General features: G+C 48.7%; 4 protein-coding genes across 4 annotated transcripts in view; 1 reads left to right on the plus strand and 3 right to left on the minus strand.

The window, feature by feature from the left end:
• The first annotated feature begins 904 nt into the window (after positions 1-904).
• On the plus strand, positions 905-12,506 carry LOC144934433 (Krueppel-like factor 7). The gene is made up of 4 exons (XM_078860183.1): positions 905-1,378; positions 7,431-8,139; positions 9,532-9,655; positions 10,222-12,506. The coding sequence occupies exons 1-4, from the start codon at positions 1,277-1,279 to the stop codon at positions 10,271-10,273; spliced, it is 987 nt and encodes a 328-aa protein (XP_078716309.1). The 5' UTR covers positions 905-1,276; the 3' UTR covers positions 10,274-12,506.
• A 30,351-nt stretch (positions 12,507-42,857) lies between these two features.
• LOC144934434 (ATP-dependent 6-phosphofructokinase, muscle type-like) lies at positions 42,858-80,387 on the minus strand. Its single transcript, XM_078860184.1, has 22 exons — positions 79,783-80,387; positions 79,154-79,227; positions 72,136-72,213; positions 69,913-70,102; positions 68,736-68,901; positions 68,288-68,332; positions 67,335-67,443; positions 66,418-66,513; positions 66,227-66,319; positions 64,508-64,633; positions 63,824-63,888; positions 63,596-63,659; positions 59,854-60,000; positions 58,041-58,111; positions 56,857-56,944; positions 55,621-55,773; positions 53,913-54,077; positions 52,211-52,272; positions 51,985-52,096; positions 49,737-49,836; positions 44,860-44,965; positions 42,858-44,459 (listed from the first exon to the last, which is right to left on the minus strand). The coding sequence occupies exons 1-22, from the start codon at positions 79,868-79,870 to the stop codon at positions 44,309-44,311; spliced, it is 2,349 nt and encodes a 782-aa protein (XP_078716310.1). The 5' UTR covers positions 79,871-80,387; the 3' UTR covers positions 42,858-44,308.
• A 152-nt stretch (positions 80,388-80,539) lies between these two features.
• LOC144934435 (transmembrane protein 106B-like) lies at positions 80,540-95,319 on the minus strand. Its single transcript, XM_078860185.1, has 8 exons — positions 94,959-95,319; positions 87,379-87,601; positions 86,570-86,633; positions 84,535-84,694; positions 83,474-83,614; positions 83,294-83,331; positions 82,633-82,686; positions 80,540-81,957 (listed from the first exon to the last, which is right to left on the minus strand). The coding sequence occupies exons 2-8, from the start codon at positions 87,503-87,505 to the stop codon at positions 81,819-81,821; spliced, it is 723 nt and encodes a 240-aa protein (XP_078716311.1). The 5' UTR covers positions 87,506-87,601; positions 94,959-95,319; the 3' UTR covers positions 80,540-81,818.
• A 31,188-nt stretch (positions 95,320-126,507) lies between these two features.
• The window catches only part of LOC144934437 (ly6/PLAUR domain-containing protein 6-like), an 18,159-nt gene continuing 487 nt past the window's right edge, over positions 126,508-144,179 (minus strand). Inside the window, exons 2-6 of the mRNA XM_078860187.1 lie at positions 135,186-135,278; positions 133,019-133,315; positions 132,100-132,198; positions 129,418-129,548; positions 126,508-127,815 (exon numbers count right to left, since the gene is read on the minus strand). Of these exons, the coding sequence (XP_078716313.1) occupies positions 127,633-127,815; positions 129,418-129,548; positions 132,100-132,198; positions 133,019-133,315; positions 135,186-135,270 (795 nt within the window). The 5' untranslated portion in view covers positions 135,271-135,278 and the 3' untranslated portion in view covers positions 126,508-127,632. The remainder of the gene's footprint in view (positions 127,816-129,417; positions 129,549-132,099; positions 132,199-133,018; positions 133,316-135,185; positions 135,279-144,179) is intronic.

A 144,179-nucleotide genomic window follows, 5' to 3' on the forward strand; every position in this document is an offset into this window, starting at 1 on the left:
GGTAGGAGTATATCGATCTAGTCATACTCGTTGAGATCGTGACGCATTGCAAACACCAAACTCCCGGTTACAGCCATCACATCGGTGGCATAACACCAACCAGAACTGACCGGCATGGTGAAGTATGGTCAACCCCCACCACCACTTCCACGACTGACAACGGGAGTAGGGCCTTCACCTAAGCAGCTGATCGACAAAAGGGGCTTGCGTCGACATCTTTGTAACAGCTGCGCAACAACTGGCGGCATTGGGAGGGAGGGCTTCATCCTGCAGTGAATCGACCATGGCCGATGACGTTATATTTGACAGCGACGACATCTGCATCGCTTGCCGGGCGTGCGGATAATTCGTATTGCCGTACAGGCAATTGTGTTCATCATCATCATCGTCATGATCGTGATCATCGTCGTGATCGTGATCATCGTCGTGATCTGCGATCAGCGATCAGCGCTCCTCACGTCACCGCGCGCGCGCCACTTCTCGCCTCTCCTCAGCCTCGCCGCGAGCTTTTATAGCGCCGCTATTAATAGCGCCGCTTGGCCCGCCCCATCCACGGCCACGTGACCACGCCGCCTCAGCCAATGGGGGGGGGGGGCGCCGGTTGTTTGCAAAAAGTTGCGCTGCCAATGCGGTGACATCACCTCGCTCGTGGCTGTGGAGGGTGCGAGGTGGGGGGGTGTGGTGGGGGGGGTTGGTGGGTGGGGGGGGTTGGTGGGTGGGGGTTGGTGGAGGGGGTTGGTGGGGGGTTGTGGTGGTGGTGGGGGGGGGGGTTTATTTGGTGGGGGGGAGGAGGAGGCGGGCGGGAGGGGAGGGGGAAGTTTGGTGGTGGTGAGAGGTGATGGGGGGGTGGATGGAGGAGGATGTGCTTGGGGGTGGAGAGAGAGGGGGGGTCTGGGAGTACGAACTCTGCTCTTGCGCACAAACCCAAAACAGAAATATAAACGAGGTGGCGCACGCAGGCAGCTCGCTAGCGACAGTCTCATTCAATCGCATGGGGCTGCAGCTGAGTAATTCTGCAAGCGGATCTTCGAGAGCATTCGACACGGAACCTTCCTCCGTGCACCACCGCATGCAGCTGCTAGCCTGCTGAGCATCCGTCCAGCTTGTTGAAGCGTCCAAAGCGATCGACCCGACCGGGCGAGGTTAGCGAGAGAGAAGGGCAGAGAGAGAGAGCTGGGTTTGGGGACGTTTGACGGAGGAGGTAAATCGAGGAGGGGGGGGTGGGTGACCAGGTGAAGGAGGTGGTGGTGGCGAGCTGCGTGCCGCGTCTGCTGCTATGGACGTGCTGCCCAGCTACAGCATCTTCCACGAGCTCCAGGTGGTGCACGACACGGGATATTTCTCTGCGATGCCGTCGCTCGAGGAGACCTGGCAGCAGGTGAGTGGCCGAGGTGGTGGTGGTGTGCGGGGCTCGAGGTGCGTGCGTCGATGTGGTCTGGTGGCTGGCACACACCTGGGTACACTGCAAGTATTGCGCAAGAGTTTTGTGGGTATCTGGTGGCTCTCACTGCCTACCTCTTAACACAAACATCAGAGATTGCAGGGCACAGGCTCGGAGTATCCAAGACGCCGAGCGGCCAGAAACAAACAGCGACAAGAGGGGGGAGGGGAGCGTGGGTTGCAGCAGAGGGGAGGGAGTTGAGCGGGCGAGAGAGAATTCCAGAGTGGGACGCACGCGTGTTCACTTTGCCATGTGCTGGGTGAACACTTGTGTATGTGTGCCTGGTGGGGGGGGAGTTTCTGGAGTAGGTTTGCAATTGCTAAGTCGGCTGAAACTATTCGGAGGTACCGTGGGGTGGTAAGAGTTGCAGAATTCGAGTAACGTGAATGTGTGTACGTGTGCAATGATGTGCCTTGCTACCTGCAAACGTTTCGACCTGCAGCAGAATCGCCTCGGATTGCGTGGGAGGAGGGGGGGGGGTTCACCTATTTCCCGCTGTACGCAAAACACTTCTTAAAAATCAGCCAAACTTCTCAGAGGAAGAGAGAGACCCTCATGCTCATCGCATTGTAGTGAGGGCTTCGTGAGTCGCTGCGATTGCATTGAGTAGCAGAAAGTGAATGGAACGCAGAACGCACGCAGGTCAATGGGATTTCACGCTGCAGAGACACAGCGAGAGAGGTGAGTGGCCTTGGAAAGGAATCGGTCCTTAGAAGAAGCAGAAGGGATGGGTGGAGGAGATAATGGCCGGAGTGGCAGCCAAAGAATGGAACGCTGCCGAGAATGTGGAACCGTGCAACGAGGAGATGGAGCGATGGAATGAGCCCGTGTGCAGGCGCGAGGTGGGAGGTGGTGACGGCTTGGTGCGGAGGGGAGAGGTTGGTGGTGGGGGGGGGGCTGCTTTCATCCAGCAGTAGATTGAGTATGACTGATGATGATGAATGTTTGTCCATCGCTTGCTGTGGTGAGTTAGGGGGTCAGGACCCGACACACAAGTCGCTTCAAACGATCGCTGCTACAGCAGCGACAGGGGCATTATTAGTGGTTGTGATGTTTGCTCAGGTGCAGACCATCTGAGTGAACTCACCGCCATGCTATCCGGCCTTGGAGACTTGCGCTTGGCTTTTAAGTGTGTAAACCTATCATCATATATGATTATTGTCGGTGAATCAATGCCCAGAAGATTCTGCTGCCATGGGAACCCAACTGTGGTGGTTGTTGATAACCGATGCAAACATGCCTGCCAGTCGTGAAAATCATAAGCATCAGCCGTGATCAACCACTGCTGGAGGAAGACCTCCCCAACAACAAATCGACATCTATCACCGTCCTGAAATGGGATGGGAATAGCTCTACCGTAATGATGTTCAATGTTGAGTTGGCCAATGGACTTAAAAAAATATCTCCCATTACGGGAATCGGCAAAGAATGCGTATCGCCTTTAACTGGCCACAGCTGTTTTGCAGGCTCAGGCTTGTCAGATTACTTCTAAATGATGAGCCTCACACGTGCAACATTTGCTGTTTATTAAATACAAAAATTTTTAACAATTCATTGGCGGGTAATATGTTTAATTGGCTTTTTGGTTTACGATTCGGAAAACTAATATGAATTGCAAGTTCTTTTGAGCTGTTGCCTGATTTTAAAAAAAGCACACATTTTCAACACAACGAAGATTGTCAGCTTGGGCAGTGGTGCATAAGCACATATAACAAAAGTTCAACTCATTTGGTCAATAACGCTGCCATAAAACAATGGGTGACGTTTCGGGAAATGGCCCTTTTTTATTGCGACACATTACCACGTTCCTGCGTTTACGTTTGCATGCTTCACTTTTTGTTACCCAATGGTCTCATCATCATCATCATCCCCCCAAACATAACCAATCTACTGCTGGATGAAGGCCTCCGCAGAACTCCGTCTTCAAATAATGGCCATCCACCGACTCGTCATTAGACGCGCTGCAGTTATTTTAAACAAGACTCAACAATGAGTCACTTCCGCAAGCGAGTGGCTTCAAATAATTGGTCATCCAATCTCACCACCGGTCGTTAGACACATTGCAGTTGTTTTAAACAGACTCCACAATGAGTCACCGCTAAAGCGAGTTCCGCGTGTGCATGCGGAATCTGCAAATGCTTCGTTCGCAAATCACACGGAGCCATCGCATCTCGCTCACAAACTTTCGCGTTTGCGCTGCAGAGTTCCGACCGGGGGTTGGTGGGGGAGGAGGGAGGAGGGAGTTTGCGGGGTGATGTCATCCAGAGAAAAAACTAATTGCATGACCGCGTGTGGCGCAGCACCCCGCGTGTAACCTCACACCTCCGCGTTACGCACGCGGTCAGTTTCTCTCCACCGCTGGATGAACGCCTATTCCAATCCGGTGCCCCACGCTAGGCTGTATAAATTGGTGGTGGTGTACGCGCGTTTTTGCTGGCTCGTGCATCATCGGGCTCTTTATTGAATGCATCACAGTGTGAGGAGTTGGTTAGAATTGTTCTTTTTTTTACCCCGGCAAACATTGCTGAGTCTGCAAAGATTTTTTTCAGGAGGGTTCTGCTGTATCGGTATGTGCGACCAACTCCATCGGAAAGCAGCACTTTGTTTCTTGTGGGAGGATGATACCGAAGTTGCTGTACCTGGAGAGAGAGAGAGAAAAAACACATACACCACGCATCGGAGAGGTGTCGCGTTCAGAGGTCCGCACAGATGGATTTTAAGAACAACACTTGCTGTACTGCCATCTCCTGGACACCTCGCAGCCCAGCCGAGAACGCTGTAAATGGGTCACGTAGCCAGGAGCTGACCATTATTCACGGGTGCCATCACGGAGTTATAACCGCGTGCCCCATGACGACGAGGAGGAGGAGAGAGGAGCCACATAAGAGTAGGAGGAGAGAGAGGGAGATTACACAACAGGAGCCAGGCCAGTTTAATGACAGAGTAACTGCCGCGTGTGTCTGTGTACTGCATAGCAGCGGGGTTTATTAGGGTGTTTGTGTGTGCTGCCAGTTGCCTGTGCACCTGTAAAGGTGAGCCGAGCCGCGCTGAAGAAGCATTAGATTAGAGTGCATGCACCTGTACAGGTGCCGTGCATTCATAACGCACTTAGATATGCACCGAAGACTCCAGACACACACTGGAACTAATGCAGCCGCTTTGTTAAAACGGTTTTTGGGAGGTTTGTTTTTTCGGCCTTTGCAAAACGTTCGAGCCCCACGTGCTTGGGGGGTGTGTTTGTATGGGCTGTCCCAATACAGGCAGAGCGAATGACAAACACAAACATGGGACGGGGTATGTAATGGCAAGCCCCCCCCACACCCGCACGGCTGTAATTGGGGAAATGCTGCACTGTGCACACAACCAGCTGTTGCATTTCCCCCGTTACGGATGAGAAGACACCGTGCACACTGCGCTCCACCGCTAGGCTAATGTGCAGCAAACACCACCACCACCAGTGAGCGGAGTTTGGGGGGGGGGGTGTGAACACGTGGACTGGTTCCCCTCCTGACCCAGAGTGCCGCTGGGCTCCTTTGGCCGGTCCCTCCTCGGTGCTTGGGATGGGAAAGAAACGTGGCCCCTTGCAGCAGCAGCAGCCCGTTTGCCAATCCACTTCCGAACGAGGGATATTCGACCGTACTTCACTGCGCAGGTCGGTGCAGATTGGCCAAATGCGGCGGGAGTTCCAGGACAAACAACGACACACAAACAAAACCCCCCACGTTCGATGTTGCCGCACCATCAGCTACTGCCCCATGCACACCGCCTGCTGCATCTGTGCTATGCGCAGTGGTCACCTGGGTCGTTGGCTTAGGGGCCGTCCATAAATGACGTTGCGCACGTAGGGGGGGGGTCACAGACATTTGTGAGGATGTGTGACGAGGGGGGGGGGTGAGAAATGTGACGTCACATCAAAATGCGCAACTTTAAATACATATAGACAACACGTTCTACTTAATTAAATATACTTTTTAATAAATGTTTTTTTTCCGACAACATCAGAGTGCAGCGCGACATTAAATACGCACTACAATGACAATAGTTTAAAGCGATTTTAAGCATTTTTTTGGGGGGGGGGCAGAGCTTTGTGACGTCATATTTGAGGGGGGGTCTGACTTTTTGTGACGCCGTGTGACGAAGGGGGGGGGGCGGTCAAAAATCGTCCAAAATCGCATGACGTCGTTTATGGACGGCCCCTTAAAAGTAACTTCCCGGCTGTAAACTAGTTCAGCATTGGAACTGTGGAAGTATGTAATTTCAACTTGAGTCTGGGATAATTATAGCCAGTAGTACTGTCAACGCTCGCGAGGGAGATCGGCTTGCTTAAGAATTTGGCCAAACACATGTGTGTGTAGTAATAGGTTTTTACCCTTTCAACTGGTACAAAAATTGACACCTTTATACAAGGCATCATGTTTGAAATAACCACAACACAAGCTGTCAAAATGCAAACAAAAAGAAACAACTCTGATAATGACAATGATATGCACTGTCCTTGAAGTTGATTGGGGGGTCTGACTTTTTGACTTGTATAAAGGTGTCAGTTTTTGTACCAGTTGAAAGGGTAAAAACCTATTACTATATTTTGCCACTGGTAAAGGAGGTATCATAGTGTATATGTGTGTGTGTTTAGTTTGTTGTCTGATTAGCACGGTTGCCTACGTACGGCGCGAAAGAAGTTCAACATGCACACGTACATTCAATTCCCGACAAAAAAAACGTTCGTAAAAAGTCGCAGTACCGGTCACATGCTGATGGAGCCATTGTTTGCCTGACGGTCATGTTCACAATTCACTCAGTGCGTGCCTGCGGCTGGTGAACGCGGTGTTCCTGAACTTTCGGCGGTGGGTTTCCTTGCAAAACCCCCACGCCCCCACCCCCACCCAACCCATCCCATCTTGGCCATGTTCCATCATTTTGACCGACTTTTGTCCTGCCCTTCTCGTAGCGTTGAGGGAGGGCATGGATGGAGGCGGCAGGCGGAGTTTGGTTGCAAGGAGCTCTGTGTTACTCGTTTCAAGAGTGAGACGTTGGCCTGGCTTTTTGTCTTCTTTTTAGGCATCGTAGCCAAAGCGTAGGCTAAGCGGTGTTGAGTCATCTTGCATGTTTGTAAGAGGGAGGCTCCGTTGGAATGTCACCAGTATTTCCAGAGTCAACATCGTCCATATGAGGCACATGGTTTTGGATTAGGGGGGGGGGATGGTGGGGTTTTAGTATGAATGTGCTGATGGTTATTGTTATATATGTTTATCATGTTAACACTTAATATTATCATTTCAAGGCAACTGCTTAACACAGAGTTTCACAATAATTCTGTTTTTAAGTTGAAACATGGCAGAGAGGTTTTTATGAGTTTTTCGCAATTTTATCAGTTTCAAAAAAACTGCCATAGCTGCTCCAGCAATAGGGGAGGGAAGAGGGTGGGTGTGGGTGTGTGTGGGACTCGACCAATTTAATTATAGCGCTGGATTTAATGTCACGGGCACTGCTGGTCTTTATTTTCAATATCGCGCTGCTTTGATCTCGTACGCGCCTGTAATACACATTTTGTGGACTTTTTTTTTCGAGTCATGTTTGTCCATTGTTGAATATTATTGCGGGCACACCTTGCACGGGGCTGATGAGCTCCAGGTGCTGGCAACTCTAGAGCCGTGTAAAAGGGCCGCGTTGCTGTGCTTGGCCATGATGTTTACGTGGTGTCACATTTCCTGGCTTAAAAAGCGTTCGCTGCTGCAAGTATGACCTCATCTGTATTAATGTTTCAACAGACAATTATGAGTTGACTTTTTGCCATTAAGTAAACAATCAATATTTGATATAAGGCTGTCCATTTATATGAGAGCTTTGAAGTCACGGCCAATTAATTACACGATCTGTAACGCATTGAGATATTTTTATTTTATTTTTACAAGCTTTAAGATTAATCCCCGTTTTGCGAGCCAGCTGTGGAACCACGATGATATCTCAACGAAAGATTTCTCGGTTGCAGATTTGTCTGGAGATGGAGCGATACCTCCAGACGGAGCCGAGCGGCGGTGTCGGCGGTGGCGGCCGTGGCGGCGGAGGGAGCGGCAGCAGCCAGCCCTGCCAGCGTCGCGAGCGCGAGCACAGCGAGGGCAATCCCTGGCAGCGCTTTCTCGCCGCCTGCTCCGAGCAGAGCGAAACGCCTACGGTGGCGGCGCCGACGATCCTCGCTTGCCAGCCGGGCGGCCATGCCGCCGGCCTGATGCTCGCGCGCTCCGACTCGGTGGAGGACGCCGCCGAGCGGAGCTGCCAGAGCGTGAGCCCCACGGAGAGCGACGCGTCGTGGGAGAGCGTCATCGGCGACGGAGTCTCCCTGCCCGGCTTGCCCCGCACACCGAGCGCCGAGCAGCTGAGCGACGCCGGAAGCCTCACGCCGCCGTCCTCTCCCGAACACTCGCCGTCCGAGGGGGTGCAAACCCCCGCGGAGGCGGGCGCGGACGTTGACCCGGCGCGAACCGTCTCCCTCCTCCACCAGCACCACCGCGTCGCCAAGGTGACGGTGGCGACGGTGGCCGAGGCGGTGGCGATCGCCGTCGCCAAGCCGTGCCGGGTCGGTGGGGAGGCCGAGGGCTCGCTGGAGATCAAGAAGAGAATTCACCGCTGCCCCTTCAGCGGTTGCCGCAAGGTGTACACCAAGAGCTCGCACCTCAAGGCTCATCAGCGTACGCACACAGGTGAGGAAGCGCAGGAACCGGAATACAATTATTGAGCAGTGACGGCCTGGCGACGATTACGACGCGAGCTGTAATTGTACCGAATCACGGAGACGAAGCGCCCAATGGGCCGGATCTGGTCCTCGAAGAAAAACAAAGACCTGGGAGGTTAAATCGTCAGTCTTCAGGGATGGCTGTGTGTTTAATGATGAAGAACTGTGACTTGTGAACTGCCAGGCATCTCGGACTAGAAATAATGGGGCTTTCTGGCCATGGTGAGAATGAAATCCGTAAGTTGGCTGGACAGACCATTAAAGTCTCACTGTAGAAACTCCATCCAGAGGGAGGTGATTCATGCAATCCTAAACATCCTAATATCTCATGACAAGAGTATTCTTAATACAGCTCCATGATATCATGTATACTGTGGATTAAGAGGAGGGTGCACTCTTGCGATGGCTTGTGCACAATGCCAAACTTGAAGACTTAACCAGTAATTAAGCAAATGCCTCTTCACCTCTTCACTAGGAAGGCACATTTTATTTGTCTTGGCAACTTGGTGGCTACACAAAAATGTGAGCAGGAGAAACAAATGGAAGTTCAAAACTTTGATGGACACTTGTCACCTCCTACCAATGCAGTAATTGTTAGCTTTCATCATTGCGTGCATAAATGCAGACGATTTATAGAATTAAAAAAATTGCGCAAACGGATATGAGATGGCCTCTGGTCAGGGCGTCCACTGCAGCATTTCGAAATACCACGTGCATGAGACGAGGGCTTTTGGCACAGATGTCAGATATGAAATTGTACAACAGTTGCTCAAGGTATTGCAGAGTTCTGATCATCGTGAAAAGGGCTTACGGGAACCCCCTCCCAGACAACCGTGCATGATTTGGGTCGAGTGCACTTGAGTACGAGCAACGCTCACAGGTGATTGACGATGCAGCCCCCAGCTGGTCCACGCTGCCTCGTCACAGCACAATAACACCGGGGCGGTACAGATGGCTGGACACCGTTGCGCTTGTGTTTGTCGCGTTGCCAGCAGGAATGGCGGAAGCGTTGTCTCATCGCAGAATATGTACGCACCTTGAACTTATCTCGTACTGTACGTAGCCAACCGTGCTGATCGGAGGTGCGGGGGAAAAGACAACAATCTAAACACACAAATAGTTCTTTACAAATACGTTTTCAATCCAGATTAAGAAGTGCAAAGCTCCAGTGGCTTCCTAATATCGGAAGGAAGTGCGTTCTAGATGGCCGCAAAAAACCCATCTGGAAGCGCGCGATGCGGTGAACGTCCTTGCTCGACGGTTAACCAAAAGCCGCTGCTGCGAGGATGCCCGGAATTTGCGTGACTTTGTTTGCGCTCCTTGATGAGAATATGGAATCGTTCCTGCGGTGTTTTTGTAGGCGAGAAGCCGTACAAGTGCTCCTGGGAGGGCTGCGAGTGGCGCTTCGCGCGGAGCGACGAGCTGACGCGGCACTACCGCAAGCACACGGGGGCGAAGCCCTTCAAGTGCGCGCACTGCGACAGGTGTGGTGGTGTGCTCGCGATCGGGGTCACGGAGCCCCCCGGGTGGGCGAATCTGAGCCTTCATGTTTTAAACACTCTCGGTGTTTCGTCACGACCGACACGAGTCGCGCTTTTGTAATGCACAGTGCGAGTTGTGCGTTTTTAAAAATGTAGCGTCTGAAATGCATCTGCGCTCCCAAAACGCCATGGCATGTAAGACTCTTTGGCAGTACGGATTTGTCACCCCGATAAATATTACAAATTGTCGTGATTTTTGGCTCACGATTCAACTCAAGAACCAATCAATTTTACATCCCAGTTTCTACCGTATATCGCTTTGTTTGCAAACAAATTTCAGTTTTGTGTACATTATATATATACCCATTAGCTTAAATGTAATACATGTAATTTTCCCAAACTGTAAACAACCGATTCTCATGCACACGCATCATGGCGTGTTTAATCGCAATGCATGCTCTTAATAGTCCAGCCATGCACATATTTACGAAACAAAAAAGACAAGGCTAACATATCAAAGTAACAACACCCAAGATCGATTGTTAATTTCGTTTTGTTTTTATTCACAGGTCATTCTCAAGGTCTGATCACCTGGCGCTGCACATGAAGAGGCACCAATGACGCCCGTTGCTTTGGCGCCAGCGCCATTTTTATCGGTGGATATTTCCAGGACTGAAATAAAGCCATAATAGCAATAAAATATTAATACTGTAATAATAATAATAATGATGATGATACATTAATTAAAAAAATACACACAAAAAAAAACATAAAATAAAAAAACAAAAAAACATGTTTCAAGTACGTGGAGCTCTTCTGGCACAATGGCTGTGTTGGCCTGTGCTGCTGCTGTCATGGATGTGACACCTTGGCTGGCTATGCGCCCCTTCGTGTTCCTGCTTCTCCGTGACATCACTGCCGTCACTTCCGAACTCTCAACACGGCCACCAGGCTTCCCTCTGCCCTGCCATCTGCGCGCGCTCAACTTCCTGTTCGAATTGTGACATTCCAACAGAAAGGGCGACCCAAGCACCTGCCGTGAGCGAGGCGCCACTGCGTCGTACCGGGACTTTCTGAGTCCTTAAGGAGCATTTGCGTTTAAACAAGATGCATCGCCACGTACCATTTTATGTCAATATCACTTTTTAAGTTGCCGTTTTAAGAATAAAAACCGGACGGGTGATGTGTTCCTAGGTTGAGCTGCATTGGGCGTCTTGACAAGGCTGTTGGATCGAGACTTGACATTGAATCCATCGCAAGCAGCAGTATGCGACGAGTTAAAAGCCGATTCGTAGTAAAACGGTTGTCCCCACCACGTCCCTTTTTTTGCGTCCAGCCAACAGTGTCTGATGCGGGAAGTCTAGCGAGCACCTGGACCGCGGTGCATCACTTGGGGCGTTTTGCTCGACAGCCTCGTTCTGGATCGAGCAGCAACTGCAGAAGCGGAAACACGAACCCGTATATTTGCAGCCACGTGCAACCGATGACCCACCTCGGTTTTGGTCTTTCCTCAAAAAAAGATAACAGGGGCGGTGCGTGTAACTTGTGCGGTCTGCTCCGGTTTGCGCCACAACCTGGCGGCAGGAGCCAGGCGCGTGGCTCGGCAACAAAATCCAAGAGGAAACGTGCGGTGCAACGTCGGCATATTTGACGGACAATAAATGTACCAAACACGGCCACTTGATGAACATACGTATGTGCCTTACACTAAAGGAATCTCTGGAGCCATGCGTCGCACTCGCAGTGTGTTTGCGCGTGTGTTCCTCTATCCACTTCGTAAGTAATGTTGGGTTTTTTATACACGTTAAAATGTATGTATCGTAATATAGCCGATGCCCTTTTTGTACACTTGTATTTATTACCAAAGTTAAACGTAACCCTCGGCACATCTCATGCCTTAGATAAGTGGAGTGGCAAATATTGGAATCGTTCTGAAACCTGGTTTGACACTCCAAACCCAGTCTGCTGATTTGACTGTCGGTCACAAGACCCACTTAAAATATCTTTGCAATGCAAATGTTTAAAGGTATTCTTTGGCAACTATGAGTTCATAATTTGATTTTTATTTTAATATTGTTTGAAAAGCATGTTGAACATGACGCACTAACTGATAAAATTCTCTGTATAGAGGATGTGAATTCTTGCCTTAATGTTTTAGGAATACAGGACTGTACATTCCCACTCGACAGAAATGGCCACAAATGGGTATTTATGAGTTCCAAAGTGGAAAGCAGCTAAAATTATTGCTAAAGAAATAATTTATTTTTGTTTACTATTTTTGTAAATTTGTGTAAATTTGTAGCTAAATTACGAAATGCAATGGTTTATTTGAAATTTCTTTAAAAAAAACAAATGGGTACAAAATTCACACCAAGGAGGTCACCACCGTTAAAGTTCTAATTCGAATTAAATATTTCAACACAGGTCATCCCTTCATATATACACGATTCCAGCCAGGTACAGCAGTATGTCCACAACAGTGGGGGGTACGTAGCTGCACGAGTCTTTAAAGTCCGTGGCCCTTAGGTCACAAGTTCCAGAGGCCTACAATCAGGCTTTTTAAGCTCCTGTTACTGCACCTTATGCAAAGCAACAACTCCCAAAGACACTCTGCCATAGCTGGTTATAGCACTCTGTTTTGTAGAAATTGTAAAACAAAATATTAAAAAAATGTAAAAATAAAAAACATGTACATGTTGTAAGATTATGACTTTGTAAGTCTCTTCGTCTTGATCTTTAGTTACCATTGTACATGTCCTTTTACAAAAAAATGGCTGTATATGAGGTTTTTTTTTGGCAAGACTGATGAATGTAAGCCTATTTGTGTCATTAAAGTAGGTGGCATTTCACGAAATTTATATTGTCCTGTTATTGTTTTTGACTGCACACACAAGTGCAGTGCGTTTCTTGGCAAGTTGTCACTTGCTTGCGGCAATGGTTGCACGGTATTTATCCTTGTCAGAACAAAACTTCTAAAGCGCCGAGTCAGGGCGCACACCTGCCTTTGATATTCACGAGAGGGTTGCCACCTTCGGACGTACAAAAAGACCGGGACATCTCGTGGGAAGATGAATATCTCACAATACTGGAAGAGGGGACAAATACTCGTAAGTGCATTGTCTCGATTGGTGGTTTGTTATGCAATTGACAAAGACCGGAATTTTTAATATCCCGGGACGGTTTGCAAATTTCACCAGATGGCTACATCAACAAGTGAACGATCTTGGCATGAACCAGGACAGGTGGCAACCCTAAACTATTATTTTTTTGAGCTATACAGCTCTTTTTTCAGAAGCGACTTGGCCACAAATGATAGCTCAACGAAGTGGCTTATGTCGACATTATTTGAGTCAAATACTCTCAACGCCTGTTTCTAAATGTGGAGGGGAAAACCGAAGGACCCGGTGAAAAATCCACGCGACCACGGAGAGAACATGCAAATTCCAAATATACAGGCGTCAGGGTTAGGATCGATCCCACGACCTCCTGCATGCTAGGCGAGGGAGTTAACATCTCCTGTCAAGGGATAAACCAGGACAGGTGGCAAACATAATATTACACTTATGTCGTTTCCAGAGGGCCAGGATATTGCGTTGGCTGCTTCTTGCGTCTGTTTACCAACGTGGCCGTTTCAATGGGCCTTGTGCAGATTGCTGAAAGCGGCATAATTCAAGGCCAGCGGAAGACAGCAATTGCATTATTTATAGAGTTTTAATGGAAAATGTTCTAATGGACTTGCCAAAGAGCCTTTCCTGTAATTCATTATATTTATGGAGCGATCGATGCAATGTCAAACCATAAATAGAAGATTGTGTTATAGGAATAAAAGTATCTCTTGATTTCGTATCATTCACTGTAGGTCTATACGAATACTTCACTTAACATTATCATACAACGGCACTGTACCTCAGAGCCAATGTCTTTTCTAGTTTGAAAGCCTATTTCAATATTTGCCAGTTTCTAATTATATCGAGGTGTTTTTTTTTTTTACAGAGGGAAATCTAATTGTAAAATACTTTGTAAGGGCAAATCTATGAGAAGTGCATTACATATCCATTAGCTAATAATTCAATGCCACAGAGACAGCCCTTTGCCATTATCCAGCTGCTAACGGTAGCTGGACGCGTCCCAAGCACTGCGGTTTTTTTTTGCCTGGGAATGGATTGCTGTTTTGTTTGGCGCAAGCAGAGGATGGGGGCTCGCTCGCTCGCTCGAGCGCGAGTTACTGAAACGCGATGCATGCCCTTATAAGGCAAGCCAGGAGAGGTTGCTTCACTTCCCACTCCCCATTTCAGCAGAGGCATATGGGGACCCCTTTATTTAATTTGGCGGAAGGGGACCCTGCGAGTGACATGACCAATTGATAGCTCGTCTGTGGCTTGTTTGCGATCCGAGGCCGGCGGACACCCTGGTTAATACTACGCACGTGTTGACCGTAATGCACGCAGTCTGCTTCACACTGGACTTTGAATGTCCCGTGACATGTACCGACGTCAGGGTCTAAACATTCCAAATTTGAAAAGTTACCCCAAAACTTCTCGATTTGTAAAAACAAACATAGCAACTTCACCCCCGACTGGGAAATTACCGCATGCTATGTGAACACAGCACGTTCATGATACATGATAGCCTTACACTCGAATAATTGTGCATGTGAAAGAAGTTCAACATACATACATTCAAAGTACATTATCATTTTATATGAATTAGGTGCAACCATACCGTTATGCAGGTCGCTAAAAGGCAGTGTGTGGCAATGCCACAATTTATTTGTGAAATACACATGTAACTACGGCTTAATGTCTCAATTAATATTTTTCTGCATGGTGGCAGACCGGAGTAAGGTGGTATGATGTAAGTGTGGCCACAGCCATTGTCCAGAGGTGTATACTTAATGTTGTGCACTGGGCGTAAAAAAAATCTTGTCCAGTCTGGACAGATCTGGATGACTTTAAAATCTGCTTGCAAGTGTATCGCGGAAATATGGTGTAGCACTCTGTACCTTTACGCATGTCGTCCATAGAGCGTGTGACAATGCCACTGAGTTGGGAAATAACGAACTAGAACTGTTAATACGCCCACCCCAGGCATCGGATGAATTGTCACGGTTAATGAGTTGTAATTCGAGTGGACAACATATTCTTTATTTTTTTTCCAGCGGTTAATTTCCGTCTGATCGCACCCGTTTTGTTCACTCCGTTAGCCACCAAGTAACATTTGCATGTCATTTGCATAATTATAAACATCGGCATCTCACGCACGCTCGTTGATGGGTGTTTCGTGAGCCTAAGCAGTCGATATTCATTCATGCATATATACCCAGTGGAAAATGTTGGTCCAAAAAAACATTTGTATGTCCATTGTTGTTCCTCTCTAAAAACATTTACCTATCATTGGGCTCACTGCTGTCTTGCGATTTTATCAAACGATACGTCGCCGACAGCGGCGAGTTTACGCTTCGGAATAACGATCCGCTAGTTCTGTATCGCAACAGAGCGACTCGACAAGCAAACACACTGTGCTCATGCGTGTTGTTGGAAGGTAAATCCTCCCCGGTTCGCTGTGGTCGAGGAAATGCCGCCAAGGTTTGAAGTTTATAGCTCAGTGCTCCTGTGCAAGCGACTGCAAGCTGTGTGTGTGTGCAGGTGTCTTTTTTATCTTGAGAGGCTCAAAATGTGTTTTTATTGGTGGGGTTTTTTTTTTACGAAATGGTTTCACTTATCTTAATTTCGATTTATAGAGCGCCTCAGCGCAAGGCACTTTACATAGTTTAAACGCGGTAAAAACAACGAGTGATTTAAGATGGCAAGGGCGTGCCGAGGCCGAGGAATAAGTGACCGCAACAGAGGGCAAATGGGGGTCACGAAATGGCCTATAGGAGAGGAACGGGAAGGAGTGGAGTGGCGAAGGTAGGGAAGAGGAAGAGGAATGGGCAATGAAGAAGAGGCTGAGGCAAGAGGTGGGCTGCTCGATGCACAAGGGGACATTAATTCCAGTGGAGGGGTGCAGGGAAGGATCCAAGACGAGATTGAGTGCAGGGAGGAGGGACACGGAAAGAGAGAGAGAGAGAAGATTGTGAACTAATAGGACGAGAGGGGAGGTCAAAAGTCATGAGAGGGGCATTGGCAAGAGAGGAAAGCGTAGTAGCAGAGGGATGCAGCAAGTTGTTGATGGTGGAAAAGATTAGATGAAAGTGTGGGGCAAAGGGAGAGATGAGGGATTAGGAAGTAATGTATGCGTGTGTGCATGTTGAATTTCTTTCACACCGTACATAACCAACCGTGCCAATCAGAGGTGCTGATGAAGGACAACAAACCAAACGCAAAAAGCAAGTTCGCAAGAAATGCGTTTGCACTTAAGAAGGTGAGGCTGTTTTGCAGATCTGCAAGAGACGTGGGAAGGGAATGGTCAAGTGCATGGGTCTTTGCTGGGGAGGGATCGGCTTTCCAGTTGTGTCCAGCTGGCGGACCGAGTGCTGGTCAAGTTCGAGGGGGATGGAGGAAAAGGAACGTGGAGCAACGGGGGGGGGGGGGGTGTCGAGAGAAAGAGACAAAGAGAGCCAAAGCAACAGTAGACGCGGAGTCGTCGTCGTCAGGGTGAAGGGAGGAAAAGTCGGAAGTGGGGGGAGGGTCGAGGATAAGGGGGGGGGTCAGCAAAGGCGGGTCAAGAGAACGGAGATCATGGCAGAAGAATGGGGTGCTGGAGGGGAAGGGATAGAGGCAGGAGGGGAGGGCAAAGTGATGGTCAAAGTGAAAAGGTGATCGGAAGAGGTGGGGGGGGGGAGATCCGTGGGGATGGGGGGAGCTGTGCAATCGGAGAGGATTATTGGGACCAGAGTGTTGCCCGATGTCTGGATAGGGGGGCTGGGTGCGAGGTGGAGATTAAAGGAGCCGATTAGAGGGAGGAGAACCCGCGGAGATGGAGGGCAAACTCAGGTGGAGGTTGAGATCCCCCAAGAGAATGAGGGGGTGGGGGGAGAGGGAGACGAGAGGAAAGAAGGCAGATCCAGGTGGTCAGAGAGGGATGCAAGAAGGGCCAGGTGGGTGACACATGATAAGAAATTGAACGAGGGAAGGTAAAGTAAGATAGTTGGTACTCGAAAGTGGGAAAGATAGAGACGACAGAAAGAGGAGAGATAAGGAGACCAGATAGAGGGGATGAGAAGGTCGACACAACCACCACCACCACCACCACCCCCACCACCCACCACCACCACCCACCACCACCCACCACCACCACCACCACCACCACCCACCACCACCAACCCCACCCACCACCACCAACCACCCACCTCCACCCACCACCACCACCCACCGCCACCACCACCACCCACCACCACCACCCACCACCACCCACCACCAACCACCCACCTCCACCCACCACCACCACCCACCACCACCCACCACCACCACCCACCACCACCACCCACCACCACCCACCACCACCACCCACCACCCACCACCACCCACCACCACCACCACCACCACCCACCACCACCAACCCCACCGACCACCACCAACCACCCACCTCCACCCACCACCACCACCCACCGCCACCACCAACACCCACCACCACCACCCACCACCACCCACCACCAACCACCCACCTCCACCCACCACCAACCACCCACCTCCACCCACCACCAACCACCCACCTCCACCCACCACCACCACCCACCGCCACCACCACCACCCACCACCACCACCCACCACCACCCACCACCACCCACCACCACCACCCACCACCACCACCCACCACCACCCACCACCACCCACCACCACCACCCACCACCACCACCACCCACCACCACCACCCACCACCCACCACCACCCACCACCACCACCACCCACCACCAACCCCACCCACCACCACCAACCACCCACCTCCACCCACCACCACCACCCACCGCCACCACCACCACCCACCACCACCACCCACCGCCACCACCACCAGGTCGAGGTGATGGAGTTGCCAGGTCGAGGCGATTGAGTTGCCAGGTCGAGGCGATTGAGTTGCCAGGTGGAGGTGATGGAGTTGCCAGGTGGAGGTGATGGAGTTGCCAGGTGGAGGTGATGGAGTTGCCAGGTGGAGGTGATGGAGTTGCCAGGGCGAGGCGATGGAGTTGCCAGGTGAAGGCGATGGAGTTGCCAGGTCGAGGCGATGGAGTTGCCAGGTCGAGGTGATGGAGTTGCCAGGTCGAGGCGATGGAGTTACCAGGTGGAGGCGATGAAGTTGCCAGGTGGAGGCGATGGAGTTGCCAGGTCGAGGCGATGGAGTTGTCAGGGCGAGGCGATGGAGTTGCCAGGTGGAGGTGATGGAGTTGCCAGGTCGAGGTGATGAAGTTGCCAGGTGGAGGTGATGGAGTTGCCAGGTCGAGGTGATGGAGTTGCCAGGTGGAGGCGATGGAGTTGCCAGGTCGAGGTGATGAAGTTGCCAGGTCGAGGTGATGGAGTTGTCAGGCCCGACCAGATGGCCCGACAAGCGGGTCGAACACTGAATAACAATGATGTGGGCCGGTGAAGGGACCCAGGGTAACGGCGGAAGGCCAAGCCCCCCCGCCCCCTGGCAGCACGGCAAAGCCGGTATCGGCCGGGAATCGTTGGGGAAGCCCAAATGGTATAGGTCACGACGCAGAGAGGTGTGCCAGTGGAGTCGGGGGAAAAAAGGGGAACACATTAAAATGACGAAGAAGCGAGTAGAAAAGCGAGGAGCAGGAGTGGAGGCAGCCTGCAGCCCTTGCCATCACCTTGTGGCGGGCAGGCCTCTGTGGTTCAAGGTTCAGAAACACGGCGCGTGTGCTTTGTACGGTGACAGCGTTGTTTTAACCACAGGATGCGATTCTTTGTTTTCCAGCTTCATTATTCTTTGGAGTCATCATCGGTGCTTTGTGTGCCCTGCGTGGCTAGAGACTCGTCTGTCTAAAGTGGCTGCGTGCGATCTCACGTCAGTTTTTTTTCTTCTCAGAAAAGCAACAGGGCTAACAATTGTACGTTTCATTTTGTAAGCCATTCCCTGTCATCCCGGGGTAGCTTCGGGGAGTTCGCGTGTTCCACACCAGAGTACGATGCGTGTTGTATTGGGTCATTCAGCAGCGGAGCGGTAGTGCAGCGACGTTAGCGACGACTATCGAAACCGGTCCTGGGCTTCCCACTTGGGAGACAAAGGCGGGCGGGCGTAGTGCTGGCCACCCACCCCCTCGCGTGGGTGATATTTGTCTGTAACAGCCCAGCCACCCCACAATTAAACTTACATACCGCCTATAAACACAACCGCATCTCACAAACATTTAAAAAATACGAACAAATACATAGAGCATTTAGATTGCAGAATAACGCGTAAACACTTACCATTAAAAGCCATGAAATACCAAGACCCTACACAGCAAACACTAGAAGTAGCAGATGTGGTCTTTAAGAGGATGTAAAACATTTCATGGACAGACACGATGAGTAAAATGAATGCATTTATGGCGAGCAGTGGGGTACACAAACAGAACACTCATAAGAACGATGAAAATGCAAGTCATATTTCTTGGACATGTCATGAGAAAACAAGAGACTGAATATAATGTTTTGACTGGGAAAATCATAGGTACAAGAAGCTGGGGAAGACAGTGAATGAAGTTACACCGTAAGCAATTTGAACAATTGGATGCAACTGGGAGTGTCTCATGCAAAGTAAAATATCACGGACGCATAGAGAATGCCAAGATATGAATTAGCTCGAGTGCTTGTGAGCTCCACATGCAAAGTTCCATGCGGTAGATGCTCTATGCGGTAGATGCGTTCCGAAAAAGGGGAGGGGGGGCGCAACAAAGCTAAACCACACGAGGCAGCTGCCTGCCGAGTAGTGCACGTAGTTCACACACAGTACACACAGTACACACACAACACACACACAGTGCACACACAGTACACACACACAGTACACACAGTACACACACAGTACACACACACACAGTACACACACAGTACACACAGTACACACACAGTACACACACACAGTACACACACAGTATACACACACAGTACACACACAGTACACACACACAGTACACACACACAGTATACACACAGTGCACACACAGTACACACACACAGTACACACACACAGTACACACACAGCACACACACACAGTACACACAGTACACACACAGTACACACACAGTGCACACACACAGTACACACACAATACACACACAGTACACACACAGTACACACACAATACACACAGTACACACACATAGTACACACACAGTACACACACAGCACACACATAATACACACAGTACACACACATAGTACACACACAGTACACACACAGCACACACACACAGTACACACAGTACACACACACACAGTACACACACAGTACACACACAGTGCACACACACAGTACACACACAATACACACACACAGTACACACACAGTACACACACAATACACACAGTACACACACATAGTACACACACAGTACACACAGCACACACACAGTACACACACAGTACACACACAGTGCACACACACAGTACGCATACAGTACGCACACACAGTACACACACAGTACACACGCAATACACACAGTACACACACAGTACACACACTCAGTACGCACACACAGTACACACACAGTACACACGCAATACACACAGTACACACACAGTACACACACTCAGTACGCACACAGTACACATTAGAGTCCACATAGCAAGGCCTCCTAACGCAGAATCGCAGCCTCCAGGTGACGTGACATCTCACATCAGATGGGATAATGAGTACAGTGGTTGATTATAAATGACTGCTGTTCATATTCGTGTCATCCGTTCAACACGACTTACAAGGTATTAGTGGGACCGCGAGACTAAGAAAAAAGGACGTGCAATTTTCTACAAAGCATGAAATTAATCATTAAAGCAATAGCGCATGGCTGAGAAACTTGAGTTTTTTTGGCTCAGTCACACACACACCATGAGGCTGTTTGGCTTGTGTTAGTCACATGCTGTTTTTTTTATGAAAGGGCCTAGGAAGAGGGTTTGGATTGAGACTAAAGGCAAAAACGACGTGAACTTTCTTTAAAAAATAAACACGTGCAGTATAATACTTGGCTTGATACGTGCATGATTAATTTGCTTTACATTACGGCGCGAAAGGCTTAACGTCTAAGCTGAAACTGGGGTGGGATGTTGTTTTCTCATTGCAAGTCAGCTGCGATCATTGAATATAGAGCACACAGCACTGTACACGGTGCTTACTGATTCAATGGCAGATGTGTGCTTAGCCCCCGGGCAGCTGTGCGTCTGTGCCTGGGATAAAAGAGTCAGACGGGTGCAGACGTGGGGATGGTGGGTGTGGGTTGGGGGGGCCTTCGATTGTTCGGCACACGATGCCACTTCGCCAGACTTTTGCCGTGTTTACAAGTCTCGGCTGCCAGGCAGAAGAGGCTCTATCGGCCCATCCCGTGGGAAAGCGTGACGAGGGCTATCATTGCGACGGCTCTATTAAAACGATGAAGGAGTGGTGGAGGGGGCACCCAACCCCAGTTTGTAAGATCCTTGCGATACTAAGTCGAGCCCCATCACACGGTGGACAACCGGTGGTGGTGGTGGTGGCGGTGGGCTGCAGTGAGTCGTAGCCGGAGGCAAGCCGCTCCGACAAGCCACGTGACAGCAGCAGCAGAGGCATCGTGAGCGTGGCGTCATTAAAATTTCCAGCGCAATTTGGGCAGACGACTGTAGCGGCGGCGCTGGCTTTTGTGTGCCCGTGGACAAAATGAGGGGGGCTTTGAAGTTTTCCGAAGAGATGACGTTGGGACATTTGAGGCGTCGCATCAATTGCTTACAACTGTCTCGCAGCCAGCCCAACTCCTTCAAAAATGCCCACCTTATCTGGAAATGCTTTTTCGGGTCGTTGGTATTCATGCCCATACACATAGACAACCAAAGCAAATTCCAACATTCGTTGGTGTTTTTGGTAAAATTGTTCCTGATGAAACGCGGTGGGCTGGATGTTGCAGTCCTTTTGTGTGAGCTGAATGTTGGTTTATTTTCATTGGGGGGAGGGTGGGATGGGGATGGGGGGGGGTGTTTTGAACCGTTTTTGTTCGCTCTTGAAATTTTGCAAAAATTCCAAATGAGAACCTAAACCTGTTTGCTGCCAAAGCTCACATCGAAAAAGGGTCAAAGTTCAAGGCTTTAAGCACCACACCTCCTAGTGGGATCACAGTGGAACAGGAGGCAGTCATTCCTTCACATACTCGCCAAGTTCGCCAGGTTTTACAGAAGGCCCGTGGAAAATTCTTGTTTTTGGAAAGAAAGTAAAAAAGAGACGTTGGAAATAGAAAAAAACCCCGAAATATCGGGGATATTTATTTATTTTATAAGAAAGAACTTCGGAAAATGTAAGTAATTAACAGGAAATCAACTCAAACGGCCAAGCAGAGAGGTTTTTTTTTCCGCGTGAATCACAAAGATTACGGAACTGGCTATAAAAAGCCGTTTTGTAACTGTAACAAGATGCACACCCCCACTCATGTGAGACCTCCCTCCAAAGCGTTGCTTTAATTTGAATTATAGCGGCAGGGTGGACTGACAAAATGAATCAACTCATGGGAAGGCGTTTGAAAAGCCAGTCTTTAGATGCCCCTGCCTTGTTCTACTGTACACAGTTGGCATCTGGAATTGAGGAACTTAAAATTTCAGTTATGAATTCTAAACGTGTAGAGACTGCAAAATTGCAGTGTAATCCATTCCAGGGGGGCCCACAAGCTTCCACTAAACTCACACGGCATGTGCGGTCTCTTGTTGTTGTGTAGTGTTCTGCGCTTGTGAATTGCGCGATATCCTGATGGCACCAAACGTGATGCGTTTTGACCAAAAAATGCATTTGTGATCCGGAGTCGAAATGCGTTTGTTAGTGTGCCACTTAAGGCAATGGCAGAAATGGCTGAGAGGCTCGCAAACAGACATGTTATGGTTCGTTAATCGTACTCGCTGTAGGCTGATCTAATGTGATTTCACAGTGGCCGCAATATCCATAGTCAAAGAAGCTCCTTTAATGACTCAATCAAGCTCATTGTGAAGTCGCCGGACTAAATTATCGTACATAACATCGTCATTGTTGGCCATAGGGTCTGAATTCTTAAACACAATGTGAGCCACTGTAAAGCGTTTACACGCTGTCATTGTTGTCACCGAATATTCATTTGTGTGATTTTGTTTTGTTTTACTGCGTGGACAGCTTTGTTTGGGCTGAAATGAAACTCACGGGTTTGAGTTGTGCAACGGGAAGGTGTTTTGGCAGAGCCAGCCTTTGGATGGCCCCCACCTCGATCCACTGGGGCGCAATTGGCTGACTGCTCGAGAGTGGCCGCCCTGGCATTTGAAAACAAAAGCGCCGGGCTGCCTACCAAATACGAGCTGGTTAGGCGAACGGTTTTGTGCGGTGAAGCGGAGTCACTGCGTCACAGAGAAATGTCCGCGGTTTTCATGTTCACACGGTGCCACGGAGACCCGGAGGGGGGGGGGTTGATCCGTGCTAGAGGTGTGGGGTTCCCATTCCTCGATGAGGACATCTGTGAAGAAAATCTCCAGGATCGTTTGTACAAGGACGTACAAATGTCCTGTGGGATGGAGCTGGGGGGGGGGTTGGTGGGAGCATGGGGAAGTGGGCGGCCGGGAGCCGGACTGTTGGAGCGTTTTGGCTGGGCGAGGCTCAGGGTTGAGGAATGTATGAGAACTTGAGAAGCACCCAATAGAGATATGGCGTTGGCCCTGTGGGCCCTGTCGTGTTATCCATGCTTGAGTGGAGTGTTAATGGCCTTAATGGACATTGCCCATGCCATAGTTATCGAACGGGCTGCGATAATGTGCCGCAGAGTGTGGGAATGCGTGTTTGTTTAAAATAAAATTTTAAATATTTTGTTATTCTTCCGCGTGGTTGAATAACTAACCGCTACAATCGGCACGGTGTGGCGAGGACCTTAGCCAGGGGTGAATCAACAAAAGTCCTGAACATACACCCAAGCATAACCTCCAAAAAAGTTATTCCTCTTAAACAGGCAAACATTATTGTTGTCTTCATACCAAATGTGTTTTCCAAAATGACTCCAAATCCGGTCTCTCGCCTGCCTCTTTATTCATTTATTTTACAGATGGAGCAATACGATTGAATCAACGTTCAGGAGTTTGATGGATTGTTGAATTGTGGGGTCGTGGAAGATGGCTGTGGCTTACGTGGAGAGGGCAATATCCAGCAGTAGATAGATCAATGATGATTTGTGTCGTTTGTACTACCCGAAAATGTGCACACATTTGCAACACGTGATATTAACATTACGATGACCTTGATAATCGATGATGACCAATGATGATCGCTGATGATGTCAATGGTTATTAATTACGGTTTATGTCACAAACGCGGACCTGCAAGTCCCAGGGGAATGCCAAACCTCTGTCTGTTTTCACAGCTGTGCGTGTTTTTCCGTGCATTACCACTGGACAGCACAATGCATGCCGGACAAACAATCCCTTTAGTGCTTCCTCGGAAGAGATTACGAGCACTTCCTGCTCACGTTTCACAACACCAGCACCAGCAGCGCCCTGCTCGGCGTGTCCTGTAGCTCGTGCAACCCAACCACCACTAACAATGCTGGCGGCAATCTGTCCCTATAGCAACTTGAACATTTTGGACTTGTGGAAAATGGTATTTTAGAACTTGCTTTGCACCCGAACAAATGGAGTTAGCATTTGCCATTACGATGATGTACTTGTACGGAGGAAGAGTAGAGTCAAGGATATATAATGAATGAGGAAAGAGAATGGGAAGGGATGCCTGGACGGAAGTCCTCGAGACGGAGAAAGAGGGCACGGCTCAATATGAGCAGGAGGAAGAGGGAAGGAGCATCGGGGCAGCAAGGGGAGGAGGAGGAGGGGGAGAGGGAATGACCGGGCCAAGATGTCGGGGATGAGACTTTTGACTTTTAAACAACTTTTATTGCCGCCAGCAGCAACAGCACTTCGATATGAAATACAGTCACCAGCAAACAAATGGAAATAAACGCTACAAATCCACGCGCTGTAGCGCTAAAAGCACCGCGCACAACACGAAAGAAAAGTCACGTGGTTGTGGTGATGAGAGGGGAGGGAAGAGAGGAAGAGAAAATGAAGGAGCAAGCTGACGTGAGCCACTCAGAGCAGCTTCTGTTTCCACAGGGATTCAGAGTCGGGGGTCGGTCACATATAAGCCACGTGATGTACGGGGGGCTTGAGCTGATCTAGATCTTTAGATATATATCAATTGCACTGTATTGTAAGCTTAAGCTTGTATCCGGTGTATTGTCAAGTTTACAATACATCGGATACACATTACATGCTTGCAGGCTTACTTGTAAGCTATTTGTATCCGACATATTGTACTCATATAAATATACACTTTTATTATCCACGTTATTAGGCGCATTGATAAGTACAACTTTTCCCTGTTCCATTAAAGTTTTACAAATCTGGTCACACGCAAACACCTACCGGATGTTATGTGACGCACCCCCCAAATCCAGAGAATAAGGCAATTGAACAAAAAACACAATATGCTTGCATTGTTCATACGCGTTATACTGCAGTGTGTGTAATATCCTCTGTTGACCCGATATCCCTGCACATACGGGCCACTTAATTGAATCCGCCGCATTTCATTTTTGGACATTTCCTTGTCGTGCATTGTGCAGTTGTGACCCAGTGTCTCACATTCACAGTGAGTGGGGTATTGGAGGGGGGGGGGTTGCGGCGAGGGATGGGGGGTGGGAGGCAATTTCTTTCCTTTCCTGTTGACAGCATGAGCTGACAGGAAGGAGAAGATCTTGTTTGCGATGGAAAAGGAACTTCACAGAAGCTGAAGGGTCTCATCCGGCCATGTGTATGTGGGATGAGACACCACCGGCTGTCCGAGGGCTCGAAGGGCGTAACTCGGTGCAGTCGAGGCCGTGGTGCGGTGGAAGATGATTCTGGAATTACGCGGAAAATAACATCTCCCTGACAGCGAGGGCAGTTCAAAGAGCAGGCCGTTCCCAGATGTTGCCGTGCTAGGGGAGGAGCATGTGCCGTGCGTTGCCAGGTCCTCTAAGAATGAGATCGGCCGGCTTGTTGCGGTCACCGGAGGGTGTTTAACATGTTGCGATTACGAACTCCGCTGGGGCCAAGGGGCGAAGAGGCGCTGCGCTGTACCGGCCGGGACACGCTGCGAGTGTAGCCGCCATGTAGTGGGAGGCTCACGCGGACGGAATTCCCCGAGGGGCTTCATGGAGTTACGAGCGCGTCGCGCGCCCACCGTGACCCGGCGCAACATTCTTCGCTGCGCCGTTTAAAGAGCGACGTCCCTGCGATCGTCGCTCGCTCAACGCCACCGCTCGTGGAGGAAAAAGGCCTTTTTTCGCGAGAGGGAACGCGAGGGAGCCCCTCTGGAGAATGATTTTGGTGTTGTTGTTGTAACCTCCTCTTCCACACTTGACCGGGAACGTCTGGGAATAGTTCCCACACTTTAGCCCACCGCATGCCGATCGACCAACTGGGTGGACAGAATAATGAGTGGGGGTCGGAGGATTTAAAAACTCGCACCATTTTTTCCCCAACCGCCGTGCAAGTGGAGTGTGTTAACCATTACTCCCCGGCAGCTCACCAATACATTAATATATTAATATTTGACTCATTTAACATGCACACAAACGCAGCAGTGTGCCACCAGCCGCCCGCTAACGCATCTCCCCGGCGAAATGCTCCCCCACTCACAGGCAACGAATTCCTCCATCGCCCGTGGGGGATCTGGACCCCCTCCCCCAGCCCTCCCTGGCTGATGGAGGCGCGCGCTCCCTGCGACATCCCCGCGTTTCCTGGGTGACATCTGCTGCGGTGAAGTAGGGGGAGGCAGTGGCTTGGGAAGGAAAAGGGGAGGGGGGGCTAGCGGAGGGAGGGAGGGAGGGAGGGAGGGAGGGAGGGAGGGAGGGGAGGGAGGGAGGTCAGGCAGGTGCCTTCGCCGCTATGGTGCTGGTAGCGCAGCAGCAGGGGATCTGGTGATGGGTTTTGAGGGTGATTTGTTTTCTTGTTGGTGTCTATGAACACAGTAACACACAATGGGACTAATGTTACACGGGAAAAACCCGCGTTATATCTTTGATTAAAAAAAGGAACAAAAAAAACCGACATGATGAACGAAGTAAAGTGCCGAAAGACCGAGCATCTTTCTTGTCTGATCGTTAAAAAAAGGAGGGAGTGGAGAAGCAGCAGAGCGCGCGTGACACGATACGATGCGGTGGGGTGCTCCCAAACTCCGGTCGGAAATTCATCATCTCTCAAAACAATTGCACGGTTCTCCACAATGGCCCGCACCTGCGGTGCCGCTCGGTGGAGGCTCCTGACGCACTCCCAGCAGAGTTGACCTTGCGAGTGGAATGTGACACCTTTTACGGGATAGGCGGAGGAGGAGAAGGGTGGTGGGGGGGGTGCGATGTCTTTTGGCATAGCAACTTCTCTCCCTCTTCATTTGCCCTTGGGCCACGCCTGGGATCGTCGTGTCACGAGGAACATTTCCAGCAACGCTAAACCGTTGCCATGGCCACTGGCAGGATATATAAACAAAGATGGTTTACAAAACGTTCCCCTTTTCACTGTTCCGACCCAGGCCAAAAAGAACTTGTGGCATGCGAGTGAGAAAATAGGAACCCCCCCCCCCGACTCATCGCACAAGCGTCACAGTGTTACGCACCCATCGCATGGCATCGAGGGCTAACAATCGTACAACTCTAAACACAAGCCCATTATCCACGTTAGACTTGGGAGCATGGACACAGAGGGGGTTGTGTTGTTGTAAATACACTGGGCCTATTAGATGCCTGCCCAGCACAGGCAGCATTGGACTTGCACGCCGTTGTTTGTCTCATTAGCAGTCTGTCCAGCGCTTGCGGGAACCCACTGCTGGATGAGAAGTCTCCCCACACCGCGCCAGTCAGGATGTACTGTATGTTGAACTTCTTTTGCACCATACGTAGCCAACCGTGCCCATCGGAGGTGCCAGAGAAGGACAACACACTAAACATAAAAAATAAGTTCTAAAGCATGGGTTTGTGAAAGCAGCGAGCACAGGAGAACAGTACCATAATGGATGTTGGCTGCATCGCCTTCCTCTGCCCACAAACATAGCTCCACAGTGGATAATATCAAGCGTGGCGGTCACCGATCCAAGCACTACCCAGGCTCACTCCGCCGCTTCGTTTTTCTGAGACGAGATGGGATCAGGGGCATTCTGGGTGGTTTAGTCATAGGCAGCGCGTCCTACGCCGCCCTAAAAATACATCCTGGTTTTTAGTCGAACCCCGAATGGGAGGAGGTTGCTATTGCTGGCATTTTGCATGACCGCTATTTAAGCAAACTGACATCATTCCACCACTGTTAGTGACCACAATTTCTCAGATCGTTTCAATCGTGGCACCAGACAAAGCCTTATAGAGTCTCGTGATCAGCGTCGCCGACCGCCATATTAGGAATACAAATGCAAAAATAAATAGCAGGGCCTGTGGCGTTAAGGGGAAAAAAACATTCTTAACGCAGAGCTTGCTCTTCGATTTTACCTCCCAGTTACGTCCATAAATCTTTCACTACAGAGTAAGTAGATGCCTCTGGCTCGGCTCTTGACAATGTCACGAGAGGGAGAAACACAAATGACAGCTAATGCGGTCCCTAGAGATTTACATCAACAACTAGAGCGCTGATGCTGCCGCTGCTCAAAGCAATGTTTTTAATCATTTTTCGTGGCCAGGCGGCTGAGAAGCCGTGGGTTGGAATCGAAAGCGGCTGCCTGTGATTAAAAACAGCTTCTCAAGTGCGGCGAGTCGCTGCTCTTCGCCAGGACACCGATGACTGGTCCAAAATATGAAGGAAAAAAACCCCCGTAACATTCAATTTGGTTCTGCGTTAAATTTGGCTAAATTCAAGCTCTGAGAAGTGAGATATCGGATTGACGGTCATGCTGTGGACATTGCTCTCTCTACAGTGCAGACCAGAGGTCATTTTCAAGGGATCTCAGAGGTAAGGGAACGTCCATAAATGACATCACACGATTTTGGACGATTTTTTACCCCCACCCCCTCGTCACACGGCGTCACAAAAAGTCAGACCCCTCCTCAAATATGACGTCACAAACCATATTTCCATTTTTAAAATAAGACATGCTTCAAATCGCTTTAAACTATTGTCATTGTAGTGCGTATTTAATGTCGCACTGCACTCTGATGTTGTAGGAGAAAACATTTATTAAAAAGTCTATTTAATTAAGTAGAATGTGTTGTCTATATTTATTTAAAGTTGCGCATTTTGATGTGACGTCACATTTATCACCACCCCCTCCCTCGTCACACATCCTCACAAATGTCTGATCTCCCCCCCCCCCCTAGGTGCGTGACGTCATTTATGGACGGCCCCAAACTAAATTATATCCGCTTATGCGGGCCGTTCTCTAACACAAAAGGGTCATATTGATGCGTGAGAGATTTGAAGAGACTGTTAGTCTCATGATATGATGGCAATAGCACAATAGGAATACCATTGGGAGGGAATCTACGCCAAGAAAAATGCTTTAATAGAACTGAGGATAACATAGGAGTCCTTCAGGGTTTCAATGTTACACAGAAGTTTGTTATTGACGGCCTGTCATTATCATTATCAGCCATGGTCAATCCACTGCTGTATGAACGCCTCTCCAAGCCGTTGTCATCTCTAACAGTCTCGCAATGCAACAGTCCATCTCGCTGCAGGATACGAGTTGATTTCATCGTTCCATCTCCATGGCAGACATCCTGTCGGGCGTGTTTTTACCCCTTTGGCTGCCACTCCGTCATTAGTATTGCCCAATGGCCCATCATCCCCACTCGGGATTTGTCTCCTGCCTAAGCAGTCAATGTACACTGCGGAATGCATTTTATTTGTCAACGCGAACCTGTACACAGTGGTGCTGTGAAATGCAAAAAAACAAGCGATCTTGTTTTCAAAAGTTGCTTTTTAATGATACTAAAAATAAATCATCGCAGGGTGGCACACCAGCTCTTGATGAAGATAAGGCCCGCAGTCTGAGTGAAGACAATAGCCTTGGCACACGCTCGCGATGGGGTATTTTCCACTGAGCTCGTAATCAGCGCCTGCGTCCACAGCAGACGTCACCCCTGAGCGGTGGGGCTTCGTAAGAACTGGCACGCACAGCTGGAAGTTGGCTTGCCTGTGGGTTTCTGTCCATGGGTAATGCAGATAAGGCGGATTTAAAGCCACGCAGCAGCTGCTGCTACTGCTGCTGCTGCCGAGCAGCCCTCTGTAAGAAATGCGCTGACACCGTTGGGTTTCCACGCTTTAATAGCGCTGTGGATGTGTTGAGGAGTTCCCACGGACGCACTCGGAGACGCAGGTAAGTTGAGAGGCTTCCGCCAAAGGTTTATCAAGGATATAACAATAACACACACCAGGGTATACAACTTCCCAGGGGTTAGGGGTCCCACACTGAGTCCCGCCACACGACCCTGCTCTGTCTGGTCCCAGCCCGGCGAGCTCCGGTCTCTCTCTCTCGTGTCGGATCGTGGACTCTGCCGACTCCACCGACCGGAGAGAGAAGCACCTCTACGGCTACCACCGGCTTCTCCCCAGACTCCCTATTCGATCCCTCTCTCTACCCACTGGTTCCCTCTTCACCCTGCTTACTCTACTCGTTCCCACAGTGACCCCGCTCTCGTCACGGGGTCTCCCTTAAGTACTCTAGGAGACGTGACGTCATCGCACTGAACGGCACACCTGACGTCACGTCCCCATTTCACTCCTCTACAGATGTACCGTGGCCCAGCAGGCACCGTGACTGGCAGGCCCGTCGCTTCTCCGTGGCAGCCCCACGGCCGTCTGGAACGCGGCCACCACCCCGCTCAATTCGCGGCAGCATTCGATCTGCACCCGACTTTCAAGAGACATTCTCTGGTGCTTTCGGTAAAGTCACGTAGTAAGAAATTAAATTCAATAATAGCAACTATTAATTAATTACATTTATTTCTACGTGACTTTACTGAAAGAACCAAAGAGTAATTCCTGCAGTCACGAAAGCTTCGAATCTAATTTCAAGAGACACCCAAAAGGCCCCACCTCTTCTTAAAGGCCACTCATACCATCTGCCTTGCCTGGCTTTAGAGTGACACTGAGCTTGGCTACGAGCCTGAGAGCCACGGTCGCATATGTTGCGTGACATATTTGTGCGCTTTACAAATTGCGTGCTGCTGATTATCATTCCTCCTGCTACTGTCGCGTGTGACTCCACGGGAAATGGCGTCACTCCGAGAGGGCAACTTGCCACACGCGGTGGCAAGCGACCTGGCGTACACGCGCGCGGCAGGACGGGTGTGTGTGAGTGTGTGTGCCAAGCCCAGGGGACGACTCCCACCGCGTCAATGCCGTTTTTTTGTTTGTTTCGTTTTACGCCGCGTTATTATAATTGTCGAATTAAAACTCGGTACGCGGTCGGTATTCAAGCGATTAACTCCCCCCCACCCCACCCCGGTGTTGTAGCGTTGCGTTAAATAATTCGCTGTTGCGATTGTGTGGCCCCGCTCTCGACGAGCAATGGCAATTCCGCCGGGGTCTGCCGTCTTCTGTCTGTGTGTTCGTGCAGGAAGAAAAAAAACCCCGACGGGCAACGACACAAAAACATTGATATATCCACAAGCAGCGCCAATCCTCGTGAGCGATTTGTGTCGCCCGCTCGTCATAATGGTAGCTATAAGCGACAGTTTTTTAAAAGTGGGGAAAGTATTGCGAGAGTTTGCGCACGATAAATGCAACTGCTGAGGTATTGAAAAGCATAGAAAGCAGAAAAAAGATGTTTTAAAAACACCAGGCACGGGGGAAATAAGTAATATTAAATACGACTTTTTTCTAAACACGCTTTAATGAAGTGTACTAGTAATGGAAGAACTCCACGACTCCAGGAAGTGGCCCCGAAGCTTGCCATGACGTAAGGGGACCGTGGCCAATTTCAGCCAACGTCAGTTGACCGTGGACAATTAGACCCAAGCCGAAACATAACATGTAAAAATAATGTTTAAAAATATAACTTTGTTATTTTTTATGATAGAATATAGTGTTGTCATCAGTATGACGTAAGAATACCAAGTTTGCAGTCGACACCACATTTGGAAGTGGGTTAAAATTTAGTTGCAAGATTTGAGGATACAACAACAACGACAACAACAACAACAGACAGAGTGAGTTAAATGAAAGCGTGTAAAAAGGAAGCAACATTGAAAAACAACGTGAACAGCAGCGAAAACATTCAGACACAGCGTAGTGTACTCAACGGAGGTTAACGTTGTAATAATGATTGTGTGGACAAGTGCCAATAATAATGCACCTCCAATTAGTACGGTTGACTACGTACGGTGCGAAAAAAGTTCTACATACGTATATCATGCTGCAGAGTGTCAAGTTATCATGACCGTGCCTCTTGAGTGCCGAGTCATAACGATAGTGCCTACCCAGTGTTGAGCAACAGTGATTGTACCGCAGACCTGCTGCTCGCTGAGCCGTCCCATCGCTTATTCCAGCCCAAGGGTGGAGTGGACCCACGGCTAGCGAGGGCAGTTCAGGCCGAGGCTGATACTTAACCCGACCAACCTACGCAGTGGCTAACAAAATGTATTACGACGCATGTCGTCAGCGAGGTTTAGATGTTCTGTGGTGATGATGTCTCCCATATGGTGCCCTCTCAGCTCAACACCGTGTCAGTGCCGGAATTAAGCTAGTGTGGGGCATGTAGCATATGTTATAAAGGGGCCCTAAATAAAAAAATAAAAAACACGTAAATATTAAAACATAAATGTTTAACTTGCATAGTAAAGTAATTGTATTTTTTCATTTGCTATACAGACAGATAATACGACAAATAACTAACATTAAACACGCAGTCGTTCATAAAAGTTAAAGGCGGTATAGTACTATAGTAATAGAGCAAGTGCAGAATCACTGATAGCTTGAAATAATTTAGCGCGGGGCCCTTGAAAGTGCGGGGCCCATAGCAAATGTAGCTACTTGTGCTACTCGGATAATCCGGCACTGTAGCCACCACCGCGGCTAAATGGGGGCTCTGGACGGGTGCGAGGGGCTGGTAACCCCTCCACCTTCAATAAATTACCACTAAACCACGTCGAAAATATCTTATTAATAACCTTGTGCCGGAGGCTCCGGGGGGACATGCGTCTATGACGTCTCCTGGCCAAACCCCATTTGGCGGAGCCAGCAGATTTAATCTTTACCCTCGGGGCTCCTCCAAAAAAAAGAAAAGCCACTACGGATGGCAACGTGGAATGTTCGAATGCTCACTGTGGAGGATAGGCTGCCACTCCTCTGTCGGGAGCTGGACCGGTACCGCCTGGATCTCTGTGGCATTCAGGAGGTCCGGTGGACCGGCTCTGGCTCCTGCCACCATGAGGGGTGGACAGTCCTCTACTCGGGGCAAGAGACTACCAAACAACAGGGAGTGGCTCTTCTACTGAACAAAATAATGAAGGGGGCGTGGGAGCATGGCGGTGAGGTGTGGGAAGCTGTAAGCCCCAGGCTACTTTGGGCTCACCTTCCTATCAACCGGAGGTGAGGAGTGGTGGTCGTGGTTACTTATGCCCCCACCGAAGACGAACATCCGTGGAGGGATGCAGGCAAGGCCGATGAGTCAGATGCCTTCTATGAACTCTTGTCACAGGTGCTGGCTAAAGTGGCCCCTTGGGATAGAATCATCTTGTTGGGTAACTTCAATGCCCGAGTTGGTCATGATGCTGGCACCTGGTCTGAAGTGATTGGAAGGCATGGGCCAGATCAGCTCAATAACAACGGTAGGAGGCTGCTAGATTTGTGTGCAGCCCATGGGCTTGTAATTACCAACACGCTGTTCAGGTATCGGCACATCCACACAACATCATGGATGCATGCCGGGTCCAAGAAAGAACATTTGCTGGACTACATAGTGACGAATCAGCGGATATGGGCCCATGTCCTTGACACCAGGACCTACTGTGGAGCTCATCTGCCCTCTGACCATCGACTTGTCATCTGTAAGATGCGCCTGCCATTCTTCCACTCTGGTGGTGGGTGTACACCCAGGACCCCATTCCAACCTAAGGTGGCCTGGTCTCAGCTAGCTGATGAAAGTTGCAATTGAGAATTTAATCATCGCTTGCGACTGGGGTTGGCATCGTCCCTCACTCCTCCAGATGTCGAGGGTAAATGGGCGAGGTTTAGGACTGTGACTCATGCAGCTGCAATGGCTGTTTTGGGTACGCGGTCCAGACCTCCCCAGAGACTCTGGCTGACGGAAGAGGTGTTCAGGATAGTTGAGAAAAAGCGACAGGCCCACTCTAATAGTCTACAGCATCCCACGTCAAAGAATGAGGAGGCTTACCACAGCGTTCGCTCAGAGGTTCGGAGAGCCGTGAGGCGCTTCAAGGATGGGTGGTGGTCGTGGGTTGCTGTTGAGATGGAGCCTGCCTCAATGGCCCGCGATCACAAATCCCTATTTAACGCCATAAAAAAGTAACCGTCAGCGCCACACATATTACCATCATTCGGGGAAAAAACGGTGAACTAATCTCTGACCCCCAGGAACAGGTTTGCAGATTTGCTGAGCATTTCTGTGAAGTCCTGGGGGAGGGGAAATCCCTCGACATGGGGATGACCCTACGGAGACTGCGGTGCCTCAAATATTTGAAGAAGTCACCCCCTGTGAGTGGCTGGCTGAGGTGCCATCCGTTGAGGAAGTACAAAAGGCGATCCAGAGTCTGAGACCAGGAAAGGCACAGGGCAGAGATGATCTTCCAAGCAAAATGCTGAGGGAGGGTGGCGTTTGTGCACAGACTGCCCTACATGATAGCATAACAACAGTTTGGACCACTGGACGGGTTCAGCAGGACTGGAAGGATGCCCTGGTGGTCCCCCTCTTTAAGAAGGGGGACCACACAGACTGTAACAACTACAGGGGAATCTCACTCCTCAGTGTGCCGGTAAAGGTCCTGGAATTGATTATGCAACATCGCCTTGCTAGGCACACTGAGGCGAGGCTTGCGGAGCCCGCATGCCCAGTCACCGCATGCCTAAACAGCTATTGTTCGTCCGGATAGAGAAGAGATGGAGTGATGTGGTACGGGAGGATGTGGAGCTGAATGGACTTGCCGATAACTAGTACCAGCGGTGTCAAGATCGGCCTCTGTGGAGGAGGCCTGTGAAGGACGCTACTGGGCAGTTGGAGGCAGTCGCCCTCCAACAATAACGGAGGGCGGAGGAGCGACACTCACAACAACGAGCGGAGCGCCGGGTGGCTAAAGCACAGCAAGTTGGCACAGTAGGGGGCACAGGTGGTGCATCAGCCAGTCATCTCGGTCAGTCGACCCGTGGCACATGGGTCTGCCCCGTGTCCTCCTGCCAGCGAGCGTTCGACACTTCACGTGGCCTCAAGGTGCGAATAGCCTGGCACAAGCGCCGTGGTGACGCTACCGCCACTTAGTGGCGAATGGCGGTTGTTGTTGTTGTTTAGAGGGCGCCACACTTTGCTGCTTTGTCCGCGCGCCGCCGCCGCCGTGGGGACGGCCTCCGGTGTCTTTTATTGGGATGCCGAACTGCCCCAGGCGTGAGCCACACGTGGCGGGATCGGCGATGCGCATTGACACGGCAGCCCAGGTGCCGCGAGTCCCCTAGGACCTGACACAAGGCGGCTTCTCTCGAGGCTTTTGCACTTCCAGAAAAACGTCGATAATTGATGAGATGTTCATTTTTTTGCGAGCACATTTTTTTTGCCCCATCTCTCTCACTTCTCAAAAAATACAACAATTGTCTTTTACTTGACTGTGCGTTTCTTCATTACAAGCAGTCAGTGTTTCCGAGTACGGCAGCGTGTTGGTTTCGCCCGACAACGACGACGATGTCATCTATGTCGCATAGAGGCACAAGTGTTGACTCGCAAAAAAAACCCACGACGGACGGACAGAGGAACACGCCTGTCCACTCCGAATCATTCGCGGGAGCGTTTCAGACTTCTCGCCAGGCTAACTCCTGACGCCGTCCACTGGCTCACTCCCCGCACCTACCGATTTCCCCGCTACGTACGGTGCGAAAAAAGTTAAACGTACATATACATTATACTCTTTGGTTTTTTCGGTAAAGTCAAGTAGGTGAAAACAAAATGAAATAAAATCACGTCGTGATTAAATTTAGTTGTTTTATTTTTATTTAATTTTGTTTTCACCTACGTGACTTTACCTTGCAGTCACGAAAACTTCAAATCTAGAAATACATACACGTTAACTGCCAATTACTCTGTTGGGAATACACAGAGCAACATCGTCCTGTGCGGCGAAAGTTTGGTGGAACCCTCTGGAACGCGAGTCTTGAGACTCGGCAAAGGCATTCCTGGGTAAACAGGTGTGTCTGAAATAACATATGAAATCCAACGTCAGCGCACTCGCCCTACACTGTTTCAATTATCGTCGGATGGATGAGCAGCACCAGCTGACGTCGGCAGGCTCTGCTTTGGACAAAAGCGCACAGATCAGTGAGGCACACGCGGATCAAGCGAGGCACACGCCGTGTTGTTATTGCAGCCGTGGTGTTCAGCCAAGTTCCATTCGCTTTCAGCGGCGGCTGGACATCACGAGAATCACAGGCCGCAACCCGCCCCCCCTCCGCCCCGATTAGTGCCATCGGGAATTATGTCACAGCAACTAATCACGAACTGTGTTGGGAGTCGTCGTCGGCGCTGTTCGCTATTTGTACGCGTTGCGCTGAGTTGTTCGAGTGGAGAAGAAGACAATGCTGCCATGATTTAGTTGAAGGCTAAACGACTTCCCAGATATAAAAATACACGATTGATGCAGAGGTTTTAAGTGGTTCTCGATTTGCACTTTGAGACCAATCCTGGACAGGAGTAACGAAGGAAAGGGAGCAATGGAAGAAAATGGGGGATGTAGCTGCCCAGCAATGGCAGGTTACAGAGACCCAGACTCACACAGAGCCACTGGCTCACACAGAGACCCAGAGACTCACATAGACCCACAGACTCACACAGAGACGCAACAGACTCATACAGAGACACACAGGCTCACACAGATACCTACAGACTCACACATAGACCCACAGACTCACACAGATACCTATACAGACTCACGCAGAGACACACAGACACACACAGATACCGACAGAATCACACAGAGCCACTGGCTCACACATAGACCCAGAGACTCACATAGACCCACAGACTCACAAAGAGACAAACAGACCCACAGACTCACACATAGACCCACAGACTCACACAGAGACACACACACTCATACAGAGACACACAGACTCACACAAACCCACAGACTCACACAGATACCCACAGACTCACACAGAGACCCACAGACCCACAGACTCACACATATACATACAGAGACCACACTCACACAGAGACTTAGACTCACACTGATCCACCGACTTATACAGAGACCCACATACTCACACAGAGACACACAGACCCACAGACTCAAGCAGAGACACGTAGACTCACACAGAGACCCACGTAGACTCTGTATTCGCACAGAAACGAATAGTCTCACTAGGATAGGAATGAATGGAAGAATAGGGGTAAGTCGTAGTCTGACAATGACAACACCTGATATGTTTCATTCACAAGTAAAAGTTAATCATGACTGTGAACGACATAGTGTTATAAGAAATCAACAATGTCTCCTGCAATAGAAAGATGGAATAGTCACCATTGGTTTCAAGGTGCCGATGGACACACATATATATATAAATATGTTTTGTAGTTATAAAACACATTTCTCAAACAATGTGCATGATGCAGCATCTGCGACACAATTATCCGGTTAGCGAGTAAACGTGCCTACGTAACATGCGATTGGTCAAAACATTGCATCGAATGGCGGCATTTGGGACATTCCAGTCACGTTCAAATGTTGTTATGCACATGACCCAAAAATAGTCACGACATTTCATGATTAACATGCCCACCCCTCTTCCAACCAAAGCTTAATTTCTTACCCACGTGGTACCCGGAGTAATCTTCATTTTACAAAACGATTCCCCAATTGTCAACTCACGAAATGTTGAGGAATTGCTTGAGAAGAGAAGAGTTCAGAGATGGCTACATTTTATTGTCACGATTTCCCCTCCTCATTACCAAGGTCAAGGAATCATAGGTCGAACGGAGAGGGGGTGCTTGCCTATTAAAACATCCCGAAGTTTACCAGCATCGGTTTGAGACAAGCCTGACTGCTTATGAGGACACTGAATGTTGAATGCGGTCCAGAGTTTGCATATATTAACCCAATAATGCTGGTTAAACAAAAATCACTCCCAGAATGCCGTGTGGCCGATGGGATGAGTAAAAAAAGTACTTCGATTTTTATTTGGAGAGGCAAATGTGGGAAGGAGGCATACAGTCTGCTTATGTATTAGGTTGTGTACAGCGCATTATCATCACCACCATAGATTCTAAATTCCTTCGAATCAGAACGAGTAATTCCTCGACGAAAAATGACAGAAAAAATACTCAAGGTATTGCTGCCACTGGCAGACTTACTCACAAATGCACACCCCCCCCGTCAATGTAGATCCCTTAAAAACAACTCTAAAATACCAGAAGGTTCTCTGTGCTCATTCCAGAAGTGACCTCAGCGCTGTGAAAGGCACAGAGGGTGCCCCCCTTCGATTTCCATTGGCAAAGCAGCGGCGAACCAACACCAAACCTCTCCCGCCGACAGCGCCCCTCCCCCCCGCACGCTCTCACTACCTTCACGTGTTTACATTCCTCCTTTGAGCCGCTAATCTGTGGCAGAGTCGCGCCTCCCGCCCCGTCCACCACCCCCCCACTGTGGATGAGTTATGCGGCGTGCGCGCGGGTGGACTCAGGCAGATACGGCGCGCACGGAGCAGCCCCGATGCGCCGAGTTCGTGTTCTGCGTGGTGCCAAACGCGCTGTTGGTGTGGTTGGGAGTCGCACTGTAGATGAGGGTTTGGGGGGGGGGCTCTGGCTTGTGGCTGCGACGACGACGGAAGAATGAGTTGTGGGGGACGGTGCAATAATTGACACCTTCGCATCAGGAGCTGTCCCGGGTTTGGGCAGGGGTGTCATTATAATCGAAACGAGACTCCCATGCGAAATTTTTGTTCTCGGGAGCGGCTGCTGCGTTCGTTGGGAGTTGAGCCCCTGTCCAACTATCCGCAGATCTGGGCACCTGCGGGTTTGAGTCTGTTACTTTCTTGGTTGTCCTGTGCTAGAACATCCAGAGCGCAGCAATTATCATGCAAAAAGGAACACAGAGTCAAGGACAACGCCTCTGAAATCAAACGTTACCTTCGATGGAACAACTGGCACTTGTACTTTTATATATATTTTAAAAAATTAAACTTACGCTGGTTTACTCAGGAGAGTCTCGCGGAGACTCAAGACTCTTTCTCAGGAGGGTCCTGCGTGGCCCTCTGCTCGACACACAGCGGTTGAACATAGGAATGTGTTTGTAATGGTACGGGCTGACACTCGGGCAGAGCGAGCACCGCAGAATAGCGCATGTTCGCTCTCTCTTGCTGTTTCGCGTAGACTTTGAAGCTGTACAACCCCACGCCATCGTGTAAAATACCAACAGGAAATCCAAATCAGCATTACGTTGAAATGTTGAACTTCTTTCGCACCGTACGTAGCCAACCGTGCTAATCGTAGGTGCGGGGGAAGGACAACACACTAAACACAAAAAAAACAGTTCCAAGTTTCCTGCCATTGTAAAGCGATGTTAGCAAACGTACCCCCACCTCTCTCGATCCAAGTAATCTATAAATTCTGTTTTCCTTGCCGACTCCTGATAATGCCTATCAGCTTCAACGTTGGCCAACTCGTATTTTTATTTCTATTACTCAATCCTAATTTCTCTGTATTTGTGATAGCCATCGCTTGAGCACAACTGGTTACTCGGTGTGTGTGTCTGAGCAGCCAACACCACCGCTGCACCTGCTGATGTTAACGCAGCAAAGCAGCACGCGTTTGAAAAACAAAATGCAACGTACACTGCATGAGCGCGTGGTGCAAGTCACACATCGATGCCCGAGAAAGACTTTCATTCGTACTGCGACTCACAGGACCGATTCAAGATCGCGTGGTTCTTGCGCAAATTTTGGGAGTTGACGTCGTTTAAAAAAAATATATAATGTAAGAAACATTCAAAACAACAAAAATGACAACAACCTTCGAAGCCACGGTGATTTTGTTGTTTCATTCTCCATGCGTATAAACGCAAAAGAGTTCGGAATTCTGACTTTAAAACGTTTCTCTCCACCTGATGACGACCGCTTGTGTCGCGATCGAAACGTCGTGAGTTTTTTCTTTTTTTTCTTATTTCTTTTGTTTATTATTTTAATTTTATTATTTTTCTATCTACGTGACTTTACTGAAAGAGCCGAAGAGTTTGTGAGTTGGGAATTCCTTCGCGTTCGTCGAGGCCGCGTGGCGTGTGCGGACCTGGCTGCACCGCGACCGCACGCTGCCAGGCGCGTAGGCAGGATGGGTACACGCGCAGACAGACGGGCAGACAGCATCCGCTGTTGTTGCTGCTGCTGCTGTTGTTGTTGTTGTTGCTGTTGTTGTTGTTGCTGCTGCTGCGTCGTTTCGTCTTCGCAGTTGCGGACGGAGTTGAGTGGAAGTGCGCGCGGTTTTTGTGGAACGCGTCGGTGGGAGGGGGAGCAGAGAGGGGCGAGCCAAAGGAGAGGTGCTGGAGGATGAGGGTTAGGTTGTAACTTAGGACATTAAGTACTGCCAGTCGCACGGTCGTCCGCCACATCGTCTTTGACGAGGCAAAGGCGTGCCGGGCCACGCCGCGGAATTGCGCTCACATCGCCGTCCAAGCCGCACACTGAGTCACTCGTAGCTTGGAGGGAAATGTTTTTGGATGGTGTAGTTTAAAAAAAAAATTTCCCTGCAAAATCCTGGCATGTTGTGAACACCGCGGCACGCTGCGGGCATAAACAACTCATCGGATGTCAATAAAAATCTAGAAGTTTTTTTTTCACGGTCCGTATCTCCTGCATTTTTGAGGGTCGCGTTTGATTAAACGGCGTGATTGTTTGGCGATGTCCAAATAAATATTTAACTACATCGACAAACGAGTTAATTGTTGTTATATGCGCCCGGAGTAGTTTATAAAGGAGCGCCGCATTTATGTATTCATGTACCTGTGGAGTTAGCATCGGGTTATGCAACACAATTTCATATTTAATAATTAAAAAGTTACGGATATAATGTATTCGGTTGTCAGGTCACCCAGCAGGAATTACTGTAAGGTTTGCAAAGCCACTCCATTCAGGGAAACCCGTGGTCACTAGGTTTTAATGACGATTACCAGCATTAAAAGAACACATTGAACGCCGAGGGCATAAACTACTAATCGGATGTCAAAAACAAATCTAGAACGACACGATCCCGTCTCTGTATTGTGCGCCGACCAATTTAGAACAACATCTCAAAGTGGATAAAAAACATCTTAACTCTGCAGCAACATGCGGCTTTTGTGTGTCACCCCTTTCCTGATTTCCCTTGGCCTGTGACTCCCTCCCAAGCTCTATAAGTCCCGTATGTATGCCCGCTGTGTCTGTTACGGCTTCTTGAGATGTCGTCGCATTAAGACAATAACGACCCAAAATGGTTTTACACTTTGGGGGCAGAGCGGTGGCGCAGCGGTTAACGCACTGCGCCATGAAACCCGGCGACGTGAGTTCATACATTTAACGTGCCGCTTATATTTACCCAGAAAAGCCTCGCTGAGTTTAAAGTCTCTCATTCTGGAAGGTACTGCCAAGTTTTTGCATCGGTGGGGGGGGGGGGGGCGATGTTGCAATGTGTAAATCCGCATTGAGTAGCTGACAGGGATATTGATTGATTCCGGGTCACGGCTAACATCAGTGGCGAGTGACATCTCGCGCAGAGCCGGTTCTGGGGCGCCCTTTTCACAAATCCGCACGCACATACCAGCGTGGCAAAGTATGCTAAAACAGCACCCAGTGTGGGGAGGGCTTCATCCAGCAGTGGATTAAACGAAAAAATCGCGAGTATAGTATTCGTGTGGTTATGAATAGTTGCTGCAGTTTCATTCCACTCACCGACAGGTCTCGACGGCCCATGTGACAGGACGTGTGTGTCTTGCTCTCACCTCCGGATAAATCCCATCAGACCACCGTCAGCTTCTGGATGATTTACCTCCATTTCACAGCAGATGAAAGCTTTTCCGTTTAATCCATGTACACCCAGTACCGCAAGTATGATGTATTTATTATATGTGGTTGTCATCTACATCATCAGCAGACGTGATGATCTATCCGATGCAAAATGAAAGCCTCCGATTAATCACGGCCTTGCGACATAACGATCTGTCTAGCTCCGGCACACGAGCCGATCTCATCACTCCATCTCTGGAGTGGAGCTCAATTCCCTCCTTTGCCCATGACCCTGTCGTTAGGTCATGACGACCGGCTATCATCACTTCTGGCAACGTGTCCTGCCCAATTCTACTTGATCTTTTAATTGCCAATGCGATGTCTGTAACTTGACTGATTTAACACTTTCTCCTCGAGGCAAATTGCTACGTTGCTTTTTCACCATCATTATTATGATGATTAATCACTGTCACTATGTGGTCGGTTGGCAGAGTGAGAGGTTGAACAACTTGAGTACAGTAACTTAATCGGAATCGTACGAGAAACTAAAAAACGTCTGTTTGAATTGATATTTACTCTTCAGAATATGTGTATACCCAGGGGAAAATCCCACCGTGCTTTGAACCCTGAACCCTGAATCCGATTCTCGGGCCATGGATGACGTCACTTTGTCGAGCGATATCTGATCAAGTACTGGGTCACCGCTTCACCAACCCACATTGACCAGCGTGGTGAAGTATGGTCAAAGATCCCCGGTCACTCACACGGCATGGGGACGCCTTCATCCAGCAGTGAATTGACAGAGGGCTATCGTCGTGTTATTATTTTTTTAGAAACCCAAGTAACACACGCTGCCCCTATTTTTGAGTGCGAGATCTGTGACGCGTACAAGCACAACACAGCATGTTGAGTTCACTGCTAACAAACACGCAGAAACAAAACAAAAACATGCGCTTCGTAACCTTAGTTGCGTTTTTATTTTCAGTGCATTTCCTCGCACATTCCCAATCTATCAATGTACATTTTTTGATAAATTAGCGCCACGCAAGTTACAAACAAAGAAGCTTGATGTTCAGCTGTTTTCCGTGCCGTGCGCCGTTACAGAGCCCCTTGAATGCATTCAGCGCCACGACGTCTCGCTGCCGATAAAGGCAAGTTGCACAAGGCTTCACGTGTTGTTTTTTACGCGAGCATGTTTTCATGTTGTTATTTTTGAACATGTATTTTCATGATACATTTAATTGAACAACTATGCGTGGTGTAGGTTTTCTCAGCGGTGCTGTCCGGCTCGCGAAGTCAGACATCGCGCCACGCAACGTGCGGCGCAGCCGGGAAACACATCACACAAATGTAAAGGGAATCGCACAGCGCAGTAAAAGTATCACTTCAATGTTTTCTAATTACAATAGATAAGGTGTCCGTTGTTTAGCACGTGCAGATAGACGTAAGACATTATGGTAAATGTCTGCTTATTTCGAAAGGGGTACGATGGCATAACAAGTGCCATCACTCCTCTGACCAAGCCGGAGCCGAGGGCCATGTGCTGGAAGAGACCCTGTTAAATAAAACATTTTGGATGCAGTAAAACTTCAAAACAGTGGCAGAGAGGAGTCTCAACTTCCTTAACGATTGTTTCACGAATTTACAATGAAGCGGCTTCAAGAATTTGGCATCGCAGAATCTAAGAGAGGTTTCAAAACTCTGTAGGAAGCTGCGGATAGCCACCCAACGTTACTGCGTTTGTTTATTTTGTGGATGGCCATGCAGTCAGACGCTCAAAAGTAAGGATGGTACCTGACTGCCACGCAGGCATAAGCAGCATTTGCTCTCCCTTTTTAAGAGGGGCCGTATTTGCTGAAGCGTGCCTGCACCTTGCTATTCTGTCATCGCGACGGTGTTTTGGTTTTCCGAAGTCGTGCGGTTTTCGACATGCCATGCGTTGCCAATGCATCTCATTGCTTTACTGTGCAGCCATACAAAACACTCAGAGAGGAAGAAAACACAATGAAATGCGAGTGGAGTAATGGATAAGTGTGTTGTGAGTGTGGTTCGAGTCGAGTACGGTGTGAATGATGCGCCGGAGGAGTGGCAGTGTGAGTGCAGGGCTTCGTTTCTCACTTGGTGAGGCCCCAGGACCGGTTCAGATTTCCCCCACTGATGTTGACCGTGGCCCGGAATTGAACTAAGGTGGCTGAGTTCCATTCCAAATGTCACTAGAAGCCACATCCAAAGCGAGAAGTAAACTGAATGTGTTGTGCAAGAGTTTCCCAACCCACAGACAGACCCGGCTGAAATTAATCCCTTGATTGGCGTGTTGTGAGTGCCGTTCGAATGACACGTGGGTGCGGCGTGAGCGTGAGTGTCAGTCTAAATGTGGGCGTGGGTGCCAGCGTGGCCAGGCCGGCTTCACTAGACCTTGGTGGACTCGGAGTCCCGGCGGTTCTGCACATGCTCCAGGTGTCCCTCCAGATCGGTGATGTCGTAACTGATCTTGTACTTGGCCAGGATCTTGAGCATGGGGCGCAGTTTCAGCCACCACTGCTCCTTGGGAATGCGGCGTCTGTTGGGACACACACATTCACAAACCAGCTCCTGTACGGCTGTCCGTATATCTATCAGTCTATCCATCCATCTGCCTGGCTGCCCATCTGAATAATCACGCATTCCGTTTGTACTTTGATGTCGACATCTTTCCGTGTGTTTGTCCACCTGTCCATCCATACATCCATACATCCATCCATCCATCCATGCGTCTACCCATATATTTTTGTCCGTCTGTTCGTCTGTCCATCCATCCATCCATTCATCTGCCCGTCCGTCCATCCTGTCCGTCTGTGTGGCAAGCCGCTATCTGCGGTGCGCGACGAGCGGTGGACGTAAACGTGACGAGGTCTGCGCGAGGCGTTGCTGCGCCGTCGGTGCGGCGTCGGTGCGTGGTGCGGCGAGGCGGGGAGGCTCACACGAAGTCGGCCTGATCCTTGAGCGAGTTGATGGGCTGGAACATGAGCGCGCGGCGGCGCATGCCCAACAGGCACACCGAGTCATCCGAGTTGGCGAAGACGCGGCCTGTCGGGAAACAGCACGGGCAGCGATCGGTCGTGTCACAAACCGCAGCTGCTGCGGGGGATGAACCGTTGATAGCTGAGGCGTGGCTCCATTCGCTAAGGCGGAGGGCCCCTGATGCTGGAATGCCAAGCTTTGGCCACTTCAAAATGATTTGCAATTGTTTTCCGCTAAACGAACGAAGATCATTTCTGGACGGGCACAGCTGGAATCGTACGTACTCCTAGAATTGGCGTTGAAGGCGGACTGCAGGGGATTATAATGCTGACTATAAAAAGGAAATAAATGTGCGGTTGGAGTGCTGTTGCATAATTGGAACGTGATAGTGAAAAATAAGGGGGTCTCATATTTTTTTAGTTTGAGCTTCAGATATTACTCGCAAATGATATTTGCTGTTTGCTGCGAATCGAACCCAGGTTGCCAGGCTAATAATGCACTGTTACAACCAACCACTCCCCAACACCTCTAAGTGTATCGTGATGCTGAATGACTTACTACATTTGCAGGTGGTGCAGTCTTTAGTGCTCTCCACTATAAATCCGGCAAGCGAAGTTTAATTCTCGGCCGAGGCTCCTCTGTTCACCAACCAGCACTGACCAGCGTGGTGAAGTATGGTTGGACAAACCCACGATGCCCGACACAGCACGGGGAGGCTTCCATCCCTGCAGTTATTATTAATGACTTGACAATTTAAATAATTGAGGTAAATGATGACTGGCATTACCAGTTCTCTGTAAATGTTTTGATTGTGTGGAGTGTTTTGATTTGGCTGGTGTTTTGACCTTCCTTGAGCCTGCAAGTGAGGCTTCGCTGAGGAATGTGGAGATAGGGGTTCGGTGTAAGATCTCATGCGGTTATATATATCCATCCATCCATCACACCATCCATTTAAAGGGAAATGAGGAACCCACAGAAATACAATATCTTTTCTCTCTTCTGCACAAAGCCTATAACCAAATCACTTGACATCAGAAGCCAAGCAGGCGTGAGCCTGGATTGTGCTTCTGTGGGTGACCACCATGCACAACACAGATGGTATAGACTGCTGTAGGGCAATGCTCTTGGCAGCCGAGGGCGGAATAGCAAAATCCATTGGTGGACTGTACTTCTATGTCCCCACGGTGTACGCTCCCCACATTCAACTCCCCATACTACACAGCGTGCGGAATTGCAGACAAATTGCCTCCACGAACTGCATGGCACGGAGAGGCCCTCATCCAGCAGTGGATTGACAAAGGCCTGTACATGTACTGCACTCAGGGTATGGGATGCATGAATGCAGGGTGTGATTTGATGAATAACGTCTGCTTCATCCCCTGGAATTGCACCTTCAGGGTAGATCATTATTTATCCCCCTGGATAAATGCATGCACCCTCATAATAAGTTTTGAATTTACAACGGCAGGCTTGAGGCAGGTGAGTTTTTTATTGAGGGATGGCTTGGGATTAGTAGCAAGGGGCCTGAAAACGCAAAATCTGACCTTTCTGTATCCGTCTTCACTCCTCTCCAACAGACACAAAATGCCTCGGCCTGTTTAAAACCTTCCCCCACAATTCCGCTCGACTTTCCCAACTCCACTGACTCCCTGTCTACTATCGCTGTCTTTTTTTGAAACTCATCACTCTCGTCTACAAATGTCCTCCCCCCCCCACCTCCCATTGCCTTGACCCACCATATCTTGCTTCTCTCATCTTTTACTTAGTCTGTCCCCCATCCCGTCCTCTACGCTCCCAGTCTCTAGCGTCCCTCTCTGTAACTCCCTCGCACTGTGCCCAGCCTCGCTCTCTCGTTCATGCTCCCTTCCCGCTCCGCTTCCACGGGAACAACCTCCCACTGCAGCACATCAAACATTCATCTTCACCATAAGCTGCTTCCGTCCCTCCCTTAACACATTCCTGCGGAGGGAGCTGGTAGGAACGTTGGGTTGCTCGGTCAATGGCCAGGGTCAACGGCGGCGTGGTGTATTCCGCAAATATGCCTGACTGTGAGAGCGGGCACAAGCCGGCGTGAGTAGGTTAAACGTTGAGTTTTATAAGGGCACCACGGGGTGACCAGCCCCTCCCCACCCAGCCCCACCCCTCCCACCCAGCCCCTCCCCACCATCCCCACCCAGCCCCTCCCCACCCAGCCCCACCCCTCCCCACCCAGCCCCTCCCCACCATCCCCACCCTCCCCTCCCCATCCAGCCCCTCCCCACCCAGCCCCTCCCCACCCAGCCCCTCCCTGCACGACGGACGGACGGACACAATAATCCCCTGTGGGCTGATGTAACCAGGAGGTTCCAACCAGTAACAACCCCCATCTCTTATCCTCTTGCCAAATCCTACGGCTGCTACTCCCTGACCTGGCCCCCCAGCTATGATCAGGCCTTCCCCAACCACTGTCACTACTCCTATCATTACTGTCACTATAACTACACCACCACTTTTTAACTCTTTATGTTCACCACTAGCATCGAATGTACAACTTTAGAATTAATGTATTGTAAAGCGCTGCATGAATCTATATAAGACGAGATAGTAATATCGTAAATGTCGCAAGAGAAAACGTAAACACATTCAAACGAAATTCAGGCGTCGTCGTGTGATTGCAATGCTGTGGGCATGGCATGGTTGCGACGGATTACGTCATCACTCCCCACTGCACCGGCCAATCAGCTGCCAGGAACACCTCCCCCCCACCCTATGACGTCACAAAAGCAATATTGCCGTCATGACGTCACAAAGCAGCCGTGACATCAACCCCCCCCCCCACTCTGCGTTTTAGCCAGTCTAGGGCAAGTAGATACATTTTGAATGCTAATTATATTTGTTATTAATGGTATTACTTTTAGAAATCTTAGTGATGTTAATGTTGTCATCAATGATGTTATATTAGTAGTATTCGGTTGATGTTTTTTGACTAACAAATGACCATCCCTAAGTTCCGTTTTAACAAGATGAGGTGTGTCTTAATGTCTTTATCGGATGTGAGTTACGACGAGTCTCAAATCATGCCGTTTATAGCATTTGCACGCGTTGTTCTGGACTCAGACCCGAGGTGTCGTAGGGTTGAGGCTGGCTGCGAGAACACCAGCAATGGATTCTTGAATCTATCTGTACGGATCTTTGAGTGTCACCCCCTCCTATGCGTGTGGGGTTTCCCCAGGTTCTGTTTTTTTTTCCACAAGAAGCCAAACACTAATTTCTGGAGTTGGCCACATATCCCAATGTAAACTATTAAGCTATGAACAATTAAAAAAAAATGTACATGGCAATTCCCACTGAACTATATCGCTATTTTTCAGAAGCGACCTGGCCACAATTGATATCTCAATAAAGTGGCTTATCACGTGGAATTTGTTTCACAACCAAATACTCTAAACGCATGTTTCTAAATGTGGAGGGAAACCCCCGAGAACCCGGATAAAAATCCACGCGACCACGGGGAGAACACGCAACCTCCAAATATACAGCAGGCATCGTCAGGGTCGAGATCGAACCCACGACCTCCTGTATACCAGGCGAGGTCGTTAACATCTCCTAGCCACCGTGGCGCTCTGGCAGCAGGAACCTCCTGAAAAATAGTCACTGGACTCCGCGAAGCTTCCCAAGGTAACACTCGTAATAATTATTAACATAATTATTTCAAAGTGCATGTCACACATTCAGGCAATACCGCCTCTCCACGTGTTCACGTGATATTATTTTCAGTTAAATGTCAATAGAAAAATATTGGATGAAGACATCATGCTGTGTCGGTCATGGGGATTGTTTGACCATACTTCACCACACTGGTCAGTGTGGGCAAGTGAACATTCTATTTCACCCTCCGTACTAGAAAGTTGATCGCACCCTGTGCGAGTCGAACCCGATCAGTTCGCGGTCATCGCCACTAGAGGTCGCTATTGGCGAAGCGTCCATCTACTTACGTAACAATTCCATTCAAATGTCAATTAAAAATGTTGGCATTGCGATGACCGTAGCGGTCTCTAGCGGCTGAAGAGCTCACGCGAACTGCAAATGATTTGGTGGCACTGCGCGTTGGCAGTTGCAAACAATTAACCAAAATCGTATCACATTCGTCAATAGCAGTGAATGGGGAGGCCTGCATCATCCAGCAATGTATTGATGTGAGCGATGATTTTGCGTGTGTGCGAATGCGTGAGACTTGACGGCTCTACTCGGCTTGAGGGATAATGTAAGTCATTGGTTATATTATCGAGCGAGCCCGCCCTCTGGTGTCTTCTGTCCCTGTGTCGTGCCTTCAGAGACACGCCAGGGAATTCACTGCCACCTGCAGTTCGTCTCATCGATGTGCACCGTCACATTCGGTCTAGAGTTGCAATATTAGTTTCGCCTTGCATGGTTAATGTACTCGATGCCGCTGGATCAGGGCCTCACAATACCGCCACCGTGTTCTTAATTTCCACTCTGGCCTGTGGCATGCTTTTCCTCTTTGACTGCTCAAACAAAACCCAACCAAATGGTTGTCAACATTTCTGCACATGCACGAGACGGCGTGTAGAATAAGGGACACGAGGGTGACGAAGAAACACAAACTTGATTGATAAACATCAAGGAGCGGAGAGGTGTCAAGACAGAAGAGAATGTTTGAGGACGGCGGAGGACAAAGATGGAGATCTGTGGGCACAAAAACTCTCACTCCGAGACGGCACGATCTGTTCAATACCATCAGGCACGATAGCAGGCTGCTGCTGTGCCTAAGGTGAAAGAGGAGAGCGGTGGTGGGTCACGTGGGTGGGTGGGTGGGGGGACAGTTGCTGTCATTCACCTTGTCTGAAGGTTTCATCCAGCTTCTTGGAGATCCACATCACCGCCTTGGCAGACAACTTGGTAGCAAAGTTCCTGTCGAAGGGGGTTGGGCGGCCACCCTGTGGGCACGCAAACAGCGGTGCAGCAGAAGGTTAACGATCGCCCAGGTCGCTTCTGACAATAAAAACCCCCAATAGCTCAGTGGGCTTGACCTGGTAAAATAAACATATTTTTTGTGATGTGTTTTCCTTTCCTACACTTTACACTCCGATCGTGTTTTCGTATTGATTTGTTGTTGTACATTTCTGACTCGCCCCTACTGGGCATCTGTGAAAAAGAGCTGTATATATGTATATATATAAAAGGGAAATTTGTGAATGTGTGTGTCTGTTCGAAATGTTTAGCATACTTCCCGACATGCAACAAACTTGAAATTTGACATGTGGGTAGCTTCCAGACTGTATACATTTTGTATTGGGGGGGGGGGGCGCAAAAATGGATATATTTTGCACGGCAAGTGAGCGGTGACGTCACATCTGTGATGTCACTCGCATGCGGCAGCGTCATGCAGTGTGCCTGCTGACGTCACGCATACCCCCCCCCAACCCTCCGCGTAGGCCGTGTATTAATCCAAGACAAAACTCCAAGTCTCGGGCGAAGCCGGGTAGTAAAGCTAGTAGCTCATATTATTCCCCCCAGTATTCTGATTGTGTTTACTCCAGCGAATAAATCATGTTACGGATGAAGCGATACTTTTACTGAGCAATGGCGATGCACTGACTGACTTCCGTCACGATGTAGTGAATTGTCATGGTGTCAGGGTCATGATTCTATCAATCCATAATTTTTTCAAGCAAGATAGGGAAATGAATAAAAAGCACACGGCCATATGTGCGTAGGCAAAAAAAAAATAATCATCATCATCATCAGCACTTCAGGATGGAATAGACTTCAGGAAATGCTGATGGGTATTTTGTTTCTCCCCATGTGCACAAACGGCCGCGTGCTTTTCACGCACACTTTGTGTGTTGTCTGAAACGTATGGCTTTCCGGCCTGCGCTGTTATTACGAAAAGATTGTTTCATAATTGTTTATCCACGGCCCAGTGCAAGCAGAATATGTAGTGGCCACACAGTTTCCACGAAGCAATGGCGATACACTGTTAACATGACTCGATAAATCTATTTTACGTGCGTATTCTGAGCATGAAGTGTAGTTTTCAATTTGCATACCGCGGTAATTGAGAAGTAATCATTCAAACGAGGCTTTCCTGAATAAATCAATTACATTGCTGCTATTGTTATGTCAAGGGTAGCAAAATGCAATTAGGTTCAGTTCGTAGATAACTTAATGATAAAGAGCAGTATGACCTTGCGCGCTTGGCATGAGCCCTCTGTACGACGAGTGAAAATGGGACCTTCTTTCAAATGTCCTCTCCTTCGCATTCCGGCGCTTGGACCATTCTGGCCCCGAGGGCTCCTTGTTCAGTTGCACCGCCTGCACGCTTGATAGCTATGCCACTGATAAATAGGTAAGTGGACAGTGGACCGCTCTCAACTGTGTCCGAACTACACGTGCAAGGTGTCGATATTTTCTCCATAACCGTAACGATCAGGGACCCTACCAAACTTGCGAATGTGGTGAGGTGCAAACCATCAGGCGCACATCACTGATGGCTGCCCAAGATAACCACGTGCTCTCTGGTTGAACTACTCCACTCAGCTACCGCAATACAACCACGCGTACTTTGGTGTAACGAGCAGACGACTCCACTCAGCTTTTCCAATATAATCACATACTCTGGTGTAACTAGAGTGGATTACTCCACTCAGCCACCACCCCGGATGCCGTGAAATGGCTTACAACATTAAAAATACAATTGTAGCCTCTTGCTTTTTTCAAGCGCTAAAAAGTCTAAATTGTAAACTAAAAACTCCATTCTATTTTATTTCACCAGGTAAGGCCCACTGAGCTGTGTAGCTCTTTTTCAGAAGCGACCTGGCCACCAATGGTAGCTCAACGAAGTGGCTCATCGTGGGAACATTTATATCAGCCAAACACTCTAAACACATGCTTCTAAATGTGGAGGAAAAAACCGCAGGACCGGAGAAAAATCCACGCGACGGCAGGGAAAGAGAGAGAGAGAGAGACACGCAAACTCCAAATATACAGCAGCAGGCGTCAGGGTCGGGATCGAACCCACGACCTCCTGTACACCAGACAAGGCAGTTCACGTCTCGCCACAGGAGGAGAAGTCCCCCGCGCACCTGCTGCATATGGCCCAGCACGTTCTTGCGGCAGTCGAAGACGCCCTTGCCCTCCTCCGAGTAGAGGTTGTAGATGAAGTCCGTGGTGTAGTTGGCGTTGCACTTCTCGTTGCTGTCGTGACGAGAGCGCGGGGAGTCAAACGGCGCCAAGGCGACGGCAAAACGCCCCAGCCAAATCCGCGACGCGCGATTGTAACGGCGTTGTGCTCTCGAGAGCGCCACTCACCGGATGATGAGACCGCGACGGACCGAGCCCTTCATTTTATCCGTCAGATGTTGCACGTTGGCCTGAACGCAAAGATAGCAGAGAGGGCCACGTCATGATCGTGGCGTTGATTACTAGCAATGCACCAATTAGTGTCACGTTAAAGTGATGTTCTGTTACAAGTTCATGGCTACAATAACAAGCATCTAATTAAATTTACAGATTGGATTTGAAAATATTTTTTATTGTACCGCTGCAATTGTGCCGTTGCAGTGAACGCCAGATTTATTAAGCATCGAATTTCTCCAGGGTCGTATAAAGCCTCCATTGCGATATCTCCACAGTGGATTTATCGGTTATGAAGAAGAGCCGTTGCCACAAAAGTCACCTAGTAATAAAATGTTTCTATCGCTGTCGTCATTTGCGGAGAGTTACATACAATCAAATGGACTCCAACATTGCCCAAAACATCGCCCATTATACATTTTTCCTTTAAAGTTCCACGGCGTTATCGAGGAATGTGTTGATTTTTTGTTTTTATCAACTACAACATGCGGTACGCGAAAAGAAAAATAACTATTGATCGGTGCACACGCAATTCGATCCGTTTTTTTCTGTGAGATCAAGAACCAATGTCAAGTGGTTTCTGTAATACACCCTGAGTGTTGTTTGCCCTGTACCACTGTCATCGATGCCACGACAGATGTTTTACATCACCGAGCACAGATTCAAGTATGCCATCAGTTGGTACCACATAAGGTTCGTCGTACCAATTGATTAATACGACAAATTTAAGTGAATTACATTGCAGTATAATAAAATGGGGAATTATCATTCTGCGACCGCATCTCAAAAAAAGCTGCACAAATTGCCAGGCCTGTACATAAGGGGTAATTTCAAGGAGGATTTAAAAATTTAATTACGTGTTAGCCTTCTGAAACGAGTCGGTTATCGCATAATTCACTCAATTATAACCACTTTTATTGGTCATAAAAAAAAATTGGTATCACTTAAAAGTTTTGCGACCTCATGTGGTACCAGTTTCTGCTCTGCTGCGTAAGGCTGTTGCAGATGTGCAGCTTTTTCTCTCCAACATTCAGTTCCTGAAGAAGCTGTCCAGGCAGGTGGAGTGAAACGTCGGACGTCGTGCCGAACAACACGCCGAGAGCTAAACCCTACTCTGGAAAATGGATGAACGTAACGGCCTCTCTGAAATCGGGTGGCAGCTTGCACCTGCAGGTCTAGGAGATTTTACGATAAATAAACGTACCATGCTGCGTCCGTGGTGGTGCACAAGCACAATTAACAAAAACCCAACTTGCTCGTCAATAGGTGGAAAGGCAAAATGGTGAAAATCTGGAATTGCCACATTTAGTATGAACGTGCGTTTAGGATATTTGGCTGCGATGCATTTCCACGTGATAAGCCACTTCGGTGAGCTCTCATTTGTGAGAGCCAGATCACTTTGGAAAAGAGCTATATAGCTCGATGGGCCTTATCTGGTGAAATAAAACATAGCTTTTGGTTTTGCTTGCTCAGACTACTGCTGGTGGAAGGGCCTCCTCGAACTAGAGGGAACTCTGGCGGGTATTTGGCCTGCTCTTCCAGGATGGCCAGGTGTCTTTTGAAGACAGCTGGTCGATAACGTTGCCCCCCCCCCCCCCCCCCCCCCTTAAGGGAAATGCGCCGTTATCGACGAGAACGGTTCTGGGCTTTTCGTTACCTGCAGGTCGTGGATCGTCAGGGTCTCCTCAAAGATGTACGCGGCGTCGGCCCCAGCGGCCAGGCCGCTCATGGTTGCCAGGTACCCGCAATGGCCGCCCATGGTCTCGATGACGAACACGCGGTGCTTGGTCCCGCTGGCCGACTGCTTGATGCGGTCGCAGGTCTGGAAGCGCGGGGCAGGCGCGGAGATTTCACAGAGATCATGCATTGTCGGCACCACTGTGGGTGGGTGAAAGAATAAGTGCGAGTGGGTTGGGTTGGGTAGGTGGGTGGATGGGTGGATGGGTGGGTTCGTGGATGGGTCGCGGTTGTGTCAGCGGTTGGCGCGCTTGCACTACGAACCCGCCGGCCCGAGTTCGATTCCCGCTCGTGGCCAACACTCGTGACGATTATCTGAACCAGTCCTGGGCCTCAAATGAGTACCTGGTGCTGCGTGTAAACATTGATACTCGGGAGACAAAGGCAGTCGGGCGTGGTGCTGGCCACCCACCCCCTCGTGTGCCGCTTTCGCCTTCGTAGGTGCTGACTATATGGGAGATCTTTGTCTTTGAAAACTCATTTGTTTAAAATAGCTTTTCGTGTTTAGTTTGTTGTCCTTCCCCCGCATTTCCGATCAGCACGGTTGGCTACATACGGTGTGAAAGAAGTTCAACATACATACTTACATGGGTGGATAGGTGCGTGAGTTCATGAGTGAGTGGCTGAGTGGCTGGCACTTCCTTCTGTAAGGTGCCACACCCCTCGCACGTTCCAATGTGACACTCAATCTCCAAGGTCCACTTGGATGGTCTCATCGTTACCATTTGCCATTATTAGGTCCCCCCCCCCCTGCTCATTTATATTTAGGGTGTATAGTAAGTAACATGATCTCACCTTTACAGCGCTTCTGTGACCAGATGTATAAAATACGTGAAGCCCCCCCCCCTTAAAATTATACTGCAGCTAATAAGGGGCCGTCCATAAATGACGTCACGCACCTTAGGGGGGGGTCAGACATTTGTGACGATGTGCGACGAGGGGGGGGTGGGGTTTGAGAAATGTGACGTCACATCAAAATGCGCAACTTTAAATAAATATAGAATTGTTATAACAACACTAATTGTTATAACAACACTCCTACAACATCAAAGTACAGCGCCACATTAAATACGCACTCAATGAAAATAGTTTAAAGCGATTTGAAGCATGTGTTATTTTCAAAATGGAAATATGGTTGGGGGGGGGGGCAGATCTTTGTGACGTCATATTTGAGGGGGGGTCTGACTGTTTGTGACGCCGTGTGACGAGGTGGGGTGGGGTCAAAAATCGTTCAAAATCGCGTGACGTCATTTAAGGACGGCCCCTAATGATACAAGCGAAATTCCATTTTAGGTGATTCTTGCAACGAGCCACTGATTTTGCTCTCATATTCTGCGTAGCTTTACCGAACATGAGCAGGCCACACGTTTTCCCGTAGAGTTACCTCTCGATTCCCCGTGCGTGGATTATCTGGGCTGCTGATGAACCGTGCCCCTTCGCACCTTTACGGACCACTCCTCACTCGCCGACGGTTAGTGCCACAATACACTTCGGCGGCTGATCTAAATACTCATCCACATCATTCCAGAATTACCACGAAATTAATGGGCAGTTGCCTCTCTTAAGCTTTTGTGGCATCAGTAACCGGGAGATTGAATGAACACACGGAAGGAGAGGGTGCTTTTTACCTCGACGATGGTGTTGAGGGCGGTGTCGGCTCCGATGGAGAAGTCCGTGCCGGGCACGTTGTTGCTGATGGTGGCGGGGATGACGCACATGGGGATACACAGCTCCTCGTGCTGCCCGCGCCCGCTCGCCAGCTGCATGGCGCCCTCCATGGCCTGGCGGGGACGCCTGCGAGATTAATATCTCGCCGAGCCAGGCGACACTGGCCCACGTGGTGTTCAAGGACATTGACCTCGAAGTTCAAATGAGGCCCCACTTCGACCGGCCACTCAACCAACGCCAGCGCCACTCTCCGTCACGGAGCAGTGGTCAGCAGTGGCTCAAGTGACCGGCATGGCGACACCTCCCATCAAAGTGGACCCTGCCTAATTTGCCTAATGCGTCGACAGCCCCTGACCCAGCTGGAGGCTCGTGAGCCGCCATTCGTCCATAAGTTCCGGCGACATCACCGCAGTGCGTGCGCCAGTCTAGCTGCGCTTAGGAGGTCACGCGTGTCAGAGGCTCGCTGGCAAGTTCAATGGACAGACCCAGGAGGTCATGGGTTCACTGACTGAGATGATGGGCACATGCACCGCCGACGGTGCTCCCCACTCTGCCAGTGCGGGAAACATGCACACACTTGTGCTGTGCGACACACACACACGCACCCATAACACGTGACCCCAGCGTCTTCCACTGCTGTTCTGAGCGTACGACCCGGACGCCAGGAACGACACGGGCGGCCGCTTACGTCGCTCAGCAACGATTTCCAGGGCGCAAGCCAGACGATGCGTCAGCAGGGTGCAGTGGCGCATGTCAGTGACCCAGTGGCTCCCGAAGTTAATTTTGATTTGTTTTGCACGAATGATGGTCCCGTTGAGCCAGTTGCCCGGCTGTCTTACACGGGAGATGCGTGGTGCTGCATGGGCACAGCAGCAACAACAACGAACAAAACGTCAATATTGCTGAAAATGGGTACAAGGGTTGGCAGCGGTGGCAACGGTTGGTAGATCAAGATTTGTGAGAGTCCTGAGTCCACCGAGCTGGGAGTCTGCCAGATGTCGGTGCAGCAAGAGGTGTTCATACACCCATCTGTGTGGACCTTTGAGTCTTGTACTTTTGTAGGCTACTCCAGTTTCCACCCCACACGCAGTACACTCCTGAAAGGCCAAACGTAATTGTCTGGATAATTATTATTAAAAGCATCGGCAAAAAAAGTGCAAATGGCACGCCAAACATGATGGGACGTGACAGCTCACCTCGAATCCACCGATAATGAGGAGGGCTGATATCTTGTGCTTTTTAATCTGCTCCACGATTCCGGCCATACATGTGTTTGGTAGGGTCCTGAAAAAATTACGTAAGATACGTGATTTTTTTTAAAATACATATATATTTATATATAGATTCTTAAACGAATATTCAGGTACCCTTCATAAGAGAAGGCCGGGCAAACAAGCAGTCAGTTTGGTGTGTATATACAAACCTAGCCAGTGCTCTGGGTACACACAGGGTGAATATTCAGCTGGGTCTGTCCCAGGTTAGCCACCCAAAATATATGGATGCATCTGGAACACTTCATCCAGTATACTTCTCACTATGGCTCTCACTATTAGTCACAGCTCCGATAAACGTGGTAGGTTATGTATGGTGCGAAAGAAGATCATTGTGCGTACTCCAGTTCACCAGTCACATAAAAAATATTCAGTGATGATTTTAAAAAAGCCCTGGAAATACTTAAAATATGAATGCAAGTATTATAGAGACGTGCACGCATGCGTATAAACAGCTGCCTTTGTCCGCTAATTGGCGGCGATTTCACCGTGGCATCTGCGCCAAGCCACGCGAACTCGAGGCACGGAGACCACGCGAGAAGGCACAAAAAACAGGCACAACGTACAGAGAGGCACACACAGGCATCGCGCGATCCCTCTTGCATCTCGTGTGGCCATTTGTGAGAGCAATGGACGGGTTTTATTATTACACGCTTTCTATTAACTCACTCTGTCTGTTGTTGTTGTCGCATCCTCAAATCTTGTAACTCAATTTTAATCCACTTCCCAATGTGGTATCGACTGCAAACTTGGTATACTTATTTCACACTGATGACAATACTATATTCTATCATTAAAAATAACAAAACATATTTTTAAACCATGTTTTTTATATGTTATGTTTCGGCTTGGGTCTAATTGTCCACGCTCAACTCACGTTGGCTGTAAATCACCACGGCCCCTTACGTGATGGCAAGCTTCGGGGACACTTTTTGAAGTTCGGCCATTACTCGTACGGTACATTTCATTAAAGCGTGGTTTAAAAAAACTTTTTTTCAATATTACTTATTCACTGCGTACTTGTACAGAGTTAGTAGGAAAGCCATTCGGTGGCGTCTGGGGCGGGGGGGGGTCACCACGTTGATTCCGCAAGCGACACGGCCGCTCACCGCTTAGTCCCAAGGTTGGCGCCACCTTTCCCCGTCCAGCCACCGACGTCTCCCCAGGTGAACTCCTCAATCTAGGGCACGCGTGAGGAGAAAGGGGCGCCGCCCATCGGCAAGGCACCTGTGTGACTTGCGTTTGTCGTGGTCAAATCTTGTAATCAAAAGTTAGTCTACTTCCTGTTGTCCAATCAATTCCAAACTTTGCACACGTGCTCAGATCCCGTGACAATGCATGCCCGAATCAATTGGCTCTTTTAAAGCAATGAACATTTTGTATGGACGGCGTATTAATAAAATATTTATTTGTGTAGGTCAAAAAACGCCGCGGTCCATAAACTCTCGAATCGCCTCGCCCAAGAAGCCGGCGCCACGTGTCTCAGGCGCGCTTGCTCCGTGTGAACGAGTTACAGAAGTAATCAGTTAATTCAAGTGTTGATGTGGGAGCAGGTGTCACATCATTGACGTACTTCTCGACCGTGAGTTAAACGCAGTTTTGATTTAAAGCTTTCGTGACTGCAGGGATTCATATTATTGGTTCTTTCGGTAAAGTCACGTAGAAGGGAAATAATAAAATGATATAAATATAAAGCAATAAAAATTCTCACGACGTTTCGACCGACTGCTTGTGTTGCAGTCGATACGTCGTGAGAATTTGTATTGCTTTATATTTATATTATCTTATTATTTCCCTTCTACGTGACTTTACCGAAAGAACCAAGAATATTTTAAACGAAGTTGTTAATAAATCCGTTGTTTAAAAAAAATTAACTTTTTTTTAAGCAGTTTTTTTTTTGTCAATCCACTGCCTGGATACGGAGACGCAATACGAACGAGTCGAGATTTGACGAGGAGGGCGTGGATGAGGCATCTCATCGACAGCTGGGGGGAAGTGTTGCGCAGATGGCGGCCCCGATTGCCGCGGTTGGGCTACGTATGGCGCGAAAGAAGTTCAACGATACATGAAGACGTGGCGCTGGGGTTCCTGCAGAGTTGAGGTGTGCGGGAAGAGAACGGGAGCTCGGGACCAATGACAACTCAGAATCAGGAATCCGATGGCCTACACAGCTCTCTTTTAACAGAGGTCCAGTGGGGGCAAGTCAGCAGCTACAGAGTTTAGAAGGTGCACGCTCAAACTGGAGTCCTAGTTCAGAGTGGGATTCTTGTCGCTAAACACATTTTCAGCCACAGAGAGATTCACAGCGGTAAATGGCGAGAAACAGGAGAGAGAGAGAGAGTTGTTACTGCCAGTGTTCTATCGTACCACGTGTAGAGATGTTAACTGTCTCGTCTGGTATACAGGAGGTCGTGGGTTCGATCCCGACCCTGACGCCTGTATATTTGGAGTTTGTGTGCTCTGCCCGTGGTTGCGTGGATTTTTCTCTGGGTTCTCAGGTTTTTCCCTCCATTTAGAAACATGCGTTTAGAGTATTTGGCTGCTATACATTTCCACGTGATAAGCCACTTCGTTGAGCTATCATATGTGGCCAGGTCGCTTTTGCAAAAGAGCTGTACAGCTCAGTGGGCCTTACCCGGCAAAATAAAAATAGTTTATAGCCTTATATAAACTCTGAATAGTTGAGAGTTTATCGACCTACGACAGCTGTGCAAACTTCCCTGGTTGATGGGAACGGGCTGTGCTGAATGAAAGGAAGGTCTGGCACCTGGACTTGAACAGGAGCAGGGTGTCAACAGCACGGACGGGGGGGGGGGGGGCCAGGCTATGAAGGCAGCGGTGAGGAGTGGGGAGGGGGGGAGGAATGAGCGACCGCTTGAGCCACGTCTGCTGTGCAAACGGTGTCGGTGAGCCGGGTCGGACCTCGCCCTTGCCGAGCCCCTCGAAGCCGTCGTGCACCACGTAGACCTTGTGCCCCTCCATGATGCCGACCCTCACGGCTGAGCGCACCGCCGCGTTCATGCCGGCCGCCGGGGCGCCAACGCACAGCACGCCGAGCGCGAAGTTCGTCTTGGGATGGGACAGAGACGGACGGACAGACGAGCCGCGGGCAATCGGGCAGGAAAGATAGGCAGACACTCAGGGTCAGCGGGGAGAGGATGGTGAGACAGGCAGACACGAGGGCGGGCGGGCGGGCATGTGCATCAGCCGGTCAAATTGATAAAACGGGTAAGACGACAAGACGGAACAATAGACAGGCAGCGAGACAGAGAGACGGAGCAATAGACAGACAATAATACAAGTAAACAATGAGACAGACATGCAGACAGACAGATATACAGACAGACAATAAACATTTAAATTGTGAGCAAGGACATCATGAGAAATGGAGCGTTTCTGCATCGGGATGGGATAAACATTCGTGTCTTCTTAGTGATATCGAGCTGTCCAGCATCAGCCAGTGTTTCTCAAACTGTTTGAGCCCGCGGACCGATGCAAACATTGCCGCTGGCCACACAACCCCCCTACTCCTGGTGGCAAAATTAATTGACTTCTCTCTAAATACCACTCACACAAAGTGATTCATATTACCAGAACATATATTTTTTTGTAAACACAACTGTATGGTTTTTTTTTAGGGGGGAGAGCATTTAGATATTAGGGTTAGGGGTAGTTTCACCAGGTTAGTTTACCTAATTTAGTTTTCTTTAATTAGATATCATGAATAAAAAAAAACAACTAATGTCATTATTTCCGTATCAACCTGCATTTGCATCACAGCCCAGCGGGCCCCACCTGGAGGAACGTCGCGGATCTACTGGCACTGGAACCCGGGGTCTACACTTTGAAAACCACCGGCGAAAATGATGTGTTACAAAGGGCTTCAACTGAACGGTTGGCTATGGGAAAACAAAGAAAGTAAAAATCCGAAATCGATTATTACCGTTGAAAATCATAAATTGTTCAAGTGTAAAATTGTGTGTGCACTTGGACTTTCGATAGAATTCGTTCCTGGTACTGGCTTATCGTTTCTCCAGCTAATCCCACCCCCCCCCCCCCCCATGGGAGGCGATTCGATCAATCTTACGCGTTACCAGCGGTATCCCATAGTCAATAAACAGACAAGGGTCTGTGGTTCATCGTCTGAAAACAACGCAGCATTCAAATACGTCAACATATTGGCACTCCAGTCCAACTTTGTCCCGCAACATTTGTTGAATCAGGAAAATCACTGGAATCAGTTTTGACTCTTTGAGTCTCATCATAAACAAACGCTGCTGGCTTGCCTGATGAATGTTGGTGGTGTGTTCTATAAAACATGCGAGGCAACATGTTTCCAGACGCACAATTTCCTGGAAAAACTTTTCCTCGTGTATGTTGGATGTGTCCGTGTTTCCAGAGGCAGGGAAACAATGCAACACATGAGTAAAACTAAGCTAATACCTCAGTGGGCTTTGTCTGGTAGGATGGTTAAGTTTTATTTGTGTGTGTTTGGGTGATTTATTTACCTTTCTTGTACTTTGAACTCCTATCGTGTTTTTGGATTGTTTGTTGTTGTAATGTTCTTACCCGCGCCTACTGGACATCTGTGAAATAGAGCTTTAAAGTAACGTAGAAGGGAAATAATAAAATAATATAAATAAAACATAATAAAAGAAAAAAATTCTCACGACGTTTCGGCCACAACACAAGCAGCCGTCCTCATGTGAAGAAACAGAGCTGTCGGAAAGACAGCACCTGAGGACGGCTGCTTGCGTTGTGGCCGAAACGTCGTGATAATTTTTGATTTTATTATGTTTTATTTTTATTATTTTATAATTTCCCTTCTACGTGACTTTACCGAAAGAACCAAGAAGATGAATCCCTGCAGTCACGAAAGCTTTAAATCGAAATATAAGAGCTTTAAAGCTTATCGGATTCCTCCAGTATAAATACATATTCTGACCCTGATTGATTCTGATGTGTCCCGGAGTAAACCTGGGCTCTAATTTGAGAAACATAAAAACAATACTTTTCCCTTGACCAATCAGGGGAGACTTAATTGTGAGCATCAATCATTGATCACATGATTGCTTGAACAGTTTTCCTGACAATGTACTACACAGTACGATAAAAAAAAAGTTTTGCTAGCTGGCTGCAAGCACACCTGGCCAATGACGTCACGCCCCCCTCCGACTACCCTCCACCCCAGCCTTGGATCCCGTGCAAACACGTGGGTCGCGTTAGTTTCCGAAAAAAATATTTCTGGGTAAGCGATTCTGGACGCGTTTCCTCATTTATACTCGTTCTATGAGGCTAACATGACTTCAGAAAAGGGCAGTCTTAATCTGGCCGCACAGAGCTCGCGCACGCAAACGATCCGCTCAGGTTTCTCTTGCGAGGCAAGCAGGCAGCAGCCGTGGCTCTCGGCTGCTAAAAATATCAAGGACGACCACCCGCCTGCATCTCAGTGCCCTCTCGTGCCAAAGGAAGGAGAACGCCCTTTACAAGTCCCAGGAGGTCAGGATTCTTCAGACGTGAGACATCGCGTCCTTGACAAAATGCATGTGCGGCCGTTATCCAAACGTGTGAACGGCGAAACGATCGTCCGGCGCGATGTTTTCGGGTTGTACCGCGCGTTGTTTGGCACGATGACCGACGTCCACGATTGAGTTGCTGAAGAAGCTCCCAGGACGTGGAGTGACATTTCAGGCATCGTGCCGAACAACAGGCGGTCCGACCCGAAGGCACAGAGGAGAGATGTCTGCTGAACATTTCATGAAAATCGCCTTCACTGCTGGATGAACGCCCTTGGCGAAGGCACGTGGGATGTGCCCGATGCTCGGAAAACGTGTTCAAAGGCCTTGTGAGCGCCACTGTGAGTTGTATGGTGGACAATCGACTGCCGTTGTTTTCTTACAAGAAGGGAACGTGTCCGGGGAGATGACGGAGCTCGATGGATTGTTACATCGCAGAACCGTGAGAGGTGGCGACGACTCAGAGAGGACTTCATCCATCAGCAGCTGGACCATAGCTTGTGATGATGATGATGACAGAAGGCAGAGAACTGTGGCTACGAGCACTTTCTGTCTGCTGGCCGTGACCTCGGTGAGGCGTGGCGTCATCACAACAACACCACCGTCAAATATAGAAACAGCCGCTCCTAACTATAAAATTGAATGAACGCAAACTGTAAATCAAACTGTCAGAATCGCCTGGCGCTGAGAATCCCTGTAATGCCTGACGTCGGCACTTTTGGGTAAGCGAACCCCCCTCGAATGCGACAGCTCGGTTGCACAGTGGGCACCCTGCCAACAAGCGCTGATGTGGTACCAGGAGAATGCCCGTTTGGACAGTCATCATGTATGTTACATGTGTTGTTCAACTTCTTTTGTACTGTACGTAGCCAACTGTGCTACTCAGAGGTGCTATGGTGAAATTGTGAAAGATGGCTGGTTGGAGGATAGGGGTGATTGTCTGCTGAAAACAAGGCATGATATTTTTATTCAACAATGCCATATTATCTTACCACGTTGCCTATAAGTGCAGGTTTTTGTTTTTTGGTACTCTCTGTGTAGATTGAAAGGCAAAAGCGAGCGGTGTAGGGTTGCATGCAGGTTGCGTGTGTGGATGGGTGGATTTGTTTGGCACAATATTTGTGGTGTCAAAAACGAGTGCGATGTACCTTTTTTCTGTCCGACGTTTTGTGGGCCAACATCAGGTACGTGTTGAGGTTGTTCTCGAAACTCCTGCGGAGGGCGAAGCGTTAGTTGCAACGACGTGCGGATATTTTACCCAACGGTAAAAGTAACAGAAAAAAAGTAAACATCACTTCATATCTCCCACGTGACCTCCTTGAACGCCCCCCCCACTCACGGCGTTCTGTACGCGGTGCCGTTTGGTGTAAACTTGCCTGCCACGGAGTTCAACTGCTTCATTGAATTGACCCTTGTCCATGGCATTCTGCACATCTTTAGTCTATGTTAAAAGAAGCAACAAAGCACACAAGCACACGCACACACACACGCGTGCACACACGCACATTGCAACATTTTTACAAATAAATGTAACTTAAGTGGCAGTGTGTGATGTACGTATGTAGCAGTTGCCGAGTCAAGATGTTGGTAATTTCACTTAACGAAGCAGTTTGTGGCTCTTAGGAATAAATAGTAAAAATATATAAGATTTAAGCTTCATGTTTTCATTCACTGCCAAAAATTGCCCGCAGTGGCTAAGCTGAATACAGCTTACAGGGCATATGACAAGTGTTTGACAAACGTGGATAAAGAGGCCAATGGAAAGAAGACTTCATAAGTGGTCACATGACATCATCTTACGGGACCATTCTCTTGATACACTAGGCCATGCCACGCTGCTTACTGCAAGAGCTCCAAATGGAGATGTCTCATTGGTGTCTTGGCACGACACCAATATCACAATTGCAATAACTTTTGAATGAAAAAAAAACGTAGGCAGGATCCAGGGACAACCAATTATTATTTGTATTATCAGAACCAGCTCTGTAGCTCACTCATGCTGTGCCATCGTTTAATCTGGGCAATGTGACATCGGCGCTCGCGCCGCACTGGCCGCTCACCATCTGCACGCACTCCATGAGCGGGAGGCGCACGGCCTGGTTCCCCGAGAGCGACACCACACACGCCGGGGTCTCGGGCGACGCGTCCAGAAGAGCGAGCACGGCCTCCACCCCCATGCGGCTCGCCTGCGTAACGCATAGCAGGGTGGCACAAATATCACGGAGACATCATACGCACGGCAGGGTGGCACAACCACCACGGAGACATCACACGCATGGCAGGGTGGCACAACCACCACGGAGACATCATACTCATGGCAGGGTGGCACAAATACCACGGAGACATCACATGCATGGCAGGGTGACACAACCACCACGGAGACATCACACGCATGGCAGGGTGGCACAACCACCACGGAGACATCATACTCATGGCAGGGTGGCACAAATACCACGGAGACATCACACACACGGCAGGGTGACACAACCACCACGGAGACATCACAGGCATGGCAGGGTGACACAAATACCACGGAGACATCACACGCATGGCAGGGTGGCACAACCACCACGGAGACATCATACTCATGGCAGGGTGGCACAAATACCACGGAGACATCACACACACGGCAGGGTGACACAACCACCATGGAGACATCACACGCATGGCAGGGTGGCACAAATACCACGGAGACATCACATGCATGGCAGGGTGGCACAACCACCACGGAGACATCATACGCATGGCAGGGTGACACAACCACCACGGAGACATCATACGCATGGCAGGGTGACACAACCACCACGGAGACATCATACGCATGGCAGGGTGACACAACCACCACGGAGACATCACATGCATGGCAGGGTGACACAACCACCACGGAGACATCATACGCATGGCAGGGTGACACAACCACCACGGAGACATCGCACGCATGGCAGGGTGACACAACCACCACGGAGACATCATACGCATGGCAGGGTGACACAACCACCACGGAGACATCATACGCATGGCAGGGTGACACAACCACCACGGAGACATCACATGCATGGCAGGGTGACACAACCACCACGGAGACATCATACGCATGGCAGGGTGACACAACCACCACGGAGACATCGCACGCATGGCAGGGTGACACAACCACCACGGAGACATCACACACATGGCAGGGTGACACAACCACCACGGAGACATCATACGCATGGCAGGGTGACACAACCACCACGGAGACATCACACACATGGCAGGGTGACACAACCACCACGGAGACATCACACACATGGCAGAGCGGCACAAATACCACGGAGACATCGCACGCATGGCAGGGTGATACAACCACCACGGAGACATCGCACGCATGGCAGGGTGACACAAATACCACGGAGACATCACACGCATGGCAGGGTGGCACAACCACCACGGAAACATCACACGCATGGCAGGGTGGCACAACCACCACGGATACATCACATGTATGGCAGGGTGGCACAACCACCACTGAGACATCACACGCATGGCAGGGCGGTATAGCCACCATGGTTGCCCATCTGCCAGAAAGCCGCAGTGCAGCGTGGTCTTTCCCGTCATCTTTATATTTCTCGACGGTTCGGTTTTTCTACCATTAATGGAATGGGCTCAACCAGGACTGTGGCAGTAAACACGATGCTTCTTGATGACGACGACGGCAGGTAATGAGCACGACGTTGAAGACCGTGGTGATGTTGACGATAGCGACGGTGGTGGCGGTCACGGCGGCGGTGGGGGCTCACGAGGATGCGGTCGAAGGCGCTGGGGGTGCCTCCTCTCTGCACGTGTCCCAGGACGGTGACGCGCGTGTCGAAGCCCAGCCGCTTGGTGACCATCTGCAAAAACAAACGAGCAGCGCATGGATCGCTCGCAACAGCAGGAAGGTGAGTGCGCTTTCATTATTCCTCGTCGTTTACAGCGCGGCGTCGCTCACTTCTTTGATTCCATCCGATGTGATGGCCTTCCCGTGCCGGTCGATGGCTCCTTCCGCCACGATGATGATGTTCAGCCTCACCCCTCGGCTGCGCGTCTGCAGGCGTCACGGAGACAACAAAGAAGAAGGGTCGGTGTATGCATGCATGTATGCATACATACATATATGTATGTATGCTGAACTTCTTTCGCACCGTGCGTAGCCAACCGTGCAAATCGGAGGTGCGGGGGAAGGACAGCAAACTGCTGGGCAAGGATAGCTTGCTCACGCTGTGGAGGCAGTCAGCGTTCTTTGAGCAGGCTTCACCATGCCGGTGAGGGCAGGTTGGTGAGGAAGGGGGGTGCAGAACAACAGCAGATGCCCTCCCCCGCCCTCTTCACACCTATCCCGCCTGATTTGTGTGCTCGCTGGTCAGGCACGGCCCTGCTGAGCTCCCGTGGCCCGATGGGATCATGGCGCATTCCAGCTGATTTGGTCTTTTCATTAAATTTTCAAATTAGCCAGCCGTCTATTATTCGTAGGCAGATTGTCCGGGTTCCATGTGAACCGTGCTCATTCGTACCTTGGTTTTACGCATCGGCTGCTCCTCACTCATCGAGGGTCAATGACGCGGGTGTTACAAGTGACTGCAATCCGGTTACTCTTAAGATAATTAAAGCGGACGTTGCTTTTTTACATCTACATCCCCCATTCCAGGTAGGTACACAATGCATATGTTTTGCATTGTCCGTGTTTTTTTGTTTTATCGCAACCACCCCTTCCCCATTACCCCGAGTAATCAAGAGTGGACTGCAGTATTACAATGCCGAGATCACACAGGGGGTCTCTCAAGTTTCTAGCAGGTACCAAAAATAGCCACCACGGGCAACCGCTGCGTTGTCGCGAGCGGGTGAACGATCGCACCGTCCCACTCCCACCTCGGTGAGGGTGGCACAGAGCTGATCCTCCCAGCCGTCGGCGGGCGGCATCTCCGGCAGGAACACGTAGTCGGCGCCGCACGTGAGCCCCGTGACCAGCGCCAAGTATCTGTCGGGGGGGTGGGGGGGGCGTGAGACGATGCCGTCGGCACTTCCTCCCGTGGCATGGGGTGCGTGCGTCCACGTGTGCGTGCGCGCGTGCAAGCGTCACAGGTCCACTCAGCTCCGGACGAGTATGTGAACGAGTGTGTTTGTGTTGCCAATGTCAGCACTGGGGGAGACAAAGTCGGTCGGGTGTTTGGTTCCGGCACGCCAAAACCACGTCCTCCTGCCGCCGTGCCCAGCCCTTCGTAGGCACTTGCCCCGACGGTCTATGTGAAGCTATATTGAGGGGGAGGAAGCTTTGTCTCTGTGTGTGCAACCGCAAGAGCAACGCAGGCACGGGGTGGAGGGTTGAATGGGGATAGAGGGTCGAAGCAGCGAGCGAGAAAACAATATTATCAACAATAAATAAGCAATGAAAAGTAGAATTTTACTTGTAACGAGGAGCGACACATTTGTGAACGATGATTTGATTGAGAATAAAAACTGGGATCAGTGATGTCATTCACGATGTGGGAAACAAAATAGACAGCACATCTCGCAGGGGGCATCATGTGGCAGACGGGCAGAGCTCACGATGGAATGGCGGCCAATGGAGGGAGGGAGGAGAGAGGTTTGCAATGATAACATGAGTTTGAAATTCTAATATTTTGAGCAGTACACTGGACGGAGTTGGTAAGTGTATGGATGTCGAACTTCTTTAGCACCGTACGTAGCCGACCTGTGCTAATGTGAGGCGTGTGATCGTGCAGAGCGGAAGACTTTGGAGGCGAACGTTGCTCGGCAGTGGAATGTTCACGAATAAGAAAGAAGAGGAAAGAAAGTCACGCGGGTGAAGTGGCGGTCCTTACCCACAGTGTCTTCCCATGACCTCCAAAACGAAGGAGCGTTGGTGGCTGCCAAAGGGAGAGAGAGCGCGTCACACGTTGGGTTCCGCTGTCCGGCGCTAAGTGATTTTCCATTCGCGTCCTTCAACGCGTTCGCGTGCATGGGATGTGTCGTATATTAAGAAACATACACGATTTCGTTCACGCGTATTTGCCCGTTAAAAAGTTTCAATTCGTTGCGTCTTGTGAAATCTGTTCGACGGGCGTACGGTTGTCAAGTTCAAGTTCATTTATTAGGTATAGCCCTGTGAGCCATTCGGCTCTTGAATCGGGTGCAACCGCAACAAACAAAAAACAAAAACATGAACAAGAATAAATCTTAAAGTGACTATGTGCAAACAGAAACTCCAAGAAAATACAGCTAAATATTGCAGAAAAATCACCGTACACCAACACTCGAGCGAACGCTCACCTCTGCGCCGTGGTGGTGATGGCGTCCACCACCTCCATGATGCGGTGCAGCGCCGAGTCGGTGCCGATGGTCATGTCCGTGCCGCAGAAGTCGTTGTCGATGGAGCCCACCATGCCCACGATGTTGAGGTGGGAATTCTTCTTGGCGACCTCCGCCGTGATCTTGCCTGTGGACGTGAGACACCGTTTGGGACGCGTGACGAACGTCGCCTACCGCGAACAAAACGATCGCCCGTCTTACCACGACTGGCCCGAGGGGTTTCCATCCATCCAACATTCATCAGTTGTGAGCTTTGGGTTCGCAGACGTGGACGCCTGCATTCCCGTCGGCGCATTCTTCTCGCGGTGTTCGCAGTGCCGGATTAAGCTAGTGCGGGGCCTGTAGCATATGTTATAAAGGGGCCCTAAATAAAAACACGTAAATTATTAAAACACAAATATTTTACTTGCATAGTAAAGTAATTGTATCTTTTCATTTGCTATACAGCCAGATAATACAACAAATCGCTAATCTTAAACACCCAGTCGTTCATAAAAGTTGAAGGCAGTATAGTACTATAGTAATAGAGCATGTGCAGAATCACCGAATCGGAATTGATAGCTTGAAAGCATTTAGCGCGGGGCCCTTGAAAGTGCGGGGCCCGTGGCATATGTAGCTACTGCATACGTAGCTACTACATGTGTAGCTACTACATGTATAGCTACTACATGTGTAGCTACTACATGTGTAGCTACTACATGTGTAGCTACTTTGCTACAATGATAATCCGGCACTGGATGTTCACCATGCCCAGCTGGGTCCGCTCATCGATGCCATTCCCCCACTGTGACCCTCTCCCGTCTAACCCCTTGCCAGTTGATGATGAGGGGCTACATTTGTTCGGCGCCAAAATGCTGCTGCTGCAGCTCGAGGCGTCCGACAAGACAAGGGACAGCCGGACCGGGGAAGTTTGTGGGGTGATACATTACAATGCGCAGCAACGAAGAGAGCAACGTTGATCGGAGCACACGGACAACACAGGCTTCACCCGGCGGTTGGCATGTTGCCCTGACGCAAGGAATTCAATGAAGCTCTCCCCTACCCCCCCTGGCCATCCCTCCTATCCAACCCCCCCCCCTGCTCTTCGGTAGCTCGCCACATTGGGGCCCCCCCTCTTCTCCCCACGCTCGACTCTCACCGGCCTTGACCAGCTCCGCGAGCAGGCCGCTCCACTCCTCTCGGAACAGGTTGGCGCCCGTGAGGCTGCCGTCGCCGCCGATGACGCACAGGTTGGTGATGTTGCACTTGAGCAGGTTGTGGGCCGCCTTCAGACGGCCCGCGTGCTCGCGGAAGTCCATGCACCGCGCGCTGCCGATGGCCGTGCCACCCTAGGGGAGGGAGGACGCGAGAGGTCAAACTGCGCGTGAATCCGTAGGGGTCAAGCGGACGCGTCGTTCGGAACGCTCGATTGTGCCGTTGGAACATCCCAAAGTCTACTGCTGCTTCTAGATTTGAAGCTTTCGTGACCGCAAGGATTCATACTCTTAGGTTTTTTTTCGGTAAAGTCACGTAGGTAAAAGTAAAATTAAAAATTACTAAAAGTAATAATAGAAATAAAATACAATAATAAATCACTGATATAAAATCACTGATTTATTATTTTATTTATATTATTACTTTTAGTAAATTTTTATTTTATTTTTTATCTACTGCTGCTGACGGCCGTGCCCACGCCCCAGGGTCACGTGAGGGGGAACGGTGAAGATTCATGAGCGGCAAGTGTAGAGGGAGACCGTGTCGTCTGGACGCTGGATATTGAGCTTTAACGGCTGGGTCAGGTAGAGTGAGTGGCTGTCTGTGGCTATGACGTGTTTTCAAGCTCTCCGACGTGATGTCAGATCGTGACGCACGCTATGAAAGCACATGGGTGAGCTATGCAGCAAATGCCGCGAAGACCTACGCAGTAGCACTTTGGTTCTGCCTTGCAAGTGCCCTTCTGCAACTGGTATAATCCTGAAAAGTGCAGCACTTGAGTTGGACACAAGCACCGTACTCATTTAACAGTGGATAGATTCTGCTCACAATGAAGACAATTAGTGTTCTGATAGTGGCCATTTACGCATCTCAAAATGTCAGCTGAGAAGCAGGCAATGCCCTAAGCCTCCAAAATCCCCCTCCTGGGATCTCCTTGACTCACCGTTGCCATAGCAGGACATTCCCAAAAGGTCATCCTTTAATAGCACAAACCCGAAGTGCGTGTTTCTTCTGCTGGTTATCCCTTTTGATCAAGTATCATAGTGCGTGTGATGTGCGGTAGAAGGCTGGCATGACGTGTGAGTTCTCCACAGACTCACCCCTGCCAACTTTCTCTACTCTCACTTCACTCGACTCTCCTCCCCTCCAATGCACACTTCGTTCCTTAAACTCCCAGGGCCTTCTGTCGAAGTGCCCAGTCAATCGTTGCTCAGTGGGGCGAGGACGCTCTTTCTCCTCTGCTGCTCCAACAGACATCCATGCTGTCGACTTCCTGTCCCTGTTCAAATCCAGGTTCGAGTCCTTCCTTTGGCTATAACTGACTGCATCTTTCTCTGCCTCTTTACCCCAGGATGCGCCACGTCCCACCAACTCTCTACAGCATCGTGCGATATACGGTTACATTTAGACTCTGTGCAAATCCAAGTAGTATTACATTTAATCAAGAATTAAATAGTTTAACACGTAGGCTTTCGCGACCAATAGTATTCATAATAAACGTTTTTGGGTTAGATCGCGTTATTTATCAATAAACTGTAAATGTTGTGGATTCACTCTTCAACACACCGGTGGGCTAAAGTAGTGAACTATTTGTCTTTTGTCAATGTGACACTTTTTTGTTGATTGACCGTGTCGGGTAGTGGAGGGTTACGACACATTTATAATTAACGCGATCTAACCCAAAAACGTTAATTATGAAGAATTAAATGTCAACATTTAACTTTTTTGGCTTGTGACACTACCTGCACACTTAACTGAATTTCGAATAGTTGCGTCCGAAGTTATCACGTATTTGGTAATTTCATTCAAACTTTGATTGCTTTCTAGATTGAAAACTCATTTCTTTAGAACTGACTTTTGTGTTTAGTGTGTTGTCCTTCCCCCGCACTTCCGATTAGCACGGTTGGCTACGTACGGTGCAAAAAAATTTCAACATACGTGCATACATAATAGTGCGTTTGGACATTTGTTTTTGGGAAAGGGTATAGGATATCAACATTATTGTTATGATTGTGGCTATGTAACAGAAACTTCACAAACTGTCTACTGAAGCCTTCTCGTGGCTAAGCAGAGCCCGACTTTGGCATTCAGCTCGTGAACACATTTCCATTCACAATAATATGGAATGATTGCACGTGAATGGTGTGAGCGCGCACTCGTTTCGTACCAGCTGCAGAATGCTGGAGACGTCATCCCAGGTGGCCTCCTTGATGTGATCGCCGCCATCGACCATCCCCTGGTATCCCTGAGTGAAAAGCAGCCAGTCAAGAAATGACCAAAGCCATCCAGATGTGTCTCACCCTGAATGCATCACAAGTCTCACTGCCAGAAATTATATCCCACATTTGGAAAATACCCACCAAAGTAGAAATACAACTTAAGTACACAAACATCGCGTAATAGCGTGATACTTAAGCAAATAGTTGCGTAGGGTGAGGTAAGAGGCCCAAGTGGGTTAAAGGGCATTTTTTTGTCCTGGTGCTCGCATCTGATTTGTCTGTTTAGCTACAAAAACTAGCAGCGGATCCTCCAGGGGAGGACACCAGTCTGCACCGCAAGCCTGGTGATGACTGATGGCATCATTCCTGTTAGCACCAGGAAAACAAAAGACCCAGAGCACCAGGACACAAAAGGCCTTTTATATTCTTAGGTTTTTTCCGGTAAAGTCACGTAGGTAAAAAATTAAAATTAATAAAAGTAAAATAAAAATAAAAATCACGTATCGGAGGCAACACAAGCTTCCGAAACGTCGTGATTTTTTATTTTATTTGTATTTTATTTTTTATTAATTTTATTTTTTTACCTACGTGACTTTACCGAAAAAACCTAAGAATATGAATCCTTGCAGTCACGAAAGCTTCAAATCTAAAAGGCCTTTTACCTCACGAAGGCCTCCTTACCCCACCCAACCCTCCTAAGAATGTTCAACTCATTTTCATTAAGTGCGTACAAAAAATGAACATTCGACAATGCTTTAAAAAAATTACAGTCATAATGATAACAACAATGATGTAAATCCCGACGTTCGTGTTGGTCAGGGGGGTTGTTTGATCCTAAATCACTGAGCTGGTCAGTGCGATGTTGGTGAAGGTTGGGGGTGGACATTCCACGTGTGACTCAAATATCACTCAACCCACTCACATTGGCCTTGGCCTGGAACTCAACTCGGGGGGCATAGGTTCATCCTCGCTGCGGTGGGACAACATTTCACTAACCACTGCACCACCACTTCGCCCCTAGAGACAATGTAAAAATTATATATTGTAGAGTATTATTGTCAAAACGAGAACATGTGAGTGGATAAGGGGCCGTCCATTAATGACGTCACGCGATTTTGGACGATTTTTCCCCCCTCCCCTCGTCACACGGCGTCACAAAAAGTCAGACCCCCCTTAAATATTACGTCACAAAGCTATGCCCCCCCCCCCAAACCATATTTCCATTTTGAAAATAAAACATGCTTAAAATCGCTTTAAACTATTGTCGTGCGTATTTAATGTGGCGCTGCACTCTGATGTTGTAGGAGAAACATTTATTAAAAAGTATATTTAATTAAGTAGAACGTGTTGTCTATATTTATTTAAAGTTGCGCATTGATGTGATGCCACATTTCTCAACCCCCCCCCTCGTCACACATCGTCACAAATGTCTGACCCCCCCCCCCCCCTAGGTGCGTGACGTCATTTATGGATGGCCCCTAAGTGTAGTTATCAAACTCTCGGGACAGATTATTTCTAGAATAGCGATTGCGTTGACTGGTCCAGGAATCGAACCTATTTACTATTTCCAATGTGAGCGTTACATCAGCTCAGCACCGACTGGTTTGTGAGAAGGCTTGACACTGAGAGAGAGCCTTGTTACGATAAGTCAATTAAGTGAATGAATTGATTCAAATGCATAAACTACTTTTTCTTGTGAATTAATCGGGCCCCATAATGCCCCCCCCCCTTACACCGCGCTTCCCGAAGGAGGGAAACCCTCTCCCGCCAAGCCACGCCCATCGTCACGTGGCTAATGATGCTGAAATACATCACCATACCTCCACCTATACCACCTCCCGTCCAGCGTCACACATGGGAACAGAGGCGATACCTTTTTTTATATCTAAAAATGTTCGCGTTATCTGATTAATCCATCGATCGAACCAATTATTACTATACCGATTATAATCTATTATAATCGTTATAGTAATGATATAGTAATAGATTCCTTGAGAGAGCGCCGTATGGTTTTTGTGTCAAACTAGGAACCCATATTTTAACGAGAGGGTTCTTAATTGACTATATCGTCTGGCACCAAATTGGTTCAAGTGTGCCTGACTGCTGACTAGACCGGTTCCAGAGTTTCGCTTGTGTACGAGGTTTGTGCGCTCTCGGGGGACCTTGTGGCTGATGTGTTGTTCATAATCAACGTTTTTGGGTTGTGTAACAAAAATAATCTACTTGTGGGGTGCGAGCGGGTGGGGGTGACGATTGTCCGCTGACTAAATGTGTTACTCTAACAGCCGGGCAGCACCCTGCGTTTGTGTCACTCGTCTCTTGCCAGAGTTGACGGTGCCAGGGGGTGGTGGCTGGAGGCAAAACGGCCATGCGAAGGCCCTCCTCCCCCTCCTCCCGCACGCTATATAAAGATTGAACACGATCTGCCCGCACCCAGACACAGTCTGCAGCAGCTCGACTTTCCCGAGTGACCTTTAAGTTCAGATCGAGTTTCCGAAAGCAGTGGGTGGCCAACCGACTATACAAGGCCCTTTCGTCGTTTTTCTTTTTAAAAGTGGGCACTCAACATTAAAAAAATATACTCTCGATATGTGTGTGTATTTATAGTAAAACGTCGTATATCTGACCGACACGTATTATCCACCTCGTCAAATTAACTGCCCAACAAACACCCAGTTAAGTATTTCTGCGTGGCTCAACTCTGGCGTGTGCCGAACTAACCCCGCGTATATTGGCTTCTAAATCACAGTGCAAGCACTTCACCGATGTCTAAGCAGTTTGCACTGCACCTATGTCCGGTCATAACTGAGTGTTGCACGCAGGGCAGGATTAAGGTTATCGTAGGCCCGGGGCGCTTCTGTTTTGTCGGCCTTCGGTGATAAACTTTTGCAAGAGTTGTTGCTGCTGCTGCTGCTCCACGTTTCTGCTACCGCCGCTGTCACTCCGCTGGGATCTCAACATCGTCTAGCCAATTAAAGATTTCGTGACTGCAGGGATTCATCTTCTTGGTTCTTTCGGTATAGTCACGTAGAAGGAAATAATAAAACAATAAAAATAAAACATAATAAAATAATTCTCACGTTTCGGCCACAACGCAAGTAGCCTTCCTACTTGCGTTGTGGCCGAAACGTGAGAATTATTTTATTCTGTTTTATTTTTATTATTTTATTATTTCCTTCTACGTGACTATACCGAAAGAACCAAGAAGATCGTCTAGCCGCTTGGACAGACGTCGCTACCGCTGACGCCGTTCATCATTTAGTCTGGGCCCTCGTTCGCCGTGTGGCGCAGATTAGCCGATTGAATTTGAAACGCTGCGACTATCCTTACTATATAAATAGATTTATTGAAGAAGATATCTTGGTAAACAAAAATGTGTTTATCATACAAATATGAAAATAACATGGTCATTTTTCTCTTCTTGGTTCTTTCGGTAAAGTCACGTAGAAGGGAAATAATAAAATAATAAAAATAAAACATAATAAAATAATTCTCACGACGTTTCGGCCACAACGCAAGCAGCCGTCTTCAGGTGGAAAACAGGTCTGTCGAGAAGGCAGAGTCTGAAACTAAACTTAAAAATGGTCATTTTTGTTTGTTTATACGTGGGCCCTATTATATGGCCCCGGTTTTGCACGGTGATATTCACAGATCAGCCGACACATCAGTCCCCAGTGAGTCGGATATGCGACGTTGCATGCACGTTTGTTGAACTTCTTTCGCACCGCACGTAGCCAACCGTGCTAATCGGAGGTGCACGTTGTGTGTTAAAAACTACGAACAAGTCCGTTACTGCTCGTAGGACGACTTTAATAAGAACCGGCGAATTTTGAAAATGTAATGAGCCGTGCTCCACTGCAGTGGTGTGGAGGTAGCTGTTGGCGCAAAGTGTCTGGTTGAGTTGTCATGAAAATGAGTTTGTTGTTGAATGTGATTCACCGTCACACGTTGGCAAAGGTAAAAATCCGGGGTTCTTTGGAGAAAAAAAAAATCTACCCACTCAACTGCTATTGTACAGAGTTATTGTATTGAGTTATTGTATTTAGTTATTGTACAGAGTTATTGTATTGAGTTATTATACAGAGTTATTGTATTGAGTTATTATACAGAGTTAATGTACAGAGTTATTGTATTGAGTTATTGTACAGAGTTATTGTATTGAATTATTGTACAGAGTTGTTGTATTGAGTTATTGTACAGAGTTATTGTATTGAATTATTGTACAGAGTTATTGTATTGAGTTATTGTACAGAGTTATTGTATTGAGTTATTATACAGAGTTAATGTACAGAGTTATTGTATTGAGTTATTGTACAGAGTTATTGTATTGAATTATTGTACAGAGTTATTGTATTGAGTTATTATACAGAGTTAATGTACAGAGTTATTGTATTGAGTTATTGTACAGAGTTATTGTATTGAGTTATTGTACAAAGTTATTGTATTGCACGCGGCGAGCAGTTTAATCTCCACCGGGGGGAGGTATAAATAAAACAAACAAAAACGAAAGCCCCCCCATTCCCCCCCCCCCCTTCTCAAGCTGTCACTGCAACAAAGTCCCGGTGAACGTGACACCGACAGTGGAGTCACGGGGCCGCAACGTCCTCTGGATCGCGCCTGGGACCCCCCCCCCCCCCGGAGAGACCCCCCCCAAGAGAGGCCCCCCCCCGTAGAGACCCCCCCCCCAGAGAGACCCCCCCAAGAGAGGCCCCCCCCGGAGAGACCCCCCCCCCGTAGAGACCCCCCCCCCTCCCGGAGATGCGCAATTGCAGGCGCGGCGCACTGCCCGCATAAACTAGCCTGTCTCCAACCTCCGAGGTGGTTTTAATTTGCAGAGATGCGGTGCTCTTCAAAAGCACGTTTCAATCAGCAACACGGTATCCGTTCGGAGCGGCGACTCGCGCTGCCGATTACAGGCCTTGTCGACTTCAATACAGGCACACCGTGACGGCTGCATGATAATTATATTGTGACATTTCTGATTGTGGTTAAACAAAAAACCGACTGCTTTTTTTTCATGTTTAAAAGGAAAATAAATAATGTTCAGAATACAGATGTATCGATGGTGCAGACTCGTCCTGATTTTAAAGTCCCGTATTCTCTTCACAAGCATGTACAGTGAAGGAAAAAAGTATTTGATCCCCTGATAATTTTGTACGTTTGCCCACTGACAAAAAAAATGATCAGTCTATAATTTTAATGGTAGGTTTATTTGAACAGTGAGAGGGAAATAAGTATTTGACCCCCTCTCAAACAGAAAGATTTCTGGCTCCCAGGTGTCTTTTATACAGGTAACGAGCTGAGATTAGGAGCACACTCTTAAAGGGAGTGCTCCTAATCTCAGCTTGTTACCTGTATAAAAGAGCTGAGATTAGGAGCACACTCTTAAAGGGAGTGCTCCTAATGTCAGCTTGTTACCTGTATAAAAGACACCTGTTCACAGAAGCAATCAATCAGATTCCAAACTCTCCACCATGGCCAAGACCAAAGAGCTCTCCAAGGATGTCAGGGACAAGATTGTAGACCTACACAAGGCTGGAATGAGCTACAAGACCATCGCCAAGCAGCTTGGTGAGAAGGTGACAACAGTTGGTGCGATTATTCGCAAATGGAAGAAACACAAAAGTAGTGTCAATCTCCCTCGGCTTGGGGCTCCATGCAAGATCTCACCTCGTGGAGTTGCAATTATCATGAGAATGGTGAGAAATCAGCCCAGAACTACACAGGAGGATCTTGTCAATGATCTCAAGGCAGCTGGGACCATAATAACCAAGAAAACAGTTGGTAACACACTACGTCGTGAAGGACTGAAATCCTGCAGCGCCCGCAAGGTCCCCCTGCTCAAGAAAGCACATATACATGTCCGTCTGAAGTTTGCCAATGAACATCTGAATGATCCAGAGGACAACTGGATGAAAGTGTTGTGGTCAGATGAGACCAAAATGGAGCTCTTTGGCATCAACTCAACTCGCCGTGTTTGGAGGAGGAGGAATGCTGCCTATGACCCCAAGAACACCATCCCCACCGTCAAACATGGAGGTGGAAACATTATGCTTTGGGGTGTTTTTCTGCTAAGGTGACAGGACAACTTCACCACATCAAAGGGACGATGGACGGGGCCATGTACCGTCAAATCTTGGGTGAGAACCTCCTTCTCTCAGCCAGGGCATTGAAAATGGGTCGTGGATGGGTATTCCAGCATGACAATGACCCAAAACACACGGCCAAGGCAACAAAGGAGTGGCTCAAGAAGAAGCATATTAAGGTCCTGGAGTGGCCTAGCCAGTCTCCATACCTTAATCCCATAGAAAATCTGTGGAGGGAGCCGAAGGTTCGAGTTGCCAAACGTCAGCCTCGAAACCTTAATGGCTTGGAGAAGATCTGCAAAGAGGAGTGGGACAAAATCCCTCCTGAGATGTGTGCAAACCTGGTGGCCAACTACAAGAAACGTCTGACCTCTGTGATTGCCAACAAGGGTTTTGCCACCAAGTACTAAGTCATGTTTTGCAGAGGGGTTAAATACTTATTTCCCTCATTAAAATGCCAATCAATTTATAACATTTTTGACATGCGGTTTTCTGGATTTCTTTGTTGTTATTCTGTCTCTCACTGTTCAAATAAACTTACCATTAAAATTATAGACTGATGATTTCTTTGTCAGTGGACAAACGTACAAAATCAGCAAGGGATCAAATACTTTTTTCCCTCACTGTATTTAACCCAGGAGAAGCGTCACTGAATCTGATGACTATTTTTCAGGAAGCGTTCTTGTGTTGGGATCTTTGGCCAATTCCGTTTGTGTAAAGTCTTGTTCTGTTAACTTTTTAAAGTTTTTTTTACTGTGACATTGACCGAGTCAATTGCTTTCGCGACGCGGGTTCTTGTGCCAATTAGCTGCTACTGCTGATGCTGCCTGTCTGCATCTTTGGTGCTCACCTTTGTGGCCAGGAATGCTCACCCGCTCACCTCGTATATGAAGTACACCTTGGCTCCCACGTAGATGCCCATCCGCACCACGGCGCGCACAGCCGCGTTCATACCTGATGGACGCAAACGGGCGCGCGCACAAACCTCCATGCAGCGATCATCTCAGTAAATTCACATTGGAGATTCACGTTCCCTCTGCCACAGCTTCCTCTCGAATCAGCGCTTCTCAAATTGTTTGGTCCAAGGGACCACTCAGCCAATGCAAACAGATGTGCGGACCACCCAGCTCCCCATCTCCCTGGTGACAAAACGCATTAACTTCTCTTCATAAATACTTTACTAGTAATAAAAATAAATCCTATTACCGGAACAGAAAAAGTTTTTTTAAAACGCAGCTATACATGTTTTTAAAGGAAGGGGGGCATTAAGATTTTAGAGTTAGGGTAGTTAACCAAACAAATTTTTGTTAATTAAATAAGCAAAATATTAATATCCAAAATAAAAGTGATAAACATTGTCATTATTTCCGCATCAACCTGCGTTAGAGCACCGTTTCAATATCTCAACCCCATTTCTCCTGTTATTTATAAGCATCTTAGCCCGCTGCGGTAGTCCACCCAGCCCTGGCACAAACGCGACACACGGGCGCTTCTGAACCCCGCTCTCACCCTGCGCATCTCCACCGCTGGTCAGGACTCCGATGGAGCGTCCCGACGCGGAAATATTCTCCAGGAGCTTCTTGTCCATGGTGGCCATGGCGATGGGACACGTGGACGACAAAAGACGAGTTCGCTGCTTCGAAGAGGTGGACACAGCAATGAAGGACACGCGGGGCACGAGCGTCTCGGTCGAGTGTGTGGCCCGCGCTGTGGACACGGCAAGGTTGGCTGCAGACCCCCACCCCACCACCTCTGCTGCCCGGGGACTACGGGGATATATATAGCGGAGAATGTGTCCGCGAGCAGGATCCCGTTGGATGGCAAGGACTCACGACGCTGCTGCGGTCACGCAGCTGATGGGAGATGGGGGGGAAGCGGGTCGGAACTGGGAAACGTCTGGGGCCAGTTCTGTGCGGTCAGGAGTCGGAGGTTTCATTACTCTTTGGATATTTCAGAAAAGTGACGTAGGTATAAATACAATTGTATTTTATACCTACGTGACTTTACCGAAATATTTATTTATTTTCTACCTACGTGACTTTTTCCGAAATAACCAAAGAAGACGGATTCCTGCAGTCACGAAAGCTTCAAATCAGGAGGTTTCTTGTTGACGCCACGGAACGGTGAGATATTTGGGTCGGGCAAGATGCGAGTGCTGGCGAGTGTCAGTGACGGAGGAACCCGATGAGAACAACATGACCCGAAACGTTCGGGTAAACGTAAACAATTTTGATTTGCGCAGGAAGCATGCACTGTACACGGTATGCGTCTTTAAAATGGTCACCAGTGAAAATTTATTGAAAAACAGTAACAGAAAATGCTCTCTCCAGGACCACACGTGCATAGAAAGTGACGTATTTTTTTGACGCAGTACGTGCAGTGAAAACTAGCTTAAAATCACATCACATCCTGGATTCGCTTTAACTCACAATAATCTCACACACAAATGTGGTAAATAATGCTCCAAGAATACAATTACACATGCAATTAACAGAAAACCATTTAGTCTTGCGCAATTATGCACGATAAAAAAAGCAGCACCCAACGCATGAATTAGCCAGTCTTGAATCAAAAAGAGCAGATATGCTGCAAACTTTATAAAGTGACCTCCAGCAGTTTGCTTATCCTCCTATTGCATAGTTTTCTGCCTCATCCTGTAGCTCTCCCTGATGCATTATTTAGGCTGTACCTGAAGCTCCTAAAAAGTGAAACTAAACGTCGGGCATCGCGCCGAACAACACGCGGTGCGACCCGAGACACAGGGTGGACACAGCTGGATTGCGTGTCCTCTTAAAAACACTACCCCTCTGTAAACAACTGTCGTCCTAAATACGTTGGCAATATTTTTGCCTGCAAAGAGGCGCTACCGGATTTGCAGCAGCCTCCAGGGGGCCTAAAGCAGTTGACAAACTCAACCTAAACGTGCCCTATCGGTAGCTAAGGTGTATTTCACAGTCTGATCCGTACACGAATGGGAGTCTGCCTGGGAATACCAGTCCATGTAGGTTCGGGCTCCGAGGTGGAACAATGGTCATCGCAGATTTCTCACGTTAGATTAAACCAGGGGTGGGGAACCTGTTTTCTGCCAAGGGCCATTTGGATATTTACAACATCATTCGCGGGCCATACAAAATTATCAACTTAAAAATTATCCCGTTATATTTGGTCAAACATTTAATTAACTCACCCCTAATGTGATGGCTGGAACTGCATCTCTTTGGCGAGGCCTGTGATGTTCGCTGGTATTGATGATGTTGCTACTCGAAACTGCTTTTCCAGGTTTGCTCCTAGATTTATTGAATTTCGAGTCCCGCCTGCGGTTGCCTTGGCAGGGCCACACCAAATGACTTCTCGGGCCTTATACGGCCCGCGGGCCGGACGTTCCCCTCCCCTGGAGGATTAAACAACTACAACTACTGCTTACAACTTTTACGAAAAAATAACGTGGAAATCTTGAACGATCTGTCCAACAAATTCAAGTGACTAGGTGTCGACGATGATTATTGGTCAGTACTAATGAGCCAGAGAGAAAGGGGGGGGGGTCATTAGTAGAGTTTTGGCAGCCACGACTTCATGTGGATAGGCACGGGATGAGTCACATTCGCTCCGCAGTCGAAGTAGCGGAAGTCGTCGACGGTCGACTTCTGTTGGTGGTTGTTCAACACATCCATGACAGCCGTCGTGCTACACAGGGTCAAGCAAAGAGAAAGACAAAGATCCGCCATATAGCCTTGAAAAAAACAGAGCGAGCACCTATGAAGGCCGGCACAACACACGATGGGGGCTAGGTGGCTAACAACATGCCCGGGCCACCTTTGTCTCCCTCGTGGTGATGTTTCCATGTGGCACCAGATACTCATTTAAGGCTGAACACACTGAGAGGAGGCACAGTGCTGGTCCGGGATAATCGTCACCGGCGTTAGTCACGAGTGGGAACTGAACTTGGATTGCGGGATTTCGCAGTGCAGCGTCCTAACCTTACATTACTGCCTCCACTTACCATGCACCAAAGATCCCCCGTGTAGCCTGTAACAGACTGTTGGGGCAAGTGCTGTTCACGAGCACCTATGAAGGCCGACACGGCACACGAGGGGGTGGGTGGCCAGCACCATGCCCTACCGCCTTTGTCTTCCAAGTGGCGATGTTTACACACCGCACCAGGTACTCATTTGAGGCCGAGTCGGCCTAGGGGTGGCCTAGGACCGGTTCAGATAATCGTCACCCGTGTTGGCCGTGAGCACTGAGCGCTAACCACGACACCACTGCTCCCCACCTCAACACTCACTCGAATCGGCGCACGCACTTATATTCAAGGCGAACACTGAGGAGTAATTTTAAACGGGTGACATTTCCACTTACTGCAGTTTGAAGAACACGTTGTGGACCTTGATTGTTGGCTTGGAGCAGTATTCACTGAAACGCAAGAATAGTGACGATCACACTCTCAGTATAGGTGTGCGTTTTTGTGTACATAGGGCTACGAGGTTGCTCTAGGAGATGGCAGTATGGCAATGGATTATTGAATCCATCCGTGCTAAGCGCCGTGGTGGTGAGATGTTAACTACCTGGCCTAGTATACAGGAGGTTGTGGGTCCGATCCCAACCCTGATTCCCGCTGTATAAATTTGGAGTTTACACGTTCTCCCCCCGTGTTCGCGTGAATTTCTATCCGGGTCCTCCAGTTTTTCACTCCACATTTAGAAACGTGCATTTAAGAGTATTTGGCTGCTATAAATGTCCACGTGGATAAGCCACTTCGTTGAGCTGTTTCGTTGTGGCCAGGTCACTACTGAAAAAGAGCTACAAGGTTTGGTTTAGTATGCGTGGTGGGGTTTCTCTGGACACTCTGCTGTCCTGCCACATGAAGCCAAACAACACTCGTTCATGAAATTGTGTAAACATCCCAAAGGTAGCAAGACCTTCCCGAAAAGAAGTCTTTAGATACTCGGCGATGCTCTCTTATGCATGATGGATTATATCATCCGTATTGTGTGCAAACAAAATATCAAAATATACTTACTATATCCCAAATATCGACAGAATAATGGATAGTCTTACCTAAACAAAAGAAACCAAGAGGTTAAGAGAAACAAAACAAAATCATACATTTGGTAAGCTACATTAGAACAATACCACACAGCCCTTGTTCCCGAAACAGTGTTTCGAAGCGAGTGTTGGAAATGTTGCGTGCGCTTCTTACTTGACCCTGGCTATGAGGCTTCACCACAAGGCCCTCGTCGAAGCAGGTTTTGTTCAGCACATTGTGACCAAACTCAATTTGAATGCACGTGCTGTAAAGGTCGATGGGGTAGTAGTTGCTGTTCTCAATGACGATGCTGGTCTGTGTGGGAAACAAAAGTTCCAATTCATCATCAACATCACCACCACCACCACAAATCACCAAATATCTCAATGCAAGTCCCTCCTGAATAAGCAATATTTCAAGAAACTTTTTTTAAAACCACGCTTTAATGAAATGTACCATACTAGTAATGGAAGAACTCCACGACTCCAGGAAATGGCCCTGAAGCTTGCCATAACGTAAGGGACCGTTGTCAATTACAGCCAACGTGAGTTGAGCGTGGACAATTAGAGGCAAGCCGAAACATAACATACTAAAACATTTTTTTTAAATATGTTTTATATTTTTTATGATAGAATATAGTATTGTCATCAGTATGACATAAGTATACCAAGTTTGCAGTCGATACCACATTGGGAAGTGGGTTAAAATTGAGTTACAAGATTTGAGGATACGACAACAACGACAACAACAACAGACAGAGTGAGTTAATAAAAAGCGAGTAAAAATGAGTCTGGAAAATGTGAGGCTTTCCAGGGTAAATAAAGGTAATTTTTCATACGAAGTTACATTTCTTATTTATGCTTACATACAGAACAAGATGAGAAAAAGTTCATTCCTTGCCCCCTTAGTAGCGTGTCTTCTAGACCAGTGTTTCTCAAATCCAAATTGTTAGGAAGTCACTGAAGCTATGCACTTTTCAATCTAGATGGAAAACGAATTTGTTCAGAATTGCTTTTTGTGTTTAGTTTGTCCTTCCCCAGTACCTCCGATGTGCACGGTTGGCTACGTACGATGCGGTCTTCCATAACCCTCCGCCTTTTCGTGATTACCAATCTTTACTAGTCTTTACACCGACAGTCGTGCAATATTTTGCACGTCTATCCAAAACACGTTTATGTAAACAAAAGCACTGCCGAGGACACTCTCTGTAACCGAGAGACGACGGGGCAACGTACCGTTACGTTCATGATGACGGTATTGCCGTTCTCGCTGAAGAAGACATAGACAGACTCGATGTCCCCATTGCTCACGAGCACCGAGCGGGGAAACATGAAGAAGATGACCAGCCCCGACATCAAGAGGCAAGTGAGCATGGAGAGTAGGACGTACCGCAACCTGCAGGGCACGGGGATACATTCTCGTACGGCTGCCATCGCGCGCACGACTTGCCGCGGGACACCCCCCCCCCCACCGAGCAGAAAAGAACCCGTGACGTGACCAGATCGATGGTAACGCGTTCGCAGATTGTCGCAAAAGTTTATTTTGCAGTTCGAATCCAACAGGTTGCCCCTGGTTAATACCGTGGGAGCATTCACCGTAAAATTGGTGCCATCTTCTTCACAGTGGATGTTAAAGATCCCGTGACTTCGTTCGAAAAGAGTATGCCAATGCATGCGTGGGGGCACCCGTGTTCAAATTTGAAAAACAATTACTTTCAAATTATTCAATTCAGATTCTATGTTGCAACCATCACCCCCTATTGGCAGATTTAATGCTCACTTGTTTGCCAATGCTGACAAGCGAGTCATCTCGTGCCACACAGGGACAGCTGCCACGTGGTGTAGGGTGCTTTGATATGTATGCCAAGACATTTAAGCACAACGTAAATGAAAAGATTGTATTTCAATATTGCATATTGCTTGAGTGTTTCCCCCCAGTTTATATCCTGATTTTGCAATCGGCCCCGCAGACGCGAATATAATATCCCTCTGAGATTCCTTCAAGTGACCTCTGAAACACGCGAAAGGGGGCAGCACTCTCGCACCTGCCCCGAAATGGAGAATAAATTTAATGTCAGTGAAATTTATATTTTTAATTCTCAAGAGCAAAATTTCTTGCCAAATTAAGCAATTGGTGACCAGGCTGAGGCTACCAACGCTCTCGCCTCTTAAGATCCTGGTTTAAGCACAGGCGGCTTCCTGGCACTGAACTCTGAGCCACCTCCGAATGCTTATAACACATTCCTGCGGAGGGAGCTGGTAGGAACGTTGGGTTGCTCGGTCAATGGCCAGGGTCAACGGCGGCGTGGTGTATTCCGCAAATATGCACGACTGTGAGGGCGGGCACAAGCCGGCGTGAATAGGTTAAACGTTGAGTTATATAAGGGCACTACGGGGTGACCAGCCCCTCCCCACCCAGCCCCACCCCTCCCAACCCCCACCCAGCCCCTCCCTCCCCACCCAGCCCCTCCCCACCCTCCCCACCCAGCCCCTCCCCACCCTCCCCACCCAGCCCCTCCCTCCCCACCCAGCCCCTCCCTCCCTCCCCACCCAGCCCCTCCCTGCGTGGCGGACGGACACAATAATTCCCTGTGGGCTAGTGGAACCAGGTGGTTCCTACCAGTAAATTCAGACTTGGTCAACAATGCACCCGACTCGCGCGAGTGCGTGCAGAGTAGAATGTACATGCATTGAAGAAACATTCAGAGGCCCCACTGCTTAGAGAGAGAGCTGCTCGGTTGCGGCGGAGAAAGTATGCGATGCCGTGATGAGCAGGACTGAAAAGTGAACAAAAACATGAAAAACTAAACGATGAAGCTATTTTTTTATTTTACCATAAGGCCCACTGAGCTATATAGCTCTTTTTCAGAAGCGACATGGCCACAAATGATAGCCCAATGAAGTGGCTTATCACGTGGAAATGTATCACAGCCAAATAACTCGAAACGCACGTTTATAAATGTGGAGGGGAAAAAAAACGGAGGACCCGGATAAAAATCCACCTGACCACAGGGAGAACATGCAAACTCCAAATATACAGCAGGCGTCAAGGGTCACGATCGAACCCACGACCTCCTCTATACCAGACGAGGTAGTTAACATCAACCACCAGTCAATGTGCTGGACGTGAGGTTAGGGTTAGGGTTAGAGTAATGGCAAGTGAGCATTAGCGGACGATTGGCTAGTTTGTTAGAGTTAGGGATCACACTTATTGCCAAATTTGGATTTTTATGGGTTAGCTTCTTCGTCTTGGGAGGTCCGGCGCTCTTACGTTTTGCTTGGCGTCAAGCGATGGTCATTGAGTGGAATCAGTGCCACCAGCCTGTTCGCCTCGTCTGCCATTGCACAGGGGACACGGGAGAGATGGGAGAGACATACAGGGGGGATATTGCGTAGTGCACCATAGGGCACTGTCAATGCACTTTTAATGCAACTCACTCGTACACATGATAGACGGAAAATGCCCCGACGCTTGAGAGCTCAAAAGAACCTTTGGTCTTTTAAAATAAATATTCAGTCTTTTCCCCCCCAAATTTGATCAGAATTGTGCTATCAGAGTCATGGAATGATACGGAGAATCCATTTGGATATCTCACGCAGCAGTGCGACCCTTTGTGATAGTACGGCCCACGGAGGTGGACATCACAGAGCTATTTCTGATGTCCCTTTAAGTGGCATCTGGTCCAAACGGGAAGGACGAAGCACTTTCAACCACAGGGAGAAGTATTTGTTGCATTAGAGTCAAACTGATATTTAAAAATTCTAAATTGTTTAAATTTTCTGAACGAAGTGCAAAACCAAATGTAATGTGACCGAAGTGTTTTTTTTCTTCTTCGTACGTGCAATCATTGGTGACCAGGCTGAGGCCATCAACTCGCTACACTTTGTCATACTTGTTGTACCCTGATGACAACAAAACCCATCAAAAGAGAATAAAATATAGCGCAGGCCGGAAAACCACGAGTATCAAACAACACACAGAAACGAGTACCAAAATCATTCATCCTTTGTCACATTGTGCAAAAAACCATGAGCAGTTGCCAAAGTACTGGACTGTTATCCAACAGGCAGGAATCTCACCTCTGGGAACGCGGCCAGTGCCTCGGCACGTGGGGCAGTTGTTAATGCACGCGTAGCTGTGCCTGGGCAATCTGCCCAGCAGCGCCGACTTCTCACTAGCATGAGCGTTGCCCTCCTCGACCTCCATCCTTTTCCCGGGGAAGTACTACGCCCTCAGCGAGACGCGGCCGATAGAGGGGCACCACCCCCACCGCTGGGCTTCACGCAGGTTCAATTTGCTGACCTGGATGTACACGCAGGAGCGGTGGGTGCAGTGGTTAGCGCACTGCGACTCGAGTTTGATTCATAGCCATGGCCGACAGGTGCGGAAAGTGATGCAAGATTCAGTCCTGCTGCCTCGCTCCTTACCCTTCACACAATCCACACTTACCAGTGGCCCGAGTTCGATACCTGGCCAAGATACGTATCAGTGGTGATTTCTGAAGCAGTCCTAGCCCTGCACTAACTCACACTGGCGAGCATTGTGAAGTAAGTGTGTTTGTAGCTAAACACAACATATTTAAACTACGGGCGTGTCTCACTTAACGAGCATGATACGTTCCGCGAAAATTGGTCAGCAAGCGAAAACTCGACAAACGACCGTCGTTTTCCCGGTGACTGCCGTGTTGAAAGCTGGGCTCCGTGTCACGCCCAAAATGTTCTGCTCTTGGTAATTTTTTTACGTAAGAAATAGACAGCGCTATGATTTTAAAATAAAGTAATACATCAAATGTAACCCCAAACATCAAGAACCACAGTGCAAGATCCCCTGTGCAGCCTCAACAGACTTATGGCAAGTGCTGTTAGCGAGCACCTATTAAGGCCGGTACGGCACACGAGGGGGTGGGTGGCCAGCACCACGCCCGGCCGCCTTTGTCTCCCCAGTGGCGATGTTTAACACACCACACAAAAGTACTCATTTGAGGCAGAGTCGTCCTAGGGGAGGCCCAGAACCGGTACAGTTAATCGTCACTGGTGTTGGCCGCGAGCGGGAATCGAACCCGAGTCGCCGGGTTCGTAGCGCAGCGTAGCGCTAACCACTGCACCACCGCTCCCGGCACCCACCCAGCCACCCATGATAAGAAGCCATGGAGGGGGGGTTAACCCAAATGCGTAGTTTGCGTATGGGGGTCTACTGACAACGTACGCATAGGAAACGGGGGGGGGGGGGGGGTGAAGCCTCGATAATAATTTGTCTACATTGGCCTTCAAATGAGTTAGTCTGGCGGTGGACTATCTGTTTTCTTAAACACGTCAATATTATTAATCCTTGATCGTTTCTGCGTGGATAAAATATCGGCCGTTCTATAGAATTCGGGGGGGGGGGGGGGGCGTCAAGTGTACGTACGTAGGTAGGGGGGGGGTCAAGTTGACAGATTTTTTGCGTTCGTACTCAATGGATGGCCCCTGACACGCGCTTCATGCAGCACAGCTGGTAAACAAACTGGCGGGCCGCAGTGCGCCCCCTGCCGTCAGGGGAAGCATATGTATGGGTCGATCTCCGCTCGATAAGCGAACATTTTGCTCGTTTAGCAAACAAATTGGCTATAAATTTAAATTGCTCGTTCTAGAGAATTCTCGTATAAAAGAACGCTGGTTAGACGAGACACGTCTGTATTGTGTTTACCAGGTGAAGCCCACTGAGCTACGGTGTCTCTCTCTATAGGCCTCTAAACTACGTGTCTCTTGCGTCTCTCCGTGTCTCGACCTTGTTCACGTATCACAAACATCACCGCACTGGGTTAACATTTGTGCGTCTCCGACCTTCAACTACTGCCTCGCATCCGCGAGGCCAAAGCAGACTACAGGAGGAGGATTGAGGAACGCCTGGACAGTAACGACAGCAGGCAGGTGTGGCAGGGAGTCCAGCACCTCACCAACTACAGGGCCAACCGCGGAGCTGCTGATGGTGACACCGCTCTGGCAGAGGAGTTGAACCTCTTCTTTGCCCGCTTTGAGGTGACACCACAAGGGACAGCATCACCAAACCTCACGGTCCACAGCAGCTTAAACCTCACAGTAGAGGAGCATGAGGTGAGGCGCACGCTGCGGGCCGTCAACCCGAGGAAGGCTGCGGGACCTGATGGCGTCCCGGGACGTGTGCTGAGGGACTGTGCTGACGAGCTGGCTGGAGTCTGCACAAGGATTTTCAACCTGTCTCTGGAACAGTCCACTGTACCACCCTGCCTAAAGTCCTCCACCATAGTCCCCCTGCCCAAAAAAACCCACATTTCCAGCTACAACGACTACCGGCCAGTAGCACTCACGCCAGTGGTGATGAAGTGCTTTGAAAAACTGGTCCGGAGTCACATCATAGGAAGCTTGCCCCGAAACCGTAACCCCCACCAGTTTGCCTACAGAGCGAACCGATCCACGGAGGACGCCGTGGCCACAGCAGCACTACATGCTGCACTGTCACACCTGGAGCAGCAGGGGAGCTGTGTGCGGATGCTCTTCGTGGATTACAGTTCTGCGTTCAACACCATCCTCCCACACAAACTGGTGGAAAAACTGGGCGACCTGGGGATTCCACATTCCACCTGCATGTGGATACATAGTTTCCTCTCGGGCCGCAGACAGAGGGTCAGAGTGGGCCGTCATACATCCACAGCCCTGAGCCTCAGTACCGGCTCCCCCCAGGGCTGTGTACTGAGCCCCCTGCTCTACTCCCTCTACACACATGACTGTGCCGCCGTCCACCATAGCAACACCATTGTGAAGTTTGCTGATGACACCACAGTGGTGGGGCTCATCTCTGGGGGGGATGAGTCTGCCTACAGGGACGAGGTGGAGCGGCTGACAGCATACTGCAGGGGCAACAACCTGCTCCTTAACACCGCAAAGACCAAGGAGCTCATAATAGACTACAGGAGAAAGAAAACGGACACTCCACCACTAATCATCAGCGGGGACTGTGTGGAGAGGGTGGCAGACTTCTGCTTCCTGGGAGTCCACATTGGGGAGGGCCTGACCTGGAGCGCCAACAGCACTGAGCTTCTGAAAAAGGCCCAGCAGAGACTTTACTTCCTGAGAATCCTCAGGAATAATAACATCACACAGAAACTGCTGGTGTCCTTCTACCGAGCCTCCATCGAGAGTATTCTTACATACTGCATCTGTGTATGGTACACCAGCTGCACAGTGGCTCAGAGGAAAGCGCTCCAGAGGGTCATCAACACAGCCCAAAAGATCGCTGGCTGCCATCTCCCCACACTGGAAGAACTACACAGTTCACGTTGCATCAAAAAAGCACAGAACATTATAAAGGACTCTTCTCGACCTGGACACTCACTGTTTGAGCTGTTGCCATCAGGCAGACGATTCAGATCAGTCAAAACAAGGACAAACAGATTCAAACAGAGCTTTTATCCTACAGCGATCACCACACTCAATAATGCTAATTAATTATTAAGTAATAGTATTTTCAATTGACTGTGAAATAGAGATGTGCAATGACAAAATGTAACCTTATGTGGGTATGTGGGTATACTTGGGCTGTTTTTATATATAGTATAAATTGATTATCTTTCATTTAATTTTTATTTTTATTTTCTTGTTTTATTTAATTTAAATTTATGAATGATGCCCTGACTGGTGAGCATTTTAAATTTCGTTGTACTGGTGACAATGACACTAAACGATCTATCTATCTATCTACTTTTCACACGCTTTCTTTTAATTTACTCTGCCTGTTGTTGTTGTCGTTGTTGTTGTATCCTCAAATCTTGTAACTCATTTTAACCCACTTCCCAATGTGGTATCGACTGCAAACTTGGTATAGTAGTAGGGGTTTACCCTATAAACTGGTACAAAACTGACACCTTTATACAAGGCATCATGTTTGCAATAACAGCAACACAAGCAGTCAAAATGCAAACAAAAAGAAACAACTCTGATAATGGTAATGATGCACTGTCCTTGAAGTTGATTGGTCCACACCCGAGACAGCTTTCCTTAGAGTCTAGTCTCCATTGGTGTTGGACCAGATGACGCCATAAGGCGTCATCTGGTCTTTTGGCGTCATCTGGTCCAACATCAATGGAGACTAGGCTCTAAGGAAAGCTGTCTCGGGTGTGGACCAATCAACTTCAAGGACAGTGCATATCATTAACATTATCAGAGTTGTTTCTTTTTGTTTGCATTTTGACTGCTTGTGTTGCGGATATTGCAAACATGATGCCTTGTATAAAGGTGTCAGTTTTGTACCAGTTTAAAGGGTAAAAACCTACTACTATATTTTGCCACTGGTAAAGGAGGTCTCATAGTGTAAACTTTGTATACTTATGTCATACTGATGACAATACTATTTTCTATCATAAACAATATTTTTTTTTTATGTTATGTTTCTGCTTGGGTCAAATTGTACACAATCAACTGACGTTGGCTGTAATTGGCCATGGTCCCTTACGTTATAGCAAGCTTCGGGGCCACTTCCTGAAGTTCTGCCATTACTAGTACATTTAATAAAAGCGTGTTTTTTTTAAAGTTGTTTTAAATATTACTTATTGTCGAGACAGCTCTGCGAGTGTGCATCAACAATGTAACATTATACCATGTGTTACGTACACCTGCCCAGCATGTGCAGGGTTCATGTCTACTTCAGTATCACAAATATTAGGCCAGTGTCAACTCAATCGGCGGTAGCTTCTGTCCGAACATAACCCATGTGGTGGAGGAACGTGTTGCAGCTGTGTGGTGTTCATGTTCACAAGTTCTCCAGAGTAGAATGAGGAACGCCTTCAATGGGATTGCAACAAATGTTTTTTTTTGTACCAAACAGAGTTTGACCTTTAAAGCAGCATGTACATATTTGCTGTCTGAATTCCTTTTTTTAAGAGCAAGGCAGGGGGTGTGTGTTTGAGTCAGGTTTTCAAGACTGGCAACTGAGTAACATAAGGCAACCACGAAATTCACTAAAAATGAATCTATAATGGAATTGGCAAAAACATGACTCTAAAGTGGAAACATCGTTTGAAGAAGACTCAGTGAAGTCCTCATCGATAAAAATGTTTTCCCTTTTATATTACCATTATTGCCTACGATTATGCATGACAGCGAGGGATGGCAACAGCTTTGAGAGACTTTTACCCAACAATAGATGGATCGTGGCTTCTATTGTTGTGGAGAAACAGCATTCTCTGGGAAGCCTGGTCGAGTCGCGAACGAGACCAGTTAAATGTGATGACAATACTGATGTATATCTACTTCTAAATACACATACTCTTGTATATTTATGGGAACCCCTTTTGCCAGGAATGTATCTAAAATGATGCAAATTTAAGAATAGGTTGTTTACCATACTCTTTGGTTCTTTCGGTAAAGTCACGTAGGCAGAAAATAAAATAAATAAACTAATTTGCACGAAACATTCTTATAATTTTTGTTTATTTTATTTTTTTACCCACGTGACTTTACCGAAAAAACCAACCAGTATGGATTCCTGCAGGTCACGAAAGCTTCAAATCAAGGTTGTTTACCCTTTCTGGAATAAAAGAGGTTACTAAGTTCAAACACCAAACAGGAACCTTTTTCAAGGCATCAAGTCTGCATTAACCATACAGAGTACATGTGGCGAAACATGCAATCAAACATGCTCTGATAATTATCAGGACATGTTTATAATATATGCATTGTTTTGCCACAAGTATGTGTGGTTAACGCAGACTTGAAGCCTTGTAAAAGGTATACATACTTGTAATTATTCACATGTAAGTGATCTGCGAGCCATCCTCACGCACTCGCACCACGCAGACATGAAATATTCGCACTCAGCATAGCACGCACCCATCACACGCACGGGTTAAAGGGCACTGACGTCACACGGACCCGGCGTGCTGTAGATGCTACGAGACGCATGTTCGTGGTTGGTTTTGGGACCGAGTGTGGCTGTGGGTTGAAGAATAAACCAGTGCGTAAACTAGTATCCGACTCCTCTTCACACACATGATGCTGTGAAGAAGGGCTATTGCCAGAAACGTCTCCCGATTTTTTTTGCTTCTTGAAAGGCAATGTTGTTGACGAGTGTGTCGAGACACGATGGGTATGACGAAGCATCATCACATGTGTTTGTGTAGCAGTGCGGCACGACACGTGGAAGGAGAATGAAGATTGACCCTTGCCCATTACGGGGCACACTCTTTGACCGTGTGCGTGTGTACCTGTGTGTCTGTGTGTGATTATCTGAACCGGTCCCGGGCCTCCCCTAGGTCAACTCAGCCTCAAATGAGTACCTGGTGCGGTGTGTAAACATCGCCACTAGGGAGACAAAGACGCTCGGGCGTGGAGCTGGCCACCCACCCCCTCGTGTACCGTTCCGGCCTTCATAGGTGCTCGCTAACAGCACTTGCCCCTACAGTCTGTTAAGACTATACGGGGGATCTTAGTATTTGTGGTGCTGGTCTCTGTAATACATAACCAGTACACGGTGCATTCGATACCGATGTGCAGATAAAAAAGCAAGCTCACGCGGTGCTCACAAAAACACAGCGAAAGACAAAACAAAAATACATCTATAGAGTTGATTTTTTCATGATACACAAAAAAATATATTACCAATTAGCCGTCTTAAAAAAAAACGTGCCTGCCCACTATCCTGTTCTTGTGTACGGCAGTGTGTTTCGGGAGATACATGCCAATGCCGAGGTATCATAGCCACCACGACAAGAGGGCTTGAGCAGAGAAATTAAGAAGGCTTCGTGTAGTTTTGCCAATTCCTCATCTTCCTCGGCGTTGGCGGAGCGTAAAACTACGGTAGAGTTAAGAGCCTTCCAAACACGAGTCTCCCACTGGGTTGGTGATGACAGGGCATCTGAAATAATCCGAAGAGTCATTTATTTGGTGGCAGTAAAATTGGCTCCGACCACCATTTTCTCGCAGTCCTGGCCAGCAGGACCTGCCTGACTCGACACGTTTTCCAACTCTTTGCATTACAAGTTTCATTTTCGTGCATACATTTTCGATCACAGTCTCGGCATGATGTCAATGATTAAGATAACCCTCCAATACCCGACAGAGCCGTCATAAAACAAACTCATAAAACACTGGGGAAGGTTAAAGCAAACATCTCAACAGCATCGTCCTAAACAAAAACACGTAATGAGACGTTGTGAGGCTTTCTTGGACACGTTTGTTTTATTCTATGTAACGCTTCGCAGATAAATAAACACGCTCGTTTGGCTCCGTAATTAGTGGATTGTGCTTTTGTTTTAACAAGTCACTTGGAACACACCTAACCATTATCGCGGCGAGTGATGTCTGAACCCCTAACGCGCCCTTCTTAACCCTTCCCCCACAACATCTTCACCAAATCCGCCCTGACCGGAATGGCGAACTCTGCTCGAGGTCAAACAAAGAGGGCCCCGTGGCCATCAACCGGCGCGTAACAATTGGAGAGCGAACAACACGCCGACCGCCGCTGCGCGGCTTAGGGAGTTTCATGCGACGGAGCTAACGATCTTATTCTGCACCGGCAAAACGGAGATATTGTCTCGACAACAACAAAAACGTCGCGATAGCAAAACGGCAAATACAAAAGGGGTGGTGGCCTCGCGAGCCAATGTTTAAAGCCATACACAAACATTCGCCGTGGAGTGAATACTTACATGGCGTTGGTTAGCCGCTTCCTCGGCTCACCAGCTATGCTTGCTGCCGCTTGAATCTCCCAAATGTTCAGCTATCTTGGCACGCCGAGGTTGCGTGTGTGTACCTCTGTGTGACCCCCACACAAAGAACGCTGGGGGAGTGTTACTAACGTCCAGGCAGGCGCGCGTGCGCGCAGGAGTAACGCCAACTCACAAACACGAAAGGCAAAGGTCCCCGGATAGCTCACGAAGAGGGATGGAGGAGGAGGAGGGGTGGGACAACAACGCTCACGCCGTGCGCAACTCTGGGACTGTACTCGTGAACCATTTCCTGTGAACCGAAGCGGAAATGTAACCCGCGGCCTCGAAGCCACCGATCTTATCACGTGCCGAGCGGCGCTTTGTTGGTGTGTGTGCCAACATCATCGAACCCCACCCCCGTGCCGAGCGGTGACTTAGTGTCAGCACTTCAACTGCGGAAGAATTTTCTTCTGCTCACTCAGAGATCACAGAGGGGCTCGGTGATATTGCTGCTCAGGCTGCATGCAAACGTGAGGGCTCAATCCAGTAGCTCAGTTCTAAGTAATTTAAAGGGCCAATTGAGGAACTCGGTTCTAAGTAATTTAAAGGGTCTCACAAGGAAGCCCATTGAAGTGTTAAGCACGCTTTCGTTTAAAGAAGTGAATGCGTTATTTTCAGAGTCACGTTGGGCAACCTTTAAGTAATGGCCGGGCATCTTTGCTATATCCGCTTTGCAACACATACATAAAACAATGTATTCTGGCTAACCATGTAGAATTATCATTTACTGTAGTGTGTGGGTAGCCAACACTCCAGAAATAATAAAATAATAAAAACAACACTCCACCACACGGTGGCCTTGTTCATGCGGTGCTGTATTTTTAAACGTGGAACCGGAGAGAGAACTGTTACACACAGAACACAGTTAGTCGTGTGACCCAAAGCAGACGCCCAATACAATGTTAACGTTGTGTCTTCAGTGGCTATTACGGAGCCATCCGTTCGTAAGCCTTTAGTTTCGACACCATAGAAGCAATATTCTTGGTTCTTTCGGTAAAGTCACGTAGAAGAGAAATAATAAAATAAAAATACATAGAACATACACCATAGAAGCTTATTAAGACAATGCGAAACCTGTTGCAAGATCCGTTGTTAAATATCTTGTATTTCATCTTGACAAAGTCACTTATGTGCATACCTTTTTTGCCAATTCACTGCTGGAGGAGATCCTATCCATGCAGTTATTTGACCCATTCAATTTGGAAGGCCAATGGAAGTGATATTGTATGTTTATAAACATTAACTAATCGGCAGATTGCACCTTAATATATATTGGGGACCGCAAAGCTTGTCAGAATGATACGCCACTTAGTTGAGCTATCATTTGTGGCCAGGTCGCTTTTGAACAAGAAGTTAACGCCACGGTGGGCGTTGTCTGGTATGATGGGGATGGATTAGTTTTATTTGTATCTGTTTGGGTGATTTGTTTACCATTTTTGTACTTTGAACTCCTACCATGTTTTTGTTTGTATTGTCGTAACGTTCTTACCCTGTGCCCCTGTGGAAAAGAGCGTTATAGCTCATCGGATTCCTCCTCCTGAAGTATTATAAGACAGATTCTGATTTGCTGGCGCGCAAGCTCACACTGTGCGGCTGCCTTCCTGCTCGGCCGTGGTTCCTGCTGGCTCCTAGATGTGGTCCTCTCTGTCGACGGCAGTGAGCAAATACTGCGGCAAGCTGATAGTTGAACATTATTAGTTTAAAGAAACTATATATACCAATTTGGTTCATTTACTGCTTTTCAATCAACCAACTTCAGGCGCAGTGGTTAATGTTTGTGCCAGACTGGCACAAATAATGCACGCAGCAATGTGATGAAAAGCCATCCTTGACGGCACCAATGAGAGACAGCTTGAGATGTCGCTTGTCACCACCTCAAACACAACTGAGACACGTTCCGTGCCACGATCGTTTTGCTGATTCAATTCAATGACCCATCCGGAATTACCATGCACTGCGTAACGAAACTCCAAGGTGCTTTGCCATCACGTGACATTAGCATTCAGCTGCAGCGGTCTCTCCACGGTAACGCGAAACGATCTACAAACTTGAAAATCAATCCAATGCAGAGCAATTCAGAGTCTTCAAACCGAGATTCCAACGAATGTCAACACTGCCAATATCGACACGCGTGTGGAAAAGTACAGTAAAACCTTGGATTGCGACTACTGTAACTTGGTCTGCGAGTGTTTTGCAAGACGAGCAAAAATTGTAATTAAATAATAATTTGATAAACGAGCGAGGTTTTGCAATACGAGTAGTACGTGTATACGCTTTGTCTGCCGAGCGTCACGTGATCACAACTGATATACGAGTGCTTTGATATAAGAGTGCTTTGGATTACAAGCACGTTTCCGGGAACGATTTATGCTCGCAATCCAAGGTTTTACTGTACATGTTTTTACGGTGTGAAATGAGACCCACCTGTTTGCCATGATAGAAGACACAGCATCAGGAATAGCTGTGTACATATTCGTGTTACCAGACGTTCACTGTAATTGCTAACCTTGTTTATACTGCATTCGACGTATGTCCAAGGAAATTATATTGCCATCGCCATGATAATTTAATGTAATAATACTACTACCGTATAGTATTCTTGGTTCTTTCGGTAAAGTGACGTAGAAGGGAAATAATAAAATAATACAAATATAAAACAATAAAATTCTCGCGATTTTTTTTCTAATTTTCTTGATGTGGATTTCAAACCTGATGATGATTGCTTGTGTTGCAGTCGAAACGTCGTGAGAATTTGATTGTTTTATATTTTTATTATTTTATTATTTCCCTTCTACGTGACTTTACCGAAAGGCCAAGAATATGAATCCCTGCAGTCACGAAAGCTTTAAATCTAAAATTTACTGTATAGTAGTAGTTGAATAATTATTTCCAGAGCAAGTAGCCAGAAACTATCCTCAGCCCGGGCCTTATCCAGATGATTCCGTCCTTAAACCGTAGGTGGCGCTGCAAAAGTTCAGATGATGGGATCATCATCCCCCCTTGCAACTGCACACGACCCGGAGCCATGAAGGTAAACATAGCATGAAGACAGCGTTCAGGCTGGCGTAACAACAATGCTTGAATACAATCCCCTTTGTCAATCTACTGCTGGATGAAAGCCCCCACCCCGTGCCGATCGCGACGGGGTTGTTTGGCCATTCTTCACTGCGGGGGTCAACGCGTTTTGGAGAAGAGGGAACCGAGAAAAGATGTGCTTCTGTAGTATACAACTCGCCGAACTGATGCTTAAAAGGGCCGTCCATAAATGACGTCACGCAATTTTGGACTATTTTGCCCCCCCCCCTCGTCACACGGCGTCACAAAAAGCTCTGCACCCCCGCCCCAAATAAAACATCCTTCAAATCGCTTTGAACTATTGTCATTGTAGTGCGTATTTAATGTGGCGTTGCACTCTGATGATGTAGGAGAACAGGTCCCTGCGGGGTGGGCTGGTAGGAACGAATAACCAAATAATATAAACATCATGTATTATTACACTTGTTTAGACAGGAAAGCCTCACTGAGTGTAAAGGTTTTTGTAGTGTCCTGCCAAGTGTTTGCAGTAGGGGGCGATGTTGCTACACCTAATCGGACGATACGAAGGGAGAGTTTGAGGCCTAGTTCTAGGCTTTAGGCCTAGCTGTAGGCTTTAGGCTGATGTGAGTTAATTTTTAATTTAAATGTTTTAATTATTAATGTCAAAGCTTTAAATGTAAATGTTTCTATTTAAAAACATCAGGGAATGTAACATTGTTAAACATTAACTCCCTTTCACACACGCGGGGGTACGATACGGAGGGAAAGTTTGAGGCCTAGTTCTAGGCTTTAGGCCTAGCTGTAGGCTTTAGGCCGCTGTGAGTTAATTTTTAATTTAAATGTTTTAATTAAAAACTATCTCAGGGAATGAGTTAATTTTTAATTTAAATGTTTTAATTAAAAACTATCTCAGGGAATAAAAAAACTATCTCAGGGAATTACACACACGCGGGGGTACGATACGAAGGGAGAGTTTGAGGCCTAGTTCTAGGCTTTAGGCCTAGCTGTAGGCTTTAGGCCGCTGTGAGTTAATTTTTAATTTAAATGTTTTAATTAAAAACTATCTCAGGGAATGAGTTAATTTTTAATTTAAATGTTTTAATTAAAAACTATCTCAGGGAATAAAAAAACTATCTCAGGGAATTATAAGGGAATGTTACACTTGGTTAGCCAGGAAAGCCTCACTGAGTCTAAAGGTTTTTGTAGGGTCCTGCCAAGTGTTTGCAGTAGGGGGCGATGTTGCTACACCTAATCGGACATCGGACGGACAGACGGACGATATAATCTATTGTAGGCTGGTTCACTTCGTTCCTACCAGTAAAACATGTATTAAAAAGTCTATTTAATTAAGCAGAACGTGTTGTCTATCTATATATATAAAATCGCAAATCTGTCTGTCTGTCTGTGTGTCTGTGTGTCGCCGGACCATACGCAGTTTCATTGGACGAAATGTGAGGGATTTGCGAGACACGATTGGTCCGTTTGGTTTTCCACGGCGGTTGCCCCTGGCAAAGGCTAGCGACGCATTCGCTGCGGGGTGGACGCCATTTTTAATTCCCGTTAAAAATATGCGCACGCATTAATACGCGACTCTGAGGTAAATTCATCAAAGTTTCACGTCCTCTTCACTCCCCCCCCCACCCCAATGTGTGCAATTACTATTATAGGGTCGGTAGATAATACAATTATAGCGATTAGACAGTATTATTGTAGCGCGGGGGGGGGGGTAACGGCCCCAGTACCCAGCCTCAGCCGGGTGGGCAATTTAGGCGAGGCCGGAGGCTCTGCACGGTACTAGGCCTCGACACCCCACCACACTATAGGCCGTACATATTACTGCACAGCGGCCCAGGAGATCGTGGCTGGGGGGGGGCAGGGGTAGCAGCCCATCTGTGTATATATGTAAGGTTATTAAGAAATATATTTTTCACCCGGGCAACGCCGGGTACTTCTGCTAGTATTTATTTAAAGTTGCGCATTTTGATGTGACGTCACATTTCTCAAACCCTCCCCCCTCGTCACACATCGTGACGAATGTCTGACCCCCCACCCCCCTAGGTGCGTGACGTCATTTATGGACGGCCCCGATAGCCGTGACACAGAACGCTACTTGGAGTGGCCGGGCTCAGACGCCAGTGGGCTGACTGTCGTACCAAATGGATTTCTCTCTTTCGTCATTTTCAACCGTCTTTCTGACTTCATCTTTGCTTCATTGTTTAACTATTTCCCGCCTTGTTATGCATAGCGCCATGAGAACGATCGCTGAAGGGCGCCTTTAAACATTTCAGTTATTATTATTATTCACCTCGTACGTAACGAGAGCGCTGAAATGAATGACCACGCGTTCAAATAAAGCATTTTGTTGTCATTCAAGAAGCCTCTTCCAACTCGTGTCGGACAGGCCCGGAACACACAACCCTGGGTTGCACTTATACCTCAAGACTCAGGGTGGGGAACCTTTTTTCTGCCAAGGGACATTTGGATTTTTATACAAATTTATTTATACAAAATTATCAACTTAAAAATTAGCCCGTTATATTTGGTCAAACATTTAATTAACTCACCCCTAATGTGATGGCTGGAACTGCTTCTCTTTGGCGAGGCGTGTGATGTTCGCTGGTATTGATGATGTTGCTGCTACTCGCAACTGCTTTTCCAGGTTTGCTCCTAGATTTATTGAATTTCGAGTCCCGCCTGCGGTTGCCTTGGCAGGGCCACACCAAATGACTTCGCGGGCCTCATACGGCTCGCGGGCCGGACGTTCCCCACCCAGTATAGTCCAGAACATGTGTTTGGGTGTTTTTAAATCCTTTATATTAAGTTCACTTGCTTGCTTGCTTGCGCGCTTACGACCGTGCAAATCTTTCGGTCGTTTTTTAACCAACTTCCCGTGATCCTATCGAGCTGACATTTTGCACACTGACTCGTTGTGCGTGACAATTTATTTTCGTAAAAAAAAAATTCCAAAATTTTTTAGGAAAAAAAAAAATTCACTAACACAATCATATATTTTTCCTAAACACAGAAAATTATTCAAGAAAACAACAAAAATGTACAATATAAACAATCATACAAAAACTGATAACCTTATAATCCTTATACACGACTTTCCTTATATTTAATTTAAAATACCAATGTGATAAAAATGAAACTCTTACTCAAGAAAAACAGAAATGAATAATAAAATAAAACCGATGCCACGCATATAAAGGATTTATAGTGAAAAACTTTGTTTTTACGGGTTACAATTTTTTCTTCTTATTCTTCTTCTCCTGTCGTGTTCTGCTTCTGGCTCGCCACAAGAGTGCGCTGCAGGGCCTCTTTCTCGCGCTCAAAGCGCTGCGCTTGAGACGCGTTCAGGCCAACTCACAATGCTGCGTTACCACGACCACTTAAAAAGCGGGCCAGTCTGATTGGCAACACCCGTGCCAATTTGATGGTTCGGCCCGGATATCAGTCGCCCTCACGCGGCCAAGTCATCTCCTACCGAGCCGGGCAGGCCAATTGTTGTTGGCCACCACGGTTCGCTTTGTCGCTAGGGGCTACACCACCACCCCCCCACCTCCCGTCTGTCCGGAGAGAGAACGCCACTGACTGTGCGCCTGGGGTTGCATTTGACACGGACTCGCAGCCGTGACCAGCGGCATCGCGTGTCGGTCAGATGTCAAATGCTGCTGGCGCGGCAAGGCCTGTGTTCTTCCGTATGTAACAGCTCCTAATTGTATCGGGGGCGCAACGCTTGAGCGACTTCTATTGTAGCCACAATGTCCTTTATACGGGTTGGAGCGGTGGTGCAGTGGCCAGCGCACTGTGCTTTGGACCTGTCGACTCGACTATTGGATTGTTTATCCAGGTCCTACTGCATTAGGATGCTTAGCGCCAAACTGTTGAGCAAGTTTTGAAGGTTCTTAAACAACGTGATCCACAAAAGCCTAGCGTTCAAAGTTCAGAATCACGTGTTCATAAACCAATAATTTACAGCCCTTTGTTATGGGGGTTGTTTGACCATACTTCACCACGATGGTGAGTGTGGGTTTGGTAACGGTGCGAACCTAGGACTGGCACAGACATCACTCGCCGCTGTTGTTGTTTGCGACCGGGACTCGAACTCATTTCACGTGGTTCAAGCAAAGTTGAGCCAACCGCTGTGCCACCGCTCCGCACACACACACACAACGTCTCTTTTGTATTGAGCCACAAAATAATACAACGCAAGAATGCGAAAAAATAATATCGACCACGGTCGTAACCGTCTGTGTTTCGGCACGATGTCCGACGTTTCGCTCCAAGCGACGAAGCTCCCAGCACACGGAGCGCACCGTCGGTCATCAATTCCGGACGGCACGCGGCACGACTCGACAACGCATCGCCGGGGCTCGAGCTCAACACGGCAGCGCGACCGCCGTTAAACCCACGCGCAGCGGTGCGGTCAATGAATGTCACCGTCACCACGGCGGTGAGACGCGTTCGGCTCGCCACAGCGCGCTGGCGCAAATCGCGGCGTGGATGATGCGGATTGGCGCTCGGTCGTGCGGTGCCTTGGCGGAGTGGACGTGGGCTGGGGGGGAGGGGCTTTAAATGTATATTTACGAGGATACAATTGCCGCCGCGATGAGAGGATACGCGTCTATACGACTGCCGAACACGCACGCGCCTCCAGGCAGGGGGCGCGCCTCGTTTAAACGAAGCAGGCGAGCGCAAGGGAGCTGATGATGATGATGGTGGTGCCGGTCGTGGTAGTGGCGGCGGCAACGCGTGGGGCGCGCGGTAATAAATCAGCCGCGCTGATGAATGGGCCTAATCTGGGCAATTTAACAGCAAATGACAAACACGCGTTCTCGCTTTGTGCGATGATAGATTATTAACACTCAGCCGTTATGGCACGGTATTGTTAAACGCCCAAAGTGGCATTGGCACGGGGCGTGCAAGATATGCGTAACGTGAGAAGCTGCGTTGCTTGCCCGGCACAAATCGCGTTACGGCATCGCTTAAGCAATCGGACTTTTTTTTTCCTCTTCAGTATTTTCTGGATTGAAACGAGACACCGTCACTTAATCAGCAGCCGCTGCACCTTGCCTGCCGCATGGTCAATTTCAGTGACAAACGACTGAGAAATAAGAGCCCATTGGGCGGGTCGCGTGCGCCTGGACGAAGGCACGGACAATTTTGCGCATTTTTTATCCGTTCACAAACAACGGCCAGCGGGGGCCACTTAGCAGTCCCGACCGCTACGTGGGATGGAGAAAAAAACATTCAGTTTTGCCGAGTACGTACTTTGCCCAAAAGGTATAATGGATGAGGATGAATACATCTCCTGCAGTGAGCAATATTCTAATAACCTGGTAATCTGGTCGCCCTGGCAATGGCCTGGGTGTGGTGCCAGGTTCGTCCAGGGGCGACTGCTGTGAATCACTGCACTTGAGACCACTCCACTCCATCCACCGCTCATTCTAATCTCTGCACCATTGATGTTCGTCAACACACGGTGTTCCATCGCCGGCAGTACTCTATAAATAATATTCTCCTCCGAGCCTATTGTGTGAAACGACGACGCGCCAAACGCACTCGGCTGCGCGCTGACATGTCGGCTGAACGTCGCGTTCCAGTGCCCTTTAAATCAGCGCGTGGGTCATCGTTTCAAAGCGGGAGCCGAGTGTCTCCGTTGCAGCCAGCAGCTGGCTGGAGGCGCGTTAGCGGCGTGATGTATGGAGCGGGCAGGCGACGCCCTTGCCGATTAACCTCGGCGCGCATCGGTACGCCCAATTACCCCACTCGTCCTTGCGTCGCGTCCCCGTCCACGTGCCCGCTAACGCGCGCGTGCGAACGCGGTGAGATCGGCACCGCATCGGTGAGGCCGGTGAGGGCAGTACCGTCCCCCTCCCCCCGCCGCCTTCCCGGGTGTACCAGCAGCAGCTCTGCAATTGCTTGCGCACGCCACTGCTGGTGAACACGGCCACCGCACGAGAGGGTGCCCGAGAGAGCTCTTCCAGAGTTCCGGAGCAGGAGTCGGGGACCCAACATCACAGGGACAATTTTTGATTTAAAGCTTTCGTGACTGCAGGGATTCATGTTCTTGGTTCTTTCGGTAAAGTCACGTAGAAGGGAAACAATAAAATAATAAATTTTTTAAAAATAAAATTCTCACGACGTTTAAATTGCAACACAAGCAATCATCATCAGGTGTGAAAAACACGGCAAGAAAATTTGAAAAAATATTACAGGGACAATTTTTGTTGTTCGAATTTCGATACAAAACTCAATCATTCGAGAGAGAGAGAGAGAGCCGCAATGCATGCGAATACATCCATACATTACGTCACGAAGCGGTCCGCAGAGAGCCGCGTGTGGCTCTGGAGCCGCAGATTGCCGACCCCTGGTCGAGAGGCAGGGCCGGATTAAGGCGTGGGGGCTTTAGGAGCTGCAAGCCAGAGGCCTCCGCCAGTTTGGAGGACCTCCAGAGATTAAGTTAAGTTAAAAGTTATTTCAGTTGTGAATGCTGAATTTTATTTGTTGTTAGCCTTGTAAAAATACATTTTATTTTTCTTTAACTTTTTTTCCTTTTGAAAATATTACTGGGGGCCTCACAGTAGCTGTAGCCCAGGTGCCTACACAATCTTAATCCGGCCCTGTCTAGAGGGTAACGTTTGGCCTACACTCCCATGCCAGATGCGCCAGATGTCGTGGAAGAAGTGTGAATGCCTCCATATTTTTACTCCACCACACGCGACATTAAGTCTGTCGACTTACTGTGGTGTACCCAGTTATATTGCTGCGTGGACAGAGGCGATGGGGGGGGGGGGTCACTTAGGAGCCGTACCCATTGATTCAACTACAGCACTGTTATTGAGGGTCCGCTGGTCCCGGGAAATGCGTTTCGGAACGAATAGACGCATGACCCAAAGATACGTTTTTTAAAATATTTGTAACCTCCGTGCATTCCATCTTCGAACACGGCATGCGGTGTGACCCTGGGCTAAACGGTGGGGTGCATTGATGAAGGGCATAAGCCTACATCCATTACGTGTCGTAGCCACTAAGGCACACGTTTTACCTTGGCCATGATGTGTAAAGGCAAACGATTATCATTGAAAAAATAATGAGAAAGTGACTGATGATAATAATGATCAGTATCGTCCCTACGCACGTGTAGGGACGATGCGTATGTGCGGGTGACCCCACAGTAAGTAGGGCCCCATCCTCTGTGTGTGTCTCTCTCCGTGTCTATTCGGGAGTCTCTGTCTTTTCGTGTGTCTCTCCGTGTGGGTGTCTCTCCCTCTCATTGCATCTCTGTCTCATAATCTCCGTGACTCTCCGTCTCTCCCTACCTCCGTGTGTGTCTCCGTGTCTGACCAGGTGCTCCAACTTAGCTGCCCTCTTCCCCTTGTCTGCATAGGGCCCACTTATTGTTGAGACAGCTCTGATGACGACGACGACGACAATGATAATGATGATGATATGGAGTTTATTTTAGGCACCGGCAGGTAAAACTAAACACGGTTGGGAATAGCAATGAGCAAAAAAAACCACATGACTGATGGAGTCAAAAGTGATTAATCTTTCTTGCTCTGTATTTCAGATTCTACCAACCCATGCGTGGCCAACTTTCCTACCCCGTCCCCGCAATTAAAGGGAAGTGGTGGGCACGATGACGCAGCAGGAACAGAGAGAGCGTGGGTGCGAGTGGGTGAGCAGTTAGCCGTGCTGCCAGACTCATGCTGTGGTGGTTTCCCATTAATGTACCTGGCCCCCTTTCAATGTAGACACTTCTTCTTTCGTATGGCTGATGTAGATGGAGAGCAACGACTACACTTTCACATTCAGGTGTCAAGCCAGATAACTGCGTCAGAAGCAGCGGAGTGTGAGATGCTAGAAGAGATATAGACACAATGTAGAGAACAAGCAAGATGAGAGTAGAGCTGAAGACAATATAAAGTCTATAATTATTAATTGGTTTTTGCTAATTGTTGAAAGTGTATGTTTATTATCATCTGAATTCTAGCAGATTTTTCGGTGCATCTATATTTTCATGATTCCAGGTTCCCTTGGGCTACTTGAGGCCCTGAGATTTAAGTATGTTGCTCGTGCCACCACTGTGGTGTGTTCTTTTTTACTTCCATGATTGTGATTGCGGTTGTCAATGTGGGCGTTGGTGGTGAGCGTGGCGCCTGCCTTGGAAATGGAGCACCACAGCGGCGAGATATTGACTCCCTCGCCTGGTATACAGATGGCCGTGGGTTCCATCCTGACCCTGACGTCCGGAAATTTGGAATTTGCACGTTCTCCACGTGGCTGCGTGGATTTTTCTCCGGGTCCTCCGGGTTTTCCCTCCACATTTAGATTCAACGTGCGTTCAGAGTATGTGGCTGTTTTAAACGTTCCACACGATTGCAAGCCACCTCGTTGAGTCGTCGTTTGTGGCCCAGGTCGCTTCTGATAAAGAGCTATATAGCTCAGTGGGCCTTACCTGGTTAAAATAAAAAAAAAATCGTTTACTCTTAGTTTAGTTTAGAGCGCGTCATGCACGCCTCAATGTGGGACTTGTCCGGGCATCGTCGCTTTGCTGAGCCCGTGAATGCGAATGTGTATCAGTGTATGGCAGCGTGGTCGCGGATGAATGATTGCAGGCCGCCACGCGTTGCAATTACCTTGGAGGATGATGAGCCGAAAATACTCCCAGATTCATCATCCCCCCCCCTGCCCCCTCCCCCCGGTGGGGCGGCAACACGGCTCAGCGGTAGCGCGTTCGCAGATTGTTGTAGAGGTTCACGGTTCAAATACAGCGGCCGCCGTGATTAATACTGTCGGCGCGTATAACCCCTCGTATGCTTGAGAGTTTCTCCGGGCACTGCAGTGTCATTATCTACACAAATGCTTAGTTAACAAATACGATTGTTCAAGCATCCAAAATATGCAGAACTTTTTCTGCTAAAATAGTATTGATGCTGGGATAAATGACATTATATTTGTTGTTGAAACTAAATTCTTAGATTATGTCATCAGACCCCCATCACGCTCGATGCACTGATTGTCCGGCTCTTGTTCCGATCCGATTTGTTTCCGATCTGACTCTGTCCATTCCGATCCGATTACCACCCGCGGTCCATCCATCACTAACGCGCGTAACTCCACGTCCCATGTCCAATTACAATCAGCGTTTTTTTTTTATGACTCTGCTCACACGGCCCTAATGTGATAATGAATACCAATTAAGAGTCGACGTGGTAAGCTATGATGAATTCATTCATGGCTTGCAATTGCCAGTTCGGGCATGATTACACGAGCGGTGTTTGCACGCCGTGTGAGCTTAACGCACAATCTTTTTTTGAAATACTGCAGACTGTAAAATAAAAAAAAACTGCAAACGGTTGCAATGTTACCGGGAGTTAAAATTTGCTCCTTCTTAATGTTCCTAAACGGAATTAAATGCGGTATGAGTACGTTATAGCTGTTAATCACAACGACGTCTGTTGTGATTAATATTCAGCGTAATGATGCTTGAAATCAGGAGGTCTTCGGCCCAATTGTGTCTCCCGGTATGCGAGTTGAATGGGTGGTTTGCGTTTAGTGGGGTGCTACTTAACGAAACTCATTTCTCGCCTGTGATTACTTTGTTGCGTTTGTGCCTTTTGCCGTTTCTTGATTTGACGATTCATTTTTTATGGGGGGGGGGGGGGGTTATCTGCTTGGTAGTTCCCATAAGTAAGATTCGGCCCTTATATATACATAACTAGCTGTACTACTCGGCTTCGCCCGGGACTTGGATTCACCACACCCGGCCTCCTTTGTCTCTCCAGTGGCGATGTTCACACACCACACCAGTTATTAGTTACTAGTTTAAGGCTGAGACGACCTAGGGGAGGCCCAGGACCGGTTCAAATAATCGTCACCGGTGGTGGCCGTGAGCGGGAATCGAACTCGAGTCGCCGGGTTCGTAGCTTGGCGCGCAAACCGCTACACTACACGGCGTGACGCTTTGACATGCGCGGGTCACGTGACAGATTTGACGTCACAGCTCAATTGCCGTGCAAAAATATATGCATTATTGAGCTACCCCCCCCCCCCCAAAAAAAAAATAATAATATAAAGTGTATTTTTATAATTTTTGCATGGTGTACAGTCTGGAAAGTACTCACATGGCAAATTTCAAGTTTGTTGCATGTCGGGAAGTACGCTAAACATTTTGAACAGACACACATAATCACAACTTTGCCTTTTATATATATGGAGATGTACAGCCTTGTGGGACGTAATTAGCATGAATGACCCTATATAAAATGAAATTATCATTAAAGTGGGGTCAAGTGTGAGTGCTTCCACCTCTTTCATGATTCTGGCAAGCATGGAAGAGTAGGCCAAAACACCCTCCGTGGAGGTGGCTCGATCGTGAGAGCTTCCTCTCGTGGAAGCCCTTCCGGCAGATGTGACGTGAGCAGCCATTTGCAAAGGCTGCACCTTTATAGTGGAGCTCGACCTTTTGACCTCCATCATAGTTCATGGGTAAATTCCATCGCGGGCGACGGTCCACTTGACGCGCATGTGACGCGCTGCGGTTGCGTTGATGGCACACGTGCGCGCTAGAATAAGTAAGCGCTTGTCCCTCCTGAAGGTCTCCTGGTGCCTGTGAACCCACTGCCCAGTACGTATGTACTGCATGTACGTTGGACTTCTTTTGCACCGTGCGTAGCCAGCCGTGCCAATCGGAGGTGAGCACTCCACTTCCTCTTCTCTCTCAGATTCTAGAGCTTCACAGCTTCACAGCTTCACAGCTTCACAGCTTCACAGCTCGCTGGAACATCGCGAGACGCAGCTGTAACGAGAAGTAACACGCTCATGTAGGAACGAAAACTGTGGGTATTCCCGCAAGTAGGCTTTCTCCACTGCTGGATGAGGGCCTTCCCATGACGTGTAAGTCGTCGAGGGGCTACTGGACCGCACAGTGCCACGCTGGTCAGTGCGGGTTGGAGATGGATGTCTGGCAGCTTATTCGTGGGCGCGTAGAGGCACAACGCAGCAATCCGTTGTCATCAACTGCTGTGTCGTGCATGCAACATATCAGCCCTGGGGAGACGAAGGCGGCCGGGCCACCCACCGCATCGTGTGATCGTGTCGTGCTTGCTAACAGCACTTGCCCCAACAGCCTGGTGATATCTATACGGGGGATCTCTGTCTTTGGTTAAGGAGGTCGGTGGGCGCCCCCTATAACCGTGCACTTTGTGACCACACTGCGGGTATTTTACAGCGACACAAAGCTCCAGTTTGAGCCAAAGTGGCCTCGACTGCGCGCATCACGTCAGATGAACTGCGTGGATGCGGCAGAGAGACACCCGATCCACGGTTGGTGCATCATGTAGACAAGGTGGCGAGATGTTAACTACCTCTCCTGGTATACAAGAGGTCGTAGGTTCTATCCCGACCCTGAAGCCTGTATATATATGTCTTTAGTTTGCATGTTCTCCCCGTGGTCGCGTGGATTTTTCTCTGCGTTCTCCAGTTTTCCCCTCCGCATTTAGAAATACGCGTTTAGAGTGTTTGCCCGCTATAAATGTCCACGTGATAAGCCACTTGGTTGAGCTATCATTTGTGGCCAGGTCGTTTCTGAAAATGAATGATATAGCTCAATGGGCCTTACACGGTACGATAAAAAATAGTTTAGACAAGAGGGTGGTTGGCATACACGGGGGAAAAAATAACACGTGTTTAATTGCTCTTGCACACACTCATTTTGCGTCACCGTGGAGCATAATAAGTAAAACTTATAAATAGAAGCAGAACTTTGGTCTTATCAGCAGCCTATTTATTGGCTTTTCCAGACCAATAATATCAAGCTGCACAGCAACGCACAATGGGTGTGTGTGTGCGGCATTGTTTTTTTCCGTTGAACGGGAGTTTCATATTATTTAGGGTGTTTAAAAAGATGGACCCAATTTAAAAACAGTACTGCTTTGAAATTGGGTCCATCTCTTTGAAACACCCTGTATGTTGAGTGCTCTTGCCAATACCATCTATAAATCCAGCCGTATTCGTTTAACAAGTCTGACTGCTGATGGTGAGACCTTGCACGTCTCCTTTAAACAGATTCTGATCAGCACTATTGGCCTGGAAAGCCAACAGGCAGATGGACTCAAACATTATTTTTGCACAGGTGCAGAAATGGAATGGAGCGTCGGGGTATATGTTCGCTATCTCAACGCAGCATTTACATTAATAACCAACAGAACCTAAAACAACTCGGACCATCCCTCCTCTCCCTGCACCACGACCCCTCTGAGCTGGATTTGCTCCTCTCCGTGGATTATCGTGCTTCGTGCGCCGCTGTGTGCTGGGCAGAGTTGAATGTCGTGGGGAAGGGGGATGTGTGTTTTGCAAGTTGACACGCGCGACGCAGAGTCGCTCTGTTGCCCAGCCGAGACCACGGAAAGAAGGCACCGGGGTTTGTGTTATCTTTAAAGAGGTTTTGTTTTCACGGAGTCGCGGTGCATCTCAACGTGACTCGATGCGTGCTGGGCGTCTATCGGTGTGGAGTTTGCACAGCGGACGGCTTTCAAAGCGGTGGCATTTTAATGTTTTAGTGATTTCAGGGCGGTTTAAGAAAGCAATGGAAGGCACACGGGACTTGCCATCCAAGATGGTCGCTGGGGTTCTATTCAATCTCCTGGCGTGGCAGGCGAAGCAATGTACGGTGCAGGTTCATTTTACTTCCCCTCTCGCCTCTCCCCTGCCAGCGGAATAAAGGTGGAACACCACATTTAGTCGATTACACACAAAGCGCTTGCCACAAATGAACCGCCAATGCCTTGGTGATCTCGTCAAGGAGCATAAACCATCACGAGAACCTCCGGTCATCGTCACAGCGGCTTTTGGCTCCCCATCGAACAAAGGCAGTGGTCACCGCATCGCGATGCGCGTTCAGATGCGCTTCTGCAGCCGTCTGGAACGCTTTCCTTCCAATATTAGGAAGCCACTGGAGATATACACTTTTAAATCTATTTTGAAAATTAATTTCTTTAGAACTGCTTTTAGTGTCTAGTTTGTTGTCCTTACCCCGCACCTCCGATTAGCACGGTTGACTACATCCAGCGCGAAAGACGTTCAACATGCGTGCATATGTACGCTCAGCAGCAGGTTACGCGTCTTGGGGTCAGGTGTGGGAACTGCCACCTCTTCCAAGACGTTTGGTCAATATGGAAGAAGCGACCAAACACTTTCCAAAGAAGCCACCTCCTCCAGTGGAGGCCCTTCCTCTAGCAGTGGCATGAGCGGGCAACTGCTGGGCAGCACCACCTGTACCTGTTCAAGCAACTCAGGTTTAAAAAAAAAGAATAATTATTATGACCATTTTCTCCGGATTATATGATGCTCTGTAAAATAAGTCGCACTCCCAAAACGTGTGGCCGGTGGTCGTAAACAGTTATTAAACACCAGACATGCAAATGCACACACAAACACACACCTACCGGATTATTTGATTTCGGCTGTGTTTTATAATCCCGAGAACACGGTGCTTAAACAGGTTAAGGAGCAGGCCTGCAATTCCTTTGCTCACGCCACCGTTGGCGGAAGGGCCTCTCGGCGAGGTTTTCTTTCTTCTTTCCCGTCTCCTCCACGCTGGTCACAACGCCTTTGGTAGAGGTGCGATTGACCCACTATTTACCCCACTATTTACCCCACTCTTTACCCCACTCTTACCCCGCTCTCCACCCCGCTCTCCACCCCGCTCTCCACCCCGCTCTCCACCCCGCTCTCCACCCCGCTCTCCACCCCGCTCTCCACCCCGCTCTCCACCCCATCACGCGTGATCGACCCGCCCCGTAGGCTGCGGTATGCCGGGTGCAGCAGTGGTGGCAGGGGTTTGGCGCGCGATGTGCTTCACAAAACCCGGCCACGGCTAACATCAGTGGCGAGTGTGTTACTTGTTTTCCTCCACCGTGTACCCTCTTCAACTCACACCGACCTGCAGCGTGGCGAAGTATGGTCGTAAAACAACTGCATATTGTAACATGGTGTGGGGGAGGCCTTCGTTCAGCAATGGATTGAGAATGGCTGGAGTTTACTTTATGTATTCATACAGCACTGTATGGATGTCTGCGCACAATGAACACACAGCCCTGCCTGTCTGTACACGCACTGGAGCCGCTCGGGTTACAGGCACCATTATGGCTAATCATTCTTTTGCTGAGATGCACGGGGTGATTATCAAGAGGAGGCTGACATATCAGGTTGCATAACCGTCTTCCGAGGAGTGGGTGACACAGCGCTATGAACTCTGCGATCAGAATTAGATTCCTGACCAAGTCTAACGTTGCTGCCGGCTAGTGGTGTCTGAAGCGGCATTGGGCTCCCCGTTTCACCAACCCGGTAGTGATTAGCCTGGTTGAAGTGTGGTCAAAGAACTCCCACGACTCACCCAGAAGCGGGGGAGCTCTTCATTCAGCAGTGGATCGACTAACGGGTTGAACGTCACAATCGTGTCATTAAAAAAAAAACCCTTCCACTCCTCTCACTTTCCATGACTGGGGCTTCTCACTCGATTCTTGCCACACGAAGCCTGGAATTTGGCGGTGTCTCACCTCCGCAGGGTTGCCAGGCAGACTGCAGGGGATGGTCGTATAGCAGTGGATTATTGCTTCTGTGTGGTGCTTTGAGTGCTGTCCGCTCACGGGCGTGGGGATTTTTCTCTGGGTGCTCTTCCACGTGCGAAACATTCACGGAATTGGCCAAGCATCCCAAAAAGGCAGTATCCTCTTCCAGAAGAGTCCAAAGAGCCAGTGAGGTTTTCCTGGATAAACAAAGGACATTCATTTCATAACATTGGGAGGAGCGGCGTTGCAGTAGTTAGTACGATGCCTTATGAACCTGAAATCTGAGTTAAAATCCAGGTTGCTGCTTTAGCGCCAGTAGCGAGTGACATCTGAACTATTCTTGGGCCACGCACCCGTCCCTCTTCACCAAGCTAAACAACTAGCACGGTGACGCATGGTAGAATACGCTGCCATGACCAACATGACGAAACCTCGATCCTATCGTGCAGTGGCTCTCAACCGGGGGTATGCAGAGCCCCTGAGGGTACGTGAGTTGATTTATAAATGTGCCTTAGACGGTCACATTTCATTGCTTAATATGCTTATATAATTATTGATGATCATTATTCGTACATTTATTTCTCAGCACAATGTTGGGTCAGGCAAGGGGATCCTGGGTTGAAACAAAATTCAACAAGGGGTACAGGAGGCGAAAAAAGCCGAGAACCACTGCTCTGGTGGATTGACAAAGGGCTATTCGTCATAGTCGTTATATTCCCACTCATTACTACAGTATAATTAAAATAGTGTTCATGGTTTGCCGGTTGGATTGGCCTGGATTCTCAACGGTTGTTACCTGCGATTCACAGGAGAGAGTGGCCTTCTCTTCTCTGTTTCAGGATGAACGCGTGATTCAATACCAGATTATTGGAGCGACAGACTCTGAGTCTGGAGGGGGTTGGGGGCAGTTTGGGAAGGTCGGGGTCTCGTAGGTCCTGAGAACATTTTGGAAATTCGATGTGAAAAGGTGCTCCTCATTGGTAAATAAACCCATGGCTCAGCTTAACGTTACGTTGTGCAGCAACAACACCATAGTCGACTTTGATGTTTCTTTCATACCGTTTACTGTGTACGTAGGGGGGGAGCGGTGGCGCAAGTAGTTTATTCACTATCAAGCTGGCGGCCCGAGTTCGATTCCCGGCCATGGCTAACGTTAGTGGCAAGTGATTTCTGAACCATTTCTGTCTGCCCCCCCCCCTCGCCCCTTTTCACCAGCCTACATTGACCCAGAGTGGTTAAGTATGGTCAAGGAACCACGATAACTTATGCAGAATAAGGCCTTTATCTAGCAGTGAATTTACACAGGCCTGAATTATTATGAGACTCAATTTCAGCAGCTTGTATTGATACTTATAAAGTTAACTTTAATCACGACAGCCAACATTCAGTAGAATCCATACAGTGTGTTGAACTTCTTTCGCACCGTACGAAGCCAACCGTGCCATACATTGTTTCCACTTAAACCTAATCAAATCATCCTCAATGTATGTGCAGTATTTGTATCGACGTTTACGACAGGAGGGACGTGCTTTCAGCCACGTTTACCCATCCTTTCGGTTCCCCGCCCCCCCTCCTAAACAAATGTTCTTCGTCTACTTTCAGCAAACTAAAGCGAACTGGAAACCAGGCGAGAGCGTGGCGCCTGCAGAAATAATCTCAGCCATTCCCTTTGGACGCAAGGTCACAAACACCGTGGCGAGTCACGGTCAGTTTGTTGTGACTCACGACTCGTCTATCGCGGGCCGCTCTCTGTAGCCAAACGAAAACACGTGCATGCAGTCTCACGCATCATTGTGAACATATCTGCGACCGACGAGATAGCATCCATCACCTGCTGCTGCTTATTATTATTATTAAGAGGAAGGCTCCAGGTGCGCGTGACGGTGCGGGTCCCAGGGTTCGGCTGTGGGCATCGTCTGACGGCGACTGCCCCAAGTAGAGGGGGGTGGGGGGGTTGAGGTATTGCGTTACTGAGAACCAGTTACTGTTTTCTGCAATGATTGACGGTAACCCAGTACAGGCCGAGTATGTGCCTTGCTGCTCCAAGCAGGGGGGGTTTGTCCCCTCTGCGTATTGTGTGTTTATTATAATTATTTGGGACAAAACAGTGGAAATGTTTTTTTTTGTAATTTTTTTCATCACCTGCGGCAACAATGGCAAGCGCTCGGTGGCGGTTTCAGCCGGAACTAAGTGGAGCAAACGAAGGTTCCGAAAAGGAATGCGTTTTTGACAACGTACGCGACTTTTACGCCACATCTTTCGTTTTTTGTTTTTGGAACGAGGTGTTGCGGTTGCCTTTTCGCTTTTGGCGTGTGAGGTTAGCGTTTGCAAAGTGGCGACCGTTGCACATTTGCTGTCCCGAACCGCGAACGATAGCATTGCAAGTTTGCAACAACAAAAACACCGAAGCAGACACGCACGGAAAGAATTAATTTTTTTATTTTTACAATTCTCGCGTTCAACACGTATTATTTCAGGACGTGCACCCGCTTGTCCAAATGTGCGTTTTATTTCAAAGGTCACCGAAACAGCCGCGAGTCGTTGCGCCCTGGACGCCAATTGTCGCCTTGTTGCTGCTCCATGCACTCGCAACGTCTTCGCCTGCTACCGCGGCGAGGCTGGCATTTGATGGGCACCTCGCCGAGCCCACGAGGTCTCACGTCACCGCGAGCGGTTGCTGCCCGACGTTTGTTGACCGCGGGGGGGGTGGTGGAGGGGGCGGCGGGGCCACGGGCCTCTTTGAAGGCGCCGTGACTCGGGCGAGCCGTGGCTCACCGACATGGAAGCGCTCATTTTCCACGACGCAGCAAACCCCTTTTCTCTCTGGCGCGTCGCAGGACGTCGCTCTCACGGTGATTGCGAAGCAGCGCGGACGCTTTGTAATGTTGCCACTGAGCGCACGTCCGCTGACGCGCCACGTCTCCGACAAGCCGTGTCCGGCCGCTCTGGAATGTTTGTGATCGGAGATTCTCGGCTCGTCCCTTTGTACTCGGGGGGGGTGCGGGAGGGGGTGGACCAATGCCTCCTCTGGAGGCAGCTTCTGCCACTCGCCGGGCGACTTGGCCTTGTCGGCGGTGCGTGCGCGCGTCCTGCGTGCGCGTATTTACCAGGGCGCCCGATCACGCCGTCTCGGAGTTGTCATGTCAGCTGCTCTCATTCCACATTGACACGGAGCGGCGGGGAAGGGGGGGGGGGTGGTCGATCTTCATGGCAATTTAAACAAAAGTAATTCAGTGTAAATATCGACGATACAAATGAGTCGTTCTGTGCCAATATCCTGTTGGAGCTTTAACAGTGGAATGCGCGTGCAATGTTTGTATATGACTTTTAAAAAGAGTATGCACGTTTATAAAATTAAATAATTTCAGAACTGTTTGTGTTATGGTCATGGAGGGAGCCTTGGCAACAGATTTCTTTCACTGCGCTCTGAACCCGACAGACCCGAGTTTAATTCGCGACCACTGATGGCATTCGTGGCGAGCGAAATCTCAACCAGTTCTGCCCCCGCACTTCCTTCACAAGTTGGCGCTAACCAGCGCAGTGAAGTATGTTCAAACAACCCTCATGGCCGAGACGGCGTGGGGAGGCCTTCAATGCTGGATTAAAAAACTAAACTGAACGAATTGTGTTTTTTCACGAGGTTAGACCCACTGAGATATGTATCTCTTTATCAGAAGCGACCTCGCCACAAATAATAGCTTAACGAAGCAGCTAATCACGTGGAAGCTTATAGCAGCCAAATACTCTAAATGCATGTTTCTAAATGTGGAGTGAAATACCGGAGAGCCCGGAGAAAAATCCACGCGATCGCGGGGAGAGATACACCCAAACTCCAAATGTACAACAGGCGTCAGGGTGGGGATCGAATCCACGACCTCCTGTGTACCAGGCGAGGTAGTTAACATTTCGCCACCGTGGCACTTAGAAAGGGCTGTCAATTATTGAAATTGTAACGGATGTGTGTTTTGTTCATCATCCAGGGTCAATCCGCTGCTGGATGAAAGCCTCCCCAATCTGGCGCTAACTTTCTGAGGTGCTTAGTTCAAAGCACGGAAGATGAAAAAATAAAAATTAGATTTTTACTCGCAAAAAAATAAATTGGAACAAAAACCCCGATAACTATATGTTATTAAAGAGCCCTCTTTTCAGTCCCCTTATGGTTATCCTGCATTCCACAAAGTGTCCCTCGCGTGTTGAATTTCCCAGGTCTCAAGCAGAAACTTCCTCCCATTCTTCAGGCTCTCCTCCTCTTCCATTTACTCACCCCGGCGCTGGCCAATTCGTGGCACTTACCAATTGCCGATAGTTCCACGCGGACAATGAATAACAGCGGGAGAAGGCGGCGGGGTCCGCTGCGCAGGGCGCAATTGTCAACAGCCGTTCCTCGTAAAGTGGGGCTGGGGATCTCCAGGGGCTTCCTGTCGTCTGCCGTGGGGCTTTGTGCTCTTTTGGGCTCAGCCTGGGCACCCAAGCAGGGGAATTTATGGCCAGGGCGTGCACAAACATTTATCCTGCAAATTACACAGTGGGCAGCGGCCGCAGCTGAGGCCAGTGGGGGCAGCAACAGCTGCTGCTGCTGCTGTTCTCAGGGGCACCTTCACAAAGGTGAGAAGCGCAGTAGACTCGTGAATAAAAAATTAAGTGACCATTAATGAATAAGACATGTAGAGCCAGAAAAATCAAATGGCCCCTGTACGTTTGCCGTTTAAGAAATTAAAAATGCACTCATACGAAGATGAATCAGCTTTGTCGAATGGTCAAGCATCTGTGAAAAAGAGCTCGATAGTTAATCGGATTCCTCCAGTATAAATACATATTCTGATTTTGAAATCATGTTTTACACATGTCCAAATTAGGTGTGTGTATCATCATCTTGAGCTACGGTCTATCCAATACGGTATGAAAGCTTCCCCATGCCAATTGAAATCTCTCGCGACCAATCCTGTGATGGGTGCCACAATCCATCTCTTGCACGTCAGCCGATGAGCTCATCTCATACGCAGCTGCTGAGCTCTATATTCTGCTTTTGCATTTAGCTGTGTATATTTGGTCTGTTTAAAGGCATGTAGTGATCGTGATGACGATGGTGAGTGGTTATATTCGTTTTAGTCTGAGCACCACCACGGATGAATGAGAGATGTTTGCTGGAGCCAGCGAGTGCTGATGAACCAGGGCCACTGCCGCCACATCCCAGCAGGCAGAGTCGTCATAAGACGAAACATCTCTTCGCAGAAAGTCTCTTGCGAAAGAAACATGTAATGTAACGTGTGATTTTATGTGGCGTCATTCGTTCAGATTGCTTAAGTTGTAGCGCACATATTTCGAACGATGTCTTCCTGGACATCTGTCACGAAGAGCTTTGTAGTTCATCGGATTCCTCCAATCTAAATAAAGATTCTGACTCTGAACGGATGTGCGGGAAACCCCCGACAAGCCGAAAGGCAGCCAGAACTGGTGCCAGTAATCAACCGAAGCTCTGTGGTCTGCCAATAGAGGGGCGATGGTTGCTACGTACAGGCAGACCTCGCTTAGTGCTCAAGATGTATTCGCGGGGAAGTGAGCGCTATAACGAATGAGCGTTTGACGGGGGTCGCGCTAAGCGAGGATTGTACAATCCGCATTGATTAATTTTGCAGACTGTTTTAGAGTTTGAAAAATATAGACGATGACACCGGCCCACAATCGCCTACTCTTGCGCATTTCGTCACGGAATCTTTTAACGTCCACTTTGAAGCAGGCGGCAGGTATTTTATTGTTAACGCACCCGCAGTAATAACCAGGGCGGCCGCTGCATTTGAACCTCAAACCGCTGCAACAAAGCGGTGAATGCACTGTCACTAGCGCCAGGCCCATTAATTCTCTTAAAGTGACTTCTCAATTCGTACGCTCAGGAACCCACTTCCCCACACACCCTGCTGGAAAATTATGTTAATTGTCCATTGCTGTCCAGTTCAAGGTTATGCCGTTTGGGGTGGTAAATGCATCTCACCCATCGCACACTGCAATCTGGCCCACTGCCTGGCATCATGTGGCACAGTTTTTTCTTCCCTGATTTCACTTTGCTTAATTGCTGTGACCTTATTTAATTTGGTTGCCCTTTGTAATAATGCGTGACCCAGGTCACTCTTACAAATGAGACTCATCCTGACCTCTCGATTTCTCAACTTTTGAAACAGAATAACCTTGAAACTGAAACTGGATTTGAACCCAAGATTCCAGCAGTGCAGAATGAGAATCAGTATTCATACTGGAGGAATCCGATGAGCTATAAAGCTATTTTCTACAGATGTCTCCTGGAGAATCACAATATGTATTTATACTGAAGGAATCCGATGAGCTATGAAGCTATTTTTAACAGATGTCTCCTGGAGCCACCTGGCCGCATCAAACGTCATCAACTTAAAAATAACTGCAATTAAATTTTGCCGGTCCATGAACAATGTCCATCAACTTTTAATGTTGCGTACTTACAAGTGCAACTCCTGTTGCTGTAAATCACCGATGGCGCACAGAGGGGACGTGGCAGAATTATGATCTGGCTCCCCACAGGAAGAGACATGGCTGGCGCTGATGCTGGGAGTTGACAGGGCAACGTGGGTTCACGTCTGAGGCCCCCGGTGGCCACGCACCTATGGGGAGGGAGACATCTGCGGAGCGTGCTGCCTGAGCAGTCACGCTCGGCGAGTGAGAGAATTTCATTGCGGAAAAGAAAGGTTTCTCTGGTTTTAATCTCAGCCCAGAGACACGTATCCCCCTCGCTAGCGCATGTTCGTGACCTTTTTTTTTCCTAAACAAATGAGGTCAATCCTAAAGACTGGATCGCCAGTCGTTCCCTGTCACCACCTGTGCATTATGCCCACTTCCGTTTGAGTGAGGAGTTGTTTTTTTACAGACCGGAACGTGAGATTTACCATGGCAGTGTCATTTACGTGCCAGGAATGATAGTTTTCTCAAGCTTGTGGCACACATTCGTGGTTCTTTTGGTAAAGTCACTTCTTTCGGTTCGTGACTTTACCGAAAGAACCACAAATATGAATCCCTGCAGTCACGAAACTTGTGGCACATCTAATGGCTTTTCCCCAGGCCGTCAGTGCAAAACAGTCCTTTGCTGTGACATCCAAAAGCATACTTTTCTATAACTCCCTCCTTAATCAGATGAGCTGATGCCCAATTATGAGCTGAGTACGGATGATTTCTTTCGTATTCTTTTGGCTTTTCACACTAAGCCCTGCGCGCACAAAATGACCTGCGCTGGCAGGGGCTCCTGTTGCAATGGAGAGAGGGAAACAGGGGCTCCTGTTTATTCCGACTCGCGTGCAGACTCATCATTACGGCACCGTCTCTAGGAAACGGAGAGGGTAAGATGAGATGGCTCGAATGCGGCCGGACTTTTCATTTAAAGAAACGAGTTTTTTTTTTTTAAACCCCCCTCGCCCCCACTTTATCCGACCGCAGATGAGCGAATAAACGCCCAGTGTCTGCTCTTAATGTGTCCTCAACGTCAACGCTTACGGCTCTCCAAGCTCATCGTTTTAGGTTGGCTCCACGGTTAAATAATTGTTTTTTTTACAGTTAAATCTTTGACGTGAAAGTTAAATGTGTAACGTGCATGCTAATGTACTGACGTTTTAATTGAGGGGGGGGGGAAATCGGAGATTTTTTAAAATTACAAACTACAAAAAATAAGGGCAATGATCTGCAGTCACGCTCAAAAAAATTACTAAAATTAATCATTAACATTCCCATTTAGAAGAAACATAATATGCATTGTAAATGAGTGTTAATTATGTGTTTTACTTTCTTCTATTGCTATATTGAAACTAATGTGTAAATGCATTAAACTGCAGCAATTACGATAACAAATTAAATTAACATTTTATTCAACTCCACTTAATACCAATGTGTGTGTTGTTTTTTTAAGTTACAGGCACGCGCGTTGGCACTGCGATGTGAAGTTGCGCATCGTTTTCACGGTCGACTGACGGTGGCCGGCAAACCGCGGCTCGGGAGCGGCGTGCGGCTCTTTAACGACTGCTTAGTGTTGTTGTTGTTGTTGTTCACGCGCATTGCGACTCGTGAAACATTGACTCCTTTGCCGAATAACAACAACAACAGAGTCTCTGCTTGTTGTGTTGGTGGTTGCCGACTCCCTCGTCTACTCGAACGTGTAATCAGGCACGGGGATGCAAGTGGGGAAACTTAGGGGCCGTCCATAAATGACGTCACGCACCTAGGGGGGGGGGGTCAGACATTTATGACGATGTGTGACGATGGGGGGGGGTTGAGAAATGTGACGTCACGTAAAAATGCGCAACTTTAAATAAATATAGACAACACGTTCTACTTAATTAAATTGACTTTTAAATAAATGTTTTCTCCTACAACATCAGAGTGCAGCGCCACATTAAATACGCACTACAATGACAATAGTTTAAAGCGATTTCAAGCATGTTTTTTTTGGGGGGGAGGAGGGCAGAGCTTTGTGACGTCATATTTGAGGGGGGGTCTGCATTTTTGTGACGCCGTGTGACGAAGGGGTGGGGGGGGGTCAAAAATCGTCCAAAATCGTCCAAAATCGCGTGACGTCATTTATGGACGGCCCCTTAAGAGCACAGAAATCCGGCAATTACCGTAAACACACACGCGTGCAGTGAGGAGGGCAGTGTTTGAACGCGCTGCGGATAGCCGGAGGGCACTTTGCTCTCGCCGCCTGTGTGTCCCGTGAGTGACGGATGCGAGGAGTCACACCCAGGCTCATTCCTGACCTCCGGGGGAAAGTGGGAGCTTCGGGGAGCAAGGGAGAGAGAGAGAGGGCCGCAGCGCTCGTTCGATGTTTTCACGCCTAGGTGAGCAGTGTCATCATTAGACGGCGGGCGGGGGGAGTGGGGTGAATGATGATTCCTCACTTACGTGTCGCTCAGCTCGTGACATATGGCCCTTCGCAAGGTGGAGAGATGATATCAGGACAATTTGTTTTTCCAAGTTGCTTGTAGACTGGAGGAGGGTGGCACGTGGCGCATAGCAAGAGATGAACTGGATGAACCACCATGGAGGTTTTTTTTTGTGGTTGTGCTGTTGAGCTCTCCGAGTGCTGTTCTGGCATGATGTCTGACGTTTCACTGCATGCGCTGAAAAAGCTACCCCAGCAACTTTGAAGCGAAACGTCGAACATCGAACAACACGCAGGTACGACCTTGAAACAGCAGAGAGCTCTATACTAGACGTGGGGCGTTGGGTGCGGAAATGTTTTCTGGGTCACCAACCTGGATGGACCCGGCTAAAATGAAACTCTGGGTGTGATTGCCAGAGAGATTATTTTTAAACATCAAGTTTAACAGGGAGAGCTGTACTCAACCAGACACTGTGGCACAGAGACTCAAATAGAGGCACTTGCACAAAGTCAGTGATTATTACAGAGCCAGCAACTCTCCACTCGAAATGAATTGCTTGCAGAAGGACACTGCATCTTAGCTGTGCCCAAGGAATGACCAACGTAGTCGTAAGAAAAGGTTGCATATAGAAAAATAACTGATGCAGGCAGTGATGAGAAGGAAACTGGCACTATTTGGACACACGCAGGATGGACAACAACAGGAACATTTAAAGTGTGTTGTTGTTGTTGTTGTTCAGAGAAATGAAAGGAACCGGAATGAGAGGAAGATTTCACGACGACATCACAAGAGATCGGTGCCAGAAAGATGCGGCCACCACTTATTGGCACAAGACAGAGGAAAGTGGGAAACAAATGACGAGATGTACAGTGGACACCTACGGGTCATGGATCGTGATGATGACCTCTCCAAGCCGTGAGTGTACAGGCCCCGGGGCAGGCAAGCGCAGTATGTCACTCTGTGTGCACGGGTTCTCAGTGCAGCGTTGACGTTTATGGTCTCGGCACAGTCACTGATGAATGCTCAAAGGAAAAAAAAGATCAACAATTATCCTTCATGGAGCGGGGGGATGGGGGGAGTAATTTGTCAGTGCAGTGGAGGTAGACGTGATTCACTCGTCATTTGTTTGATCGTGTTTCCAATTCACTTATTCTTTCCATTCGAGTCAGTACCGTTTATTTGTATTGAAGGCGTTTGACATATCGATAGGACTAAACGCAAGCGTGCGTTGTGTACAACCGTCGTGCCATTCCACCGCTCTTTCCGAATTCTGTTCCAGATGAATCCGCCAGGAACGCGGCGCGCGAAACGTCACAATCAGTTTCATGGACAATGCATATATTATCAGAGTATGTTTTTTGTTTGCATTCTGACAACAAGCTTTGTGGCTAACGCAGACATGATTCCTTGTAAAAGGTTTCATTTTTGTGTTTTAACATCTTAACACCTGTTTTGTTGCCAGACAAAAAGGGGAAAACCTATTCTCATATTTTGATATTGGCAAAGGAGGTCCCATGATAGAAACCCAATTGTCAATGATGGCCGGTCAGTGTGAGAGACCAAGGTGCTGAGCAATACGTATTTATTTCCAGGCGTGCGAGGGTGTCAATTGTAAAACCGTTGTTTCCCCCACTCCCTCCGTACGTTTTCCACCGAGATGGGCCGGCCTCAATCCCAGCAGCACCACCGAGATGGACCGGCCTCAATCCCAGCAGCACCACCGAGATGGATCGGCCTCAATCCCAGCAGCACCACCGAGATGGATCGGCCTCAATCCCAGCAGCACCACCGAGATGGATCGGCCTCAATCCCAGCAGCACCACCGAGATGGATCGGCCTCAATCCCAGCAGCACCACCGAGATGGATCGGCCTCAATCCCAGCAGCACCACCGAGATGGATCGGCCTCAATCCCAGCAGCACCACCGAGATGGATCGGCCTCAATCCCAGCAGCACCACCGAGATGGATCGGCCTCAATCCCAGCAGCACCACCGAGATGGATCGGCCTCAATCCCAGCAGCACCACCGAGATGGATCGGCCTCAATCCCAGCAGCACCACCGAGATGGATCGGCCTCAATCACAGCAGCACCACCGAGATGGACCGGCCTCAATCCCAGCAGCAACAACGTTCCGACTTGCAAGAAGAGAAAGAGCCCCGCGATGCACATACAAAGTTGCTGGAGCGCTGCCTGGAGTCGAGAATATCAACCCGTCACCACTTCAGAGGTCAGACGAATGGCGCTGCTTTGTTTTTCTCCCCCTCCTCATCCTCCTCGCCATCCAGACAGAGTGCGGGGCAACGCAGCGATCAGCAAGCGGAGCACGGAGACGGCGAGTGGCGATCGCCGCTCTCGCCGCCGCCGCTGCTGCCACCGAGCCGAGCGTGTGCCCACACACCAAACTCTGCCCCCTTCCTCCCGTCCCACGACACCCTGAGCCCAGCGCACGCGACAGCCGTGCAGCGTGACCTCGTCTAAAGACTGGGGGACGGGATGGGGAGTGTACCGCATACAACATTTAAACCCGGGGGGATGACCACGACGATGACAATGCAGTGAATGTTAAACTTTAAACGCATGCTCAACGCCAAATAACACGATGAGCAACGATACCATCCGCTTCTGTCTGTCGTGCATTCTGCTCTGGCACTCACACACCCTGCAACGCTCATCACCCTACTGTGTTTCCAGCCCGCTGCAACTGCTGCGAGTAGTTTGTGTATTTTTGTATCATCGTCGTCATCGTCGTCATCACGTGAAGCTTGCACGTGACCAGCCAACGTGTGTGAGCAGTCAGTACAATATGTGAGACACGTGGGTATAGGGGTGCCATGGTAGCCAGGCATTACAGGTCGTGGGTTCGATCCTGACCTTAACGCCTGTGCGTTTGGAGTTGCATGTTCTCCCCGTGGTCGTGTGGATTTTTCTCCAGGTCCTCCGGTTTTTCCCTACACATTTAGAATCAACACGCTTTTAGAGTATTTGGCTGCGATACATGTTCACATGATAAGCCACTTCGTTGACCTATCATTTGTGGCCAGGTCGCTTCTGAAAAACATCTATATCTCTTGGTGGATTTTTACCTCCTAAAATAAAAAATAGTTGAAGGAGGGTGAATCAGCCCCCCTCCAGCAAAACCCCCACGCTATCGAAGCTGGCAATTCGTCTCAACCATAATGCCCTCCCTCTTCTGTTCCCGTGCCAAACGACACCTCCACTTGCAGAGAGGCAGCTGCGCCCCCGCATTCCGCATACCGCAGCCCAAGTGGGGGCCCCGGTAATCAACGCGAGCACGGCCGAAGGCTGCTCACTCACGGCCATGGGGGGAGAGGGCGCTCTCGGTTTTGAAGGCCTTGACGACGGGCCAAGCCGTCCACCGAGCCTCGAAGTCCACACTGTTGCCCTTTCATGCCCATGTCCGCTTTTTAAAAAATGATTATTTCGCTTGCCTTGTCACGAGCACCTGTGTTTGGCGGCAGGTGATGCCGATTCACGCGCGACCCGCTATCGGGGCCAGGCACCGCACGGTGTCCTCGGGCAATGCCTCAAGGTTGCATTGTGCACCTACAGCAAGACGCCGCTCTGAAGAGGGGCCATTCCCTGAAACGTTGACGTCAAATCTGTACGTGACGAGTAGAACAGGGTTACAACGCAGGCTGGACAAGGGTGCTTTTTCAACGGCGTTGATTTTGTGCCCTGTTTGAAGCTCATGGCTTCATGCCCTGCACTATTTTTTCTGTTATGGAGATCATGGGTTGCTGTCGTTATTTACAGAGTTGTTTCTTGTCGGCATTCGCCAAGCTAGCGGGGGCCTCACGGCGTGGCAGTGCGGCATCCACATATGGACGGTCGCCAGAGGCAGGCCTTGCAAAAGAGGGCATTGGTCACTCTGCTGTCTGGATGAGGGCAAAAACCGGTTCCACAGTTGTCTATTTATGCATCACTTACTGCTGCCTGAATTGCTCAAATGTTATCCTGACGATTGCCAAAGACAAAAGGGGGACCGCAAATGAGCGTCTTCAGAAAACGCTGTTGATGGGGGTTGTGTGTGGTGGGTTTTTTGCGAGTGTGCACGCAGTGGCGGGCCGTGTGCTTTGTTTTTATTATTTTCCACCCGCTCGTTTGAGACCGTCACGTTTATAGCATCGCGGCGCCCATTTTCACGACGGAATATTGGCTCGTTATGACAATGACGACAACAACAAGGTCACAGCATGACCATCGCAAACTTTACCCCATTGATGCCAGCGACCTTCACCCGGCCAAAACAGACAAATACTGTAAAATATAACGGCGAGCAGCCAACGGAGAAGCCTTGCTTTTGTGCGTGTGTTGTTTTGTGTTAAGTGGTTTATTAACATTTAAGAGCGTCGACATGGAGAGCCCCTGTTTTTCGACGGCGGCAAAGGGCTGGATTGGGGAAAATGCCATGACGGGCTCGGCCGAGGGTGCGTGGTGGGGGGGCCTAGTGGCGGGGGTGGTGGGGAGGGGGGCTGTGTGGGGGGTTGGGTGGGGTTAGGGTGGGGGGGGGAGAGCCGCGTATCCGCTTACTCATTCTGTCTTTAACAAAAAAAAGCGCATATGTTTGGAAGGATCACTCGACTGGGATTAAAACCTAAGTGCTTTTAATGTACGGCTTAGAGAGAGCCCGGAGTCCTTCGTGAACTTGCCGTTTAGTGCTTCTCACACAGGAGATTTGGCAGGAGGGATGAATTAGCGTTCAGATCGCCGCGGTTTTTTGTTGTCGTTGGTTGTTGTTGTTGTGGGGAGTGCGAACACGAGGCTGTACGGTTTGTCTGCGGACGCGGGATGTCAGTGAAACTGCCGAGGCTGGAGTGGCTCTTCTTCCAATGCGCCGTTGTCAGAACGCATTTGTGAACGTGTGGGTGTGGCTCGTCCACAGGTCCTTGATGAAATTGTAAACAATTTAACAAAAGTTTTATGGTACAAACGTATTTATTTTTTATAAGAAAAACTGTACATATTTACATCGCTTTGAGTATAAAAATAAGTTATACACATTTGTGAGTGTTTTTCAATAATACAGTGAAATTGTAAAAACATTTTTTTAAAGCCTCAACTCAGAAGTTTCACGAACTCCGTTCCGAGCAACTCCCATGGTGCAAGTTTCCCTTGCTACCAATCGTCAGGTGTGTGCAGGGCCTAATATCTGAAAGAAGACAGCGCTCGGCTATCAGTTCGTAAGTGTATAATAAAGCAGTGAAATGTGATCAAATCGTGATATGCTGAATATCCTTTGTAGTAACTCCATTATTTTTATTGCTTTGTTGAAATTACTCCCGGGACTTTTGAAACTCATTGTAGTTTAGTTTCAATATCACGTCGCCATCATAAAAATATTAACGTTTAAAAACCGGTTTAGGTGTTGCACGTTGAGACGTGAATAGTGCTCGTGACAATGATTTCTAAAAACAGAATCCTGAACAAGGAAAAATTAATGATGATCCGGTACTCGCTGATGCTCTTCTATCACTACTACCATGCATGGTTACTGTTCCCATCAACTTCACTCATTTTTATTTCTCCACCCATGTTGAGGACTCGGTCGACCAGCACACACTGACTTGTCTCATTCACGCTGCGTTCAACAACCACCACCACACTTCAGGTCCCAATGCATCTTTCTCTCCTTTTTTAATTCCTCAGACTTTTGGAATTCCCTCCCATCGGCTCTCTTCCCAAGTTGTCATAATAATTTTGCTCAATTCATGGAACATATTAACGGCCACCTATTAACGCAGGGCCACCCAGAGGATCGTGGAGGCTTGCGGCTGAATGCCACTTGGGGCCCCCTTATTTATAGGTGGCAAAAACAAAATAAACGCACTTTGTGGGACCCTGTTCTGTACGAGGCCTGGGGAAAATTGCTCATTTTCACCTCTATTCTGGGCCAGCCCTGCTGTAACACCTTTAACAGTGCTATTTGTTGCTGTCCGTTTGGCATATTTGGGCCATCAGGCCTGTGTGCTCGCCAACTGTGATTAAAGATATAGTACGGCGTACCCGCGCGCGCGTTGTGTGTTTGTGTCTGCAAGGGCCCTGAAACCGTCATCCGGAGGAATCCGCGGCGCATTGAGCGACGACGTCAGACGCCGAGAGCGGTGACGCCCGCCAGCAGGCCCAGGAGGGCGAGACGCCCGGGCGGGAGTGCACCACGCGTGCCAGAGCGCGCGGCGCTGAGCGGCAGGACCGTGGCGAAAACCGAGTCGCTGGCGTTGAGCGGCACGGGCAGGTTACAGATGCTGCCCTCGCAGCAAGTCACGCACTCCTGCCGACCACAAAGTGGACACTTGGTGAGTGCCGCTCGTGGGACACAGAGAGAGAGAGAGAACAGGATTAGTCATCCAATTTGAGATCTTGAGCAGAAGTGGGCATTAAACGCTTGCGGGGGGATGTTTAGATTGTGTGTGTGTGTGCGTTCAGCTGTCATAGACGGTCCCAGCTGCATACATTATTGAACTTAATTAGCTACGGATTAGTGAGCTCAGCACAGGCGCTGCTGGCACAGTAACCATAGCAGAGACGAATGCGTTAACAAATGCACATGCAAGCAGCACCACGCAACTTGCCGGGAGCATTGTGAAGTCGACTCGAACATCCTCACTGAACATGTGCATTTTAACCCCGATGTTCGCGCAGCCATACTTCCACGTGCATGCGCACGGCATTAGCACCGATGTTTGCCACATTCGTAAGTATAAAGTAATCCCCCGGTTAACATTTTTTTTTGTATCCGTTCCATGAAAACTGCTGTAAGCCAAAATAACTGTGAGTCGAAAATATAAAAAAATCACTGAGTGTGCAAGAGAGCTGTTCCCACTGCCAAAACAGAAAACAAAATGTAAACAAAGCCAGTCGGGGTCTAAACGCAACGCTCACAAATGGGCGCCGCTGATTGGCTGAGGGCATGGCCCAGCCCAACTTACGAGCGCTCCGATTGGCCGAAATTGGCGTCCCAACGTGCGTGACGTAAACGTGCCGTTAATAAAAATGTGAACGTGCGTCGAAACCATGGCCTCCTACGGGAGGCGAAACGTTAACCGAAAAACCGCGAACCGATGTCACTGTTCACCGGGGAAATACAAACTCGCTGGGCCCAAATATCGGAGACGTCGTTTGAAGTGCACTTGTACGGGAAGTTGGCAGGTGCCAGGTTGGGGAGGCTGCATCGGTTATACTCAACGGTGTGCGCATTTTAGGTATCGTTGACTCTGGGAAACGAGAGCAGAAAACACTCAACTCCCCCACTCACCCCATCTCCTCCCCGCATCCTCTTGAACACGAAAATAAAGACAAAGATCCCCCGTATAGCCTTAACATACTGTTGGGGCAAGTGCTGTTAGCGACCGTCTATGAAGGCCGGCACGGAACATAAGGGGGTGAGTGGCCAGAACCACGCCATGCCGCCTCTGTTTACACACTGCACCAGGTACTCATTTTATGCGGAGTCGACTTAGGGGAGGCCCAAGACCGTTTCAGATAATCGTCACTGGTGTTGACCGTGAGCGGGAATCAAACCCGGGTCGCCGGGTTCGTAGCGCCGACACGCTAACCGCTGCACTACCACTGCCCCCCTTAACACCACACCACACACACGACATTCCTAAAAATATACTATCTTAATAAAAAAAACGGTATGAGTAAACAACCCTATTTTTCTTGATATAAAAGTTTAATGTGTTATTTTCATGAGGCCCTGCTGTAAGACTTTTGGGCTTCGGGCAAAATAAAGTCCCCATTTTGTCACCGACTAAATCTTGGGCCCCCGAGTGCGAGTGGCTCCCACCACCCAGGCAGGGCCCGATTGGAACCTGGCGGAGCAGCGTCTCGTGGCGTTTCCACGTTTGTTGCCGATTCACGGCGAGGTCACCTGCTCGCCGAAGAGGGGCCCGTCTCTGCAGCCGGTGCCCAGGCACTGTTCGAGGGCGGCGCACCGCTTCGTGACGGAGACGCTGCTCCCGCCGCTCCTCATGTGGTGGTACGTGTAGCAGTATCGGCTCTCTGCATGCGTGCGTGCACACAGTCGAACGTGGTGCGGAGCCGCGGAGTTACCACGCCGTGCTGAGCGACTTACCAGGATTGATAGCGCGGAAAAGGAAATGCGATTGTTGGGAGTTGAACGGTTTCCGAAGAGAATTGCGGGACTGTTGGATTCGTGAGTCCCCCGTGGTGTTTCCGTGGGGAATCGGAAAAGCGTGCCGTGTCGCGGTAACCGTGGAATCGCCAAGAGAGTCACATTCGTTTGCGTGGAGAAGCTGAAATCATCGTGGACATGAATGTACACCTGGGCTTTCAAACAATCCCCATTCACTTCAATGGTGATTCTTGCGGGTCCATTCAAATGAATGGCAGAATCTCTGTTAGAGTCCCATTTGAGTGCTCGGAGATCATAAATAGAGTCGTGATTCCTACCAGGATTGCTCATTACTCGGAGCATTCGTAGTGGGAGTGCAGAAAGGATGCGTAAGGTGTGCAGTTTCATCTCAACATACATTATTTATCCCCATTAGAGCTCATTAGAATACTGCACAATATAAAAATATATATATTTATATAATTTACTGCCCTTGGTAAAGCCACCACTTGATGAAGGCCTTCTTGGTAATGGGGATTGTTTGATCATACGTCAGTGACCAAGTGGGGGCTGGGCAAAGGGGGGCCCAGGAACGGTTCACACATCACTCGGAACCCTGGTCGGGAAACGAACTCGTATCGCCGCGTTCATGGCACAGCACGTTAATTAACTGCTCCACCCCACGATACCATTACAGTACCGTCACATTTTTTACTCATACGCAGCATTTCATTTGGGTCGGTCGTGCGGCTGAGATTTTTCAATTTTAGAGTTTGACAACGGACAAACGTTGCCGGCTCGCACAAAGTTCATCGGCACACCTGCCCTGCGCCAGGTGGTGGATGGTGAAGAGCTATTGTTGACGTTATGCCCACACGATCTGACCCGAAAATAAACTTCATCTTTGTGAAATATATTAATAGGTTTTAACCCTTTCTGGCAATACAACAGGTGTTGATAAGATGTTCAAACACCAAATAGAAACCTTTTGCAAGGAATCGAGTCTGCATTAACCACACGTACTGGTGGTGAACATGCAAACAAACATGTTCTGATAATTATATATGGCATTGTCTTTGAAACTGATTGGCCTACACCAGATACAGACTTCTCTATGGCCTAGTAACACCAGTGTCAGATTAGAGGACGCCAAAAGGCAGACAGCATTATTTGTGTAGCTAATGCAGACCTGATTCCTTGAAAAAGGGATCGTAGTGTTTGAACATTTAATACCTGTTTTATTTCCAGAAAGGGTAAAACCTATAGTTATTTTTCATGCTTTGATACTGGAAAAATGGTCACAAAACTACATTTTGTCTCGGTATTCATTATAAACACACCATTACCGCATTGCTATATTTTAGTTTTATCGTTACATTTTAAGCAAACTACCATAACGTGAGATTTTATTTATGCAGTTAAATGAACGTTATTGTCGATTCAGTGAACATTGCATACAAGCATTACATGTAACTGTTGTTATGATTGCCGCAAGCGAGAAAGTACCAATATTGCAACGTTCAGTATAGTCAGAACCACGTTGTTAAGTTCTATTGCGCTCTGCAACACACGTGCCTTGCACCTCAGTATCATCATCATCATCACCACATGTTTTTTTTTCATCACGCAAATTGTCAGAGGTGAATGTGGCTGTGCGTGGGGATGCATTTCACAGCAGGTTGTTGGCAGATGCTGCTTAATCACATTTATTTTTTGGCAGGGACTATTTACAAGCGTGTGTTTACAGTACGCACAAAAAGACAAATATCCCTGTGTAGCTTTTAACAGACCGTCGGAGCGAGTGCTGTCATCAATAACACTCTGTGGCCTTTAAAGAAAAACAATATATACAACGGGTGGCGTTTTGGATTATGGCTCCTCCTTAGCTTAGATGCATGCCCTATGAAGACGGGACATTGTGTCGTCGGCTATTAAAGGCCACAGTGTCATTGACGAAATGTGTTGAGTTAATGCTGTTCATCGTGCTTGTGCGCCAGTGCCAATAGAGCAGCAGCATCACTGAATAACTGGTTCGGTGATTTCGCAGCTATGCTCCACTTGCGTTGATGTTCTACGGTGGCTAGGAGATGTTAACTACCTCGCCTAGTATACAGGAGGTCGTGGGTTCGATCCCGACCCTGACCCCTGCTGTATATTTGGAGTTTGCATGTTCTCCCCCGTGGCCGTGTGGATTTTTTTCCAGGTCCTCCGGTGTTTTTCCCTCCACATTTATAACCAACATCACGTGTTTAGAGTATTTGGCTGTCAATTTTCACACGGTAAGCCACTTCGTTGAGCGGTCATTTGTGATAGCCAGGTCGCTTCTAAAAACAGAGCTAAATAGCAGCTCAGTGCGGCTTTACTTGGTCAGATAAAATTTGTTTGAAAAAAATGTTCACCGCCGAAAGGCTGTTGTGTGGCCCGCGTTGTGTTCCTTGCGTGCCGAGCTTCTGGTTTGACGGCGAGCGGGAAGCTCACCTCGGGGGCAGTACGTGTCGGGAGCCCAGCGGTTGCACTCGTAGTTGTCTTTGGCATCCTCGCACGTAAAGCACTTGAAGGCCCCCGGGTAAGGAGTTGCTGGAGGAACAGGATAAATAAGAGAGTGAGCTGTCTCGTAATTAAATGTCTGCACGCTCAACAGTCCTGTCAGCGTGTCACGGGCTGTGGAAAGACGCTGCGGGGGAAGCGAATGGATTCGACGGCGGGATTTTTACGGCGATGGAACTCTGTTTGACCACCCTGAAACCCGGTGGCACGGGACGCAGCTTTCGCTGTTTAACCTCACAGCCTGGTTGACCTCTTCCCCTCTCCGCGAGTTCCAGGCGCCCATCGCTTTTATGATTGTGTGTTTGCCCACCACTTTGTTTGTCTCCTTCCCATCTCCCTTATTTCCCCAAACCCAGCCCTGCCCCCCACCCTCCCAGCAACCCAGACACGGTGCAATCCAACCCTCGCTCCCACCCACATCCTTTTGTCTTCTGTGTTAAATATTAAATGAATGTTTTGAGTGCTGGGTGAAATCGTCGGAATGCAATGCTTTCCTTTACATTTCACTATGCGACAGCTCTCGGAGACTGCCTTTATGCACGGGAGATTTGAATACTGGGCACGGAGGTGCAGCTATTGAGTTTTACCTATCCAATCACAGGCAGCATTCTAACCAGAAATTTAAGCTGTAACACCCGCACGCTATTTCCCGTTCTTGCAAATGATGCCACGTGCTCTTTAGCACCAATGTCGCAGTGGATTGCAAGCTCTGGATACATCTTCGGAATCATTAACTCCTTGGCAACGGTCGGATTTGACACACCGACGCCGTGCAAAGACAGTGGCCCCGACGGTGATCGTGTTGAGCACGAGAACTACCCGCGGCTCGCCCCATCCCATGTGCCTTTACTGGATGGGTAGAGTCGCTGGATGTCGTGCGCCGTGAAGTCTCGTCCACGAGCGGGGCTCGAACCGATCACCAGAAGAAGCAGGGGCACCCAGAAGACGCGGGACGGCGGTGGCAGCGACAGTGGCGGAGATAGAGTCACAGTCAGGACGAGGGTCAAGGTTAGGGTCAGTGCGGAGGTGCGGGTCGGGGGGTCCCAGTTAGCCTGGGCGGCCCGAGTTGGCATCGCGTGAGCCGGCGGGAGGCATCCAGAGCTGCCTCGACTAGGCCTTCCTCGCCACGGCGGAGCCTTCTGAGAACCTGAAAGGGAAACGTGACGCTGAGTGGGTCCTCCGGTGCGTGGGGTTAGGGTGCACGGCGCTGGGACTGCTTTCTGCTCAGAGCAGCGGCCAGCAAACCGCACGCAAGCGATGGGGCGAACAGGAGCTGCCCTATTCAGTTCGTGAAGAAGCTCTCATCAAGTGCAGCGAAACGTCGGGGATCAAGTCAAAGACCTCGTGCAACAAGAAAAAACACCGTACTGATAAACAGCACAACTGTGAAAAGCTAAGCAGGACAATTTGGCTTCTATCGTGTTTTTTTTTTAAAGCAGCGTTCATTCAAGTAATTTGTCATACTGTGCACTAAACAATGAAATACATAACATATCTACGATTAAATACAGCAGGGGCGCCAGTGGTTAGTGCACAGTGTGCTGTGAACAGGCACCCTGAGTTTGAATCTTGTGCATGGTTAAGTGCCGAGTGATATCTGAACTTGTGCTCGGGCACACTCCTTCACCGCTCCGCAGTAACCAGCGTGGTGAAGTATGGATACATGACCCCCATGGTCGATCTGGTGTGGTACTGCATTCATCCAGCGAAGTTTATTTTCATTTGTCGAATCGTGAAAAACATTTGTACGTGTGTGTGTGTGTGTATGTTGAACTTCTCTCGCACCGTACGTAGCCAACCGTGCTCATTCAGAGGTGCGGTGGGGAAGGACAACAAAGCAAACACAAAAAGCCGTTCTAAAGAAATTCGTTTTTCCATTTAGAAGGAATACCAACAGACGTTGCCAAAATGCCAAGCCTAACCGTTGAACCCTTATGGCGGGACCCCGGGGTCCCGAATAAACGGAAGTCAAAATCGTAATTAGTTAATTTATTTCTGGCGACTCCGTCCCACCGCGCACATGAACGCCGCGATCCACCAGAAATCAATCCTCTCGTTCTTCACCCAAGCACCCGTCGTTACCAAAATTGCCGTAGTTATAAACAAAACTCGGAAACTTTGATTAGTGCATCGTGTAGAGCTCGTCGAGAGCAACAGATCGCCGCGTGGTTCGCCTTCAACAGACATAGAATGACGTCGCAACGCAGTTTGTGCGAGAGCCGGGGGCTTATGGGACCCCGGGGTCCCGCCATAAGGTTCAATTGTCAGTTTGAGGCAAGTCTCAGCAGCATGACCTTAATGTGGGAAGGGGGGGGACGACGATGACAAGATACAAATAATAAATAATCAACAAGCCTAAAAAAACACGCCAACCCCCCCCCCCCCACCTTTCTCCTGGCTACAGAACACCACCTCTGACAGCTGGCGATTTAACAGAGCCTGTGCCCATTATTATCTGAGGGCAGACAATGGCAAAGGGGGGGGGGGGGCTCTGTGCAAAGATGCCTTGGTGGGCACTTTACGTTTTAACCCTTTAATGTCTAGAAGTCTACGACCGGAACCAGGTTGGGGGTGGGGGAAACCTGTCTGGTCAGAAACTGCAGGAGAAGTGATTAAATAAATATATTTGCCCTCCGTGAACTATTATGTTGCTTTAGCATCGCTACGTTACTCAAAGATAAGTATTTGACCGTGCACATTTACCATACACGTGTTTTTCATTTATTTAATCCATTACCTGTCATGGTGAACTTAAAATGAACTCAACAGAAAATGTACTCATCACCCACCAATTGTGTCGTGCAGTAAGTCAGCCAGCTCCTGGCTGCTTTTACTTTGGTACAGTATTATCACAGGCCTCCAGTCGGCTTGGTTGCTTCTGGCCTTTGTCACTTTTTCCCCGTTATGAAAACACCACGTTTCTTCGGGGGGCCATTTTTTGGCGATGAGAAGCTCCCGAGTCACGTGCTTAGCCGCTTGCCCCACCGGATTGGCTGGGCCACCACGGATCCACTCACCCGCCGCGGCTTCAGCGTCCTCGCTTGCCGAGTGTGCAGGCGGTGCAACTGCACGAGGGGGTTCTTGGGCCGGTGGGGGGCACATGCACCGTGCTATGAAGACAGGGGCGAAATTAGGACAAGGGGGCCATGATTGTTTTATACACAGTTGCTGATCACAGGCCCAAAGGCCAGAAACGCCACGGCGAGCCAACGACAAATAGCACTAACACGGTTGTAATAGTTCTAGATTTGAAGCTTTCGTGACTGCAAGGATTCATATTCTTAGGTTTTTTCGGTAAAGTCACGTAGGTAAAACATCAAAATTAATAAAAATAAAATAAAAATCACGACGTTTCGGAGGCAACACAAGTCTCCGGTTGTAATAGATTATTCTCACCAGACCTAATTCCAAGCATGCTATGCCACTGTGTGACTTTGTAGCACTCGCTCGTTCGTAATCCCAGGGCCACAGCGGGACGGCGCAGCTGTTGTGGTCGTTACTCCGCCGCTTTAGTTTTAGTTGTGCGGTTAGCCGCGCAACTTCCACGGCACATTCTATTTCGGGATTTTTCTTGACTTACTCCCTGCAAAAACCCACATGCATGCACCCTCATCTCGCGTATCAACTTTAGAACTGTACCCACGTGTTCTTAAATAATCCAGGTGATGCATAGCAACACCAACAAAACCATACTTTTATAGAAACAAAACTATTAATGTATCATTAAAGAGTGTGTTGGCCTATACGGTGCTTGTAATGAATACTGCATTGAGGAATGTTAGATGTCTGAAACGCCTTCGTATCGAGGACGGGGTGTATGTCACCATCCAACGCTTAGGAAACAGTCGGAATTCCGAGTCTGGCTTGTGTCTCGCGGATGGGCAGGTGAGCAGTACCTCCTTGCCGCGTGGTACTGATTCACAGTTACCCTCATTGTGGCCTGAACAAGAAGGAGGGGGAGGTCGTCCCCCCATGGGTCATGGACAGGAGATACGTCACGCCGAGATACCCGGCCGTGGCATTCGCAAGCCCCTTCTGTTTTGTGTACGCAGATGTCTCGCCTTGTCTGTCAGCCTGCCAGGGGTGGCAGAGGACGTGCCAAAAGTAACTGCCACGATTGTGGACTTTTTCTGGTGTGAGGAATTTAAGGCTGCGGTCTCCTTTGAAGTCCGTGGACTCTGCTCACGAATTAGAATTCAGCCAAGGTAGATATAGTATTCCTGATCATGTTGCTTTTAAAGGTGCAAATCTGCATTCCCTCAAACGGGGGGGGGGGGGGGGTAAGTAAAACATAATAATTTAATTAACATAAAAGCATGTTGAAACTGCCTTTACGGTCATGCCACACAGATAGAGAGGCCAGAGAGTTAGCATTGAATCAATCGTGTGCGTGAATTTACTCTTGACATTTTAGCAAACCGCACGTTGGCAGCGGTGCACAAGAACAAACAACGCACTTGTCAGCAACACTGCGGCATTAAAAGGAGAAGTTTCTAATCGGTGACATTTTGGGAAATGGCCCTCCTTGTTACCGCACGAATGGAGAGGCCAGAGAGGTAGGGATCAATCTCTCATTGTGAATATGGAGAGCGCTAACTCCCTGGCCTCTCGATCTGTGTGGCTATAAAGAAGGGGCATTGCCCTGAAACGTCGCCTTTTATATATTTTTACTTTTAAGGCAGTTTTATTGACGAATGTGTAGGCTTTTTTTACATGTAAATTCGAAGACAATGCTGTATTGAGGCAAATGAAAAAAAAAACACTTTTTCGAGATAAAAGCATGAGGAACTAAACAATTCAATAACATTTCATTTCCATGTTTATTTATTACACGCATAATCCCGTTTAGCTAGTTACACAGCTAATTTGCAAGTGAGATCCATGGTGCCTCAGCACAGAACAAGAACAACGACATCAAAGACGTTACACGATTAAAGCAACGCCTAAAAACAACAACAACAACAACAAAAAACAGCTGGGTTAATTTAATCCATTTGTGGGTCACGAACAGTCACATTTCACGAAGTCACCGGGGAAGTGAATCATTTGCCAGCCGTCTTTTATTAGAAAAAATATTTTAAAAATTTGTTGGGACAAAATCTGCCTGGAAAGAAGGAGACGTGGCCATGCCGCTAAATTGAAACACACCGTGGCGAGCGCGCGGGTGGCCCGGTGGATCCACAGCGCGCGGGGCCCGTGGGCGACCGACCGCACAGCGAGGGGCAAATCCGCGAGTCACGCGCCCGCTGAGGCCGGATCGTCAAACACACGCCACGCGCCGCAGGTGCCGCCGCCTGTTCCCTCGCTTTCGGCCGAACCCCAACACCTGAGCAGGCGGAACCCCGCTGGGGTCCCCCCCCCCACTGCCTGTGTGTGTGCGTGTGTGTAGTGCGTGTGTGTGTATAGTGTGTGCGTGTGTGTAGTGCGTGCGTGTAGTGTGTGCGTGTATAGTGTGTGTGTATGTGTGTGTGCGTGTGTGTGTGTAGTGTGTGTATGTGTGTAGTGTAGTGCGTGTGTGTAGTGTGTGCGTGTGTATGTGTGGCGCTGAGCTGTGGGGAGCGGTGGTGTAGCGGTTAGCGCGCTGCGCTACAAACCCGGCGACCCGAATTCAATTCCCGCTCCCGGCCAACACCCAGTGACGATTATCTGAACCGGTCCTGGGCCTCTCCTAGGTTGACTCAGCCTCAAATGAGTACCGGGTGCGGTGTGTAAAGATCGCCACTGGGGAGACAAAGGTGGCCGGGCGTGGTGCCGGCCACCCACCCTCTCGTGTGCCGTGCCGACCGTCATAGGTGCTCGCGAACAGCACAGGCTATACGGGGCATCTTTGTCTTATTGTGGTGGTGAGCCTCTGCAAGTTCAATCTGGCCCTAGGGCCACTGTGCCACATGTGGGTCACCTCGCGGGGGCCACCATGCCCCCCACCACACAGTCACGTGTTGACACACGACACCGTTCGAGAATAATTATACTTTACTGCCCTTTGTCAGTCTAACTGCTGGATGAAAGCCTCCCCATGCCTTGTTTGAAACCGTAAGCGCTGTCGAGCCCCTTGGTTTGACCGTCCTTCGTGTGAGTTGGGTGCCCGAGACCGCTTTGAGATATCCCCTCGCTTTCCCACGTGAGCTCAGCTGCGCTCGTCACGAATTTAACTCGCTGGGTTATCTGCGTTTTCGCGGGCCGTAATGCCTCGCCAAAATAGCCCGCATGCGGTAAGTGAGGGTGCAGGCTTTTATTGGAGGCATTTTAAACTAAAAGTGCGTTAAAAGTGTTTTTACGCTGTGATAAGGGGGGTGGGGGGGGGTGACTTTTACAGCACGTGGTTCTGCGTCGTAAGTTTTGGACAATAGAAAGTTCTCTCTCCCCCCCCCCCGCTAAGAAAAAAAATCCGCCCTCCTTTAAACCGAACCGTAAAAAATGTGAGCAGTGCGCGGTACGGCAAGTGTGTACACACTCCTGTTTGGAAGGGTTTGTTTTTATGATCGTGTTCACTGTGGCGACCAGGTAGAGGACTGCACGAGCAGGCGACGCACGGACAGTGTTCACACGTTTATTCCCCTAAAAACATTGTACGGGCCATGCTGAAATGCTCGAATGACCTTTTACAAAAGGTCGTGCTGATGTACAATGTCTGGCTGATGCAGAAGCCCCATTTTCTTAAGGTAACCAAATGCCCTGACAAATTCTGCATTACGATGTGTGCAGTACTGCGATATTTAGATAATATTTTATTATTTACACATTGCGCATGCATACATAACCCTGAAGAATGGCCCAACATGTTTTGAGTGTCCAATATTAGAGTGTATTATGAGTATTACTGCACGGTGAGGTGCAGCAGTGGCGCTGGTTAAATAGCACTGAGCTAGAAAAGCGTTGACCTGCGTTTGATTACCAGCCACATCTAACATCGGTAGCAGTGAAATCTGAACCCATCCTGGGTGCAATCAGCACTGCCCAGTGTGGTGAAGTATGGTCAAACAACCCCATGGCGTGGGAAGGCCTGGATCCAACGGTGGGCTGACAAGGGATGCACATTTTAGACAGTATTTTTCTCAAGAATACATTGGCTGCACTGGTTTTCCTAATTGACTTATTTGTTTATTTTGCTGAAATGCTGTAAGTGCTGTTAATTCAATGAAAAATTGTTCGGAAAATCATGAATACATACTTACAAAATATTATCCTGCTCACGCGGGATAAAATAGCATGCGCCCGTTATAGTGTCAAATGCGTTTAGGATGCGGCGAATACGTTTCCAGCTTGATTTCACCAGGCTAGCGAGTCGGCAACGAAAAGAAAACAAAGAGCCCTCGACATTTCAAGAGCCGCAATGCACTGTGGTGAACACGAGGCGGTGGGTCCTGAAATAAACGTCGCGAAGCAGCCCCCCCCCCCCTAAAGAGCCGCAGCACGCGGCTCTGGACACGCAGGTTACACCCGGCAGGCGACAAGACACAACCCCATTCGGAAGAAGAGAGAACAAAACCCATGGTAAGCATCGTCTAATTCCCAACGGTGACCCCGAGTTCCAACCAAAGGTTGGGGGGGAAAAAAAAGGTGGCAATGAGGATTTTAGTTGGAGTTCCCATTGGATTGGATCGAGATTGTATCGGAAGTTTGAAGTTGACGTGTACAACGTGTGAACGATTGTACTCAAACGCAGGCAGCTGTGGCCAGGAACGTGCGGCGAAAGCACGAGCAGTGTGACTGCTTAAATGCAACAAAGGTCCATCCCGTAAAGCGATAAGTTACTCAACTTACAGTTAGTACATTATGTGGACAAATCTTGATCTGAATAATGAAGAGAGGTATTTTTTTTTCCTTTGTCTCCTTCTTCTTCCTGCTTTGTAATGGAACACCCACCGCTGGCAGGCTGCCACGGGATGGATAGCTTCAGTGGCTGGCGAGCGAGTCATGTGCAAGGCAGTACAGTCGGACAAATCTGCAGCCCGACATATAGCGGCTTGCTCCATAGGACAGCAGCTGCGGTGCCTTGGTGCGCGTCACTGGAACCCACCACCACCACCCACCCACCCTTGTTTCCCTCCCTCGCATTTTATACGGCGGCACTGACTTAATCCCTGCAAAGGCTCCACTGAGCCAAAACATTTAGGCTGGAATTTGAGTTTCTGGGTGGCTGCGCAGAGAAAGGGTCACCCCAACAGGAGCCTATCTGCGGTGATTCACCGCGTGAAATGTGAAACGTAGCCAACGTCTCGGAAAACGAATGGCTGCATATACGGTGCAGCACTCTGTAGACATTGGGCTACCCGTGCCGTTAAGGGTAAGGATGGACAATCCTTCCTTTTTTAGAAAGCCACCGGAAATATGCACTTTTACATCTAAATTGAAAACTAATTTCTTTAGAACTGTTTTTTGTGTTTAGTTTGTTGTCCAACCCACCACGGCACCTCCGATTAGCGTGGTTATCTACGTACGGTGCGAACGAGGTTCAACATACATACAGATAGACATTACAATACGCTACGATGTTGTTTTGTTTGCGACCGTTAAATACCTCGTGCAATATTGCTTAATGACTTGTTCTCTGCAATATTAATGATGTTGCCTTGTTGTTGTTTCTGCTGCTGCTACTGTGCTCACGCAGCACGGATCACCCGTGCAAAATAGCCAGGCAACTGGCTAAAGCCCCCCCCCCCCATCATCATGTGTGACAAATCAAATAAACTCACCGCTCACAGAGCGTCCCAAATGCGACTGCATCATCTCGAGACGAACAAAAAAAACACGGAAACAGTGGCACATTACGCGCACGGCAAGCGTTTCTTTTGCGTGCCATGTCATAAAACCGCGACCATTGTAATTCATAGGCTAAAGGTGTGTGCAGTTATGGGAAATGGTGACAGCGTTGGGTGTGGATGGTTGTCTAATGTGTGGGTGGAGAGCGGTGGCGTCTTGGCGCAGCGGTTAGCAACACCGCACTTTGAACGTGGCGACCCGAGTTTGGATCCAGGCGACGGCCAACATCGAGCGCCTGGTGATATCAGAAGTCTGCGGCAAATGAGCACTTGGCGCAGCGTCTAAACAGCAGCACGGGGGAGACAAAGGTGGCCGAGAACATACATACAGACCCCCAACGGTCTGTACGCACGTTGAACTTCTTTCGCACCGTACGTAGCCAACCGCGTTCATCGGAGGTGCGGGGGACGGCCAAAAATTTTACACAAAAAGCAGTTTTAAAATTAATGAAGTTTTCAATCTAGGTTTAAAAGTGCATAAGCACCAGTGGCTTCCTCATATCGGAAGGAGGGTCTGTGTTTGGCTACCCGAGGAAGCCTTTGTTGGTGGTTGTCAGTGTGCGTGGTGTGCAACTTCGTAGACGGTATACGTACTGTGGTAGCGCAGCGTGCGCTCGTCTTACAAGAGCGAGGGAACGAGAGAGTTGCGATGATAATTAACCAGCGAGTGATGATCATCGCGTATAGGAGATTTGTCCACGTGCAGTATACGTTACAGTATTGAGCGGTCGGTGGGTTTTGAAGTGCAAAACTCGGTCGTGACCTCTGCCATGCGGGGGGTAGGGGGGGTTGCTTTGGATTATGCTCGCTTAGCCCTCGCACATTTCCTCTAATAGGTTCCGGGGAAATTGGGGATCTTTTACAAAGGCGAGGCTGACCGGTGGCTACATCCATTTAATCACCCATGCGGCGAGCACTGTCAATGTCTTTCGAAGTGAAAGTGGGGAGGGGGGGAAGGGGGCACGACATTCAGTAAGTTTAGGAGAATCGGAATATTATACTTTATTTTTGTGACATGATGAATGACACGACTGTGGCCGTAACTGACGTTTTATTATCCTGTGGGTTTCTTTTGACATTCCGAAGGTCGAGTTTTTGGGGGTAGCTGTTGTTCAAGTTGCTTTACCGGAGGTGCCTTGGTTACATTGATTTGTTTTACAACACTGTACTGTGGATCTCGAATGTCTACACACGAAGTTACGGGGGAGAGCGGTGGCGCAGTGGTTAGCGCACTGTGCTAACGAGCCCGGCAACCCAAGTTTAGGTTCTCGGTGATGGCTAACACATCAGTGGTGAGGTCATATCTGAACCAGTCCTATAGTGGGCCCTCTCCTTCAGCAACCTGCACTGACCAGCATTGGGGAAGTATAGTCACTGGTCATATAATCGGAGGTACGTTTAGCCAACCATGTTAATCGCACCTCCGATTAGCAGGGTTGGCTACGTACGGTGCGAAAGAAGTTCAACACACCGTACATACAGTACCGTAAAGCACGGGGAGCCCTTCATCCAGCAGTGGATTAACAAAGGGCTGCACATTTATGTTCACCAAGTTGTGTGTGTATTTCTATCTTGTTGAATCATTCAAATCATACCCTGTTTAATGTTATACTGTACTGTACTTCATTTATATCATGCTCTGTTGTGTCAATTTGAACTTGCATTATATATTTTTTCAGAGCAATAGTCACTTGTCGCCAGAGTATCCCTTGAATACGACATAAATGGGCCCTCTTTCTCTCACCTGGCTACAACTAAGAGCATCTGCCGTATCTCATCGATATATGACTACAAATGGCTTTTCAGTCCGTGGGCGAGCTGTGCTACATTGCCTGTGAAAGGAGCTTAGAAATGTGATTGATGCACAAATCCTAAACGCAGGATCGGACCCTGCTTCTCAGTGCCTGCTGTTGCAGAACATGTTCCACAATCAACCTGAATGAGTGTTTAAACATTTTCCTTCCACTCGTCACTTTCCGTATGTGTATTGACTCATCAGCCTGCACGTTAACTGTTATTAGAGTACTTGAATACACTGTGATAGGAGTGTAGCCATACGCATATACTACACATGTATTCTTTGCTGTCTCAGCAGCTCTCCCGCTATATTTTTCACCTGATGACGGTTGCTTGTGTTGCGATAAAAACGTCGTGATATTGTTATTATTATTTTTATTAAAAAATTTTTTATCTACGTGGCGTTACCCAAAGACCCAAAGAATAAGAATAGGAGTGTAGCCTTTTGCTTAAGCACGTATCCTTTCACCCCCCTCCCCCCCGGTGCTGCTCGATGTGAGCATGTATTAGGCAGTCGATGCATGAATCACTAAATACACGCATCGCCTTTGCTTCGGCCGCATATAAACATGACCACGAGCTGTGGCGGAGTACGGTTGGCAAGGGCCCTTGTGCAAGGAATGTTGAGATTGGAGGGGGGACCTCCTGCCCCAATATCCCTTCCCTCTTGGTAGCCCCGATGCTTGAACACCACGGGCCTACAGGTCTCAGTGCAGCTGCACCGCCTGCACACTCGATAGCTAACTCCGCTGCACACATAATGCTGCTGCTGCATCGCTTTCTCTCACTTTGTTATTGTTCAAGATCCTTGCATGTGGCGATTTTCCCCGCGCAGTCCAGGAGTTTTTGGCCTTTGTCGATTTTCATCCGTGTTTCTCGTCTTTGACTGCACATTTAGGGCAACCCCCTCCCTCCTCCATCCAACGCTCTTGTTCACACCGTCCGTGCGGGCAAGATGTGGCAGGAATCTCGCTTGGATCAGGCAGCCCTAACGCCACTCGCTCAGCGCAATCCTGTCGTCACAAAGGCAGCCCCATCTCCCAGTGGCGAGTGTTCCCGTCGTTGGGCTTGTTAGCATGGGATTGATGGAATGATTGATTGATAGATCAACTCCCGCGGCTGTCGACAGTAATTCGTTTTTGCGGTGCAGCTTTACCTAAGCGCGTCGTCTGCAGGAAACTGAACGCCTGAAGAGGTTTACTGCGTGAGATATTCCCCGAAGTCGCAAGTCGACATTTCGAACTTTTGCTCCCATCTTTATGAAGAAAACAATTGTCACTTTCCTGCCAAATTTCTCAATGCACGTTTGCGTAAGAGGTAACATCGTGGGACCGTGACAGGTAGCAGTGGCTTTGGGATGCCTTCATCCTGCGGTGGATTGCTCATGGCTAATAATGACGATCACATACATCATCCAACTGTGGGTTGATCGTGGCTGATGGTGATGATGAT

Source organism: Lampetra fluviatilis, chromosome 10 (assembly GCF_964198595.1).
Source record: "Lampetra fluviatilis chromosome 10, kcLamFluv1.1, whole genome shotgun sequence".
In the NCBI taxonomy this organism is placed as follows: domain Eukaryota; kingdom Metazoa; phylum Chordata; class Hyperoartia; order Petromyzontiformes; family Petromyzontidae; genus Lampetra; species Lampetra fluviatilis.

Coding starts and splice junctions, on each gene's coding strand:
- LOC144934434 (XM_078860184.1), bottom strand. CDS start 79,870: ATGGCCACCATGGACAAGAAGCTCCTGGAGAATATTTCCGCGTCGGGA. Junction 67,444..68,287: donor GTCATGGGAAGACACTGTGG/GTAAGGACCGCC, acceptor CCCCCCCGACAG/ATACTTGGCGCTGGTCACGG. Junction 66,514..67,334: donor TCTGTGCCACCCTCACCGAG/GTGGGAGTGGGA, acceptor TGACGCCTGCAG/ACGCGCAGCCGAGGGGTGAG.
- LOC144934435 (XM_078860185.1), bottom strand. CDS start 87,505: ATGGAGGTCGAGGAGGGCAACGCTCATGCTAGTGAGAAGTCGGCGCTG. Junction 86,634..87,378: donor CACTGGCCGCGTTCCCAGAG/GTGAGATTCCTG, acceptor GTGCAATGGCAG/ACGAGGCGAACAGGCTGGTG. Junction 83,332..83,473: donor AGCCTCATAGCCAGGGTCAA/GTAAGAAGCGCA, acceptor TCTTTTGTTTAG/GTAAGACTATCCATTATTCT.
- LOC144934433 (XM_078860183.1), top strand. CDS start 1,277: ATGGACGTGCTGCCCAGCTACAGCATCTTCCACGAGCTCCAGGTGGTG. Junction 1,379..7,430: donor TCGAGGAGACCTGGCAGCAG/GTGAGTGGCCGA, acceptor TCTCGGTTGCAG/ATTTGTCTGGAGATGGAGCG. Junction 9,656..10,221: donor AAGTGCGCGCACTGCGACAG/GTGTGGTGGTGT, acceptor TTTTATTCACAG/GTCATTCTCAAGGTCTGATC.